A 144179-nucleotide genomic window follows, 5' to 3' on the forward strand; every position below is an offset into this window, starting at 1 on the left:
TTTTAATTCAAACAAACTATTTTTTTGTCCCTTTTCGGTGTGACAATTTTAAATGCGGTGTCAACTGAAAAGCCACAATTCTTATATACAGTATTTATTTTTGCAAATTACTTGCATTTCTATTTGTGACCAGAGGAGGATGCCAAAGAAGAACATAATACGGATAAGGGAATGCAAATACATTAATATACAACCTGTAAATACAATTTAATCAGAGATAATACGAGATATAAAACAGTGTACATATTATACATATTATGTATACATATCATACAGATTTTTCAACATACTTATATTTTTATTGATTTTTTTTTAAATTCTAGCTTTTTAATAATTCAAAAAGTGATCCCCAGTATCATAATTTTCTTCATACATTGCAGATGTATTCAGTTTTGTAATTGTGTGTTTTGTTACCAGAGCATTATTTTATTAATTTAACTTATTTATTTTGCTTGTATTGTATTTAAAACCACTGTGTGTGTCTGTGTATTTGGTGTTATGAGTGGTTGGGCGCAGGAAAAGAAAGATATTTTAATTTCTTACGTATATTTAAGGTTTTTGGTTAGCACTCGAGTTGCTATTTGTTTCCTTAAATACTCTATACAAATACATTTTGATTGATTTGTAGCTTCCTTTTAGTATAAATCAGGGATCTCAATTTCAAGGCCCTAAGCGCCCAGGATGATAGTTTGAGGCCCCCACCTTCATATGAAAGTTAAAGGGACAGTGTGTATCACTTTCCTGCTGGATGTTGCTGTATTCTGTCGTGCCACCAAAAAAGTGTGATAAGAGCAGAGTGGAAGAAGAAAAATACCGAGACTCAAAGTGACCAAAATGCACCTTATTACTTTCGAAAAGAAGAGGAATAAGAAAAGAAAAAAAAAGAAAAATGAAAAATGAAAAACGGAATATTCAAGAAAAGAGGAATAAAAAATTGAAAACAATGAGAATAATCATAAATGATTCTCTTTAATTCTTTTATTTTCTGTCTTTCTGTCTTTATTTGTCTTAATTTCCTTTTTTTCCCGTTTTTCCCCTCTACTTTTTTAAAAAAATCTCCTTTTCTTTTTTGAAACTTTTCCTTATCTCTTCTTACCTATTTTAAGAAGAAATTGAAAGAAATATTTTTTTTTTCTCACTTTTAGTCTCCGTAGTTTGTAGTCCTTGTTGGACTCATTTTTGGTTGGGCTTCACATTACAACAACATCGAGTGGAAAAATGCAAAACACTGTCCCTTTGAGAACAGTTGGGTGTTTTTATCAGAACCATTTTTGTGGAAAATTCAATTTGGCCCAAACCTACCCGAATCCTGGCTTCGGTTTGAGACCCCTTGTATGGTTTTATAAAAACTCCACTGATAGTGTATTACATAAAATTGTCCAGCAGGGAGCGTTGGGGTGTCAATTTTATTAGCGATGATACGTGGTTTGGGCGCTATCAAAACTAATATGTATATGAAACTTGGTATTTTTATAAAACTTCCCCGCTGGCCTGTTTGTTTATGTATACTTCATTTTAATTCGGATTGTTTTTACAGCTCGTTTATAATGAATATTGTCAACGCCCAATACAGTATTTGTATTTAATAACACTTTTAAACCACATAAATGCTAACCATTTTTTACTGCAAAATGTTTTGACCCTCTAAAAATCCATATAATGTTGCTTAGTATTGAAAAACGGAAATGTAGCAAAAGTATTGTACCATGTAACATATTTTAACCGACGTTTCTAAAGGCACAGACCATTTAAGTTCTTCACATTACAACTTCACAATCAAATTGTGAAAACCATCTTATGTCTTACACCTCAATTAAAACCAGACCCAAAAAATCTACATATCGGAAAATAATGACAAATGTGGTACTCAACATTTCAGAACGAAATTTTTTTTTTTTCCCAGTGATTCAAGATCTAGCATCAGGATTGTCACACGCCGTTGCCTGTCAATCCAGCCCATCTCTGAAGGGCGGGATGACACTTTACTCCAAAAAACAACAGCGACTAGATGTTGAAGGTGCTGTATCTGAGTCAGACCAGGAGGTTTTTCCTGCTACTGCTAACCACGGGAAATAGTAATATCTGTTTCATGTGAGAGAGCAAACCCCTACCCAAGCATTCATTCTTAAAAAATAGCTCTTTTAAACTCATTTAACACGGATTATGAGTAGTAAAAGTTGTTTTTGGAGAAGGGGGTGCTCTTGATGTAATGCCTCTGTTTTCCTCTTTGAAAGTAGTATTGATGAGAAGGGTTGGTTTAGGGGTTGGGGGTAAGATTAGGGTTAGGGTTAGCCCATATATCACCTGTAACCGTCAATGGCAGCTAATGACTTAAAATAAGGGATGACTGGTTACCATGTTCGCCTCACAGTTAGGAATTCATGGGCCCAATTCCATCCACGGGCTTCATGTGCATGTTCTCCCCTTGGCTGCATGGTTTTCTCCGGACACTCTGGTTTACTCCCACATTACCAAAACATGTATAACAGGTTGATTGGTGAATCCCAACTGTCCCAAGGTATGAATGTGTGTAGAATTTTTTGTATCTCTGTATTTGCCCTGTGATTGGCTGGCAATCTGTCCAGGGTGTCCCCTGCCCTATGTCAGTTCCAGCGCCCCCCACGACTCTTGTGAGAATAGGGGGTTCGAAAACGAATAAAGTTAATATGAGTGTGCAAAGAATCCACAAGCATTTGTACTTGACATGATGTAAAAGTGAAAAACAGATAAAAAAAGAATACTAGCAACAGATGTTTTCATGACCTTTGAACTCATTTTAATGTGTTGGGTGACTCCAGCTACAGTTATAAAGCACGAACCATTGTTGAAATACTTAGAGCAGGACTTTTTCAAGTTTGGGGACAGAAAAAAACATATTATACATAGAATTGTCATCGAGATCACGGTTACAAAGTGAATACTTTATGCATACATATAGTACAAACATACGGCCTCCCATCCATTTTCAACACCGCTTATGTCATAAATACAATAGCAATATATTATTAACAATCATAGAAGACAATACGTAAAACCTTACAGCAACACCCATAGCTACAATAAAATATTTTAGATATGTTACATCTCATAATTTACATTTCACGCATCCAGTAGCATATTATCTTAGCGAAGCCTTTCAACAGTCTTGAGAGTGCTATTCAAAACCAAAATGAAAGTTTATGGCTTTTTTGTATCAAAATACTGTCATCTGTCAAATTAGATATGGAATTATAATCATTGGCCACAACTCAAACAGCCGAGTTAATGTTGAATATCTAGTTTTTTTAGGATCTTTGGTTGGTTAATGCAAAGGCCTAGTAAACATATTTGCAAGAATAATAAAATCATGCTATGTTAAATATATAGATTTGTATCAGTAACATTACAGAGTTTGAGAACATTATTTTCTTGTAATTATATTGATAATTAGGGAGCTACATAGTTGCACCCCTCATTTAGGAAGAAAATACTATTAAATTTTGTATTCTTCATTATACTGACTATATTGTTTACGTTATCTTTTTTTATATATATTTTATTTTCTAATTCTATCATTTTGCAGCATAAACAGTGTTTGTTAATGATTAATTTTCATGGAAACGCTGCTTTAAAATATCATTTTAAATAATTGTAATCAGTTCATTAGTGTTAAGAGTTGCTTTTTTTTCTATATGAAGGCTTGTTAGCCCAATCCAGGGGGTCGCAACCAGTGGCTCTGCGGCTGCTATTTGGCGCAACCTAGTGGCAACGTGGCACTTTTTCAAAAATGTGTGATAATGGTTTCTGAAGGAGAACAAACAGGACAAAAAGATTCTTAACGTTTTCCAACGAATATAGATCAATACAGTATGTGTTTCCTTATTTATAAAACCAAAATAAGACTTTTGAGTTTTCACGGCTCCAGACATAATATTTTTGTTTTGTTTGATTTGTTTTTGGTCCAACATTTTGTTTTTTGGTCCATTTTGGCCTAATTTTATCAGAAATGCCCTTTAGTTATTTCAATTTAGTGCGTTTTTCTGGTAAACATCCTTGCCCAACAGTTACAACCTTTTACCATTTGCAAGTGTTTTAACAGTCGTGAAAATAAAACTGTACATCATTTAAATAAATAAATCAATGCATGTTGTAAACAGGTTTTTGATATGTTATGACCCAAGATAGTGAACGAAGACTATTTACTGTTTCAACAGTCTTATAAAAGAAGAAAGAACAAACTAAATGCTTCATGTGACCATGCACATTTTCCGCTCCTACGACTAACATTTGAGTAGTTGCTTACAATATATGAAACTGTTACACGCAAAGGGATGTTGACCATGCTGAAGCTACACGGCACGGTTTTAATGACGATTATTTTCCGTGAAAATGCGGGTAAAACACCACAGTACCGGGTTCAGGTTCACCGATGTCGAACCAAAACGAGTTTTACGCACAGCGTTACACACTTACGGTTGAAATGAAAAACACACGAAGATTTCCTACAATAACTTTCTCTGCCTCCTTTAACAATTTGAATGCTTTTGAGTCTTCTTCTTCATCACATCTGACCTTTGCTGTGCACGCATTCATCCACTTTTCTCATCGTGGGAAATTTTCACTTTGGCGTTCAGACGACCAGCCAATGATGGAGCTAGGGACGGAAAAAATCACCAGACAGACAATAATCACCAGAGCGGCCAACATTGAAAATCCTATTTTAGAATGGATAAAGAGAATTTTCAGATTTTTACCATTTTTTTTTTTGTAGTCGCATATTTAAGTCAAAAGCAGTTGAGCAGTGTTATTTATCACTTAACTCCTTAAGTGCCAGACTAGAGAAAATTTAGCTCCGTAGCTATATAGGCTAGGGACACATAACAAGAAAGTTTGAACCCTCATCTTCATTAGAAAAAAATAAATGTACTATTCTTGTACCACAGTCACTTTCAAGTGTGATTTAGCTTTATTTTTATCTTGTTGCCTTAACTCATCTAGAGTTGATCTTATCATTTTATCTTTTTGATGTTCGTAATATTCTTTTATGTATACATGTACAGTATATAGTTTCTTAGTTTCTTATTGTTTTTTTTTCGCTAGCAACTGTGTCGACAGCAAAGTAAGATTTTCATTGTGCAGGGAAACGTGGTTCTTTACTGTGCATATGACAGTAAACAGTTTGAAATTGAATTTTTGCTTTTACCCGTGTGTAATAAACAAGAGTTAAGCATATTTTGTGTTGAGGAAGGAGACATCTGAAACAAGGTTTGAGAAGCTTCTGCTCCTCAAATAAAATTTCTTAGCATAGTCTGGTTGGTTGGATGCACGTTAGAAGATGGACAGAATGTCTCATTTGTCTCAGGTTGTCTCGTTTGTCTCAGGGTGTTTAATACTGCAGATTTACACTGCAGTATTAAACACACTTTGTTGTGTAGTTTCTTTTTGAACTGTTTACTCTATACTTGTACAGTAGCATATGTCTACTTGACCAGTTGTCTCAGGCTGTGAGGGTTGGATTTAATTGATTAAACACACTTTATATTATTTATGCCTGATTGTTGTTTTGATGTATTATTTACTGTTTATCTGTGTTGCTTTTCAAGTGTAAGACAAATCTGCTAATGGTATGGAGCAAAATATATTTCAAGGTTTAATAACAATGTCTATAATATGTCTGTTTTTCAAATGATACGAAAACTCCTAAGAAAATTTCAAATTTGTAATGGGAATAGTAACTTTCCATTGTAATAAGTTACTTTTACTTGAGAGTAATCCTGTTACTTTTTGGAAGAAGTAGTAAGTCACTGTAACTAATTACTTTTGCAACATCCATTGCAGCCTGGTAATTTTGGAAGTGGGATTACCTCGCGTCCCTTCTCAAGGTTTCTTCATTTTCCTCTTGTTGAGGTTTTTGAGTTTTTCCTTGCCCTCGTGTAGGTTTTAGATCAGGGGATGGTGTAATAATAGTCTGTAATAATAGTCTGTGGTTTGCAATAATCTGTGCAGCCCTTTGAGACTTTTTGTGATTAAGGGCTATACAAATAAACATGACTTGACTTGACTACTTTTTTAAAGTAAGGTGCCTAACACTGACTATAACCAAATAAATGATGTGATGATTTAAATAATCATTCCTTTATAACTTGAAAACTCATATGCATATCGCTATAAATGCAGTGACATTTTATAAGAATCTAACATCTGACAATGACTCAGATTACATGTCAAGAGAACTTTAGTGTTTTTAATTGAGGACTTCCCCCGCTGTTTAATTTGGATGTATCATTAGAGGACCAGGCTTGATTTGACGCTGAAAAATTGAAAAATTCATGAATGAGTAAATATCGAATAAAGTACCGTCAAACCTTCCGTTTTGATCCTGTTCTGTATTATGTAAATAATGTTGGCAAAACCACGGTGTAATTTATCCTCTGAAACAGAGCTTTTCAACCAGTGTGCCAGGGCACACTAGTATGCCGTGAGACCTTGTCCAGTGTGCCGTTGGAATTTTCCCAATTTTATCTTTCCAAAAATCAGGCCATTATTCAGTATTTTTGCTTTATTCAGACAATGAACTGTAATAGTCATCCATATCAGTAGGTGGCAGTAGATTTTTACATACTTTTTTATATCTACTTATGAGGTAGCACAGTACATTCAATAACTTAATAACTTGTTTAACAAAGCGGTTTAAGAATGCAATGTAAACATTAAAAACATTCTTTTTTATTTTAAGTATTGTTTTCTTCTTTTTATACACTAACTACCTGCTTATGAGGTAGTACAGTGAAACATTTGACATTACTTTATTTTCAAACATTTTTAACGGGCGGTGTGACTCGGAATTTTTTTATAAATAAAAGTGTACCTTGGTTCAAAAAGGGTTGAAAAACACTGCTCTAGAAGGGTGTCATAAATGTTTTCAGACGACACCAAGATATTTTGCGTTTATAGTGCATGCGTTTTGGAAAACAGCAGCTCGCTGTTTTCCTCTGTGCCCTACATTACAGGAATTTGGTGACGAGTGACAAAATGTTTTTGTACAAAAAATGCCATCGCAAACCTGACACAAAAATTTAAAAAGCTGATCACTAGTGACATCACACACGCTTAATCACACTTTTGAAGATTATAATTTACCATGAACAATTAATTCCTTACTGTAAACTGACGAACTTCCCCATTATCAACCAGGTGATGTTCTGTTTCCGGAGTGATGGCATAAGCCAGCCTCTGTTGGGGCAAAAAAAGCGGATATTGTAATCACAACAGACTATGAAAAGTGTCGCGAAGCGGTTTGTACTTACGTTACAAAACTTCCCAGGTAGGCGGCAAAGTTTGTAAAAGGCGTAAAGGGGTACCATAGTCATGGAGGAAATGGCCAGGCACCAACCCAGCACGTTGGCCCAGGGTGGAAATATATACGAGCCGTACTTGGGGGGATTAAACGTCGCAAAGCTCACTACCACCATGAACTGTTTTGGGAAGGAGAAAACATTAAAGGGACAGTGTGTATTATCTCACCACTATATGTCGCTGAATTGTGCAGTGCAACCGAAAACGACTGATAAAAGGCTCAAGGCAGGATGCAACCTACGGAGACTCAAAGTGACTAAACAGGACCATTTTTGTTCCTATTTCTTTGCCCATCCTTTCATGAGGTTCTTGGGTACCCGTAGAACCAAAATGGCAAGCAAATATGTCATCTCCCATTAGGTTAGGGCAATGTAATTTAATGAAATACACATTTCCTGACCTACAAGTATTTTCAAATAGCAGGTTTAAATGACAAGGAAATGTCATGAACTTTTAGTTAAATCAACATTTTTTTAATTAATAAAGTTTTTCTAGCAGTAGGAAGTGCTAAATAGTACCGTGTCCATCTAATTAGAATATATAAAAATACATTCGTAGGATTTCCAGGTAGAGGTGGGCTATATGACAATATCAGATTGTAAACACTTAGACAAGAATGTGATCTCCAAATTTTAAGGATTTTCACCTCGTCTCTGGGGTCTTGTTCTAGTCTTCAGCCTTGATTCAGTCCATATATAAGCTAACAAAGCCGCTAACCACATTAGCAAATATCCTCACTTTGGTGACTAGATTCGCTTTAGCCGCTAACATCATTTGATTAGTAGATACTCATAAATATAGCAGGTAGTGCTAGGTCTCACAGAAGTAATCTACTAATAATAGCATTGTGACATGTTTGTTGCCTGTAATGTTAGTGTATTTGCATTTAAACCCTTATTTCAAACCATGCATGTTTTAATTAAAAATGCACCATTTAAAATAGACCATGTCCAGAAAGTTTAGACATTTCCTTAAATTTGAGATATTCTCTTATAGTCAAGAATGAAAGGAAAAATAGTCAGAAATATTCTTATTAGTCACCTTTTTTTACCAGAAGAATCGTGATAAAGTCAAGATTGTGATTTTGTTTTGAATATTTGTTTTGATATTTTTGCCATATGTTTGGAAGTATAAATGGTATGAGACTAAAATGAACTATTAGGTAGAGTAAAACATGTATATGTTGCACTGGAGTATATGTATGTGGTGTAATACGTGTCATGGTTTAAACCATTCCCCACATCGACCCTTGTTTGGCTGTACTGTACCAATTTAAAGGAGGACGGTGACTGCCCACTTATAACATTTAGTCGGTTTCTTTTTCAGCCAGGAACTCTAAGCCTCTGACATGAAATTCCCTTAATTCTTTTGGGGCATTCGCAGACTTTGGATGGCGAGTTTGGACTGCAGTCGTCTCATGGAATGATTTAAAGCGTCTGTAAAAACTCAGGCAATAGGACAGGGAAACTTGAAAAAGATGTGGGTTGATGATATTAAATCATCAAAGGGGGGAATAGTGTGGAGAAAATCATTTAATGTTGTGTGACCTTTTACAGGAAATGTTTTTATGTAAATGGTCATGGAATGATTGTGTAAACAAAAAAGGTTAAGCCGCCCTGATTGTCCAGATACAATATAGACAATACAGTGGAACCTCGGTTCTCGACCATAATCCGTTCCAGAACCCTGTTCGAAAACCGATTTGGTCGATCACCGAAAATCGTTTTTCCCATTAAAAGTAACGTAAAATCGTTTTAATCCGTTCCAACACCCTGAATGTTTACCACGAACGTAAACATGAAGCTAACCCAGGCTAATCGTACGTTCGCGTTAGCGTAATCTTCCGTACGAAAGATTACGCTAACATGAACGTGTAAAAATAAAAAAATGATTATGAATAGGATTTCTTACCTTTGTGGTGGACGGTGGGGAGAGAAAAATCATCAAAAGTTTTTCAACCTCTTCCAAAACTTGCGGCAGTTGCTTGCTTATAGCGCTAACTTCCTTAGCCGCAACACTCGATTTCACAGCCTCCTTATTCTTTACTATCGTACTGATAGTAGATTTAGCCATGCTGTATTCACTAGCAAGATCGGAAATTCGTACACCTCTTTCATATTTAGCTATTATGTCTTTCTTAAAGGCAATAGTTGGACGAACAACTTGTTTTTTTTTTCACCTGTCCTGCTTGCACCGACCTTCTTTGGAGGCATAATTAGGGGCTAAAACACCCGTACGCCGCTCAGCATCGCACCCTAGCGTACCGGCGTTCGAACTCCGTTTTTTTGACCTAACAGCGAAGCAAGAATTTCTCGAAATTTTTGGTCGAACACCGATTTGTCCGAACTGAGAGGCGTTCGAAAACCGAGGTTCCACTGTAGTCAAATGCAGAGGTATAAAATACTCACCAATAGGAAGCAGGGGCTGACAAATTTCCAGCACAGCCTCCAATATTTGCCTGGCCTCTGACCAATCATCTCCTCAATGTCATCACTGAAACGGTCTACTCCTGGGGAAACAAACAAACACGATCAATTCATTCATCAACAGTTTCTGACAAAATTTAAAAAAACACATTGGACTCATCTCATCTCATCTCATTAGCCGTACCGCTTATCCACATTAGGGTCGCGGGGGGCTGGAGCCCATCCCAGCCATCTCCAGGCAGTGGGCAGGGGACACCCTGAACTGGTTGCCAGCCAATCGCAGGGCACACGGGGACAGACAACTCACTCGCGCGCTCATTCACACCTAGGGACAATTTAGACCGGCCAATTCACCTGAAATGCATGTTTTTCGGAATGTGGGAGGAAACCGGAGTGCCCGGAGGAAACCCACGCAAGCACGGGGAGAACATACAAACTCCGCACAGGAAGTCTGGAGCTGGATTTGAACCCACGACAGGTTCCCATGACATGAACTGTGCCGCACAAGCGCTAACCACTGCGCTGCCGTGCTGCCCCACATTGGACTCATTTAAGACAATTTATCGACTACAAATTTAAATGTTTACACTCATTATAAAACTGTCTAAAATTTGTAAATGGCGCATTTTGGAATTGTATACAGTCAAAAATCAAGATATTTCCCTTTTCAGGATGTAGCTTTCCTTCCTCGAAGGCATTTATTGCAGCTGAGCTTTTTATTGAGATGGACAGCAGAACGAAAGACCACAGGGTTAAGAGGGTTCTATGAGGAAAAGGGGGGAAAAGAGCTCAGCGAGCTCCCCAGCTTGATTTATCAGGCCTGCCAAGGTCGAACCCCACCAAAGCGGGCCAATATTCAGGCTACGCCGCCTGAGGCACAACTATTATTGAGTCCGCTTAGCAAGTGCATAAAAAAATAAGCCAATCCAGACATTCAAGTTGTGTCTTTCTTTATGACTGTAGATCGTTTTAATGAAGATTTTTGCATGCATAATTTTAAATGTTGGAATTTCGGATCATTAAAGTCATGTTTGTGTCTTTAAAAAATCATTTTCGCACTACCCAAATAATGTACTTCTTTTGGCAGATAAGTTGGGACAGTTTAAGTTTGAGTTTGTTTTTTTTGTATCAATATTCATTGTCTTTATTATTGCTGTTATTATTATCATTATTATCATTAGTTAAAAATTTCCTCCTTTTTAAATTTCATTTTTCTTATTATAACTCTTTCTTCTTTACTTAACCAAATTATTTGAAATGGAAAACATTTCATACATTAATGATAGACATTTTTCTCATTTCAAGTTTTTTTTTGCACACAGTACATTGTAAAACAAGACCTAAAATAAACATTTTTTTTTTATTATTAATTGTGAAGCAAAGAAAAATAATTCACTAAAGAACAAAAGGATCTGTCAGGAAAATGACATTGTTTAATTTTACTTTTTATTTTTACAGACTTGTTGCAGCGTGTTTAATTAGTACATAAAGTATTTAGTGGTTGCTCTTTTTGACAACTAGGTGCTACATCTTTTTTACTTCTTGTTTGTAGTGTAGCACAGCCATATTCAAAACAAATAAGCCAGTATTGATTACAATTTCTCAGAACCTGACAAGGGCGGTCACAAAACGAAAAGGATCATTTAAGAGTCAGATTACACTCAAGCAGGAGCACATTGAGGCGGCCGGAGACTAATGGAGCAAAAACCATTAATAGGTGTTGACAGTTTTGTCCTGTTGACACTTGGGCTTAATAGAACGAGGTCACATGGAGTCACAACAAGTCCATACAGACAGATTTCTCATCAGGGCCCTAATGTCACATCGGCATTGCTTGCCACGGCAACATGAATCATCTTTTTTTCTCTTTGTGTCCTTCTATCGGTTTCTCCTACCGTAAAACCACGCAATTCCAATAGCTTCAATTAGCACTCCAAACAGGATGGACGTTCCAGCAGCATAGTGGTCCAGCAAAGTAAACACATACATCCCGCCCTATGGTGAGAGATAAAAATAAGGTTAGAAAATTGTCAGCAAAAAAATCACAGGCCCCGGAATAATGTGAGTATCTTGGTACAATACTTGCATTTGTGACACACAAGAGAGAGATGAGGAAAGTAGCAGTCACGATGAAGAGGGTGAACAGCTCTCTGTGTTTGTGAAGGCATTTGAATTCATCAATGAGACCGGTGATGACTGACTCCATTCCTCCCATCTGAAAAGTATAGAAGAATTCATGTAGCATGGAATAAGGGCTAGCGCGAGGGTCAACAACCTGCAGCTCCAGAGCTCCAGACAGCTCTTTAGCACCATCCTATAGGCTCCCAAAAGTGTTTACTTTCACACACGTGGTTTTCAAATACTGTACTTGTCAGTGGCTGGCACTTTTTGCATCACGTTACCAAAACCGATTACACAAAAACATTACACTGTTTTAAAATATATTTTTCTTCATCTATTATCTGTACTGCTTAACCTCCAGTAGGGTCACAGGGGTGCTGGAGCCCATTCCAGCTATATTTGGGCAGTGGACAGGGGACATCCTGAACTGGTTGCCAGTCAGTCGCAGGGCACACAGAGACAGACAACTCACTCGCTCATTCACACCTAGGGACAATTTGGATTGGCCAATTAACCTGACATGCATGTTTTTTTAATGTGTGAGGAAACCGGACTGCCCAGATGAAACCCAAGCAGGCACAGGGAGAACATGCAAACTGCGCACAGGAAGGCTGATTGCTGGATTTGAACCCAAAACCTTAGAACTGTGCCGTGGATGTGCTAACCACTCAGCTGCTGTGCCGCCATCTTTATAACATAAGTTCTAAAAACAAAAAATATACATCAACAATTTATTTAAAAATCAATCAATCACTGCTTTTAGATTAAACTTGTGGGGTGAAATTGTTACTCGGGCAGCGAGTTTGAAACCATTGACGTATAATATTAATGATGTCAAAAACGTTCCTCTGTTTCCAAATATATTTTTCCATACAAAATAAGTTCTAAGTACATTATGCATTAAGATTTAATCGGAAAATAGATGAATCAATTGGTAATAAATGAATCAACCATTCGCTGAAAATACATCAAACTTTTCGATAAACTTCCATCCAGTGTGCCACTATTGGCCCTAAGGTTGTAAGTTCGAGACCCTTCATGTATAGGATTTATGTCTAAAACATTTACCTGTTTTCAATTATATTTTCCACATGAAATAAGATCTTGGAATAATAAACATTAACATTTCATTTGAAAATAAAACCAACAATTGGTAATGAAATGAACCCATCATTCATCGCATGGGCCGCTATTGGCCCAAGGGCTGCGAGTTTGAGTGAAAAAAAAAATAATACAAAAAAAAATCAATGCATTACTAAATATTTACAAGAAATAGGTCTCATTGTACAATGCGGCCATGACAAACTGGTTGATTTGATCTAAGAGAGCCCAGAGAACAAGGCCCTTCCTTTTGAAGTCATAGAAATGGGTCATAATGTTTAGAAAAACCTAAATTATGCGGTCAATTTAGACAAAACAACCGAGAACATTTGATCAAACTGACTTGAATTGGAAAATGTTGAACTAAAATGTTGATTATTGGTCCAGCTCACTGTCGTGAGTTGTTTTCAAACACTACCCTGAACCTAGACAAATGTAATATCACCCATAGTGACTCAGTTAAAAATCTAGGTGTTATATTTGATCCTAATCTGTCGTTTCAGTTACACGTGAAAAATATTACTAGAATAGCTTCCTACCACCTCCGTAATATTGCTAAGATTCGTTCGATGCTGTCCCAATCAGATGCAGAGGTTTTAATTCATGCGTTTATTACTTCTCGGCTTGATTACTGTAATGTATTGCTTTCTGGTCTCCCGATGTCTAGCATTAAAAGTTTGCAGCTGGTTCAGAATGCGGCAGCTAGGCTTTTGACTAAGACCAAAAAGTTTGAGCATATTACTCCTGTATTGGTCAACTTGCACTGACTCCCAGTCCACTTAAGAAGTGACTTTAAGGTTCTCTTATTAACATATAAATGTTTGCATGGGCTTGCACCCTCTTATCTCTCTGGTTTGAATTCCCCCCTATGTTCCTGCACGCAGTCTGCACTCGGAACATGCCGGTCTACTTGTGAATCCGAGAGCCAAGAAGTCTGCAGGCTCGAGAGCGTTCTCCATCCGGGCCCCGGTGTTATGGAACGCCCGGCCTCCGGAGATAAGATCTGCAACCTCAACGGAAGTTTTTAAATCGAGGCTTAAGACACACTTTTATTCCAAAGCTTATGATTGATGCCCACCTCATATTCTGTATTGTCCTGTCTTTTTCCGACTGCCTGCCTGGCTGATATGAAAGAGACGATTTGAGGTGAGTCAGCGGACCAGCGTCTGACCTGAAGCATGTCAACCCCTGCATTTACCAGCTGGCAGAGATGGTAAGCTGTGTCGTGGCCGTCATAGACTTTCTGGACTAGTTTACAGGCTGGGGGCATCGTTGGTGTCATGCTCTTTCCGGACATTTTCAACATCTTACCTAGTGTTTACTATTATGTGTACAGTAATGCTAATTGTGATTCACCCTGGTCAATCCTGGAAGGGGGATTACCACATGTGAGTTCCTTTCTCAAGGTTTCTCTTTTTTCCTCACACTGAGGTTTTTGAGTTGTTCCTTGCCCGCATGCTGGTTTAAGACCAGGTTATTGTGCAATTTTGTAATTGTAATCCTGTGCAGTCCTTTGAGACATTTTTGTGATTAAGGGCTATATAAATAAATGTGACTTGACTTGACTTGACTTGTAGGCAGAACAAATGTAATTGATTCTATGATTAGGAACTAAATACTCACAGCACTGTCGATGCCTAATGTTAAGAGCATGATGAAGAAGATCACTGCCCAGACGGATGAGCCGGGCAAGGTGGCGATGGCTTCAGGATAAATAACAAACACCAATCCAGCGCCTAAACAGACCAAATAGACAAAGTAAATTATCACTCTAAAACTGAAGTTAATTAACATTACAGGACTTTCCAGGCTGTGGTTTGGTCAGGATAGAATATAATATTTAAATTCACTGTTGTAAAATGGCATCCATATTTTGGGAAAATGTAAAAAATATTTTATCTAAATAATAATAATAAAATAAATAAATAAAAATACAATATGTTCTTCAAAGGAGAAAACAACTGATAGGTAGATTGACAATACGTTTTTTACTAAGGAATTTACCATTTAAATTTATGTACAGGCGAATTAATACCAAGCTCATTGGTGTTTGAACTCGCAACGGTAGCTCATATGAGTATTAGATGCCTAAGATTAGCCATTTTACAGGTAATTGGAACTGAAGGAATGTTAAATTGTCATTAAATTATCACATTAAGGAAAATTATGATTTTGGTATTTAAAGGTATTTCTTTAGAATTTGCCATTTTTGCAGATCGAGTTTATGTATTGCATTTTCACGACCATAAGGCACACATAAAACTCTCAGATTTCCTTCAAATTGTGTGGCGCGCCATATTGTATGTGATGTAGTGGCGGACATAGCTGAGAACATCATGAGGCTGCTAAAGGGTGAAGTGTGGGCGTCACTACTAAAGGGGGAGGTGTAGGCGTGTATATATGGCTAGGTTTTGGATTTTTGTGTGAAATCAGACGTTTTTGTGAGATTGTTCACATTTCCAACTAAATTCAACTTGTTGGCGATCTCCTGTGACTTCTATGCGTCTCCTGTGGGAGCATGACAAGTGTCTCACCATTGCAGAAGAGGACAAGTGATTTCACATGGAATGTAATCCATTGTTTGCGAAAGTACTCATGGATGCTAACACCATAGCATATATAGCAATGTAAAGTTATTATGCTAGCGGAGGCTGAACAGTGTTGTCCCCACAACTATTAATTAAACCCAAGACCCATCTTTGCCACCATTGAATGCATTCCGTGTTTTTGTCTGCCATGGTGTGGTGATTTCTACACTACACGGAAGAACATGTAAACTGGGAAGCCGCAAAAAAATTGAGGGTTAATGAATCGATGGCTTGCAAGTAGCAAAATAATGGAAGACGAACTCTGTGTGTTTTACTTTGTAATTAATAGAGCAGTTTCAGCGACAGACTGCTGTCACTGTCTTGTACTACGGACAGACTGAAGAGATCTTTTCTTCCTCATGCCATGAGGCTCTTTAACTCCACCCGGCAGAGTAAAGGCCCACATTAAACCACACCACCTACATTGGATATTACCGAATCTTACTGCAATATGTATTCTGTGTAGCACTATTTAGTTACTCTATATAACACGCTACAGTGGGCATTTGCACGTCACACTGGGTATTTGTATATTGTTTTCTTTTTGCTTTATTATTGTACTGTTCTCAGCTCAGGGATGCTGCTGGAAATGTGAATTTCCCTTCGGGGATGAATAAAGTATCTATCTATCTATCTATCTATCTATCTATCTCTATCTAATACTTAAATAAACCACAGCAAAACTCAGTTTTACACCCGCTGTATTTTTAAATACGCACACTTGGATGCTTATTATTATTATTATTATTAGCTGTGTTGTAAGGCAGCCAGAGCAGAGGGCACCCACACCTTATCGTGCTGTACATAAGTTAAATGCAGAAATAGGACTAGCTACGGAGATGGCGCCTTTTAACACGGTGCGCCCAATGGTTGTGAAAATAAAGTACTAATGGTATCAAGGACTGTTCAATATTTGAGTATAGCTAATGGAATATGCCTGACAAAATGCAGTATTGAACATCTCTATTTAAAAAGAGCTCAGATCAGGTCAGATCAAACAATTTGACTCATTGCTGGTATGTTCCCATTTTACTATAGATTATATGAAAATACTTAGAATGGGCAATATTAATTTGTTTTTTGCGTTTCTTTTAACAAAAACAAATTAAATGTAAGGAAACAGCTTCTAACAGCATTTGTTGGGATGCTAAAAGCTACTTTGACTGTTAAAACGTATAAGTGTCTGTCGTGTATTTATAAGTGTTTGGTAACACTTAATCTTTTAATGAGTACAAATCTAAGTTTTCAATGTCATAATGTATTTGTGTTCATATGCACTACACACATAGAAACAGTAGTCGGTAGTTTTAGGACCATGGACAGCAAGCTGTTAGTTGTTTACATTCATACTATCCTAATAGTTTATTTTTAGGATAAGACATCAATCTGAATAAGTTTGAGCATGGCGCCATTGTCAACCCTTTTCTTAGACCGTCTTAATTTCAAAATCTAGGTGTATGACTTCTATAGTCTAAATATTTTGGGGTTTTGTAATGACAAACAATTTTTAGTCATTCGGAATCATCTATTTACAAGCTGTTTCAAGGGTAGAGCTTAACATGTATTAAGAATATTTGATTATATATACAATAGTGCAAATTTGGAAGCTAAAAACATAATTAAAACAATTTTAAAAATATTTAACCATAACCAATACATCAAATTAAATCTTGACATGTTTGTGCATTAAAAACATACCATCTCTTGCGACCTTTTCCAAAGACACGTTGTGCTTGTACGACATGTAGCCAAGAAAGGAGAAGACCACAAAGCCAGAGAAGAAGCTGGTGAGAGAGTTGATGGAGCAGGTAATGATGGCATCCCTGAAACATTCAAACGGAATCAGATAAGAATTTTTTTTTTAAACGGGATAGTTTTTGATGCAAGTGTTAAGTCCTGCATTAGGGCACATCTTACTGCTTTGATCATTGCTGATGCCAATTCATTTCTTTTACCTGTTTCTTACTAAACACCAGGCTAAAGCTATTTTCTGTTCTGATTCCTTGACCTCTTGAAACATCCATTCATTCAGTTGTTATTTAGTCCCTACATTGTTTCAAGTGTTTTTTCAAGTGGCGTTTTTAGTTAAGGGAAGGCCTTGAGTTTAGCAGTACTATTCAGACGCGGTCCACATAAAGGCTGGTGTGAAGAGGGATTTTTTCCACGACCTCTAGTTTCGTTAGAATCCTATAAAAAAGATTGTCAGTCATGTTTAGTGTGGTTTTGTGAAACCCTAGGGCTTGTTCTGCCCAAAATATTCTGTTCTGTAATAAAAATCCCAGCGGAACTGCTCAGCTTTAGTACTTGTTTTACCAATCACATCTCAGATGTCAAACCAACACAGGACACTAAAGTCATTACTTTGCAAAACCCTGCTGCAATGTATGATAAGTCAATGACAAATGACTAACTAAATTATATCAAATGTGTGAATATATGAGGTAAATGGTTTAGTGTTGCTATTGGTAAAGTGTCACATACAATATGTAGCAGGTTTTAAAGACTTTCAAAGGCTCTTGTAATTCACCTGTGCAATTTCATGCATATATCTGTGTGTACGACTCCTGTACCTGTAGCAGTTGTTGCTGAATTTGTTGTAGCTGGAAAAGGCGATTAGCACACCAAACCCGACACCCAGCGAGAAACAGATCTGCGTGGCAGCGTCGATCCAAACCTGCAGGGATGGGTGACAGAAAACGGCGCACTTGTGTGAAGCGGCAAACAAAAGGCACAGGAGGAGAAAAAAAGCCATTATTAGGGATAATTGCAGGAAACTCTTTCAACAGCAATAGATGAAAGACGCCTGTGAATGCAGGGGTAATTTTGCAAATTACAGTGCCATGCATCTTATCTAATCTAATTCTCTGATTGCCTGCAACGCATCTCTTTGCGCTCTCCTTGTTTTTGAGTATTTATTTGTAGAAACTTGATGAACATGTTCACAAAAAACGTAAGAAACAGGTACCACCTAGGGTTGTAAATTATCATTAGCATGATTATTGTTATTAATCAAAAGTTTTTTTTTAAATCATTATTTTAATTTGCCAGCAATTGGGGATGGTATTACTCAGAAATTAGGAGCAATTTCTTTCAATATTGTCTTTAGTGTTCAAAAAAATCAGAATACATTATTACTTAATCTTAATTTGTTATCAATATACCGTATTTTCCGCACTATAAGGCGCACCTAAAAGTCTTATTTTTTTTCAAAAGCTGACCATGCGCCTTATAACACAGTGCGCCTTATATATGGCTCAATATTAAATTCGCAAGGTCTCGCAACTTACTCAACAGCCGCCGACTCGATTTTACCCCGAACGTGGAGTAGTCCGCGGTGTATGCTGGGATTTATATACCGGCGTTTCATTGGCTAACCAATGTGTCAATCATCATTTGAATCGATCACTATTGGCTGAAGTTATTCAGGGCCTCGGATTGGCTAGATGGCCAAAACAAACCCTGCAATCGGCCGAGTTTAGCAATGGCGTAGCAAGTCCGCGGTGTATGCTGGGATTTATATACCGGCGTTTCATTGGCTAACCAATGTGTCAATCATCCGTTAAATCGATCGCTATTGGCTGAAGTTATTCGGAGCCTCGGATTGGCTAGATGGCCAAAACAAACCCTGCAATCGGCCGAGTTTAGCAATGGCGTAGCAAGCTTGCTAAAGTACGCCATAAAGAAACATGTTTCATTAGTCTGTATTTGTAAATATTCTACTCTTCTGGATTTACTTCACTCACGGTTGTAAGAAGACCATGATGGCGTATCATTATTGAACGTGAGAACTTAGGTGAGTTATGCGGCTTTATATTTTCCCGGTATCTTGTTTTAGAACGATCTTGATGTTGCTGTGATGAGTTGAGTGAATTAAACCCAATTCCAAGTGTTTATTGTCATATGCACAGTAAAGTTGTGAGCGAAAAAGAAAATAGAAACATAGAAATGTTTGGCATTTCTTGAATCCCAAGACTTCAACCTTCCGAATGATATTTGAAATGACGCATTTAAGTGACATCGTCCGGACACCGCATCCGCACGTGTCTACGACACGTATTTGCTTCTTTGCAAGCTTTGGGAATGTTAAGGGGGTAATCAGTTTGACTGAATCATCTGACTGTTTTGTCCACGTTCCCATTGTAGCGCCTTATAATCCGGTGCGCCTTATCTATGGAAGATATAGGACCAAAAACTATTTTTTGGGGGTGCGCCCTATAACCCGGTGCGCCCTATAGTGCGGAAAATACGGTACCTATATTACCCAGCAACAACCTTGTAAAACTGATGCATATATATATATATATATATATATATATATATATATATATATATATATATATATATATGTATATCCATCCATCCATCTATTATCTTCCGCTTATCCAGGGTCAGGTCGCGGGGGCAGCAGCCTTAAAAGGGAAGCCCCAGACGTCCCTATCCCCAGCCACCTCCTCAAGCTCATCCGATGGGATCCCGAGGCGTTCCCATCTCATCCGATGGGATCCCGAGGCGTTCCCAAGCCAGCCGAGAGACATAGTCTCTCCAGCGTGTCGTGGGTCGCCCCCGGGGCCTCCTGCTGGTGGGACATGCCCGGAACACTTCCCAAGTGAGGCGTCCAGGAGGCATCCTTATCAGAAGCCCGAGCCACCTCAACTGACTCCTCACAATGCGCAGGAGCAGTGGCTCTACACAGAGTCCCTCCCGGATGACTAGCTTCTCACCTTATCGCTAAGGGAAAACCTAGACACCCTGCAGAGGAAACTCATTTCGGCCACTTGTATCCGGGATCGTGTTCGTTCGGTCATAACCCACATATAATTTTATATATACCAGTATATATATATATATATATATATATATATATAAATATGTAAACAAGCTGCTTGATATGTTCGAAAAAAACAATAATAATCATAATTATCATTTTAATTAATATTTTTTGACTTCCTGTGAGGAGATAAAATGCCATTGTCCTCTATGCAATTTGTTGGCTTATCCCTCTAATTATTTTTTCATCACATTGGTTCATATATTCACAGTACACGGACCATACTTACAAATAAATGTATTTTGTAAACATTGTTTCAGTTTACTCTTTCTATTGCTGGTGGGCACTAAATCTCCTCGTGTGCTCTTGCTACCTGCTCGGATCTCACCTTGGCATCACAGAGTTTCAGGAAGTCGACAGACAGGTAGGCCTTAATGCCAGCCTTGGCTCCGGGCAACGTGACTCCTCGAATGAGCAGCACAGTCAAGACCACGTAGGGCATGGTGGCTGTGATCCACACAACCTGCCAGGTAAAAGGTCACAGAAGGCGGACCCACACATGCATGCAAAGAAACGGAGTTAGGAGAGATGCACGATATTTTCAAAATGCCTGCATTGCAAAATATTCAAGACAGTTCAATTTAAAAAAACATCTACAACTTACAATGCTGATCCAATGTTCTACTACGCCGTAACAATTTAATACTCATGAAGTAAAAACTTTGCTTCCCTACCTTGCCAGATGTCTTAACACCTTTCCACAGACTAAAGTAGAGCAAAACGATGACCACGGCAAGACAGGACGTCAACTGCCAACGGGGACGACCCAGATTATCAATACCGTTGCTGTCCTGAATGTGGAGCACCCCTCGCCTCGGGAAAAAGAATATTACAGTGAACGATGAAGTGGTTTACTTAAAATGTTAGAGTATACTTGATCAATTTTTCCTGATTTTGTTCACTCAATGTTTTGCGCCTCAACTCTGAAAAGACCGAAATGCTAGTTATTGGTCCGTCTAAATGCCGTGACTTGTTCTCAAAAACGGCTCTGAACATTGACAAATGTAATATGACCCAGAGTGACTCAGTCAAAAATGTAGGTGTCATATTTGACCCCGATCTGTCCTTTCAAACACACGTTATGAATTTTACTACTACTCGGGGGCGGCAGTAGCTCAGGAGGTAGAGCGATCGTTTTAGGATTAAGGGATCCCAGTTCGAATCCTGGCTTGTCCGTGTTACATGTCGACGTGTCCTTGGGTAAGACACTGAACCCCCAATACCCCCAATAAGCAGGTTAGCGCCTTACATGGCTGCACAGATCACGGCCGCTATTGGGAAATGTGAAGCACAATGTAAAGCGCTTTGGGAAGTCATTGACTTGAAAGTGCTATATAAATGCAGATCATTTCATTTCATTTCATTACTAGAACAGCTTTTTTCCATCTTTGCAACATTGCTAAAATTCGCCCTATTCTGTCTCAGTCGGATGTGGTGATTGTAATTCATGAGTTTGTTAACTACCGTCTCGATTACTGTAATGCACTATTCTCCAGTCTCCCAAAGTCTAAAATCAACAGCCATCAGTTGGTGCAAAATGCTGCAGCGAGGCTTTTAACTAAGACGAGAAAGTTTGACCACATTACCCCGATTTTAGCTAACCTGCATTGCCTCCCTGTTAGCTTAAGATGTGGAAGGCAACCGGAGTGTCCGGAGTAAACCCACACAAGCAGAGGGAGAACATGCAAACTCAACACAGGAAGGTTCTATCTCATGGCCTGTGGTGCGGACGCGCTAACCACTATCGACCCTTACAAACAAAGATTTTAAAACACATATGTATAGGTTTTTAAATTATAATACAACTTTAACTCTGACAGCACTAATAAACATTTGTTACATTTTGTAAAATAAAACAAGTCACGTAAAGCAGGGCTCATCCACCACCTGTAACATGTTCAAGGGGTGGATGGCTAAGAAGATGTATGTTTCATTCAGGGGTACATAAAAAAAAAAGGTGGAAGGTGAAATTGTGCCAACTTACTCAAAGTACTCTTGAGCTGGGGTGGCCTTGTAAATATCGCTGATCGTGCCGTTGTCAGCCCAGTCGGAACAGTTGGGACTGTTCCAAGTGTTGTTGCAGTTTACCCAAGGGAGCTCGCCGGTAAACGAAGAGAAGAGGTAGAAGAGCGCCCAGGAGATGATGACATTATAATAAAAGCCAACATAGAGGGAAATGAGGATAACTGTAAATCCCACACCTATGTTGCAAAAGACAAAGTCCAAATTTCAGTCTTTTTTGTGTAAAACCAAAAATTACGGACTACGAGCAGCTACTTTTTTGTATTTTAAACACTGCAGCTTTAAATACAATGTGGCTTTTTTACTTTATTTTTTTCACAGGGGGGATGGTGTCGGCGGGGATTTGGGACACACGCCAGGCCCTCGGCTTGGCACAGCCCTTACAGGTCGCCTTGGCCAGTGCCTAGCGCCTGACTTAGAACTGGTGCGGACAAGGGATCCCCACCGTCTAATTAAAACAAAGCAATGTGAGGGCCTGGGGAAGGTGATGATACGGTGTTATTTCTCCTCAGCGCTCTGAATGTCCAAGTGAAGAATTCAATGAAGTACGGGAAAGTATCAGGAGCACATACAGTATGACTCTGTTTGGTATCCAAATGCCTGGTCACTTAATTAGTGATAGAGGAGATATTTTTGACATTTTTAGTAAATGAAACACATTGTGCTGTGATTAAGAAACTCCCTGTCAAGCTCAATAAACTAGTGCTTCAGTCAAAATTAATTAAATTGACACAGGATTAACTAAAACTAAATGTACTGTACTGAAGGCAGTTTAGCTGGTTCCCTCTTTAGATGCTTTATTAACTTTATTTGTTGGGCATACTTCCACTAATCGCTTACCCTGATCCTGAAATTAATTATTTTGTTGAAGTCCCTGTTCTGTTATCCTGTTTTTATTATTCAATACACCTACCTTTTTGTCACACTGTTACCTTGTTTTTACTCCATTCAACAGCGCACTCATTTTTTCAATTTTTCTTGATTATTTGATTATTTTTTAGACATTTTATATTATATCTGCGAAAACACAGAGTTTACCGGCTAGCAGTATGTAAGTACAGTATTTTTTAATGCTGCAGTAGCAATACGTTGTCTCCTCTCTATCCCTTTGTCGTGTTCACAAGGTATGAGAGGGCTGAAGATCAATCACATGGTTTAGAATGTGTACAGGCTGTTGTGATTTTACAGACTTCTGAATTTAAGTCAGTACAGTGCATTGGGTTTTGTTTTGTTAATGTTTTTATTACACCATTGTATTTATGTCAATGTTAATGACTAGGATGATTGAATAAGATTGACAGCTGCAGAGACAGTCCGCAAACAAGTGACATTACCGTGGCACAGCGTTTTACTTTTTTTTTACTAGACATCTCCCCACTGATTGTTTTTAAATATAAGAAATGGACGTGAAAGAGTTCATATTTATGAAAGTTCGAAAAAGAAAATCTGGTGCAGTTTGTACAAGAACAAAGATTAGTTTTTCCCCTTCAATTTGCACATGCCGCTTTTAATCATTAGCACTGTGTAGTCTGGAAATGGAATGTATTCTACTTATTTCTGAATCTAATAGTTGTCTCCTTTAACGGAATCCATGCTCTACGTGCTTTTGCTCCCCTCGTCAGATACATCGATCTTAGGCGGAAACAAGCTTGTTGATCAGAATAATTACTGCCAATATGAGCATGTGCATGTATGCATTTGAATAATTACTGTTATCCCCCACAGAGTGGCAGAGAATGATGGTGTAGGAAGCATGTGATTAGAACGTCAATGTCTTGTGTGGAGCCCTGACAGACAGCACATGTTTCGAGACAGGAGGCCCACGCTTGGCGGGGACACACACGTTCATGCAATTACACACAAACACATAGCAATGTCTAAGCACTACGTTGTAAATATTTTGCCTATTCATCCTGACAGTCTTTTAATTTATTTTTCTCTTTAAAGTTTTATTACATGCTTACCCAGGAGTGCCATGTCTCATCTTGTTGCATACAATGTTTCACAAGCAGGGTTGGAAGGGTTACTTTCAAAATGTAATCCAATGCAGTTACTAGTTACCTCTTGAAATATGTTATCAATAATGTAATAAGAATGCTGTAATGTTCGAGTAATAACAATGTATTACTTTCAATTACCTTTGTATTATTCCAATACCAACTTTGCAAAAAATAAAGAACAAATAAACTAGATATCAATAAAATAACTAAATTTTGTTTGAGAGAAATGAACAATGCAACCTTGATAAAAAAAAGAGCTTTGGAAGAGGGAACGTGCTCCCAGGAATCAAATTGCACAGCTCATTTAATGTTATTTCATTTATATGCTTATACTTGTTTGTTGGTGTTGTCTTGTTATTTACACTTTAATTATATGGCACTTTTTTGGGGATTGGCAAAGATTTGGGTCATATTATCATGATTTATACTCAGGCACCTTGGGCAGCTGCAGGGGTACCTGAAAGTGAGTGCACCGTTGTGTGTGTGTGTGGAATAAATGAGACGACAGAGAAAGAGGTGAATGTAAACAAAGCTAAAGCGAATGTGGAAAAGAATAAAAAAAGAGTTAAAACTAAGGCACACTGTACTTCAACATTATCCCCTGAATTGTACAATATGCATAAGATTTTAAAAATAATTGTAATCCTGCAAAGTAATCCTTATTTTTTACAAAATATTCCTGTTATTTGATTATGTCTGTTTTTCTGTAACTGTAACGGAATAGCATTACATTGTTTGTATCCTGATTACGTGATGCTGCTATGTGTATTTCGTTACTCCACAAGCCTGTTCACAATTCTAATATCAATGACCATTCATTCTTCGTTTTTTATCCTATTTGAGACATTCGATTGACGATGCAAACCATCAAAACTGATTGCCTAACCCTGTAACTTGAGGTGAGGTCTGTGTCTGGTGAGGCACAGTTAGATATAAAAATTAACAATCCTAAATCTTAATTATCATTTGATTGGACCGAGCAAGAAAGCATAATAGAGACCCCTCTCCACTGAAAGCTTCGGTTATTCCTGGTTCACTAGTTCGCAGATTCAAAATTGAATTGATTTGGTCCTTATTGTCATTGATATCGTTGTATTTTGCATTATTAGACAGATTAGGGAGGGCACTCTGCGTCGGGTGGGTGTGACTGTATATGTGCGTGACTTGTGATAGGCTGGTGTATGCTGTCAGTCAAACAGCTGGAGGCCACAAGAGTAGCTGCCTTCGAAAACAAACTGCCGCGTAGTGCCAGATAGCTTTTAGCTTCTTGTTACATTGAAAAGAAATCAATCATTAAATTTGTGATCACTAGATGGTGCTCCTCCATTTATTTTTTTAAAAGTCAATGCAACAAGTAATAATTACTGGATGGCTTGATTTGTTTTTGGCTTGCTAACACTAACGCTAATTGGGGCTCGGGTGTGCACCAAATTTGAATCCTGGGTCTCACCATCATCCTCTTCCATGAGTGAATTGTGTGCCTCACTCTGCATCAGCAGACGTTCAGCACAGTAATACATACCATACTGCTCCTTTTGAATACAAGCATCAATAGATAGGTCATCGTGAATTATGGAAAAAAATCCATGCAACAAGAAAAAACAATTACTGGAAAGCTTGACCTGCTGTTAGCTTGCTAATCGTGTCACTATATCTATTGTTTGAACCTAAGGAGTGAGCCAAATCAGAATCATTGGTCTTACTATCGCCCTCTGTTGTGAGGCAAGAGAGTTGCATGTCTCACTCTGAAAATGCAGACCCTTACCTCATGATTACATACTAAGTAGGCATTAACAACACTCATAATATCATGTGAAAATTCAGCGATTGTGAAATTGATTGAGAAAAAATGCTATCAATGGATACATTTAACCATTTAGGATATTCTTATGTCATTAATTCCACGATAACTGTTCTTCACCTGCCTCCCCTAGCTGCACGCCACTGTAGGAATTTCTATCCAACACATGACAATAATTCTAACATGATTGAAAATTTTCCCGATGGTATTAACTAATGAGGTTTTAACCGCAAAATATGTTTTAAGAGCTCTACTGGTGACTCCAGAGACTGATATTACTGTACACTCGACACAGGAAGTTAAATGAAAAAGAAGTTTAACACTGAATAAATATAACCATTTGATATATGTTTACTTTATAATTCCATGATGACAGATGAGGCACGGCCTTACCAGCCTCCCCTGACTGCACGGAACTGCAGAAACTTCTATTCAATACATGACAATAATTCTAGCATGACTGGGGATATCCAGATTGTAGTATCTAATTTTTTTTCAATTGAAAAAACAATTTTAAGAGCTTTACTTGTAAGTCTAAAACGAATATTTCACTCGACGCAGTTATATATTACATACAAATTGAATTAATAATATTCATAATACAAGGTGAACTGCATCAGTTTTAAAAAGGGAAATACCAAAATTGGGAATTAAAATAATCAATAAAATCACTTTAAAACTGAATACGTATTTCTATTTAATATATTTCCATAATAACAGGTAAAGCAAAGCCTCACCTACCTCTCCTGACTAGATGTCACTGCCCCCTCCCTTGCGCTATCCAAAGCCCAACAAAACCTTAAAGCCACTTTAAAAGGGGTGTTGCCCCGTTAGGACCACCACAAAGTCCATATAATGAGGATTGTTCCCCACAATGCTAGTAAAAACTAAAAATGTCTCTGAAAAAGTTGACAAATCCAAGTACACACTCTACCCCTGCCACACATTAGAAGTATTAAATACAACTATTAGCCTCCTTCAGCACAACAATCACATTACTGAACAGGATGGATGTCTGGTGGCAAGTTGAACATAAACCGATGGTCCGTCAATGCATTAGCAGGGATCACCTGAGAAATGCAAATACAATAAAAACACCTCTTGATAACCCAAATAGAATCAGCCCTGACAAAAAGCATCATTTCCAATGCTCATCCTCGCTTTTGAAAAGCACCTTCAGAGACTGTCAAGCCCCTTTCGTCAAACGGCTTTGGACAATTAGGATGAAAGTTTAAAAGCCTCGTTTTCATGTGTTTCCATCTGAGTGCAACCAGAACCTGGCATTTTTTGGGGGGTGGTTGGATAAACAATGCCTGTCGCGCTTGACGAAGACGAACGGACAAAAGGAGGACTGGCATGTGATCGGGCAGGCGAGGGGGCAGGTAAGTAGACATCAAGGGAAGTCATCTGGTTGGTAGTAGGAAGATAGATGGACACAGACAGAGACATTAATGATTAATGAGGAACAAAAGCACAACTTGTGATGCATGGATTTATTAAAGACAGATCCTGCCATAACGAGAAATATATGTATAAATAAATACCTAGAAATAAATGTCATAAAAATAATTGTACAGATTAATACATTACATAATACCTAATATATGACAAGAATGCAATCCATTCATTTAATTGTGCATTCTGCCATTTTTTATTTCAGTATTTATTTTATCATGTATTTTGTGACAACAAAATGTTATTCAGTCGTATGGCTACGACACCGATCAACCAATAGGTGAAAGCTTAGCCAGTTTGACCCGCCTCCTCATTTGAATTGAAGATTTAGATGTGATAAAATACACGATAAAATACATAACAAATTGAATGACATAATGCACGACAAAATACACTACCAAATACAGCAATTAAAAAAAGGCAAAATACACAACAAAATTCACACCAAAAAAATCGATCTCGACTCCGATCAAGCGGTAGGTGAATAGGTGAAACACTTAAACCGCCCCCCCTCTTGAATAACACTCTGTTGTGATAGAATACATAGCAGAATAAAAGACCAAAAAAACAAACAAAATACTTGACGAAATACAAAATTAAATACACGAAAAAATATATTGTCTACTAAACCAATTAACGAATAGGTGAAAAGCTCAGCAGTTTGGCCCTCCCCCTCATTTGAATAAATGTTGTTGTGATACAATACACGACAAAATACAGACAAAAAAATACATGATCAAATACAAGACAAAATACAAAACAAAATACACAACAAATTACACAACAAAATACACGATATGATAAATCAGCTACTATATTGATCAACGAATAAGTGAAAAGCTCAGCCAGTTTGACCTTCCCCCTCATTTGAATAAATGTTGTTGGGATTGATTAAGGGCTATACAAATAAACATGACATGAAATACATGACAAAATACATACAAGAAAATTTTTTAAAAAAACCTGATAAATTACATGACCAAATACAAGACAGAACACTGAACAAAATACATGATAAAATAATTCAGCTACTCCACCAATCAGCCAAAAGGTGAAAAGCTCAGCCAGTTTGACCCGCCCTCCCAGTTGATGAACATATAACAATTAATGACATAATACACAACAAAATGGACAACAAAGTACACGTCAAAAGAAATGACAAAATAAATACCAAAATTAATGAAAAAATGCATAATTGAATGAAAAAAATGCATTTATGTCATAGTCGTAGGTATTACGAGGTTTATTTATGTGTTTGTTTATTCATATGATATGTATGTGAAGGTATTTTATGATTTAAACATTTATTTCCATATATGACAGGATGTTTTGTGATTATTTTTATTGTTCATTATGCATTTTGGCCCGGTGCATTACCTGGTAGATTGTTGTTGTATAAAAAGTGTTTACAACTCATGGCTCAGGGACCAAAAGTGGCCTTCAGAAGGATAATTTGAGCCAGCAGTGTATTAATATGAAAGATAAAGAGACAGTGTGTATTCTTTGACCTCTAGATGTAGCTGTATTGTATCATGAAACTGAAAACAGCTACACAATAAATGGCTAGCACTAGATTAGGCTAATGGCAATTTCACCAGCCACATTTTACCTTTAACATAAGAACCCCCAAGGCAAATCTGTGCAATGATCAAGCTGACTAATCAACATCCTGTGATTGATCTCGGCAAAAGAGAATATGAACAAACTAAGACGAGCTGCCGTTAATCACCAGGGATAAGAACTGTAACGGCAAAGCCAAGCCACCAGAGGGCAGTATCTGTGTCATTTTTAAGCAGACTAGTTGAGAAACACGGCAACGATATCAAGCATTCAAAGGCACTTCAACCAGGATTCAAGCCATTTCAATCCTTGAAAAAACAAATCAAAATTTTCAAGGATTACAAGCAACCATACAAACCTTGAACCGCTATTTAGATGTATTTTACTCTTTTAGCTAGCTATCTAACTTACTTTTAGTTCTTTACCTGAGTATGAACTTATATATAATCATATTTGGCATTTGGATTTTAAACCAAGTTACATATTTACTTTTTCCATGTTTTGCTTAAGATATTCCTGTTCCTACAAAAAAAAAATTATAGCTGACATTTTATATCACTAGTTATTTCATTGTTGTTACTGCCCTGTACAGCCCTTTGAGACTTTTTGTGATAAAAGGCTAAACAAATAAATATGACTTGACCAAAAAAGAATACAAACTACGGACACTCAAAGTTGCCAAAAAGCACCGTATTTCTTCTTATTTTCCTCCCACTCGTTTTAGCAGCAGCAAGGTGTCGGACAATTATGTCAACTCCCTTATTTCTTTTAAAATTAATAGAGGTAGGAAGACAGAAATAAAAAAGAAGAACAAAGAAAAAGAAAAATTAAGAGAACAAATAAGACAAATTAAATAAGCAAGAGAAAAGAAAAATCTAAGAAAGACAATAAGGAACAATTAATTAAAACAGAAGGGGAAAGGTGGCAAAGAAAAGGAATAAAAAAGAGAGGGGGGAAAAAGAGGAGGAATAAAATGGGATTTTGTTTTTGGGGGTAGCAGCAAGATGGGGGTCAATCATGTCAGGTGAGGCTCATGTTTAAACGGCAAAAGTCAAATGAATGGACATTACTCGACCATCTTTTTTTTTCTAAATGCATGTTTGTATGATCCATGTATTTTGCTTATTATCTAAATGGATAGTGTTGGATTTTTTTAACGAGTGAGGTTATTTGACATATAGGCTGCATTAAATAGTACAAACTGTCTCCTTGAGTGAAGTTACGGCTGATTATGGATTACAATATTATCATTTATCACTGATTGATTTCATAATATTTTTAAAGTTTTCTATTTCTACATTTAATTTAGCATAGAATTCTTTAAAAAATATTCAAAGACAGTGGAACGTTTTTATCAGTGATTTTTTATTGTAAACCCCATTTCAGTTTGAGAGCTCTGTTGTACAATAATGTTTAACAGACGGATTATTTAATTCCCCCTCTAGGTGATGCTAATCATCTCCCACTGTCAATAACAACTCACCTACCTTTAAATATGGGACATATTTTCCAGACTCCTGCTGCTCCCTCTCTGTTGTACTGTCCTAGAGCCAGTTCCATATAAAAGAGGGGCATGCCTGCTATCACCATGAAGAAAAGGTATGGCACTAAAAATGCACCTGTGCACACAAAATGTATATTTTAGTTACATTTCCAAACCCGACAGGTCAATGATTCATGTTTAGCAGCAAAAAGCATCCTTTAAAACAGGTCTTCTCAATTATTTTCTGTCAACTCCCTCTCGGAAGTAGAAAACCTCTCGCTCCCCCCCAAAAAAACTCAAAGGACTTATCAGCGTGATTTCGATGTAATGATATTATTTGACAGCACACCGATATTTCCTCGTCTACTAACACAGTAGGTCGTAGTGAAGCTGATTGCGACACATGCTTTGTTAAACTTCCTCTTCTTAGCTTATGGGAGACTTTCCTTTTCCTCTTTATCCCTGTCTCTACACTTGGTGTCTACACTTCATTTTCTTGGCCATGTAAGTGCAAAGAGCAGATGCTTTACCACAAAGAGCACTCTATGCTAATAAGAGCGCTGCTACCCCCTAATGTAGTGGAGGTGCAATGCACTTTATTCTAAATAGTAAAAAATAAAAAAAGTTCCTGATGTCAATTGCTCCTCTTCGGCAAAGCCTTGTGCCCCCCTGGGGGGCCGGTCCCACTAGTTGAGAACCACTGCTTTAGAACAGGGCACAAGCTCCCAGTTTGGCCACAGCTTTTAAACCTAATGAGAGCTCTATGTTAAACAGCCATAATTAGTGACCATAATTGTTGCGGCTGATCTATTCAGAGCAGCTGGGGTTGCTTTTTTATCCTTATTTTGATCTCTTGAAAGGGTTGAAAGAATCGTGGAAAAGAAACGACACGATAGGCAGAAATTCTCAATTCACGCATGTGAAACTTCCACCTTCATTTCACCTTTTTTGTAAATCCCTAGCAAGAAAATCACAAATGTCATTTCCACTTGAACTATTTATTTAATAGAGGTGGTTGCATTACTGTCAAACCACATACACATCCAACCACCAATCTTATCCGTCAGGTCTGAACTCACCGCCTCCGTTTTTGTAGCAGAGGTAAGGGAACCTCCATACGTTAGCCAGATCCACCGCAAAACCGATTACAGAGAGAAGGAAGTCGATTTTCTTGCCCCAGGTTTCTCTTTCCTTTTCCCCGTTAGGGCTGGTCTGGGTGGGGGTCACAAGGGTGCTGGATGTGAACTGGACCCCGTTCTGTTCCTTCACAAGGATCAGCTCCACCTAGAAGGGTTCAAATATTGAGGTATATTGTGTATGTGTCAACCTAAGCCAATTGCTTCCCCTGTTAATGATTGCAACTTCCCTGATTAAGCAAATATGAACCTTACAAACAAAACGCGAAACCTAAAGCAAAACAGACCATGCAGAATAAAAAAAAAGCGTGAATACAATTCTTTAATTTACCCATTAATACAAACAGCATCTATCTTAGTTCTTTTCCCACATGCAGTAAATACATTGTTTACAGATCTTCTCCTCTTGTGTCTATTATAATATAGTCTCATGGATATACATATTACATAGGTCAGATATCAATAATTATAATAATAACAAAAACCAGCTCGGTGGCCTTGGGGGTATTGCGCCCGCCCCCATACTGGGAGGTTGTGGTTCAAGCCTCGGCCGAGTCATACCTAAGACTTAAACATTGGTACCCGTTGCCTCCCTGCTTGGCGTTCAGCATTAGGGGTTGGAATTGGGGGGTTTGGTCACCTAATGACTCCCAACACCTCAGTTGGGTTGAGCGAGGGGGCTGGGAATCCCCTCCTCTGAATCAATCTCCCATAAAGAGTCGGAAATGACTCTAGCCACCTCCCACTAGGGGGATATAGCTGTGGTATATATATATATATATATATATATATATATATATATATATATATATATATATACATATATATAACAATAGTCACATATTTTATACTCTAATCTTCGTGGTACCCATCCCTCAACGTCATAATGCCAGTAGTCACCAAAAATCACTGCGGCACCATTGATTATAACAACAATAGGAATAATATTACTAATAACAGTTATGACATAACAATAGCAACAATAAAAACAAAGTTAACCATAGATAGATAGATAGATAGATAGATAGATAGATAGATAGATACTTTGTTCATCCCCGAAGGGAAATTCACATTTCCAGCACCATCCCTGAGCTGAGAACAATCGAGAACAATCGAAAATAACACGGGAGCTGCTGGAGTGGCTGCCATTCGTGACGGCGCCGGAAGAAAAGATTCAATTTGAATCATGTACAAACAAACAAACAATTGAATCATGTACAAACAAACAAACAAACAAAATATACCATAGTTGTAAACGCACTATTCCCAATCTCTCGTATCACTCATACCCCATTCTCTTCATTTCCATATTCTGCAAGTAATGTTTTTTTGTATTTAAATTTGAACACGTGAATATTTGGACCTTGTTTGATCTCGTCTTGTAAATTGTTCCAATGTTTGACTCTACACGCAGACACACATATACTTTTACCGGTGGTTCTTACCTTTGGGATTTTGAATTTACTACAGCTCCTTAAGTTATAATTTCCCTCTTTCCAAGTGAATATTTTTTTTTGATGTTTTCTGGCTCTATATGTGGACCTAAAATAGTGGTTGTGAAGTAAAAAAAAAAACTAAATCATCCAATTTTAATAATTTGGACTGCGGGAATAAAATAATAGTATGATCTCGATATCCTACCCTGTGTATGGTTCTAATTGCACGCTTTGGGAGGATGAAAAGGGACTGTAGCGAACTTTTGTAATTATTGCCCCAGACTTCTGCACAATATGTTAAGTATGGCAGATAACAATATAATAAATACAATGCATTATAGTTTAAAAGGAATTTGGCTTCATTAATTATTGAAATGCTTTTAGATACCTTAGTTTGTATGTGTCTGATGTGTGAATTTCCAGCTTAATTTATTGTCTATTATGACCCATAAAAACGTAATTTCTGATGCAGTGTCTATTGCAGCACCATTCGTTTTTACTTCTAAATCTTGATTTGCCTTGCAGTTACCAAAGAATATTACTTTGGTTTTATTTAAATTTAAAGAGTACATTTAGTGTTGCTTATTATATGTAGCAGATTAGAGATTAGAGCAAAAATGAGCTAGAAAATGAGCGAGACGAGATCGGTTTAACAAAAAGAAGACCTTATTTTCCCGTACAAAATTTTTATACCGCGTACACAATTCAAAACTATCAAAAAAAGGAGTTACCACGTACGACCAGTATATTGGCACAGTGTTGTTTGGACTATAGTACACAATTTCCTCTATGTTTATTTATTTTAAATACTTTATTAATGATCCAATGTTATTTTTTTCCCCTGCATTACAGCAGTCACGCCACAATCACATTGCAAGAAAAACAGAATGCCCAATTAGAAGATTATGTTTTTTAACTTTGGGATTCTTTAGTTGTTTTTACCAATATTTTAAACTCGAACTTAGAAGACATTTCTCTTATTAAAGAGAAAATAGATTATCAATATTATTATTGTTACATTTTTTTAATTAATAATATGGTCAGGCATAAAGTAACATATTAAAAAAAAAATCCAAATACAAACTAAGATTAATATAGACTAAAATATGCCCACCAAGAAAATCTTTGAATAACATAAATGCAAAAACTTGCAATGCAATTTAGCATCACTGTATGACCTACTACTAAAATATTTGGCATCAAAATGGTCATTAATTTTACACCCCTTTTGCAGATTTACATTTATGTCATATATTTTGGGATAATTGGCACGGTCCATTTTCATCAAAGGAGGGTAGTGGCCTTTTTCTACATAAGCACAATGTGATAAACATTTTCTGATACCCATTGAGAGAAACAAGAATTTTTGCCCATTTTTATATATTTCATCTTGGTTTTCAAATAAAAAAAAACACATCCTTACATTTAACAAAGATGTATTATTTAGATGATGGCAAATAATTCTGCTCACTTTTAGGAAATATTAATTTCTACTGATATTAGAAACAAATATTCAAAGTAAGCAAAATGATAAGATATTTCTTCTTGTTTCTCGGAAAAAATAAGAAAAACATAATTTAACTGAGCGAAGCTGTCTTATTCAGATGATAGTCGATAATTCTGCTCATATTACAGAATACTTTTTTTCCACAGATTAGAATCAATATAAAGTGAGCGAAATGATCTACCATCAACTAAATGAGACGATTTTTCTTATTTTCGCCATACTCAAAAAAACAAAAACTTCTAAACGCGATCAAATAACTTTATATTAGATGTGATAACTTAAACATTTTCAAAATGAGCAACCCTTCTTCACAATGGGATAAAAATATGATTTTTGCAGTGCACATTAAGCTCTTGAACAATAATTGAATCATTTCAATCACCGTACAGTAGTCATTTAGTGTTACACACACACAAACACGGTATATCTGCACTGACCTCTTTGGGACCCATAGCATTAGAAGGGTTTTTTTTTTCTGGTGCTACAACTGATGACATCAGGCTGATCGGGACTCTATCCTTCAGCATGAGTTGGGGTACTTTGCTTAAGTAATTTAATCTGCGAATGAAAGAAAGGCGTACAGGGTATTATTAATACATGTAAACAATCAAATTTGAATATTGTTCTGCATTAAAAAACAAATAAATAATGGATCTATCATGATGCAAACCGGTTCCTGGAATTGTTCTCTGTATTTTTTTATTCACACTGGGTATGTTATTACTTTATTTCAGGCTTTGAATAAAAAATCAAGAGGTTAATGGGAATATGCCAAAAGCAACAGGTGGGTTGTTGAAAAGGACAAACATGTTAAATGTCAAAAGCTAGAGAGCAGTTGCTGCACACTGTTTACACTCCACACTTGTTGATTGCCATTTTGATAGCATTTAACCGTAATAAACTTGATTCGTTGCAGATAAAGAGTTCGGATTTGCTTCAAAATAAATAGATCATTAGATAAACAATGAGAGGAAATATCATTTTAAAAATAGATATTGACATTTGGTGAAACAAAGTCCGATTGAAATAATTCAAATATACCAATGTCATATTTCAACAACGGGAGACTTTGGGAAAAAAGTTAGTAAAATATTGCTTGAATATACAAATAAAATATGAAAAATAATCTTACCTTAGACCTGTAACAAGTTATAATCTCCCTCAGTTGGTTTGCCAACTATCAGATGTGTTGATGATCCTCACTTTCCACGAAATATAGATTGATAGTTTAACTTTATATGTTGTCATTTAAAAAATATGGAAAATCCACCCCATAAAGGTACAATATTTTTTGCAGCGATCAAAGCGTCTTGAGACAAATCAAGAAAAAAAGAGATTAATGACAAAACGCAGCCTCTTTGACTACCGTATGGTCTGCGACAGGGATCTGTCTGCAGGACCACTCTTGAAATATGAGGAACAATCAACAACACCCCCACAAAACCCCCACCAACACTCTGTCCCTCTGACCCCTCCCTCCTTCCATCCCTATTTCTATGTCTATTCCTCGTCGTCACCATCCAAGTCAGTGAAATTGTAGTTTCCAGTGACATCAACCTTACCTCAGTGCAAATTTGGAGATTTTAAAACTGAATTTTCTTCAATTATTGTGTACAAAGAATAACAGACACATTTGTGAAAATAATTTTCTGATATAAAATATTTGGCAAATTACAGTCTTGAAAGTACATGTAACATTTAACCTCTATATAACAGTCAAAAGGTTCTGATATTTAAAAAAAAGAACCTACCTGTATATCACCATTAGTTATGTATTTGTAGTAATTTGTAATCGACACTAAAATGAAGAAACAAATCTTACCTCATGAAGGAAGCTCAACTGTTGTCAAAATTACATTTCTTGAAGAACATAGAAAATACATGTAATAGTGACTTTACGGTGGCTGGGTGGTTAGCGCGCAGCCTCACAGTGCAGAGGTTCAGGGTGCTTGCGTGATTTTCCTCTGGGCACTCCAGTTCCCTCCCACATTTCGAAAACATGTATGTCAGGCTAGTTGGCCGGTCTAAAATTTCCCTGGGTGTACTGTGAATGAGCGAGTGAATGGTTGTCTGTCTCTGTGTGCCCTGCGACTAACTGGCGACCAGTCCAAGGTGTCCTCTGCCCACTGCCCGAAGATGACTAGGATGGGCTCCAGCACCCCTGCGACCCCAATGTATACAAGCGGTGCAGATAATGGATGGATTTGACGTCTAGAATTGTACAGGGCAATGAATCAATAGACGGGATGGCTCGATGCCACTTTTTATTATCAGATACATTGTGGCCGTGTGAATCCTTACAACGATATTTTTTTTCTATCAATTAAAAAGTTAATAACTAAATGTGGTTGCAATATGCTTTTAAAGTTCATATAAAGGTGTCGTGATTCTTTCGTAGCTGCACCATGCGCAAATGCAACAACATAAAAGCACGTGCCCATTTCTTGTGTGCTGAGGTAAAGAGGTTTTGAACTCGAAGAAATTGCATCATGGCAGCAGTCACATCTAATTAACCACAATGAGAGATTACAGTACTTTACATTTCGTTATATATTAGTTGGCAGATCGTGATGTTTTTTTTTCTTCTAATAAAAACAATCCAGTCAATTTGGCTTGGAGGCATCTTGATTTTGATCCCATTGATCAGATATGACCATCATTAGTTAAGCTTTTAGAAGCGATAACAAGCCATAAAGACATGTTTGGAAATCAATATGTTGATTAGTCAATTACACCAATTAGCTTAAACTTATAAAGTTTTGAAATGCAGAACATTTGGGCATATACCTGGAAGGCAAAAATCCAGAACTTTTAGTTTCGACTTAAAAGTCTGACTAAAAGTCTAAGAATTAACACATTCAGTAAGCCTGTCTTTCAGGCGTCAGTGATACATTTGCAAATGACATATGTACCTTTACCATCAACTGTTGGAGCTTTGGTGTTAAAGTTTCTTCATATTCTGGCTTGATCTCAAACTTAAGTTTCTTAAACATCTAGTTTATTCGTTGTCAGATGTTGTGGTTTACAATAGGCTAATATTTCTTAATAGACAACACGTTTTGACTGCAGGCCATTCCTTACCTTTGCAAATGCTATGAAACTGCACTGGGAAGAAATCAAATGGTCATTTTGGCACAAAATGCTCATCCTTTTTTTATTCGATTCATTCTTGATTTACTTTTTGATATTTACAAAAACTTAATTGTCGTCAGACCTTGTTGATTTGTGTTTTTGACCAAGGAAGTATCCCTTTTTATTTGGCATGTCCATCTGACCTGCAGCCCCACGACACTTCGACCTAACCCATCTCTGGTAAAACCATAACAAGAGATGCACCAAACAACCCTATCTGCTAGCTCCCCACGGACCGCTTTATGATCTTAATGCCCAGAGTGACAACCTTTTGCTTGCAAGCCAATCACAATGATTAATCAGCCACTAAACTGGCACCAAAGCACCCACACACCCTCAAAGTACAATCATCCATCAAGCCTCACACCTCTTATCAGAAATCACTGGGTCGATGTAAGACGCGGTGGGAGGGTGTGTTCCCCGAAGGTTCAGACAACAACTATTATCGAGTGGGTTGTTTTCATAAATGCAACAGCTGTGACCCGGAGAGAGGAAAGGGAGAGAAGAACACGCAGCAAAGGGAGAAGGACAAGAGATATTAAAATGGCAGGTGGAAAAAAGACAGATAAATAAAAGTTCTAGCAATAAGAATGCCTTAAAATGATTCAATTACACTTGTTCACCCATAAACAATTCAGAACTGTGTAAAACGCGACACAACTGTAAGGAATGGGGACACATTCTTTCTCTATTGAGGTCAGAGCAACCATTTCTGAACAGATCATTGTTTCAACTTTCAGATTACCTGCTGAGAATCCTAGTAGGGTGTCATGTATCTGAGGTGTTTTCCTAGCTGTACTCTGTGCAGAACTCAATTTTCATATTCCCATTCATCTCATTTCAGACATATTTTGTACAAAAAAAAAACAACAACATAGGTCAAGCTCATTTTTGTTTTTATTGGACCCGAGTCACATTAGCAAGTTGCATCATAGAAGTCCTTATAAGACAAATGCAAAGTACAGTATCTTGTAATAATGGCTCATCAAAACACATTTCTAGAACAAAACTCCAGGATAGAAAACCATGTGACATACAGGCAAGCGACAAAGGGAAGTCCAAGTCCGTGAGGAGAGAACCATCAGAAAGACAATCGCTCTGAAAAGAGTACACAGCATCTTTCGTCTTCGGCTCCATGATAGACAAGTTGTTTAGCAAGCAGCATAAATACATGTTTTTTTTCTTATTGATGACAAACAAGGTGAAAAATGCTGAAACTCAACTGCCAGGTTTTAGAACTGTCAAGTGCAAAAACAAGTAGTGACACAAGGTCTACTGTGAAGTACTGTAGCATACTTTTGAGACCCAATAATTATGAAATAAATAAAAACACAAAGGGAGTTTGATGTTTTTAGAACATTCGATTCGAGGTCAACTCATTCAGTGCCAGCAAAATAAAGATTTTTTGTCGATAGCCATTGATAGCATTGAATGAGACAAATCCTTGTGGAGTCTTTTCTCCTCTCCGAACGTATAAACCAGGGTTGTTTCACATCTTGAGAGAAATTTGTTTCCTTTAGAATGCAAGCACATATTCATTCAAATCTGTTCGATGTTTCCAAGTTTGCAAAGTCATTCTAATGCTGTAAATGTTCAGAGAATACAGTTGAATTTGTTAGCTATGTAATTTAGCCAGAATTTGGGCTCAATATACAGGGAATGGTGACTTTTTTATTGTAGTTTACAATTGAAATGCAATCGCTAATAGAAAAAGTAACATGCGTTATATGTGAACTTTCTTTACAAATAAAAGAAACCTAAAGTGCAAGCAAAAATAAAAACATATTTTGAAGAAACAGATGACTTCATAAGATGTTTGTGATTCAAGATTAACATTCATTTGAAATAATGTTTGTGTCTTAAGACCCGTCATGCAGTGCACAAATCACCTCAAGGCCTGACACTTTAGTACACTTGCAATTAAACGATCAAACAAGTGTGGTCTTAATAAGCAGGACAAAAAAAAAAAAAAAAAAAAAAAAGTATTTCGGTGGAGTTTTATTTTGATTGTGACAAGATTGTCTATACATTCTCTTCTCCAGCATAAAAATAATATTCAAGGCTATCTGTTTCCCCAGAAAATATGCATTCAAGTTGGGAGGAGTCAAACTAGCATAGTTGAGAAGTCAAATAAAAGACGCAACACTTGTCGAAAAATACAGCGTTTAACTCTAGTGTCAGATGAAAAGAAACTTGGCTCATTTTTTAAATACAGTCGGCGGAAAAGTCAGATTGTAGACAGTAAAAAAAATAACATTCTTTTACGTATATGAAAGGTTCTCAAAATGCCCTGCATTTAGAATATTAAAAATACATAGTGGAACGTGGCGGAGAAAACAAGTGATATATTGCTTAGCTGAAAGCAGTAACAAACGAATATAACCAGTCTTCAAACAATCCTATAATATAAAGGAAAAAGAGGTTCTGCTTATAAACAATCAGATTATGTAACTCTGCCTGAAATACAGTGAACCTTAACATCCCTTTTGTATTTTCTATGCTTTTCATTTTTGGGGCAGTGGGCAAAATGATCTTCATTGCATCATCCTTTCAGTCTACTTTACTCAATGGCCTTTCAAGTGAGACTTCATACAAAAATAAGACCCTCCAGCATATTTAAGTTATTAACACTATGCGTGGTCTGAATGGAACAGAAATGGTCAAAAAGTAATGCAAAAGGGAATTTGGAATTGCATTGTTTTTTAGAAAATCTGCCGTGTTTTGAACAGTCACACCCAACCCCCATTTTACCGTTTTAAAGCCATGACACCACCGAAGAAAAAGGGATGGTAAAAACATAACAGGTGACATGACCACCAAACACATTTTTGGTCCACATTGTGTCATTAAAGACATATTGTGAAAGGAGGCAGAACAGTAAAGACGTGCACAAATAGGATGACATCATATAGGTCTATTTGTCACTTGTGTTCCAGAGCCCTGAGCTAAATAAAATATATTGTATAAATATAATATTTAATAAGCTCGTTAAAAAAAAAGTAACTGACTCAAGGCACCCGAATACACCTCGAATTGGTACAATTGTCAATGGTACACTCAGGTGCGCTTTCATGTATCCATTTCTTAATACTGCACAAAATGCCCCTCTTTAGCTAAAGAGAAGCAACCATTTAAAACACAAAAACTTAATTTTTGGAGTCATTCTCTTTCCAAATGTGTAACTTTTCATTGTCAAGGCTAGATTTTCCCTAGCTATAAACATGCACAGCCTGTTCAGAAATGCAGCTGAGGGAGAGAAAAAAGCCCCGAACTTTAATAAGTGCCTTTCAAGTATTTATGCATTGTATCTGGTCTTTCTGACATTCCCCGATACAAAAGGTTGGGGGCTGCTTTCATGTAGAACTTTACTTAATAAAATGGTCTGGACAGAATACTAGAAAGAAGGTAAGGTAAACATCTCAATTCTAGTTAGAGAAATATAATCCCTTACAAGAAACAAAAAAAGAAACCTCAACCATCTAAACAAATCATGCATCAAAACAACTTCTCACCAGGAGAGTTGTTGCTTCCTGCAGCCCCAGCTCTTTCAATTGTGTTTCTTTAGTCCGTGTCTTGTGCTGTCGTGATCGTTGGGGCTGAAATCGGGGCAGATGCCGTTAGTAATTTTGGTATTGGCAGTGGTATGAGAGTTTTCCACAGACAGTCTTGACTTTGTTTGTCGGTGTTGGCAGGTGCCACTGACGAGGCCAGTGTTTTCAGGGTACAGGTATTCCTCTGCAAAGTCCATGTGTTCTTCCACAAAGCTCTTGAAATTCTCTGCATGCGTCACAAGAGGGAAACATGACAAAAACAGGAGACAACGAGTCAAAAAAAGGACTTGGTAATTTATTGTATGTCATCTCTTGAACTCTGCAATACATAAAAGCACATTTTAATCCATGCGTTCACTTGATGCTGAAGCAGAAGAAACCAGTGCATAACAATACCACTAAGTGTGAGTTCACATTCCCAAAATGCCAAAGATGGTTACTTTTCTCACCAAATGTTATCTTCCCCGTGTCTTCACTGTCAATAGCAGAAAACAAGTAGGCGACGTCGAGGTGAGTCACTCCCAAAGCAGTCTTCAGAATAACTGCCAACTCTGCCTCTGTGATCGCGCCATCCTCCTCGGCCTCAAACATCTAAACAATGACATTAATTACATTGTGTATTACTTCAAAATAATTAACTGTTGGACATATTCGACTCGCGCTACAGTTCTACAGTTGACTTAAATTTCTTAGACAAAAGAAAAATAAATATATGCATAAAACAAAAAATGTGCCTACATTTTGAAAATCTATCTTAAACCGTTGACCAATTTTTTAAATATTTACATTGATTCCTCACATTCAAATAGTTTTACCAACAAAAAATGTATTAATGATGGTAAGAAGTTATTTCCATAACTTATCTATATGTTGTTTTTGAATATATGCCAAACCTGTTTTTCTGAGCAGCACAAAACCTTATCATCAAAACGCTTAGAAATTAAAAATACAATTTACCTTGAAGGCCAATTTCAGAGTTTCCAGGCTATTGGAGGGTCTGCATACAACAGATAAGGCGATCACATATTCTCTGATATCCATGCTGTTATCTTCATGCTAGAAGAGCAAAAGAAGCGCAAATGAACAAATTAGAACACAGTGACCATGCTACCGAACCATTGACTCTGACTTGCAATGCTATTAAATACAATGATCAAACAAAATAAATATTGCACAATGGATATCTTAAAGAGAAAGCTGACCTCATCAAAAAGAGAAAACACATCTTGTAACATATCTGACATGGGCATATCCAGGAATTGTGAAAAGTCATCAAAAGACAGTTTTTGTCCTTCTAGTTTTCTGCATTGGTTTCCATAATCCAGCAGCACCTTTTCAGTGTTTCGGGGTTTAAGCCTGTGACAGAAAAATATTTAGCGTTAATAGTGTCCAATAAAATCTGGGACAGCCGCCCCCCAAAAATTAATAAATAACCTCATTCAAGCTCATAAGTAGAACTCTATTTTATATCTAATTTGAGCGTTGCTTTATTATTATTTAACAGCAACAAAACGGATGACTTAAATTGGAAATGTCTTCATTTTCATTGATAACAATATAGTGAACATTGATTACAATGGAATTAGACTAGGGATTGACAAATAAGGCTTTTTCAGGACTAATACCGAATATTAATATTAAGTTGAGGCCAATAACTGATATTTGGAGCTGATAGTCATTTGCTGTAAAAGCTTAAAAAGTGGTGTAAAAAATAATGCAAAAGAAACAAATGATATATGTTATAAATTCTAATTAAACTTTAATAACACTCTGAAAACTTTTGCAGTAAAAATTTGACTTTCAACACTACATTACTAATATTTCTCTTAAACCAAAAGCAAAAACTAAAAGTGCAGGAAATAAAATTAGGCTTAGCAGCAACTCATACATGAAAGCATAAATAGCTACCGGTTTCTTTTTCTTTTTTTTTTTTTAAAACAAATAAATAAAAAATGTCAATACAACCAACATGACTTAAATTAACAAAGTATTAGCGCATCAAAATTTTAACGAAGCTGGCAGATTAAAAATTGTGGGCATTCTTGTTTTACAGCCAGATCCTACGGAAGGAGCTAGTCACTTCCGCTTTAGCGTCCTTTTCGTGCTCTCTCACTAAAACAAACGCTTGATTGACAAACTTATGATAAGAGCTCATATATCAATCTCCACTTGAACGCGCCTCTCTAAAACAAGTTTTTTACGAACATGGTTTTCTATCACGGACACAGGCATGTCGGGGCAAGTTAGCTGAGCCGCCGCTCTGTTTTTGTTCATGCTTCAGTGGGTTTGCCCCGGTTGCTTATCAAATCAGAAGGAGCGAGGAGGGCAGCAAGGAGATGGGAGAAGTAGGCGAAAGGGAGAGAGTCAGCTGCATCTGGGACCTAATCAGCCCGTCAAATAAATAAAAATACAGATATCCGTTAAATTCACCAAAATTCTGTGCTGATGATCAGCCCGCCCAATAATTGGTCAAACTCTAGATTAGACATGGCACTCGAGGATAAACACGTAATAAAGCAGTAAAACAGTAAATTTTTTGCCACGTTCAATTTAATATGGCCTTACCCTAGTCTTCTGACAAGTCTGGAAAATTCCAGCAGACAGGTGTCAACTGGCAATCTCAGGAGGCCTTCTGCCATGGCCAGCTGGCAGTCCTCAAATGAATAATCAGTGATAGGGACCCCGAGAGCTCTGCATTAAAAAAGATGGCATTTTGTTAGTCGATGGAAAACATACATAAAATGGTGCAGTGTTTGAATGTAATACAATGTCTGCCAAAAATAAGTTGTTGAATTGTATAATATGTTTACATTTTGGGTAAATACTTTGAGGTTTACAGTATTTATTATTTACTTTACTTTCATCCCTGTACGCATGCATTCATGTTTAAAATCATTCGGAGGATCACTATAAAATAAATAGAAAAAAAAAAACAGTCTCACAGATGCACAGCTATGCTTAACCTGCCATTCCGAGAAATATTAAACTAAAATTGCACATTTATGATGGTCAATGTGCTGCAACTCCCTATCGTTTTAAAGTTATTAATGTATCCTACTGTTTGAATTATCCAAATGATATTTATCATATTTTTTCCGCACCAAGCATAGAATACAACTTGTATATAATCCTCAAAGTTCTTCAGCTTTAGTATGCATTTCAATACTTTGAGCAATATCTCACAAATTATTTTTCAGAAAATGTACTGGTATCGATGTAAAAAAAAAACTTATCGTAAGATATAAAGATACCATTGCAAACTTTTCATTCTCAACGTGCTTACATTTTATTTAAAACAATTGAATATTTTAATAGTATTAACAGTTTAGCTGTAATTTCTAGTTAGCTGTTCTAAAGTAATAAATGCAAACAAAGAACCTATGACAAATTACACAATCAAATTATGTTGATCAATATTTAAAGCTAGGGCTGTGCAATATGCCCCTTTTAAAACCCTTGAAACTAATTTTCTCATTCAATTATTATAACATCAAATAAATCTAATTGATGAGATTTATTACCAGCCTTACGCTTAGCCTGTTGTTTGAGATAGGACATTGTAGATTCAAATCTAAATAATTGTGTTTGAAATTTCCCAGCTGTAAAAATACATTTATTTTAGTTCACTGCTATGCTCAGTGAGAATATAAAAAAATAAACATGTGAAATATATAGCAGATAATACAAATGCGCTGTCCGTTGAGAGGCTAGGCTTATGTTTTGTTTAGCCCCCTAAAATAACTTTGATATAACTTTTTCAGTAGCATATGTAGATCCTGAAATGTTCAATAGCATCAAAATGAGTATTTGGCGCCGAAACACAAAATGTGAAACATTTGGCGGAGACACTAAAACTATAAAGAAAATGAGAAAAATGTTCCCCTTGGTGAAAGCCAACTTTATGCCCTACAACTGACATGGCATAATCACAACATCAATTTTTTTACATTACCGTATTTTCCGCACTATAAGGCGCACCTAAAAGCCTTTATTTTTTTCAAAAGCTGACCATGCGCCTTATAATACAGTGCGCCTTATTTATGGATCAATTTTAAAATTGCAAAGTTTTCCAACTAACTTGCAGCCGCCGACTAGATTTTCCCCCGAACGCCAAGTAGTACGCGGTGTATGCTGGGATTTATTTACCGGCGTTTCATTGGCTAACCAATGTGTCAATCATCATTTGGATCGATCACTATTGGCTAAAGTTATTCGGAGGTCAAGGGGCGGATCCTTTTTATCATTTACAGGCTGGCATTGGCTTAAACGGCAGACAAAGCCTGCAATTGGCCGAAAAAGATGTGTCAATCATCATTTGGATCGATCACTATTGGCTTAAGTTATTCGGAGGTCAAGGGGCGGATCCTTTTTATCATTTACAGGCTGGCATTGGCTTAAACGGCAACACAAAGCCTGCAATTGGCCAAAACAACGGTGTATGCTGGGATTTATTTACCGGCGTTTCATTGGCTAACCAATGTGTCAATCATCATTTGAATCGATCACTATTGGCTTAAGTTATTCGGAGGTCAAGGGGCGGATCCTTTTTATCATTTACAGGCTGGCATTGGCTTAAACGGCAACACAAAGCCTGCAATTGGCCAAAAAAGATGAATGTTTATGGCATTTTTTTCTATTCTGTATTTGAAATTATTTTATTCTCCTGGATTTACTACCCTCACGGATATAAGAGGACATTGGCTGCACATTATTATGAACACAACGACTTCGGTGAGCTACTTCGGGTTTTATATTGTCCCTGTATCTTGTTTCAGACTGAACTCGATGTTTCTGTGATAAGCGGTGCAGATAATGGATGGAATGGAGTGTCTATTTTTAAATTAAACTCAATTCCAAGTGTTTATTGTCATATGCACAGTAAAGTTGCGAGCGAAAAAGAAAATAGATATTAAGGAATGGTTAGCATTTCTTGAATCCCAAGACTTTAACCTTCCGAATGATGGAACGATGCATTTGAGTGACATCTTATGGACACCGCATCCGCACGTGTTCTCGACACGTATTTGCGTCTTTGCAAGCTTTGGGAATGTTAAGGGGGTAATAAGTTGGACTTAACTATCTGACTGTTTTGTCCACGTTCCCATTGTAGCGCCTTATAATCCGGTGCGTCTTATCTATGTCAAAAATAGGACCAAAAAGTATTTTTTCGGGGTGCGCCCTATAACCCGGTGCCCCTTATAGTGCGGAAAATACGGTACTTTTTACAGGTTTTTTTTCTGACTTCAAAAAATGTTTGGTTCCAGAAATTCGGTGCATCTCCCGTCAAGTCAAAGTGAGTGTTAAGTGTAATTGGATTTTTTCAACTGATAAAAAAATACAAAATCAAACTTACTTGGCCATTACATGCCTCACATTAATAGCAAAGAGAGCAGGGTTTCTTTTCTCCTCTTCAGATGGAGTATAGATGGGAAGGAACTGCAGGAGGAGACATCACATAAAACAACTACTGGTGCAGTTTGTCATTAACAGCCAACTTTTTAAGTTTCTTTCCAACCCACCCACCTCCAAAACAATGGGAAAACATTTTCATGGATTTGGGGGGAGAAACTAATAAAAGGTCGAAACAAGAGAACACATACAGTATGATTTGATGAACAATGACATACACGTACATACTTACCTCTATTTCAAAGTCATTGTGTAGTTGGCAAAGTGTAAGCCACAGTATTTTAAACCTAGAGAAAAGTAAACACTGGATCAGAAATTACAAAAAGTATGTTGTCTGACATGCAGGAGAAGAGAATATGCATCTGCTATACACCACTTTTATTCCAGTAAACCATACTAGTAATATTGTACATGGTGAAAGTGAGAAATACTTACGCTCCGGGCCCTTGCCATGTCCAAGTGATTGTATCCTTCGCAGAATAAAACAGATAGGAAATACAGTTTGATTCATGTACCTAATTTAAGACATGTTCAGTTATGGTTTTACTAATTGATGACCAATATTGTGTTTGATTTCTCAAAAAGGCTTAAATGAAGGCAAATATAAATAAATCCACTTCCAAACAGTAGTAGTAACGCATTATTGCTATTAAATTAAGATTGAGCTATTGTTATTCATGATATGTTCTAATGCTTTGCTAGAAAAGGCCATCAGATCCCTCTCTGTCTCAAAAAAAAAATAAAATAAAAATTAAAAAAAGAAGAAGAAGAAAAAACTGCTACCATATTACATGAAACGGATCAGTCACGGATTGGATAACTTTTTTAGTTCAAGCAAAAGTAAAAAAAATAATTATTTGAGCTCGCAGGCAAAGTAAAAATAATTTAATTTGAAAGGCCATCAACAAACTGCGTCAGACTAGAAGTAAAGCACTCCATCAGATATTATGTGACATCTGAAGAAAAATAAACAACAAATAAAAAAATAGACACTAGAGGTTGGTAAACGTACTTGATAAAACAACTTAAAGTGCACAAGACTTCCCTAAATCTACCATAATATAGTGAGCATTTGTCATCTGCTAGCTCTTCGTTGCCCTGGAAGCCCACCCATTCATTGTAAGCACAACAATCAAGACTATAATTTATCCCCAACTTCTTGTATTTTCTTCTAAATAAAATATTTAACAATTTTAACTCGAGTCAGCAAAGTACAGAGGTGATCTCGCTTCAAATACATGGATACAGCGTCTCTGTCAAACAGCTTTCTTGTGTGACACTAGTGGCACACGGTTCTGGTATTATTCACTTAAATTCTTTCCAGGGGAAGCAAAATGCACCGACACTTGTGTTTTCCATGCCCAGAGAGGTTTTCTGAGGCTCCCTTCTTTTGTTTGTAATCACACTAGGTGAGATTTGCACATGCGCCATAGACATTGAACAGTGTTTGTCTCAAAAAACATTCGCGACATCACTTGTTCAGAAATGTAGACATTGATCCAACCAGATCATAGATGACTGATTAATATGTTACACCACTAATAAATTGAGATTGACAAAAGTCGACCGCTGACAGAACAAAATACAAAGCTCAAATGGTTTTACAGTATTTACAGAACATCCTTACCGACCAGAAGATGACATCTTTAGAAACTTAGATTTATCTAAACAGACTTAATTTCATTTCAATGAGTTTACCATGAATCTGACTTATAGCTTTAGAACTCAAATATTGTTTAAAATCATTCAAGCTTATTCATGATTTGAAGATTCATACCAGTTTATTCGGATATCGCATCACAACGGGCTGCACTGGTACTGCTGGGATGAATGCCCCTGCAAAAGCAAAATTAATACACTAAGGATGATACATGTGAAAAAACAATTTGGATATCCATAAATAACCTGATTTTATGTAGAAGTACAGTTTATAAGAAAGCATGAGGCAAGGGTGTAAAACAAATTACCTGGCTTAAAGGTAATTAAGCAGGATCTATTTGTACAAGTGCCCTCTGGAAAAATCATTATCTGCATGAAAAAAGAAAACAAAAAAAACGTTAAAAAAAAAACACACACAGACTTAATTATGAAAATGTGTTTTTGCGGATTTAATATGAAATATAAATCCCTGGAAAAAAAGATGAATTACGAGGCTCTCCAACTCCAGTGCCGAAGGTAGGCAAATTCTTTGGAGGGCAGAGTTACTAAATTACAAATATCAATTCATATATTGGACAGAGAGCGCTAAAACACGGTCACCATAGTTATGGTATCCAAGAATCACAAGCAGAGCAAATATGGCGACCAAACCAACAACAGCTAGTGAATCTTTAATCGCTATCAGTCAGCATAGTCATCTCATGTCTTCCTTATTATGCAAACGTATCGCAAAAAAAATTATAAAGGGGTCTCAATTATTATATACAGAGTTAAATTCATTGCGTCAAGGTGTCCAAAAACGCTAACCTTGTAAGAGTGGATGCAAAATGTTGGCCATCTATGAGGAAGTCCGAAGCCCCGTACTAACTGAGTTTTAGATATCTCACCTCACTCTAATTTCTTGGCGCATGTAATGCAATAAAACCAGTGTTCTTTGGGCTGTCTTTGCAGATAACTTTATAAGTTCATGAACTTTGACAGAACCCATTCCTAAATGCTTTAAGGCGTGTCCAGGTTTATATTTCATGGTAATATAACAAATTAACATGAGAGGGAGGACCTACACATCATGATGTGAGAATGATAGAACTTCAATTTAATAAAAATAAAACACTAACTGTAGAACAAAAAACTTTGTTCCGGTTCCCATCAATCATCTGCACTTAAGAGTTAATAATGAGGGCACCCAAAAATTATTTTTTTGCTGAGGAAAATGGACGAACCTCACCCCTACAAATCGTTCCAATTACCTGTGATCAACGTTACAAGTGCCCCGGACATGTCGTCGAACCATTTTATTACAAAACACTCTTAAGACGCTTCCCTACTTATGACCATTCGACTTACGAAAAATGGTAGAAATGGAGATTTTTTGGGGATGTCGAAAAGTATCTGGACTTTGCTGTGTGTTTGATTTTGTATTGTGTGCACCTATTTTCGAGTACATGACATTACTGTAGTGCTTCTTTCCGCCGCTACTGGAGTGTGGTGACGCTGTGAAGTCACCTAGCATCCACCCCGAAGAAGAAATCCGTTTCCTCTTCCTAGTTCGTGTGTAAACATTCTATACTGTATCTCCAGCGTGCTAAGAACTTTGACATCTTTATTGTTTAATATCCCGTGCATCCATTCAATATGGTTGGTGTAAAGAAGAGGCGAGACATTTCTTTTGAAACGAAAGTGGAACAAGAAAGCTTGATGCAGTTATGAAAATGGTTGGATCGCTTTTTTTCGGCCACTCTCTACCACAGAGGAGGACCTCTTAAAGCTCATCTTCCAAAAGTAAGTTAAACTTAACTTGATTTATCATTATAGAGCATATTATTTTACAAAATGTTTATTTTTTTGGTACAAAACAGGTTATGTATACAAGCCTTAAACATAATATAAACCTTAAACATACAAAATATAGCACTGAAGCAACTTACGAACAAATGCAACATATACGAACAATCGTCCGGAACTCGTCTATAAGTACAGAAGTGTCTGTACTTACTAAGGTTTAACCTAAAACATTTGTAAGTCGAGGTACCACTGTACAAGGGTGCCGATCAAAAGTAATACAATAAGTGCCGACTTAAATCTGCAGCCACTGGCTGTCATCTGCCTCACATTCAGATTCCCTGATAACAAGCGCTGTCAGATCTATGAATTAAGAACCACAAATGACTGATATTTTGCTGTGTGCTAACATACAAAACTAGAAATTGACCAAAATAAGTATGATTGGGCAGGCTTTGATTCTAGAACCAATTATGCCAAATCGTTACCTTAATGAGAATGTTTTCTTTTACATTTGTGTTAAAACAAATCAGAAAATCAAACCACATCAGTTAACAGACTGTGTTCAATTCAACTGAAGAGCCATCTTTCTTGGCTGTCTGAAACGTGAGCATTTACGAGGATGTTCAGTTCAAAATATGCCAAAAATGTTTCCTAAATGAATGATTGTGCCGTTTCATTACCTGTGGCCATTCACCTCCTGAGTGAGCTCTGCGTTTAATCTCTTCCACAGTCTTTCTTCTTGAGTCCTGGTCTGACCTTGATACAAACACTGGCCGAATGTATTTTATCAGAGCTGGGGGGGAAACGACAAAGCCACAAACTTATCAAATCTCTAGTCAAGCAGGACTAAGCTCTTAAAAAAATTGAAAATAATGGGAGCAGAAGAAAAAAAAATGATGGTTTACATGTATTTGTAGGATTCAAAATCCATGGTAAAAAGAGTTAAATTCAGTTGAATACAGCAAGAAATATTCAATTCATTTTTTAAATATTATGTTGCTCAGTACACAGTAGATAACATTTTTTAGATATGATGTTTTCCACATAAACACACACTAAAAGCACATACTGGAACGTGTCTCAAAAATATATGCACTGTGCACACTAAAGTGTGACCCACTTGTACAACTGCATCCTTAACATCTAATTTGGATCCATCATCAGCTATCTAAATATAACCCACAAAAGACAAAAAAAAAGAAAGAAGAATAACTATATGGAGAACTATGACTCTCGCAAAATTTGTAATTAAAACAAGCAAAACAGAGGTAAGACAGGGTGAGTAGTACATTCATGTAAATATTGTCATTTATTCAAACCCCGAGGGATTACGACAACAACTCCAAGAGAGACTTTGCACACGGCACAGTGGCTGATCAGGTCTGAATGCCTATTCTGGATTCTACTCAATTTGAGCATTGGTATTCTTCCACCTTTCTGACATACCAACCAAATTCAAATACATGAGTACATTGAAAGCAACAAAATGTGATCTGAATTTTGTAACAAAACACGGCATTGAATGTTTTAGGAGAACAGTATGGTGTACATTTTGAAAATAACAATTGTGTGAGTGCCATTGTAAAAACTGGAAAAAAAATAAAAATAAATAAGCCTCACGTCAGTGCTTTTTAAGTAGCTTAACCTGATAGGCTAAAGCCTCATCACAGTATGTCCCATAACGTCTTTACAGATTCAGATTCAGATTCAGATCTACTTTATTGTCATTCTAGTACACGTGTATACAGAACGAAATGTCAATGCATCTGACCCCCACAGTTTCCTTGAATGTACAGATATAAATAAAGTTGTATTGTATTTTGGCTACGTATAGTATTTTACCATAGTGCCGATAGTGCAAGAAGAGTAGCTAACCAGATGTGCAAAATGGGCAGTCAGGTTAACAAGTCAGGTACACAGTAACATTAACACTGTAACAATAACGCTGTAATTACCATAGTGCAGAGAGCAATGTGCAATGAGTGGCAAGCTATAAAAAACTGCCAGTAGTGCAAAAAGTCAGATTAGCAGCCGTTTAGATTTAAGTTAACTATATGTTAGATTGACCATTTAACAGTCTAATGGCTAGGGGGACTAGACTATTGCGGAGCCTGGTGGTCCTGCACCGCACACTGCAGTACCTCTTCCCAGAGGCTAGCAGAGTGAACAGTCCATGATGGGGGTGAGAGGGGTCCCCGGTAATGTTCTTAGCATGGGATAGGCAGCGCTTCTGGCCAATGTCCTGAATGGAGGGAAGTGTAGTCCCGATTATTTTCTCTGCTGTCCTCGTTACCCTCCTCACACTACCCCAGTCGGCAGCGCTGCAGCCTCCACACCACACAGAGATACAGCTGGTCAGGATACTCTCTATGGTGCCCCTGTAGAATGTGATGAGGGAGGGTGGGGGCAGGTGGGCTCTCCTCATCCTCCGCAGGAAGTACAGGCGCTGCTGTGCCCTCTTAACCAGTGATGCAGTGTTCACGGACCAGGTGAGTTTGTTTGTAATGTGCACCCCTAGGAACTTGATACTGCTGACAACCTCCACAGCCTTGTTGTTGATGCAAAGTGGGGCATGGTTGGGCTGGTTTTTCCGAAAGTCGACAATGATCTCTTTAGTTTTGTCAACATTCAGGACCAGGCTGTTGTCCCTGCACCAGCCCACCAACTGCTCCACCTCCTCTCTGTAGGCCAGGTCGTTGTCATCCCTGATGGGCCCACCACTGTTGTGTCGTCAGCATACTTCACGATGTGGTTTGTGGCGGACCTAGGGGCGCAGTCGTGTGTCATCAAGGTGAACAGCAAGGGGCTTAGGACGCAGCCTTGGGGGGAACCCGTGCTGAGGTAGATGACATCTGAACTGTTCTGACCTATCCGCACTGATTGGGGTCTGTCACAGAGGAAGTCCAGCAGCCAGTTCCGCAGGGGGGTGTTGAAACCCAGGAGTCTCATTTTGTCTACCAGATGTTGTGGGATGATGGTGTTGAATGCTGAACTGAAGTCCAGGAACAGCATCCGCACATGGGTGTTCTTCTCCTCTAGATGTGTCAGGCTCAGGTGAAGCGCAGAGGAGATGGCATCCCTGGTGGAGCGGTTTGTCCTGTAGGCAAACTGAAAGGGGTCGAATGAGGAGGGGAGACTGGAGGTGATGTGCTCTTTAACCAGTCTCTCAAAGCACTTCATTATGATAGGAGTCAGTGCAACGGGCCGGTAATCGTTGAATTATAAGATCTGGGGTTTCTTTGGCACTGGGATGATGTTGGCAAATTTGAAGCATGATGGTACTTTGGCTTGGTCTAGCGAGGTGTTGAAAATGTCTGTTAGTACACAAGCCAGCTGATCGGCGCACTCCCTAAGTACCCGCCCCGGAATGTTGTCCGGGCCTGGAGCCTTCCTTGTGTTGACCCTTCTCAGGGTCTTCCTCACGTCAGATGAGTCCAGGTGGAGTGCTCTTTCGTCCTGATTTGGAACCGCTTTCGCTGCAGTGGTGCCGTTTTGTGCCTCGAACCTTCCAAAGAATTTGTTGAGGTCATTCAGAAAGTCCATGCTAGTGTCCTGCACTGGGGCGGTGGTTGGCTTGTATTTGGTAATGGCCTGAATGCCTTTCCACATATCCCTGGTGTTGGTTTTACGGAAGCAAAGCATGATCTTTTATTGAAACGTTGGGCATGGTTAAGCTCGAGTAAGAAGTCTTCTAGCTGACTTAGTTTAGCATTGTTAGGAACCATTTCATAGTCTGATACCCCACTTGGTTGAGACCGGATGAGTTTTTACCGTTAAATGAGGCTTCTCCTCAAGACTACGTGAGCAGCCACTTGACGCCAGTTTTATTCAACCTTTTTTGAGCTAAGAGACATTTCTTTCATAGAAAAAAAAAAATCCGGAGCTTCCCACCAGTCAGTGACTTTGCACCTCTGGTAAAAGTAAACCAAAATAAGAGACATTTTACTAGACTGCACAGACAGAATAATTGTATAATTTCCACAGCACAGTATGTTGATTATTTACTGTGCCGTGGCAAAGTGGTTGAAAAACACTGCCCTACCATACTAAAATCTATTCTGAATAATCAATTATTAAAACTGAAATAAGAACTATCGATTATTTGGCATGTTTAATGCGAAATTTTAAATACAGGCGAGAAATTAATACAACTCATGTATGACCAACTACAGTTGACAATCAACCAGCTTGCCATTTCTTTTATTCCACCAGATTTGTTTTTATTTTTCATTTTTACTAGAAGACTGGCACTGCAGTGAGTGGCAGTCTGGCAATTCGTTTTGACTGTTTTGACAGCAAGCTAAGCGTATCAATCTACCGCTCCACTCAGTAACTAGAGACCATATTGGCAGCAGATGGCGCCATTGTAGTGGATTTGCAACTGTTTGGATGGTACAGATCCTGGTCTTAATGTTACCTGCTATATGATTTTTAGAATGTGGCAGACGAGGTTATATTATCACCAATTAATAATTGGGGCAATGTTTTTTGTTGCACCCAACCTTTTTAATTTACATGTCAACATAAGCCTCAAATCCCAAACTTTGCATAATGTATGGCATTGTTTCTCAACTAGTGCGTCCCAAAGTTAATTGCGGACCCGTTTTCAGTGGGCTGCTGGATTTTGACTTGGCCAAAGAATGCGAAGTATAAAAATAACTGATACCCAATTACACTTCTCAACAGTAATTGGCAATAAGGCCCACGAATGGGAGTTGACGCCCGCTATAACTACAGAAAGACAGGTAAAGTTTGTTTACACATAATGAGCATGGCCATAGTCAGATACAGCCAATAATATATTTAAGATATTTTTTGTTTTTTTATATCTTGAAGACAAAGGCACTGAAACAAAGTGTGTGGCATTAAAGGGAATATTTATTGACTTCAAATTATTTTATGTTTTGCCATTTTTAAAATTGTGGGTATATTCTACTATCTTTAGCAGAACAGGGTTCCTACAGCTTAATGCAAGTTAAATGTAAGGCTTTTCAAATGTCTTTAGAAATGAAATTTAAGACCAAGTCGACAAAAAATACAATTGGAAAAAAAAAATAAATAAATAAATAATATATATATATATATATATATATATATATATATTGCTTTCACACATTACACCTTGCCTCGTGCACATTACCTGGCACTCCTTTTAGCCATGGAGAGAAATGTTGGTCGGAAAGCCACTTCTATTTAAATGTACTCTTTCTCATGGTCCAAAGAAAACGTCTCTGTCCCAACTTGCTATGTGTATTGTGGCTAGACCTAAGACATGTGTCCAACCGTTTTGGCCATGTTGCCATCTAAGGTAATTAGTAAATTGTTAAAAAAAGACAATTGATGTATGTTGCTAAATCTTTTAATTTGTTTATATCCTTAAAACTTAAAAAAATGGATTTTAGACATTTTAATGCCAATTAAGGGTTTATTATTGGAATAATGAATTAAATGCCTTTTAAGACTTTTCAGGGATCCACGGTAACCCTGTAATAGACAGCACAATCCTTTAATTTAATACATTTGAGAAGTAGATTTTTTTTTCTTTGCTAGAACTAAGTGTGGTACGGTGGATCCTAAAGCCAGGCCAGTTAAGAACCTCTAATAAACAGGATATCAATCAAATGATAAAAAACAGACACTTACTTCCCCACAAAGGTAGATCCTTGCTCTCGGCTTTCATGACAATGGAGGCCATTGTCATGGTGACTGGGATGGCATCAAAGTACGAAGAATGGGGTGCCAGAGTGAGAATGGGCGCTTCAGCAGGCAATGCCCTCTGCCCTTTAATTGTCATCCAATGGAACCCACCCGCAAACCACATGACCCGCATGATGATCTTTAAAATGATGTCGACCAATCTGAAACCATAAGGGATTCTTGTTAAAAATATTCCTTGATAAATATCGCAGATCAGAAAATGTGTCAAATAATGTAATTAGCTTCGTCATGAAGACGCAAGCACAACATGTTACACAAGCACTGTGAGGAATAAACATTTTTGTCAAAGCCGGTCACTCTTCAGCCTGGGACTTGCCATTGACCCCAGGCAATTTTGTTATTGTGATTTTGAGAGAGTCAGCAGTGTTAGAAAGGAGCACAGTTCAGTTACAGTATTTAGTATTTCAGTGACAAGACATTTTATTCAGATGATGTACCAAATGAAAACTAGTCATTTTGTCAGTAAAGTAATCCCTTCTTTTTCGTGGGGATTGCGTTCCGTAATGGCCCGCGATAGTCAAAACCAGCAAATTGCAATCCTTTATTTATTAATTTAATTATGTATTAATTAATCAAGATCAAACATAAAATACTGGCTTAAGTATTTGTTTACCGAATACAAGTATTGTACTTTATAAACATTTTTATAAACACTTCTGTACTGTGAAACTATAATTTAAAAAATAATATTGAGTGTTTTATTGCAGAACTGTAAGGATTAATGACCCGATCCACTTTACTTTACATGACACTTTGCCGCCATTATGTGGACATTATGAAAAGCTGCATTTACCTTCCAGTTCTGTTCAACAGAGACCAAATATTTTTAGTTTAACGCTTTTGAAAAAAAGCCAAGGAGCCACTAGGGAGCGCCAAAGACACGGATGTGGCTCCAGAGCAAGTTTAGCAGGTAGAAAGGTCTAGGGCTGTCGCAAATATGACATACAGTGGGACCTCGCTACTTTGCGGTTCGACGTTCGCGGCTTCAGAGCTTCGCGTTCTGTAAGGGTATTGGCCTAATCGCAAATGTTTTTCACATTCGCTATTACCGTCTTTTTTTCTCTCCGGCCCCTTCGGGACTCCCCTTGAGTGAAATGTCGAGGAAATGACGTCAACAAGCAGCAATGCACGCGCGGATGTAAACAGCACCGGCTCTCTGTGTGTATCATAGAATAGAATATACCTTTATTGTCATTGTTACAAAATGGGTTAACATAATGTGACAACGAAATTGGGCATGACACTCCAGTTTTACACATTCACAGTGAGGTATGAGCCAAGAAGATAAAGGAACAGAGAAGATAAGGTTATAAAATAAGGGGGATAAGGCTATAGTTATAATTTACATGGTATTTACACATGAAATGTCGGCATGTGGGATGTTACATACAGTGTTATCGTGATACCGTTGGTATCATAAGGGTTGTGCAATATTGCATTTGGTGCAAAGTCATCATAGTGCAAAAAAATAGTCAGCATATGCATTGGTGCAAACATAGACATCATAGTGCAGAAAAAAGAAATGGTCAGACATTGTGCAAGGTGAGCAGTCGACATGTTCAAGAACATAGACATGAGTACCATTATACAGGGATCAGAATGGAGATTTTCATTTTCAGCTGAAATAGCCAGCGTCCAGGAATAAACCAGATGAAATGGGACACCAGAAACCGGCCATGTCACTCGGGTCAGGGTGACACAACACACTCTTTTGTTCAACAGCAGGGCCCGACAGCTTTCACTGGTTTACCCCTGACGCATCATACGGGTGCCCAGCCCATCCACAATCCCACTATCCTTTCGCAACACCTCTCCACTCCTTTCTATCACCAACAAGAGCTCTAGCTTCCGTTATATTTAAACCTCTTTCCTGCAGTGCACTCATAGCACCATCCATCCACGTCAATCGCGGCCTTCCTCTTGGTCTCCTTCCATTGACTTCTGCTCTGTAGATCCTCTTCAACATTCGCTCCTCATCCATCCTCTCCATGTGTCCAAACCAACCGAGTACCCTCTTATCAACAAGCTTGCTCAGTTCCACGACTACTCCAGTTCTGTCTCTCACAATTTCATTTCTCAGTCTATCCAATCTTGTCACTCCTAACATAGTCCTCAAAGACTTCATCTCAAAAACATTCAACCTCCTTCTTAAATCTGCGTTCAATCGTGCGTAAAAAGAAATAGCAGCAGAAATTAAAAAAAAAAAAAAAAAAGATTTGGAAGACAAAATTAAAGACATGACTGAGCCATAAGAAACACAAAATCAAGTATAAACTGAATTACAAAACAAAACAACACTGCTGGAGGATAAAATAAGAATTCATCAAACAGCAGTTGATATACGGGAACTTCAAATACAATAACAAATCTGGCAAAATCCTAGCCAGCCAACTGCAACGTAACCAGAAAAAATCCCTCATAATGGCTCTTAAAAGAAATACCGGTGATTATATACAGTCACCAGTAGAAATCAAAGATCTTTTATGGGTACTACCGTGACCTATACTCTGAAACCAGTAAAACCAGAGTGTATTGATGTATTTCTCAGCAGTTTAATTATGTCTCAGTTACCCACGTGGATTGAGAAAATGTAGACACACCCGATTATAAACGAGTTGCACAGTGCGCTAAACCACAATGTCAAAATCAAGGCCTGTGGGCCACATGCGGCCCGGGTGAACATTTTCTACGGCCCACTAGATGATCTTGATTTATTATTGTATCATACACCATGTATTTTTTTAACTGTCAGTTCTTGTTCTTAAAGTGTGGCCAATGTATTTTTGCACTTTAGTTTTTTCTAATTATGTATTTAAAATTCAGTTAAGTGAATGTAAAGAAATTGGAATTTTTTTTCCTTTGAAGTAAATTCCTGCCATTTTTGCTGAAATAGAATTCGTAGGCTACTAGTGGTACCTGATAACACACGATTATTTCATTTAAAGTTCTTGTTATAGAGATTTGTGTTAAAAAAAAAAATACATCTGTTTTTTGTGCCAGTTGAAAATTGAAGATTATTGACAGGGCCAAAAATAAATATTTCTTTATATGATTAAAGTGGACTATATTTGTCAGGTTTTAAGTGGAATGAATTTGGTTCATTAGACTAAATGCATCATTTAAAAAACTAAAAAAATAAATAAAATAAAATTTAAAAAAAAATATATCAACATGGCTTTGGCTTGTCGCCAGCTTTTGTGTTTGGCCCCTCGATCTATTTGACTTAGACACCCCTGCTCTAGAATGTATACATAATGGGGTTCAGACAGATTTCCAGACATTATTTTAGGCAATTGTGGTCAATGCTTGCCAATGTTTAGAAGTTAAAAAAATCATAGGTAAGTGATGCACATAACCTAACTTCAATAAGGCAGTCATCAAACTATTATTAATGTTCGATCATACTTTACCATAACGCTACCATCTGATTTTGCTAATAAACATTGACATTAAAATGATAACTAAAGCCCCTGCACTTAGGTTAGAGAAAATACAGTAATACCTCGCTATAACCTGGTTTGCAAGAAGCCCTTCAATTTCATTGTACTATTGTATAATGACAACGCAGACCATTCATTCAATTGCAATTCTGTTTTTATCCGTAGGTAGGTATATATATATATATATATATATATATATATATATATATATATATATACACATAAAAATAGTTGTAAGTCTGCTTTTTTTTAAAGTGAGACGGCGACTTTGTGTTTGAATAAACCGTTCCAACTATGGCATAGCCCTTTGAGACTCTGTGATTGAGGGCTATACAAATAAACATGACTTGACTTGTTATTTTGTTAGTCCTATGTATTAAATATATAACACATATCTAGTAAATGTTATTACTTAACAGGTTTTGACTATAGCGGGACTTATTCGGAACTGAATACCGGCGAAAAACAAGGGATCACTGTATATACATGGAGTGCAGAATTATTAGGCAAGTTGTATTTTTGAGGATTAATTTTATTATTGAACAACAACCATGTTCTTAATGAACCCAAAAGTCTCATTAATACAGGGATCAGAATGGAGATTTTCATTTTCAGCTGAAATAGCCAGCGTCCAGGAATAAACCAGGGCGGCCAATTTTTCTAACAGCCGCCAGGGTGCGCCAGAGCAATAAAGGAAAGAGTGAGACAGTCGGATTTTGAATTTGTTTGCTACGCAAGAGAAAAAGTGAAAAAGTCGGAATGCCTTTGGGGTTCAAAAACAGCGGAAATCCGCGGATCTGCGGAAAATTCTGATCCCTGATTATATTCGTATGAGGTAGTGTTGGCATGAGTTTTCAGTTTTCTGTGCGGTGTCTGTTTAGGGTGGTAATGGCTGTGGGGAAGAAACTGTCTCTGAGCCTGTTTGTTTTTGCTTTGTGTGACCTGTAGCGCTTGCCGGAAGGCAGCAGGTCGAAGCGGTGGTGGCTGGGGTGAGAAAAGTCCTTGATGATGTTTTCTGCTCTGCTGAGGTAGCGAGAGCAGGCAATGTCCTCCAGACTGGGCAGAGAGCAACCGACGATTTTCTGGGCTGTTTTGATGATCCTCTGGAGCTTTTTCCTGTCTGCTGCTGTGCACCCAGCATACCACACCGTAATGCAGTATGTTAGAATGCTCTCCACTGTGGCTTTGTAAAAGGACACCTGCAGCTGCTGTTTTAGATTATTTTTCCTGAGCAATCTCAGGAAGGAATCATCATTGCAGGTCAAGTTTTTGTTTCAAAACCACGCACCACTTAAGCATATTAAACACATTTCGAGTTTACATCGAGCGACAGCAGTAAGCCCCAAAAAACAAAGAAGTGGTTTGCAAACATTGATCTAAGAAGGTTCAATTGAAATGAGCTAACAAAACTAATTTCAAGCAGCATTTGGAGACCAGGCACCCGATACAATTCACCAAGCTAGTTGGCTAAGGAAGAAAGGCAAACAATCCAGAGCTTGCAGCTTGTCAGTTGGATATACCGTAAATTCCGGACTATAAGCCGCTACTTTTTCCCCAAACGTTCAACCCTGCGGCTTATTCAGTGATGTGGCTAATTAAGGTAATTTTTCTAACGGCCGGCAGCGGCGCTCGAGTACAAAAGGTAAGATTTAGACCGGTGGAATATATGCGCCGAGAAAGACTAGCGGCGAGAAATCTTTCACTAAAACTGGCCGCATGCGACGGGCAAATTTTTCGCAAGTCTGCCAGTGGATCCTGACAGCGTGGGGCAGCATAAAAAAATCCACCATCACCAACGGGTTCCGAAAAGCCGGTCTGCTGAGTGACGGACAGGAGGGCACAGAATCAGGAGTGGATGGGAGCGTGGAACGACGTCTATATGACAAAGTTTCTTTCCGACACTGGGGAAGACGACTTTGATAGCTTCAGTTCTAAGGAGGATGATGAGGACGGTTTACCGTGACTTTTACAAGTACGGTATGTTTTTTTAACAGACCTGTTTACTGTGTTGCTGGCGTGTTGCTACCTGTCACAGGCACCGTTTGGGATGAAAGTTATATTATTATTATTAAAGCTTTGAAAACTCTCTTGGTGTACCGTCTTTTTTTGTAAAAATGTGTAACCATGTATAATATGTATTTGCAACTGTATATTTTTGTAATGTATTCATTTTAGAGACTTATTCTGATGTGTTTTGCACGGGCGAATCAAAAAGAAGGGGTGAAAACAACAGGGGCTGACGGGAAGTGGAGTAAACGTGAGACGTGTTTGTTGACGCGGCGGACAATAGTGGATGTATGTTTTTCCCACCCTTACCTTTGGAAATATACACCTTTTTCCTTGGATTACTTTCAACGGGACCCGGACTCTGCAGGTCTGCATCAAACCTTAAGTACGGGTATCATTCTCCGTTCATTTTGCCGGCTGTGATTTTGGACTGTGTTCTTTAACGAAGGACATTCAGTTTCAATCGCGGGACTTCGGGTTTGGGTTAATTTTGTGTTTGTGCTACATTTTTTAATGTGGGCGCATGCTGCTTAAATACAGGTGCGGCTTGTGTAAGTACAAAATCAGTTTTCCTCTAAAAATGTGGTGGGTGCAGTTTATAATCAGGTGCACTCTATAGGAATTTACGGCACTTGGAAGTTTACATACGTGTTATGACATGCAAACAGGACGGGGTAAAATGGTGCACACTAACAGATAGTATTACACGGTAAATTGCTACTAAAATACTGATGTCTTGTGAACAGAGCTTGAGATGTTCAATTATTTTTTTTAACAGTTTGTAAGAAAATATATTCTACTTAGTTACAGACATCTTATTACTGTGTGCCAGTTTTGTTTTCAAGGTCTAAGAATTTGAAACAGAAAAGAGACATTTGTCTGGTGCTGTTGCTGTATTCACTTTAACTGTGTTAAAATCTTAAAACTTAAAGCAAAACAAAAGGACATTTATCTGCCCTGCTTCTGAATTCACTTTAAGTGTGTGTGTGTTGAAATTAAAGTATTTATTCCTCATATGAGCTCCTCATTTTTGCACTTTATTATGGCTTCAACAATGAATCAATAACATCAGTTGCAGTTTTTTAATAAAGAAACAATCTTTCGTAATAATGACTGCTTGATTATTTTAAATTACTCTTCGTTATTAGGTGTACAGTGTAAGTAGTTTTAGGCTCATATTATCATAGTAAGATATAATGCAGAGGGGGAAGACAATATATACGTCAACTGTGATTATTTATTTAACTATAAATCGTCTTCAGAAATTCCAATTTGTGACAGCACTATAGTGGTAAAACTTTGTTCACAATAAAAAGCATATTCCTCTCTTTAGCTAATCAAAATGCAGAACACAATGCACAATGAAAATCAGCGACATATTGAAACCACATTCAGTAAACCTCAATACAGCAGGGGATTACCATAAACAAGTTTTTACGCACAGCCATTACTGCCCTAAACAAACATACAAAACTGTAAACACTCTGCAACTTGTGCATTATCTTGAAACATGCACAAAATCATTTTATCTTCATGTTCATTTCTTTATTCTTATTTTTGCACAATTATACTGCCAATGTCATTGCATTATTTCCTGATGTGCATACAAATGAGGTCAGTCTATAACCAGTAGCTTGCAAATGTTACCCATTTTTTTAAATCTTATTTTCATCTTCTAAGTATTTTATTATGTTTTACCTGGAGTGCCACGTCTTAAGTTGTTAACAATGTGCATAATCATTTTAATAAATGACAAAGAAAAATTTAATTGTATTCGAACAGTGAGCACTCAGCAATCGTTCGTTTTTATTGTTGACTCCCTGATAACTTGTTGGGAGAACTTATCCATATTTAATAATTAATAAAGTCACTGAAAATGATTTTTACTAAGGATAAAATCCACAGAGACCATTTCACAATTCTCTTTTAGTGTCCGAATGTCTTGTGTGAATGATACTTCAGACACTCAAACACAGCAGGTCACCCACCTCCTCCAGAGGCACTGTGGTTCAACTGTAGTCTCAGAACGTCCCGCTGAGGCCAGGAACGCAAAAGGCCAAGCCAGAAGCATCATAAATGCAGCTACGAAGAGACGGATGGGGAATAGCGTGACCGTCATAACTGCCATCTGTAGAGACGGAAAAATATGGAAAATTAAAACATACCCAATGCATTCAATTTATCATGAAAAAAGTCAGAATATTTAGTATATAAAACCTATGACAAAGGCCCAAAAGAAATTTTCCACAGCCCCTGAGATGATCTTGGTTTATTGTTGAATCATACACTAGAAATTGTTAGGTATTTTTTTTGATTGTATGTTGTTAGTTCTCCTTGAATAAATTGTGTTATTTGGTTAATAGTAGAGGTGAACCTTAGGCTAAGATGCAGCTGAACCTCTCTCTCCCGCTGTCTCAAACGCTAACCACCTTGCATTTTCTGATCTAATTAGTGTGAGAGGTTGGAGGTACTGAAGCAGGAAGACTAACGTTAGAGCAGAGTAAACAGCGGCAGCTCTGCTAACTTCTGAGTCATAACATGCCTGTGAAGTAAGCTGATAATATTGAGATTTTAAAATGTCAGGGGAAGAAAAGTGTCTGTGTGATTAAGAGTTAGTGTAAAAGTGGAGTTAGCTTGTTTTAGGGAAGCATTCAGGTGGAGACTGATATATTAGGTCTTATCATAACAGACGTTCGTCAATCAAGCGTGCGCGTTTGAGATTGAAAAAGAGCTTAAAAGGCACGCTAATGTGGACGGCTGAGTGGTTAGCTGTTACCATACCATTAGTCAATCTGGTTTTAAAACAAGAGTGCCCACACTTTTTAATTCCCCAGCTGAGTTTAAATTTCGATGCTTTTGGATTAAGTTATTTTAAATCATGCTGGTTGCATTGACATTTTTTATTAAATGATCGTGATAAAAATCAGAGCAGTATTATGTTTTTATGTACCTTTATATCAGTTGCTGCTAAGCCTAATTTTATTTCCTACACTATAGGTTTTTGGTTTTAGAGAAAGATTAGCCATGTTAGTTGTTTTGAATTCTAATTTATTTACCATTAAAAGGTTTTAGAGAGCTATTAAAGTTTTATTTGAATTTGTAACAAATATTATTTGTTTCTTTTAGCATTATTAAAACTTTCTTACACCGATTTTTAAGATTCTACAGCAAATGAATGTCTGCTCCAAATGTCAATTATCGGGCTCTTCTTACTGATAACATTTACCTTTGGAATTGTGAAAAAAAATGTGTGATAGTGTGACAGAATTTAGTGCACATTAAACATGAATAAATACTGCACTCCTACCAGTGTCAAATATGCAGATTTTAATTCAAACACACAACCTCAAACACTCGTTGCACTCTTGGAAATCTCACAATACCCCCATCGCCAACTCAAAACATTTTCTCCTTGGATCTATCCAATTCATGCTAGTCACCCTTTTTGGCTTTAGAAAGGTGATATCCTCCCAAGGGTGAGACATTTACATGTCTGTAATGTAACCAAATACTGTATTTGGTCCTTCTTCCGTTTGACTTTGACACCTTTGGTGTGGAATTATTACTCTGGCACAGGGGTGGCAAACAAGTTTGACACAAAGGGCCGACATTTTTAACTGTGAGAGTCAAAGAGCCACACCACACACTGACCTGCCATGACAGGCAGACACACACAAACACACACAGTGAAAAACACATTATTTCCCATAACACACTCCTCTTCTTACAGTACAACATGTATTGTTCTTGTGTTGATTTCAAGGAAAGTGTCCACCCTCAATACGCACACACAGAAAAAAAAGTAAACATGAAACAAGGCAAAGAGCCACAGTATATAGAAAAGAGCCGCATTCTTATTGGCCAAGAGTCGCATTCGGCTCTAGAGCCACGTGTTTGCCACCCCTGCTCTGGTAAGAAGAACAACCACGAGACCTAATGCTATTTTGAATGAGATTACGACTGATTGCATTTTGTCAACAATTATTGTGATAAGGCGCACTGAAAATGGGGTTACCACTCAGAGTTGAATAAGCACAAGGATGTCCTGAAAGATTCACCAAAGTCGAAGTTACTAGATCGACGTGACGTTTGACAGTAGTTCATTTTTTTTCAACTTGCGATTGTTTGAGATGCGTCAGCGTTATGTTCAAAGGAACACATGGATTCTAGCAGATACAAATTCAAGCAGTGATCTGATTTGAAATCAAAATGCACAAACATTCGTCTAGGCTAAAAGTGAGAACATTCTGGCATACGGCGTCACAGTGTGGTGCACTGGAAGCATGACACATGATAGAAAAAACAAACGGTCATAAACACAGCCTAGAAAATCATTGGCTGCTCTCAGAAGAATTTGGAGAACATTGCCGGTTTGTGTTACCACAGCAGAGAAAAAAAAAAAAAAAAATCACACAGACTCCTGTAACCCCGGCCACCACATCTGTGACCTGCTGCCCTTAAATAAGCACTACAGGTCCCTTAGAACAAGGGTTAACAGGCTAAGAGACAGTTTCTTCCCAGGGCAATCACCACCCTAAACAAGCGCACACAACTGTGAAGTATAAGTATAACTTGGGCAAGACATTGAACTCCTAATGCCTCTGTAAAGCAGCTAGGCACCTTGCATGGCTGACTCTGCTTTCGGTGTGTAAATGGATTAGTATGAAGTACATTGTAAAGCGCTTTGAAGATTTTCAGTGACTCGTAAAAGCGACACAGAAGTACAGCCCACTTGCTATCTTGGCTATTTATATTAAAATGGGGATTGATATCATATTTGTTAACTGATTTTGGGATTATGATGCACTCTTTGCCACTGCACTATAATTGCAATTTTGGCCAGTATCTATACTCTACTTTGTAGATAGTTGAGTATTTATCCTAACATACCTTTTATCTTTAAAGCATGTATGACGTGTTTTCCTCATTTGCCATGTCTAAGCTTGTTGTAAACAATGTTTTTTACGTTGTAACCAATAACAATAAAGAGTTATAAATGTAATTATAAAAAGCTAGGCCCATAATCATTTAACGGGGTGTCCATGCCCATTCACTATTTAAATGCTTTAAGATTATTTTCCTGTTCTTTCTCTAAAGCACACTGTTTTAAAAAGTGCGATCAAAACAGAGACAATAAGACATGGAAGAATGCAAGGTTTATGCAGCTAACTTTAGCTTGCTAGCATACACAACTGACATTCAAGAAAAATAAACACGCGTCATAGGAGTGAACTTAACAATAGCAGCGACAGCTTTGTTGCATTTTTCAGCAAAGTTAAACAAACCAAAAGACACAATCGCGTGCATGCACCATAGCTACCTTTGCCTTTTCCACAGGCGTGAATTCTAAGACATGTACGAAAGGGTTTCTGAACGGAGGCGCTTGGTCCATTTTCATCCCATCACCCTCCATCGCACGTTGTCTCCGAGTCCGTAACCTCATCCCGAAAACAAAAATCGTCGACGCTCCTCCACGTAATAAAATACAAACGTGACGAAGAGGATACAAACGAGTCTTCCCTCAAAGAGAGTAGTTTTTGCCCAGTTTCTACAGGGCTTGGTGGCTAATTACGGCGACTGTACAAGTCCGGTTCTTATGGCTATCCCCCTTTATCGGGCACCATGGAGGGATAATGGCTAGCTCTGACTCAAGCCGGGAGGATTAGGCGGAGTTATTTGAAGTAGTCTCTATCTTTACGCCGAGACGCCTTCTTTCATGGCGCGATGAGCGTAGCCATCCGCTAACACGGAATGCTAACGGAACCACGATTCCGTCGCCTTGCCTTCGCGCATGCGCAATAAACGTTTCCGACCACCTCCGAAGACACGAGCGTTGAGGCAGGTTCAACGTGTTTAAATATTGACCTGTAAATAAGTTTAACACGATAGTTTTATTCAACGTACTCGTAAAGATGTTTGATTTTAGAATTTAGCTAGTCTTTGCTGATATGAAGGGAGAAAAAATAATTTGAGACAAGATTGCATTCTCGGACTTTCCTTTAGAACACACAGAATTGATTTGGTTTAAAATGGCGCATTTATGTGCTCAGATAAGGAAACGGGTTTTGTTATTTTAATTTTACGAGTGATTTTGAGAACACAAGCCTGATTATTGTGCTGGCATTCCTTTGTCACATAATAAGTATTGGGACCCATCGAACGTTGAATTGATAATGCCACTCTTTTAAATAATCCTTTACTACCCTCTTGCGGCAGAATTCTCATTTTACATAAAGGACTCCAACCCAGAACCAAAGTGGTAAAAAAGAAAGAGCACCCTCTAGTGTTAATTTAATTTTCTCTCGCTGTCCATCTTTCGCTAACTAACTCCCCCACTTGCCTACCCGTCCACTCACCTCCATAGATTGAACATTTGGGATTTTAACACTAAATTGTATTTAATTTGAAAATGGATTAAAATAATTAAGGTAAATGCATGTCATTTAATAAACAATAGAATAATAATAGTATCAATCAAATAAACCAATTAAGCACAAGTATTTATTATTACTATTATTATTTTTTTAACAGGCTCTGCAGGCGGAACAACAAGCAAGCCCAGGGGTTGGCTATCCAAAATGTTGAAAGATCCATATTGGACCTAAAATAAACGAAAATATGTGTTAGAAGCCGCAAAAAGGTAGGAGCCTTATATAATGAGCCTTATTATAAATACAACACATTCTGTATTCATCTGACGAAGTACAATGTATGAAGTACAATGTATGTTCAATTATAATTGTACATCCTACTGTAAAAAAATAAATAAATAGAAAATACTAATAATAAAAGGGCCGGGGCTTGTACTGCACAGCCTGGATCTTAGTGAGAGCTTCTCACTTGGGGGAAAGAAGAAAACAAGTGAAGGAGAATGCCATTTCGTACATTGAGGGGATTCAAGTAACGGGTTTAATGTAGCCTAGAGTCGTGGAGAAATAGTACAGTTTCTGCTTCACAAATCTAAACACATATAATTAAAAAGTGCAATGATTTTAAAAGACTCCCCAACGTACAAATTTTCCCAAAACTTACTCAAATGTAACCGAGTTATTGCAGCTCGTTACTACCCACCTCTGCTACCTACCAAACCTGACATCCACCCACCCACCCACCTACCCACATATCTACCTACGTACTAAAGATTGGCCGATATGTGCTTTTTCATGGCCAATATTATAAGTATTAAGAGTAGGCCGATAACTCATATTTGCAGCCGATGTTCATTTGCTGTAAAAGTTTACAAATTGGCCTAAGAATTTTTTAATAATGCAAAACAAAACAAAGATTTTTTCTTATAAATTCAAATACAACTTTAATAGCTCTCTGAAACCTTTCACAGTGAATACATTATCATTTCATCACAACTAACATGACTAATTGTTTACTCAAATCAAACACGAACATTGAAAGAAATCTATTTAGGCTTAGCATGAACTGGTATAAAGGTACATACACCTTTAATAGTCTTCTAAAACCATTTACATTAAATACATTAGAATTTCAACACAACTAACATGACTTTTTTTTTTTATCTTCAACCAAAAACTAACAGTGCTGGAAATAAAATTAGGCTTAGCGGCTTATCGCATAAAGGAGCATAAACACTTAGATAGCTCCCTGACTGATAAATAAAAATGTCAATACAACCAACATGACTTAAATTAACTTAAAACATAAAGTGCATCGAAATTTCAATGGAGCTCCTGATTAGAAAATTGTGGACACTTCTGTTATTGAGCCAAATTGACAAACTATTGTTATGGTAACAGCTAATCGCCTCCGCTTTAGTTTCTTAGCTCCTTGGCAACTTGTTGGGCTTCAGGAGTTAGCAGAGCTGCCGCTATTTACTCCACTCAAATGTTCTTCTTACTGCTTCAGACGGAGGTAAGAGAGGTTTGGCTCCATCTGAGCCTAAATATCCATCCTGTTGAATAGATACAAATGCAGATATCCTTCACATTTTAAAAAATCGGTGCTGAATAAACGGCTCACCCAAAAATTGTTCGACCGGTACTACCTACCTACTGACCGACCGACCTACCAACCCACCGACTTACCTACCTACCTACCTACCTACCTACCTACCTACCTACCTACCTACCTACCTACCTACCTACCTACCTACCTACCTACCTACCTACCTACCTACCTGCCTGCCTACCTGCCTACCTGCCTACCTACCTACCTACCTACCTACCTACCTACCTACTTACCTACATACCTACCTACCTACCTACTTACCTACTTACCTACCTACCTACCTACCTACCTACCTACCTACCTACCTACCTACCTACCTACTTACCTACTTACCTACCTACCTACCTACCTACCTACCTACCTACCTACCTACCTACCTACCTACCTACCTACCTACCTACCTACCTACCTACCTACCTACCTACCTACCTACCTACCTACATACCTACCATCCTACCTACATACTTACCTACCTACCTATCTACCTAAACTAAAGGTTAGTGCTAAGACCAATACAAACTAACAAGTAAGCGAGAGAGAAAAAAAAACGGACAAATTCAGAATTTCACCACTCAAGATGAGGGGATTGTATGAAACGAACTAAAATACTTCATACACAAAGTTCTCGAATTGCCTAACAATTTCTTGTCTTTGTCCTGTGTTCACCCATGTTGTTGTAATTGCAAGCATGTCAGGAATCCACAATAAACCCAAGCACACATGCTCTTGCATTATATTTTTTTGTTGAGCATGCAGTCAAGGTGCGCCGTAGGCTGACGGACAAGGTGGTGACATTTGCATTTGACAGGAATCACATCGGACGTGCTTAATACTGCAGAGGATGGAGTGATGAAATAAAGAGAGAAAAAACGGAAACACCTTCTCTCATGCTCCCTTATAAGCCCCCCTTCCCTTCAAGCTCAAAGCTGAAGTGCTTAAATTAAAAAGGAAGAAATGCAATTTAAAGACATGGGGTAAACAATCACAAAACACTTGTTTCAGAGGGAGACACAATTTGCCGGCGCCTTGTCCAATTTCTTATGGCCTGGAGGGCTGGTACTGCACTTTAACACCTGGTTGTACACCTCTGATTAAAATTGTAATGTCAATGTTGAATCAATCCATATGACATTTTCGAAATACACAAGTCTGAGGACATTTTATACACTAAGCCTTTTTTTCTCTCCATTGTTTTCATTTGGTAACAGCCAGGTGAATCGCATCGTATCAAGACCATGCCTTCCAACTGTTTTGTGGGGGGGAACAGACGTTTTAATATACCCGACAAGTAGAAATATGTCACTATCATTGTTGTATAGTGTTTACGCCAAAACTGCATGTAAGTTCACTGCAGATAAACTGCAATGGCTCAATTAAGACTTTACCTGTCTTTGGAGAGAATAGTTAAGAATAGAATGGAATAGACAATATTGTCACTGATAACATCCATCCATCCATTATTTGCACCACTTATCCTCGGTAGGGTCGTGGGGGTTCTGGAGCCCATCCTAGCTATCTTCGTGCCGTGGCCAGGGGACACCCTGAACTGGTTGCCAACCAGTCGCAGGGCACACAGAGACAGATAACTCACTCGCTCATTCACACCTATGGACAATTTGGACCGGCCAATTAACCTGACATGCATGTTTTTGGAACGTGGGAGGAAACCCAAGCAAGCACAGAGAACATGTAAATTCCACACAGGCAGGTTCAATCCCATGACCTCAGAATTGTGCGGCACACGTGCTAACCACTGCGCCGCCGTGCTGCCCGTCACTGATAATAACATAGTGAATATTATTTGCAACAAGATTAGACATGGCACTCCAGGTGACATAAGACCTAAAAGAAAAATTGAGACATTTTTCGCGTTAAAAATGAAGTGAAAATGGTGCATTTTGACAATAGTGGAGGAAAAGCCGTGCAATTTTAGTAGCAACACAATTACAAAATACATGTTGGGTATTCATCTTATAAAATAAGATGAATACCCAACATGAAAGATATATATTTGTCACACTCTTAGTTGCTTGTTTAGGGTGATGATGGTCCTGGGAAAGAAACGGTCCCTGAGCCCGTTAGTCCTTGTTTTATACGACCTGTAGCGCCTCCAGACTGGGCAGTGAGCAGCCACTAATTTTTTGGGGGCTGTGATGTTACTTACCTCCGTGTTTTTTATGTCCATACATACACAATGTTTTAAAAATGTTGACATTTTTTGAAACTTAACTATCACAGAAAGTACATGATTAAGGCAAATGCAATAAAAAACAAATGTTGAAGTTCATTGGATATATTCTCTCAAATCCGAATGAGAAAATCAAAAGCATGTGTTATGTGAACAATTTCATAAACGATCAATATGCAAACAGCATAGGACATGGCATACATCAAGCTGTTAATCCAGCTCCTGACAAACACGCTGAAGCATATCTTGGGCAACAGTCTCCAGCGGATTACAATGTTTTCTTTTTCACACAAATGATCTGCTTGTGAGTTAGTACAAGGAAATGTATCAATTATAATAATTGATTATTAATGTTCCTAGGATATTATTTTTTAAACACCCTGTATTATAGTAGAAGGCCCAATAATGTCCTCCTTTCTTTTCAACCTGTTATGACACAAAGTCAGGCCCTTCCATTGGGGTTAAAATGAATTAAGAAAATAGAAACAGCAACCGTATGACGTGCTTTTGGGTGGTCACAGGTTTGGAATATATAAGAATAAGAGGAAATCACAAATAACAAAAAAAAACATGCACACATTCAGTCTTGCTAGGTAGATTTTTTTTGATCAGAAGACTATTAAAAAAAATAAGAAACACAACTAAATGGATGCCGTGCTGCCAAAAAATAACAACGAACCACGGAGAAAATGAATCTGTGAGAAGATATCCAGGCTTTTCTGCCACTATTAAACCCAAATAACCCCCCAAGCCAAACATCTGAGGCCGGGTGACATAGGGACCATTGTTTGCGTCGCACCACAGTAATGTTTTACTAGCCCTTGCGCCCTTGTCAATCAATGGCCGCTGTGTTCCAAAACATATTCAACACACAGAGAAAACACATTGGCTTGAGGAAATGGATTGTACGCATGATTGGCAGGCTACCAGGTGGATGTGTCAGTCAACCCAAGCTCTTTGTTTTTGTTTCTATCCCCACTCTCCAGCGTACAAGTCGAGGTTCACTGTTGTCATTTTTTGCGCCTGAAAACAAAATGGTAACTTAGTTTCATGTTGTTAATTGTATTAAATAAGCCCATTTATTTCTTCATTGGTGGGGGATTTGGATTTAAGTGGCTGATCTTACAGTTTTCACATTTGTTGGTATGCTGTTCTGTTATATTTGACTTGGCCATTAATAAGATTTGACAAATAAGCTAGATTTGTATCAAGTAAATGAGATGGTTGAGTAAGAATTATAGGGAAGCCGTGCTATTGCTAAGCTTTGTTAATTATGAGATGGATTGTGCATTTAAGACAAAAAATTGATCTCATTGGTGATATGGTTAAACTGGATAACAATATTTTTTATTGGTTGGGAAGGCTTTTGTCTCCCTGCTCCATTATGAAACGACTGTGCCACAGGCTAGACCTGATTTGAGGTTTTTGATTCTAATCATGTGAGCGGCTTTTGGCAAGTATTAATTTGTGGTGAATGTACAGCTGAGTTTTATCTATTTTTACTTTCGTTCAAATCAATGATGTATGTATGTATGTATGTATGTATGTATGTATGTATGTATGTATGTATGTATGTATGTATGTATGTATGTATGTATGTATGTATGTATGTATGTATGTATGTATGTATGTATGTATGTATGTATGTATGTATGTATGTATGTATATATGTATGTATGTATGTATGTATGTATGTATGTATGTATGTATGTATGTACTGTATGTATATGATACAAATTTAAAGCTTGTGAGCAAGCTTTGTGAGAGCTTGATAATGATCCAGGGGATTGTTATCATCTGTATTGGAGCAGAAAAAACTCCAAACACATTGTAATCATAAAACTTTTTTCCTTTAAAAAGGTACTGGGTGCGGCTTATCATCAGGTGCGCCTTACAATCCAAAATTTCCGGTATAAATAATAATAATATTTGGACAATTTATCGTTTATGCTCTACAGAAAATTAACTTGTGACTTGAATCTAGGGGTGTCCCAATATGGTACCAGTATTTCAGTCGTCCTAAACCTATATTATAGGATTCAATAATTATAGGAATTATAAATGTTGTTTTGCAATGTATTTTTTTCCCTTAATGACAAGAATGTAAGGGTGTCCCGATACAACATTTTTTTCTCCTGATAGAATGTCAATATTTCAGCCCAGGCTATTACACAATACAGATATTGTCAGATTGTATATCAGCAAGAATTAAACATGTTTTTGCTGTATTTATTTTCTTTTATTGACATAAATGAAAGGGTGGTCCGGATAAAATGTTTTACACAATGCCAATATTTCAAATTAAAGTGTTGGATTTGATATCGGCAGGAATTTACACAGGTTGTGTGCTGTGTTTTTCCTCTATTGTCTACGTTTTTATATTTGTGGTTTGTTTTTGGAAGATTACTGTTCCCCCTTTGAGTCATTTCTGGAGAATTCTCCCAAATAAGAAATAAAAACGTTTGTCTAGTGTAGATGAGGGAGCTCACTTTCAACAATTAAAATTGCCTGCTTCCTAACAGTATCATAGATTTTGGAGGAAACCTGATAAAAAACAATCCAAATTATTTGGGAAATTATATCAGATCCAATGTTGGATCAAAACCTTCCTATGTCAGAACCAGAACAGATGGTAGACCCAAACGCATAACGTTTCACAACAAACTGTCGCGGAAGCGGAGAAGTCAGGTGCGGGGAAACAAGCGCCAGCAATTTGGCGACCGCTGGACAGGAGGAGCAGGGAGATCATGGGATTGGAGCGTGGTCGGAAGGGGGAAACGAGTTGAGCACTCGGTACGGGAGACTGGAGCACGATCGGTGGGCAGAAACGAGTCGGGCAGCCGGGGCGGTATATCGGAGCGTGGTCGGAGGAACGAAAAGGTCAGGAGGCCGGAGACGATCGGGAAGCCAGGAGCAGACAAGCACGATACAGGAAAGGGCGGGACAGACGAGAGCCAGAGTCAAAAAGTTGTATGTGCGGAGGTTCGCTGATGGACTGACACGGAGTGAATGGAAGCGTTGCGTTTAAATTGGAGGGGAACCAATCAGGAAACAAGCAGCAGCTGGAGCCAAACAAACGGGCACAGGTGAGGGCAATGGGCGATTATGACATTCTACTTGTATATTTGTTTCATTTTTACTTCAAATGTTTTCTCTGTGACATATATACTGAAGTTTTTCATGGTGACCAGAGAAAAACCTACAGTGAAGCAGGTGAGGGTGTGGTCTGAGGGGGCAATGGAGGCACTACAGGACTGCTTTGATTGCACTGATTGGGACATGTTTAAATCGGCTGCCACTTACAACAACAAAATAAATATAGATGAGTACGCCATTTCTGTGTCAGCCTACATCAGTAAATGCGCAGAAGACGTCAGCAATAACAAAACTATATGCACCCGTGCCAATCAGAAGCCCTGGATGACTGCTGAAATACGAAAACAACTAAAAGTACGGAACCTTGCCTTTAGATCTGGTGACAAGGAGGCGCTGTTATCAGCGAGGGCTAACCTGAACCGGGCTATCAGACTAGCAAAGCGAACGCACAGTCAAAAAATCCAGGAACGTTTCCTCAGCACAACCAACACCAGGGATATGTGGAAAGGCATTCAGGCCATCACCAGTTACAAGTCAACCACCGCCCCAGTGCAGAACACTAGCATGGACTTTCTGAATGACCTCAACAAATTCTTTGGAAGGTTCGAGGCACAAAACGGCACCCCTGCAGCGAAAGCGGTTCCAAATCAGGACGAAAGAGCACTCCACCTGGACTCATCTGACGTGAGGAAGACCCTGAGAAGGGTCAACACAAGGAAGGCTCCAGGCCCGGACAACATTCCGGGGCGGGTACTTAGGGAGTGCGCCGATCAGCTGGCTTGTGTACTAACAGACATTTTCAACACCTCGCTAGACCAAGCCAAAGTACCATCATGCTTCAAATTTGCCAACATCATCCCAGTGCCAAAGAAACCCCAGATCTTATCACTCAACGATTACCGGCCCGTTGCACTGACTCCTATCATAATGAAGTGCTTTGAGAGACTGGTTAAAGAGCACATCACCTCCAGTCTCCCCTCCTCATTCGACCCCTTTCAGTTTGCCTACAGGACAAACCGCTCCACCAGGGATGCCATCTCCTCTGCGCTTCACCTGAGCCTGACACATCTAGAGGAGAAGAACACCCATGTGCGGATGCTGTTCCTGGACTTCAGTTCAGCATTCAACACCATCATCCCACAACATCTGGTAGACAAAATGAGACTCCTGGGTTTCAACACCCCCCTGCGGAACTGGCTGCTGGACTTCCTCTGTGACAGACCCCAATCAGTGGGGATAGGTCAGAACAGTTCAGATGTCATCTACCTCAGCACGGGCTCCCCCCAAGGCTGCGTCCTAAGCCCCTTGCTGTTCACCTTGATGACACACGACTGCGTCCCTAGGTCCGCCACAAACCACATCGTGAAGTATGCTGACGACACAACAGTGGTGGGCCTCATCAGGGATGACAACGACCTGGCCTACAGAGAGGAGGTGGAGCAGTTGGTGGGCTGGTGCAGGGACAACAGCCTGGTCCTGAATGTCGACAAAACTAAAGAGATCATTGTCGACTTTAGGAAAAACCAGCCCAACCATGCCCCACTTTGCATCAACAACAAGGCTGTGGAGGTTGTCAGCAGTATCAAGTTCCTAGGGGTGCACATTACAAACAAACTCACCTGGTCCGTAAACACAGCATCACTGGTTAAGAGGGCACAGCAGCGCCTGTACTTCCTGCGGAGGATGAGGAGAGCCCACCTGCCCCCACCCTCCCTCATTACATTCTACAGGGGCACCATAGAGAGTATCCTGACCAACTGTATCTCTGTGTGGTGTGGAGGCTGCAGCTCTACCGACTGGGGTAGTGTGAGGAGGGTAACGAGGACAGCAGAGAAAATAATCGGGACTACACTTCCCTCCATTCAGGACATTTGCCAGAAGCACTGCCTATCCCATGCAAAAAACATTACCGGGGACCCCTCTCACCCCCATCATGGACTGTTCACTCTGCTAGCCTCTGGGAAGAGGTACTGCAGTGTGCGGTGCAGGACCACCAGGCTCCGCAATAGTCTAGTCCCCCTGGCCATTAGACTGTTAAATGGTCAATCTAACATATAGTTAACTTAAATCTAAACGGCTGCTAATCTAACTTTTGCACTACTGGCAGTTTTTTTTATAGCTTGCCACTCCTTGCACATTGCTCTCTGCACTATTGTAATTACAGCGTTATTGTTACAGTGTTAATGTTACTGTGTACCTGACTTGTTAACCTGACTGCCCATTTTGCACATCTGGTTAGCTACTCTTCTTGCACTATCGGCACTATGGTAAAATACTACACGTAGCCAAAATACAATACAACATTATTTATATCTGTACATTCAAGGAAACTGTGGGGGTCAGATGCATCGACATTTCGTTCTGTATACACGTGTACTAGAATGACAATAAAGTAGATCTGAATCTGAATCTGAATCTGAATCTGGTAGCACCCAAAACAAATACAGTAGATTGAGTAACATGATATCATTCCAACATTCTTGGCACTAAAATCAATGTTATCGTGACCATCATTTTTTGATTTATGTCCTCTGTTGTATTTGTGTCTGTGTATGTGGTGGGGTCAGAATTCAGGTGATGATTACAGGGACCGTCAGCAAACTCAAGTCCATCACTTCGTACCGTCGTTTGAAATCCGAGAGCTGCCTGTCTATTTGCTGGCATCAAATCTGAGCTTCCTTTTTTGTGCCCTTGTCCTTTTGTCCTACATGATCAGTCCAGGTGCCCTGGCCATCCCCCAGCTAAGACTCAAATTCATGCACCATATAAATCATTTGAAAGTGGAAGCCCCGTTTCAGATCATGTTTGGAAGACACTCTCTGTCGTCCGCTGTGTTCCGGAGGGAGATGAAGGGGCTTCTGCCTTGAGAGCTCCTTTTGTAACTAAAGCCACATGTTGGGGAGGACACAGACAGTTGTAAGACAGGAGAGATCTTTGTTGCAAACACAAGTGCTTGGCTGTCCTTGTGCGTGCCTGTCTTTCAGCACTGCTTTGCTGGACCTGGGCACCTGTGCAGCTTTACAACTGTTTTAGTCGAGTGTACTGGCAGACAACGATATCCGACAAAAGGATTATCATGGCCTGTTTTTGTGTCACATTTTTCTTCGAAAGACTCTGTTTGTGGGGTTCCCTTAGAGCAGGGATGGCCTATTTCATCCAACCCAAATTTTTTTGAAACCGTTTATAAAGTTGTTTAAAAAAAGTACTACATTCCCAATGAAATGTGATGACTTGGTGTCACCCTTTTCCTAGTATCCCCAACATTCAAATAGCTGGCTACATTTTTCTTTACTTGCAATTGTTGTCATACATTCATACTGCATATCATCTCTCCTATCATTAAAATATTTACCTCTATATTTTTGCCTGATGTTTTTATTTTTTTGCCTGAAAGGAATGTTCAAAAAATCTTTTATAAAACGCCCAAATTTGGATAGACCTGCATGACCATTTCCCCCTCATTTATTGCCAAAGTATTGCATTGGAGACGGTATTGCTTGATACAAAACATATATGGAGAGATATTTGACCTCCCGGCCACTATTCCAAGTTTTTAAACCAGTTTGCCATCCCTTTGTTGCAGACTTAGCATTTTTACTCAAATTTTGAAAATTATTTTTTTCATTTCACAAGGAAAGTTTTGCTTAACATATAGTAAAATGCTCTATTGAAAAATCATTTATTTGACCACAATAATAAATAATAATTAAACTGAACTAAATTGTTAGTGTCATGATTACCGATGTGAATCACTTGTGCCCGCTCATTTGGCACCAACCGCTGCGGGTTTTGATTGGCTCCCTGTCACTATTTATACCCAGTCCTGTCAATCCCCTGTTGTGAGTCCGTCAACGAACCTCTGCCCCGCAAGACGTGGGTTTTGACTCGGCCCTGTTCCCTGTTGCTATTTCCTGTCTGGTATGGTTCCCGTTTATTTTGTCATGGTTTCCAGTTTCGTTCCCGTCTAGTTTGTGCTGTTTAATGTCGATACCCTGATTTGATATCATCCTGTCTGTCCCGTTGTTTAATATCGGTTTCCAGTTTCGTTCCCATGTAGTTTGTCCTGTTTAATTTCGATATTCTGTTTTCATATCAATCCTGTCTGTCCCGTCCTGTTTGGTATCGACCCCATCTGTCCGATATCTGCTCGGGCAATTGGTATCGATCTCGTCGGCCTCTGGCTTCCTATCATTTCACGCCAGACTGCTGCCTAACGTGCAGCTCCGCATTTCCCGTAAAATAAAAGGTTTGTGTGAGAAACGTCACGCATCTGGGTCCTGATCCTGTGCCAGTTCTTGACAGTCACATTAACCCAAAGAACAGATAGTTTTACTCATTCAAATCCAAATTATTGTTTGGATGAGAAAACAATTCATACTATTTCTGAAAATTTCGCATTTTTCCTATATTACTAGCAAATATATATTCATATAGCATGATATATGGCGGTACAGTGCAAGGAAAGAAAGGTTAAAACTAAATAAAGTAATACCTGAAATGAGAAAAAAACATCTGTCACCGTGGCAAGAATTATTTTGCATTGTATGTATGTATTTATTTATCTATCTTGTTTAATGTTAAAATAAACGCAATAATTGTAATGCGTTTTAAAAACAATAGCATACATTCTGAAATGTGTAAGAAAATACTTTTCATGCACATAACGTACAAATATAAGAAAGGATGTTAGGCCAAAGAATTGTCACACATTGTCACGTAAATCCAAGTCTTAGTATATGTATCTAGCCATTCAATTACAGTCTGTGTCCTAGCACGTATTTTCCTTGCCATTTCTTTGAGAAACGTGAACCACACACTACACTCGATATTATGAGTGGAGTGTTTGCCAACTTTTCATTAAAGTGTTAAAAGCCAGCATAAATTGATCTTCATCTTTATGAGAACAATACACTATTCAGTTTTTTAAGTGACTTGAGTGTATGATCATTAGTGGGATTTTTTTTAATCTATATTTTTCCTGTGGCAATTCTCAGTCGGTCCTTTGCCAGAAAATCACGATACATTTGCTCTCTTCATGCATCACTGTGGTTCCTGAAGTATCAGACAACACCACCAACATCATGGAGCGGCAGGTGTTATACTTCATAATTTAGTAGGGATAATCCATTATGTATATAATTTGGCAAAAAACGCATCTCACTAAAAGGCACAGCAATCACATTGACCCGCATCTCTTAAAGAATGAAATGGCGGAGCATTTGACTGTTTCAGTCTGTTCTTATTTGGCTCAGACATTGCACATGTGCAGGAATATAGATAGCAATGCATATTTTAGATGTTGGTGAAATGTTGCAAAAAACACTTCTCAAATTTTAAGTTACTTGACAAACGTATGTATTAAATGATATCCTCTTCCAATAAGTGCAACGTAATTAAAGCAAGTGATGCACCGGATTGCAGTACTTGTAGTGATCAAATGGAGGCACTCTAGTGATGCTTTTACAACCATTTGAACTCACACACACTTATGTTCAGAACACATCTTTTAGCGTGATTGTGTTGGTATATGCATGTTACAACATATGCTACATAGTTGAAGAAGCGATCATATGATGCTTCTTAGGAGGTTTTTAAGTTGAACAACCTTTTTCCTGAATTGGCAGATTTAAATATAAGATTTTTCAAAGGTAACAAAAAATACAAAACGTTGTTCTGTTTTTAACTGCTATTCGAGTAAAATTGAATTAAAAAATAAATCATAGCAATATTCAAAATAAATAGAACTGCCCATTATGGCTGATACTTTAGATCGTTTTAGGTATTAGGTTGGGGAGCACGGCGACGCAGTGGTTCGCGCGTGTGCGGCACAGTTATGAGGTTATGAATGAGATCGAAGCTCCTGTGTGGACTTTGCATGTTCTCCCCGTGCTTGCGTGGGTTTACTCCAGGCCCTCTGGTTTCCTCCCACATTCCAAAAACATGCATGTTAGGTTAATTGGCCGGTCCAAATTGTCCCTAGGTGTGAATGAGCGAGCGAATTGTCTGTCCCTGTGTGCCCTGCGACTGGCTGGCAACCAGTTTAGGGTGTCCCCTGCCCACTCCCCGAAGACAGCTGAGATGGGCTCCAGCACCCCTGCGACCCTACTGAGGATAAGCGGTGCAGATAATCGATGGATGGAAATATTAGGTTTTCTTTACTTGGTTTGAAAAAAATCTTAAAATAAAATAGATTGGCTGTTGTATATGCCAGTGGTAACCAACCTTTATAAAACTAAGAGCATTTTTTTTGTTACTGCTTACTGTGTGACTACTAGTGCCTAAAATATGGTCTATCTAATACTTGACAAAAAAAATCTACAGCCAGGCTGGATCAGGCCTGCTGATGGATTTGACACACCCCACGAGGCATTGCTGATAGAAGCTCATGGGGGAAAAAAAGAGCTTCATCATGTCACACAATGACCTGCAGTTTTGAATATGTCCACTGGATGTTGCCAAAGCTATGCAACACTCGCAAAGTAAAACACCCCCTTTAGCTGTATTAGTTAATTTCAATTTATCAACCAGAGAACATTTGAAGGAGTAAGTACCCAAATTCAAGCACACATTTTCATAAAAACAAACTTATAAATAGAAAGCAACAAAAAAGCAAAACATGAAATCACTTGCAAAGTGTTTGCGTGTCTGTTTTTGTACGAGTTTTCCCGAGTTAAATAAACTGAAACATACATGAATTCAATCATTCTTTTGCTTTCATTTGATAAACATTCAAAGAGATGAAATCTTAGTGAAGGAAAATGTATTGATTTAAAAAAAACTCAATAATTGTTCTGTAATCAAATTCTACAATCCAGAATCATAATTTTAATTGTAAACCTCAGAAAGATCCCCAACCCTACAACTAAGCAACATTTTTACGCTATGAATTTAGGAGCCTAGCCCCTCCAAGAGTGCTTTTTTTATCATGTGGCCCCTAAGCCAAAAATGAGTTTGACACCCGTCGAGGATGTCTCTTCTCGACCGATCATAGAGGCATCTCTCATTTGTATTGAAACCAGGCTGGTGAAAACTGAGTTCACCCAAATACTTTGTTGACAACAAATTAAATAATGAAGCTCTAAAATGATGAAATGGGATGGCCCTACATTAAAAATTTGACCACAATAATAAATAATAATAATAAAAATATTGACATCAAACCCCCGTTTCCTCAGATGACTCAATGCCCCGACTATCTACATCATCTCATCTTATCAGCTGCACCGCTTACCCTCAGTAGGGTCGTGGGGGTGCTGGAGCCCATCCCAGCTATCATCGGGCAGTGGGCAGGGGACACTCTGAACTGGTTGCCAGCCAATCGCAGGGCACACAGGGACAGACAACTCGCTCGCTCATTCACACCTAGGGACAATTTGGACTGGCCAATCCACCTTAAATGCATGTCTTTGGAATGTGGGAGGAAACCGGAGTGCCCGGAGGAAACCCATGCACGCACAGGGAGAACATACAAATTCCGCACAGTAAGTCCAGTAGCTGGATTTGAACCCACGCAGGAGGTTCCCAAGACCTTAGAACTGAGCCGCACACGCGCTAACCACTTTGCCGCCGTGTATCTACATCATATGTTTCTCTAAATAGATTTATAGTACAGTAGTTTTTGCTTACTTTCCCCAATTGAGGGTTATGTTTAAGTGTAAAGGCCACATTGGGTAGAATACACAGTGTTGCACTATTTTCATCATAATATTAATTCAAAGACTTTCACTGGGGCTAATCAATGTGAGACGCTCCAAAGCTAAGTATTAAACGGTTAACTGTAATTATTATGGTTTTAGATTAATGTCTACTGACTTTGTCATAAAAGCATAAGGGTTTTCTTTTGGGCTTCATAAGCCACTATAGGTTTTACTTCCCTGACCATCAGTCCTTGTAAGTTTTCTTGTGGAAACCCTGAAGCATCAATTGATTTCACTTAGTTTTCGACATCCGTTAATCAAAGTGCAAATGTAGTTAAAAAAAAAAACCCTATGACTGGTAGTGTGTTCATACGTCTTATAATCCCTTTGTCCTGTTTTAACTCAGGTTAACAAATGCAGCTACAATATATATTTCAAATATTGTGATTTCAATTTCTCCTCCGTTAAGAGCCATTTTTCCTAACATGGTGTTAAACCCAGCACTGCACAAAGCTTGACCTTGGTCTTGTGGCGGAATAAAAATATAAAAAACAGCATATAAACAATGGCCCTACATGCTCCTATCAAACTCTTCCTTAAATCCCCTCGTTTAACGCTCTTTCATTGGGTGTCACTCATGCCTTCTATCTAGAAGGGACTTACAAGTCTCTGGCTGTGACATAAGGGATTTAATGTCGTCCATTTCTAACAGATTACACAAGGACACAAGACAAAGGGACAGACACTTGGCCTGTGCATTTTTTTGCCTCCATAAAGAGACAGCGACAGTAGGGGAAAGGACATATATATATATATATATATATATATATATATATATATATATATATATATATATATATATATATATATATATATATATATATATATATATAAACTAAAGTGAGGAGTAGAAAAGGGAATGCATTTTTTTCTACTTTGTGTTTATCGCCATACCAGGCCGGCATCTTTATTCTAGGAAGGGAAATGCTAATCATCAATCTCAGGCTGTGTGCTATGTCTCTGTTTAATAGCTGATAGGGAGTCTCCACCGGCTGCTTTGCCTCTTTGTTTAAAATGACATATAATGGGACTGGGCCTTATCGGTGTCTCTGCGCCTTCTCCCTCTCCCTCATTTTCTCTTCCACGCTGGGTTTGTGGTCTGCGCTAAAAGAATAAGAGGATGCAAGCCACGATTGATTTTGAGCCAGGGATAACTTAATCTATCAATTTAACATGACATGCATATGCAGCAGCAAGAGGGAAATGAGCAAGGGAAGACAAGCCTCTTCAACAATGGCTAAAGAAGACAGGACAAACATTCACATGGATGTAAGGTTTTAGTGTAAAATATTATGATACAAAATAAAAAATGCAACTTTTTGTCTTCAAGACAAATCAGTCACCATGCTGTTTATCGGTATACAGTTTAATAATAATGACAGAAGAGATGTACCTCTTAACTGGACAACATGCGTACAGTATTCGAGTGTATATTTGATATTAGTACAATAAATATTTTGAGAGATAAACCTAATTGTTATATGTTGGTCTTTGTTCTATTAAAATATACTGTTATCTCTTATCCATCCCTCACTGACTTGAATCCCCTACGTTATCACCATTTTTTAGATTGTTTTTAAAAAGAACAATTAGGTAAGGAAAAAAACGAATACAAACTTAGCACTCAAAAACAACTACTTTTTTTTGTGTTTTATTCAATTTAGCCATTTATTTTATTATATCAATTTTTGAAAACCACCTCATTACATTTTATTCAAGACAACAGTATTTTTCACCGCATGACAAAACAATGAAATTTTTTGGCATTGAAGAAAGAGGTACTTTTCCAGTTTGAAGAAGACGACAGAAGTTTTTGACAAAAAAGTACATAGGATTTTTCAATTTTAAAGATTATTTTTGTGTCGGCGTCACATTTCTAGCTATTAGAGAGTGCTGACCACACTCTGTCTATTGTAATTGTAATGTATGTTGTTTCTGTGGTCAATAGTTTTCCGTGTACGTGCAAAACAATTTATCTTTGTGGACAATAAAGTCTGTGTCTTTTCGAAATGATGGAAGCACCATCGGTGAGGTGCGTTGTTTAAGGTGTCCATTAAAAGTTTAAAACAAAATGTTTTCTCTACTAAGTATGTGTGAACAATTCCCAACTGAGTTTAAAGAGCTTTTATATATGTTCACCACCCCTATCTGCTTTTTTCTCACTTTTATCATCAGTGTTCCTGCCACGCAACGTATTGCGCTGGAGGAAATGAGGCAGGGTTGATGGGGTAGGAGAGTTTTTTTACGCGAATAGTCACAGTTTTCTTTTATTCCAGGATGAAATTGGTGAGAGTAAGTAAAGAACTTTTGCAAATTTAGTCCAAATGCCAACCCAAAAATTCAAAAAGATGAAAAAATAAGAGTTTTATCTAAGGTAGACACAAACATGCATGCGCCATACAAGCAGCTTGACAGAGGCTGCAATGATGATTTTAGCCAGAAGATGGTGTCAGCAAGTACAATATTTTGAAGTTACGGACACCTCTACGATGTAAAACACAAGCAATCACATGCCTGTGAAACAATATGTATTTCATTCAGTATAAGTCACAGGAACTGAAAAGACAAAAAAAAGCACTGTGACATTTGTGTTCATATATGTATATATATATATATATATATATATATATATATATATATATATATATATATATATATATATATATATATATATATATATATATATATATATATATATATATATATATATATGGCAGCACGGCGGGGCAGTGGTTAGCGCATGTGCGGCACAGTTCAAGTCATGGGAACCTCCTGCGTGGGTTCAAATCCAGCTCCAGACTTCCTGTGCGGAGTTTGTATGTTCTCCCCGTGCTTGCGTGGGTTTCCTCCGGGCACTCCGGTTTCCTCCCACATTCCAAAAACATGCATTTCAGGTGAATTGGCCGGTCGAAATTGTCCCTAGGTGTGAATGAGCGAGTGAGTTGTCTGTCCCCGTGTGCCCTGCGATTGGCTGGCAACCAGTTCAGGGTGTCCCCTGCCCACTGCCCGATGATTGCTGGGATGGGCTCCAGCACCCCCGCGACCCTACTGAGGATAAGCGGTGCAGCTAATGAGATGAGATGAGATGAGATATATATATATATATATATATATATATATATATATATATATATATATATATATATATATATATATATATATATATATATATATATATATATATATATAAATATATATATATATGGTCCAACCACTTGCCAAAATCTCATCTCATCTCATTAGCCGTACCGCTTATCCTCATTAGGGTCGCGGGGGGGCTGGAGCCCATACCAGCCAACTCCGGGCAGTGGGCAGGGTACACCCTGAACTGGTTGCCAGCCAATCGCAGGGCACACCTATGGACAATTTGGACCGGCCAATTCACCTGAAATGCATGTTTTTGGAATGTGGGAGGAAACCTGGGTGCCCGGAGGAAACCCACGCAAGCACTTGCCAAAATATTATTGATTAAAATTAGCCTTTATCAAGTAAAGCACATTTAAAAAATGTAATTGTACGGCTGTACTTAGGTGTTAAACGTCTCAAACAAAACTAAAAAGAAACATCTGAGTTTTTTTCATATTTAAAAGTTCTGATAACATGTTACCACTAACGTGTGATATTTGAACCCAATGAGATTCTAGAGCAGAATGTGACGGGTTGCTTTGCCCCAAAAATAAGTACCGGTAGTTGTTATCAACTGAGAATTTTGAGATTGAAATTGTTTCCACCAAAATAACTTTGATAGTAAAGTCAAGTCATGTTTTTTTGTACAGCCCTTAATCACAAGGAGTCTCAAAGGGCTCCACAGACCACAGATTACTGCAAACTACAGACTATTATTACACCATCCCCTGATCTAAAACCTACATGGGGGCAAGGAAAAACTTAAAAACCTCAACATGAGGAAAATGAAGAAATATTGAGAAGGAACCGAACATGAGGAAATCCCCTTTCAGGATGACCAGGCTGCAATGGATGTTGCAATAACAAATTATACAGATATTGTCTCAACAGAAAATATTCATCATACATCAGCTACAGAAAACAAGTGTGTTTTAAGCCTAGATTTAAACAGTTCCACTGAGTTTGCAGATCGAATCTCAGCGGGCAGCGCATTCCACAACACCGGGGCCCGAATGGAGAATGCTCTCGAACTTTCTTGGGCCTTGGGATCACCAGTAGACCTGCACCTAAACACCACCAAGACCAGGGAGATGGTGGTGGACTTCAGGAGAACAAGAACTCACCCGGTTCCTGTAACCATCAAAGGAGAATGTGTAGAATTTGTCCAGACCTACAAATACCTGGGTGTGCAGCTGGACAACAAACTGGACTGGACTGCCAACACAGAAGCTCTATGTAGGAAAGGCCAAAGACGACTTTACTTCCTCAGAAGGCTGGCCTCCTTCAACATCTGCAAAAAGCTCCTGAAAATATTCTATGAGACAGTTGTGGCAAGCGCCCTCTTCTATGCGGCAGCGTGTTGGGGAGGCAGCGTAATGAAGAAGGATGCCTCTCGTCTCAATAAACTGGCGAGGAAAGCGAGCTCTGTTGTGGGCACAGAGCTGGACAGCCTGACAACAGTAGCTGAGAGACGGGCACTGGAAAATCATGGACAATCCATCGCATCCACTACACAGCATTATCTCCAGACAGAAGAGCAGTTTCAGCGACAGACTGCTGTCACTGTCTTGTACTACGGACAGACTGAAGAGATCTTTTCTTCCTCATGCCATGCGGCTCTTTAACTCTACCCGGCAGAGTAAAGGCCCACATTAAACCACACACCCCTACATTGCATATTACCGTATTTTTTATTGCAATATGTATTCTGTGTAGCACCATCTAGATAGTCTATGTAACACGCAACAGTGGGCACTTTCACGTCACACTGGGTATTTGTATATTGTATATCGTATTCTTTTTGCTCTATTATTGTATTGTTCTCAGCTCAGGGATGCTGCTGGAAATGTGAATTTCCCTGCGGAGATGAATAAAGTATCTATCTATCTATTTTCAGACCGATGGCTCCAGATTGGAACCTAGGGGCAAATCTGAAAGATATGAGAAAGCAAGTCCAGGCATGATTTTGTATAATACCAACAACACTTTAAAATCACATCTCAAACTAATGGGGAGCCAAAGCAGGTTGGCTAAAATCGGGTGTTGTGATCAAACTGTCTTAGTTAAAAGCCTTGCTGCTGCATTTTGTACCAGCGCCAGGGTCTTGATTTTCTGACCTTGGAAAGGCAACATATAATCACATTAAGGTCTATATATTGAAATACAGTAGTTGGAAATGATTAAAAAAAACATAGTAATCCATTACTCATGGGATCGTTAGTATCAGATAAATACGATAAACACTTTAACTGGTATCAGTCTGGGAAAAAAAAACAGGATCAATTGTCTTATTGTGACTTGTGAATTTGTTTTAGCTACTAGGTTTTTAAGCAATAATTATCATATAATGATGAGACAAGTAAAATGAAAACAACAAAAAGAGACGTTCCTTTTGTCCTTTCATTGAGTCCACAGTATCCTATTCCCACTTGCTCCCCTGAGAGCGAGCACCCCCACTTTTCATATTGATCTTTTGTCTAGTTTCGGTCAAATCATTGACATTACAATTCCTCCACTTGTACCTTTATTATGATAATAATAAAGGTACAATTTATATTTGCTGATTGTAAAACTGACGAATGTAGTCAGCCGATACATGTATAGGCCAGAGTTTTTAAGCCTTTTCTTTCCTTTAAAAAATCTTGAGGCACACTGTCAGTCAAAATGTTTTGAGGTTAATTCCCATTATTGATTAATTATTATAATGCTTTTTAAGGTTAAATTATCATGTTGCTATTTTTCTTATCATATGTGGTCACAGGAGCACTGGAAGTAATCTATTTTGGTGAATAATTATTTGTAGCTTTGAATTGTACACTAATTTTAATCGGTCTTCTCAAGTTTTACTATATCATTATTTTTCTTTAGAAAAATAACAGAAATATTAAGGCATGAAAATCTTTTACCTTTATGAGAAACCCACCGTTTTGAAGGCAAAAAGGGTGAATTGTATGGTTCCGAGTAGAACATGTTTTGAATCGGGGAGGGAATCAGGTATTTTAGGTGGTGCGTTTGAATCAAAATCATAGGGCAGGAGAACAGCATTTATTAGAGTGTATCTCATTTGCACACTATTTTTATTTAAGGTACCAGAGACTTATGTCAGTGAATGGAGAAAACAGAAAGTCGCCCAAAAAGATATACTGTAAATTAAACTCAAGAAAGCACGACAAGAGAAACAAACTCTTAGGTGTATCTGGTGATGAATCAAACTTTGAAGGACATGAAATAAATACATTGTAAATTCTATGTACAGTAGGTATTGTGTTCATAGTTGTCAATAAATGTTTTGAATCATGTTTGCATGAATTCAACAACATTTGTCACTTGGCAATGCTTAATTTGAGCTGAAAAAAGTCAAACAAAATGTTGCACCAAATTAAAAAAAATAATAATAATACAGTATTTCCTCCAGACTTTTCCCACCTTTTAAATCCCTGACCAATTGCCATTCCTGTATAATGAAATTAGCAAAATATATCTGTCAGTAGAACAACATTTTATTTTGTTACATTCAAACTTATTCTGTGTTGGTCTTTGTAAAATCAGAGAATATTAGTTGAAATTACCACAATTCTGAGCACAATTTTTACTTTGATTTGATTTTCTATTTTTTTACAGTGCAGTCTTTAAAAGCCTCACCAAACAAAATCTTTTATGAAATACAGTGATCCATCTGGAGGTACAAGAACATAGCAGTGAAATAAAAGATCAGACTTATGCAGGCGCTGGTTACTCCAATCTTCCTCTATGCTTGCGAGACATGGACTCACTCTCACAGCAAAACTGGAAAAGAAAATCCAGGCCATGGAGATCCGATGCTATAGGAAACTTTTAGGCATCATCTACTTAGCCCATGGGACAAACGGAATCCTGTGCAACACGATCAGAGGGTACATTGGACCCTACGAAGGACAGCTGTCAACTGAGCGCAGAGGGAAACTTCAGTGGTATAGTAACGTCACAAGACCATCAGGACTGACCAAGATAATTCTCCATGGCACAGTCAAAAAGGGCAGAAAGAGAGGAAGACTGAAAAAAAACTGGGCTAGAGACGTTAAAGAATTGGCTGGTGCCAACTTTGCCGCGACCCAAATCAGGCCAGGCACTGTCAACAGTGGAAAAAGCTGCCCAGCGTCCTCATTGGTGCCCCGGCGACCCATGCGATTATGGATCCGTGAACTGTGAACAGTTTAAATCCCTCACTATAACACGTTTTACTTTTCATTGTTTTCCTACTTGACTGATTTGCATCGTGTATTGTGTTCTACATTCTGATTGGCTAAACACTCCTTCTGCTTATCATTTATTGACAGTACAGTAGTTATTTGTAAAAGGAAATATTTAAAAAACTGATTATACAGTAATTTTTGGTAAACAAATGCTTGAGCCTTAACAAGTTTTGTTCATTGGTCTTGTTGTATAATGGAGTATTTATTTGTATAAAAATTGTAAAAAAGATAAAGGTTACTACACAGGTTTTGCCTATCACAATTATTTTTGGAACGTTAGCCCCGCGATAAACGAGGGCATACTATATAACCCTATATTACCTCATGTGCAGATAATTAGAATATAAAAAGTAAAATAGCAATTTGATGCCATCTACATATATGGATGGTTTCTACAGTTATTCGGTTGATCACTAGAAAAAAAGAAAATATACTGAGCAATTGCATGCTTTTTTACAAAGATAATATTGAGAAATTTCCTGTAGCATTTTAACAAGGTCTCACGGAACATAGTGTGCCCTGGCACACTGGTTTAAAAATACTAGTATTAGGCACTACCACGATGACGATAACTACTTATGAGTGAGCCATTATACCTAGTATCAATAATTACTTGCTCATTATAATAATGCATACTAAGAGCAATACTTCGATTGATTATAACAAACTAAATATTAAGTTCAGAAACTACAGAGCACCAAGTGTGGTTAAGACATAAACAAATAATCGTGAATAATATTTCATGGCCATCATGTACCCAAATATTGGTTATGTTTATTATGGTTTCGGGTCAGCTGCTTGTCTGTCACATGATCAGGGAGGAAGAAAAACATTAACATGGAACACAGGCTGGAGCAGATGAAAGCTCTTGGCCTGACTGTCAGCGCTCTAAGGTGATGAGAGATGTCATTACTTATTCATGAGCTCTAAATGCAGAGCTGGGGAGATGGGCATGGCTGACCAGGAACCATAAGGGGCTGAATTACGTGTAAAGGTGGGAGAAGAGGAGGAGGGTTGTATAAGATGATAAATGTGTGATTGATACAATTTAAAATATCAGCTGTGGTGAAAACTTGATTTGCCGTACAAAATTAGACATATTAAAGGTTGTTCATTTCACTTCACCTACAGGGATATGTTCCACCTCATAACCATTTACCGTAATCTCTATTTTTTTGAGGGGGTAGAAACCTTTATGTATTTATTTTTTAAATACCCTAATATAAATTGAGACCGAAGAAAAAATCAAATTTAAAGGCTTAAGTACTTCTTTAACAAATCAAAGTACTTTTAAAATTTTGTTGCTTTAATGCACATGTGTCTAACTCCCGGCCCGCCGGGCATGTCCGGCCCGCAGTGTAATCATATCTGGCTCGCAAGACCATTTTTACATTATTGTTATTGATGGCTCGTCAATATGAACAATGCCGTCTCATCCCTGGACATCATATTCTGACGTTTTAGTCACTGTACATATTTCTTCATATATGACGTATACTATATACCAGGGGTCGGGAACCTATGGCTCGCGAGCCATATATGGCACTTTCTATAAGTACCTATGGCTCAGAGACAAATGTAATTGCACGCAAATTTTCTCCATCTCGTTCAAAACTTGGGCCATTATTCTTGTTCAGATACACGCAAACCCAAACCAACGCTGTCTAATACAGCAGTACCTTTCAGATTATATTGGGCACGTTTTCACTACAATTTACAGTCAAGGTGTCACACAAAAAAACTCGTTTTGGCTGTACAACACTAAATAATCCTTTATATAAAAGCTCACTATATAATCTGTGTTCAGTGTTCAGATACTTTTTCTCGAATTGTAAATACGCCAAAACACCGGAAGAGAACTTAAAATTATTTGATTGGGTGAGTGGGAGGGATGGGTGGAGCTATGCAAAAAGTGCAAGCACTCCCTCCCATCTCTCGCCCTACTCTGTCTGCACACATCAGGCTCCCTGTTTGCTGAATGTTGTGACGTTTTTACAAAATAATTTGTGTAGCTTTTTTCATATTTCTACTTTTGACAGGATATATATTAAGGAGAGCAAAATCTTTTGGGATATTTAAGTTATTTTTAATATATACAATGACATAGGCGCAAAGGAATTTGAATATTATTTTAATTTTAAGTTGTTTAAGTTAAGTTCAAAGGTGTATAATTTAAAAATATATTTTTATTTAGAGCAAAATAATAAATACTGATTAAGTAAATTAAGGTTTAAATTTAATATTCTTGTCTGTTTTTATCCATATTTATGTTCCAAAAACATTCAGTTTAAGTGTGTTCAATAAATGTTTATCCTGGTTGGCCCGCAACCTTAAATATGTTTTGAATTTGGGCCCCTTGTGCAATTGAGTTTGACATCCTTGCTTTAATGCATGACACAATAAACTTTACATCACATGATAATTTGTCACCATCTTGTGGACGTTATAGAAAACTAGATTTAACTTTCGGTTGGCAAGCTACACGGTTGAAAGATCCATTCAAAATTATATCTGGAGCCACGAAAATTAAAAGTCTTGTATACGTTTTAGAATAAATGAAACACATAATACATCAAGTGTGTCCTGTTGCGCTTTATAGAAAACCTTTTCTTTTTAATGTCATACACTTAAAAAAACAAACAAACACCTAACTAAACTAACTAACTAAGGAGTCCATAGAGCCACATACGATTCAGAGCAGGTTTAGTGGGTGCAGAAGTCCACCTTTGTTGGCGATGCCACTGCGCTTGTCGATTCAGAGCGTGATGTTGACATGATGGCTTTTAGAAAAACATCAAAATCAAAATTTGCGCATACATAATGTATATTTGTCAAATTTTGTTGTTTTCTTTTATGTATATGTTCAATGCAGACCCCAACACCATTGACGGCAGGCAGACACAGGCAGAAAAGGGGAGTAGCCAATCATAATGTGAAAACGCGATCTCAGCAAGGGATTAGTGTAAATCTAATACATATTGTACTGTGTGACGTCACATAGAATAGAACAGAATAGAATAGAATATACCTTTATTATCATTGTTACAAAATTGATTTAACATATTGTGACAACGAAATTGGATGTGGCACTCCAGTTTCACATTTTACTGAGAGAATAATAAAAAAAAAAGATAAAGATAATTTACACAATATTTACACAAGAAAGTGTGGGCATGTAGAGGACATGTAAAAATGTGGGGATTTATTAAATTACAAAACAAACATAAATACAAAAAACAAATAGGTTTGAATTGACATTGTAATAACTATATCCGAGTTAGTCTCTACTATTTACACTTGTTCATGCTTTCTCCTTACACTTGGTCTAAATTCCCCACATCTCCTAAGTCCACTTAGTGAGTTGAGTTGCATCGGAATGTTTTGGAGAAAATCTCTGGGAGCCATATTCAGATATCCGGTGACCCAATTTCCGCTGAATATGGCCCTTATGTGTCCGGAGATGTGAACGCAGCTGAGGGAGCTTTCGTTTCAAAGCAGGTGGAAGTGATCTGTCACCGGCAAAGGGGAAGTTAAAGCTAATGGATGACTGTGATGACTTTTGTCAAAGTATATCATACACTTCACATGCCCACACCGATACCTGCAGGGAGGGATAATTGTAATAATTTTGAACAGGTAGTTTTGCTGCAAAGTGTTTCTTGTTACTGAATGTATGATTTTTTTTTTTTTTGTGAAAATCGCAGCAATGCTTTATGAGAAGTTGAGTTGTTTATGATTTCTACTGAGACAGTTTGAAATGATTGTTTTTCTGCACAGTAACATATATATATATATATCTATATATATCTATATATATCTATATATATATATATATATATATATATATATATATATATATATATATATATATATATATATATATATATATATATATATATATATATATATATATATATATATATATATATATATATATTGTCCCTAGGTGTGAATAAGCGAGTTCAGGGTGGCCCCTGCCCACTGCCCGATGATTGCTGGGATGGGCTCCAGCACCCCCGCGACCCTACTGAGGATAAGCGGTGCAGCTGATGAGATGTATATATATATATATATATATATATATATATATATATATATATATATATATATATATATATATATATATATATATATATATATATATATATATATATATATATATATATATATATTTTTTTTTTTTTAATGTATTTATTTAATATTTTATTTTTTATTTTTATTTTTTTAGATATATTAGGTAGTTTTTAAAATATGATTGAAAAAACCTTCCTTAAAGTGTGCAACAATTTAAAATGGTGGATATTTTTTTCCTCATTACAGAATGTTTTTCCTACCAAAATTGGAGCCAAGATGCAAATACTTTCTTACGTTTAAATACTTATTTGATCAGGCACTCTTAAAAAAAATCCACAGTTTTTTGATGTTACAACAAAAACAATTTAAACACATAGGTGGTTAAGAGATCTGTGAACCTCAAACAAGAGAATAAACACACCTAACATAAGCAGAAAGCTATTCCAGTGAGGTAATATTTTATAATTTGCAGTTTGCTCTCTACACTGTGGGTAGAAACCTTTGATTTGTACCATTTTCAAAGATCACAATCTTTTCCCTACTTGCACACAATAGACAAACAGCCAACTTGAAAAATAGAAATCGTACCTTGCTAATTTTATTATATTTTTAAGTTAGTTTTACTTCTTTTGCAAAATTCAAATATGATTGTTTACGTGAAATCAGTAGAATTCGGGCAGATTGTTTTAAGTGTTAGTTTATTGTAAACTTGATCACAATATGAACAAAACTACCGGTATGTACCAACCTCCTTTTGCTTTTCCAACAGGTAACATTTACAAAAAATATATATTGTTATCAAAATGTAATTCTGTTAAGAGATATACAAATGTAAATTGAATTGGACCAAGCATTGATCCGTTGTGGAATACCTGTGATAAAAATGTGTTCAGTGTGTTTACACACTGTTGCACATTGCTAAGTACAGGCTTTAATATTTGCAAAACTTAAGTCCATGTTTGGGACAACAAGACAAAACACCTATAGGGCATTTTCCATTTTTTTTTATACACACAAGTTTTATTTTTAACGCATGCTATTTCATTATAAATGTGCAAAACTGGAGTCGGTGCACCACCACACTATTATTACTGCTACCTTGACATGGATAAGTGCAAGGAAATATGAATGCTTGTGTAAATTGTGACATATACATTCAATTTAAATATACAGTAGGAAAGAAGTTGAATTGTCCCCCACTCACTTTTTTTGGTGGGGGCTCAGTCCTTATCTGCATTTGCAGGTTTCCTAGATCCATCAATGTTTATGAAACCGGGGCCAGTGTAATTCTAGCACATTTATCCAACTGGAACACATACACCAACACACACATCAAAATGCATCCATACACACGAACACACATGTGACTTTTCCATTATGCCGTGAATATCTCCTGCATGAAGGGTAGTTTTTTTAATATCCAGAAGCCCAGACAAAAATCTTGAATTATTTTTTGAGGGAAAAATTCAAATGTTTTATAGTAGATAAAGTCGATAAGGCGAGAGGGAGGTTCCTTACCCGGGCATCACAGAAAGATAACTTGGCTTTATTAATGACCTGACACAAGAACAGCCGAAAGTAATTAGGCTTTTTCCTGTCTTGTTCACGACTATACACTTTCCTGTTTCCCACCTCGATATATGGGTGAGCAAATTTGGGCGATAGTTTGATAACCAAGGGGAACACCGGCAAAGAGGAAAATGAATGAGTGCAAGTAAAAGAGGTATGCCACTGATCTTATCAACCCTTATTTGATTTGTGGCCGAGAAAGCAGGGTGCCTATCGGTTGCATTCACCTGTGAATACTTAATTATCTTGCACATGCAAATTGGCAAGTCATTAATAACACAAGACCAACTAATTTACTTTTTTTCAGTAGCAGTCTCTCAACATTTGGGATATCTCTGCGCTGTGTAAGGATGTAGTATTGCTTTCACATGTCATACTGAAAATAATTGAATTAGCTTGTATATGCATTGCTGATATTGTGGCGTAGTGTGCCACTTTGCTAAGACGAACAAATAGTGATCTGCTTGTATTTTGGGTATTAGCCACGTCAGGCCGATATTTACATAAACATACACCACACAGAGTAAAACTCTGTTATTACCACATTAACTAGTTTGATAAACACAATGTACAAAATGTGTGTCATGACCTTGGACCTGTTATAACAAAAGAGGGTCATTGTGGCAGATTAAAAACAATATGCGCTAAAAATCATCAACTCTGTATCCTCTAATTATCTAAAAAAAGTAAGCCTGTCGTGCGTCAATTGCTAGTAAAGGGCTATTTTTCATTTGATCCATTAACGGAGGCATCTGCAATCTCTCACACAGCAGCTGTCGTCTAGTGACGGCCAAGCCGGACATGCAAGAATACACGATGGTCGCTATGTTACCTGTTTTAAAGTGATGACATTTATCCTTGTATTTGTCACACAGAATTTTCGCTTTAATCTGTCATGCGCTTATCGACTTTTTAGGTTAAATGGCAATGAACTGATGCCAAATTGTAGATAGCTTTTATAATTAGCTGCCCTTTGCATTATATTCATTTTCATTTCAACACCTGAGTTAGTGAACATATGATTTTGAGAATTATTTGGGCTTAATGCTTGATGACAGGTCAAGGGTTGGTTATATTCTTGTTTTGATTTCATCCTTTATTAATGGTTGCAATTCTCCTCATTAAGCGATAACAAAATGATTCAAACACAGCCTGGCACCCATTTACTCACAGTAAGACAGACTATATAGAATATTAGACAGTATTTGCAATATATGATGACGTTGTCATCTGCTACTACTACACGATCCAGATTACAGTCAGAATAGACAAGCCGAAATTGGCCCAAGAAAAAAGATTATATATATATATTAAATATTCAAAACATAGAGCAGACATATAAGTTTCCAGGTGTGTCATGGGTAACACTTTAAAAGCAGTTGGCTCAAAAATACTCAATATTTGTCAGGAATGGATTAACCATTTCTTGGGATAATTTTCAATATATCTTGGGTTGTTTTGCAGATACAAACAGAGCAAAAATGGAATTAGGGGGTAATAAAGTCCCACAAAACTGGTTAATTGTATGTATTGTATTGGTGCATTTTTATCAATTTGGTTATTGTATACAGTTTTGGGGGTGATAAGCCCGGTGTGACACAAACAGCGCGATGAAAGATATGTTTCTGGATAAATTCTTGACAACCTCTCCCTTGCCTACAATGGCCACTTATTGGCTGCAGTATATGGATCCTCCTGCATATGGATCAGATCATTGAGCTCTTCAGCCAATTTAAAAAGAGGCAAGGTGCCAGATATTGAAAGTGCTGGTTTTCCACATACTTCTTGCCTTTTGTTTCCTGTAGTCTTTCCCGATTGCACATTGAGTTACTTCATAATTAAATGTGCCCAGTAGCAAAGACTATTACTCTCTTTTTTCCCTCATGAATGCAAAACACAGAGATTGGCCTAAATGTTGATAAAGGATACCACTCCTTATTTCTATGATGCCTGGTCTATACATTAACTTTAGTTACATTTAGTTAGTGATTTTATTGATGATTAAGTTAAGTCACATTTGCTTGTGTAGACCATAGCTTGTATTTCAAGGGTTGCACAGAAGTGACATCAATCATTTAAAAAAATGTTTTTTTAATCTATAACACCGATTATTGCTCTTAGCCATGTTCCATATTTCGCAGAATTACTATCCAGCCTAATAATTCACTCAAATGTTGCTATCTTGCTTTCATCATCATGTTTGATTACGTCTTACAATGATAGTCAGTGGGCAGAGTGACCCAAATGTGAACTGTGGCCGGCAGCAGCTTTTTGTTGAATTACTGGTTGATTGTAATTGACATTGTAATTGGATGTTAGTTGTTGTAGTTTTTTTGGGTTATTGAAGAAAAGTACCCAACTTTGCTGTCCGACCATCCAAAAAGACAGGCACATCCATCAATAAAGCTAAAAATGATAGACCTCTGATTTAAGACGTGATCCAAGAGCAACTATATCATTTGAGCTCTTTTCTGTGTGTTAGGCATACACCGTGTTTTACAGCTTTGAAAATGACAGATCTGCAGTTGAAATGTGCAACTAGTAAAGTGGTGTGTGCATATGAGTGCATGTGTCCCGGTTTGATGGATCAGCCTTGGGTTGACATCATGTCCAACATGAGTGTTGTACAAGCTCCAAGAAAGCGTGTTGCTTCTGGTCTACACGGGTCTGTTCTGCTATAACAAGAATTTTTCCTGTGGTACGAAACCGGCACTTTCCTCCTCTGGGTAGATTTCTGGTATTTTTTTCCGTCTATCTTGCTTCCCTCTCGCATGTTTGTGGCAAATTATAAACATTTATAAGCAAGTGTAGTTTAATAATGTACAATATTTGATCGTTGTTTGACTCCAACACCACACAAATGGACTCTTTGTTCTAACTGGCCTTATATTGGAAACTCCATTTGATATAAAAAACTGATGTCTATCCATCCATTTTATGTGCCGCTTATCTTCCCTCATTAGGGTCGCAGGGGTGCTGGATCACTTCCCAGCCATCTTCAGGCAGTGGGCAGGGGACACCCTGAACTGGTTGCACACAGAGACAGACAACTCACGCTCTCATTCACACCTAGGGACAATTTGGACACGCCAATTAACCTGATATAAATATTCATTCATTCATTTATTTCAGGTAGTTATATTCCTTGTGTACAAATGTAAATATAATCTACATCATAACAGAATGCCTGAAATGTTTTTGGAATGTGGGAGAAAACCTGAAGAAAACCCCACGCAGGCATGGGAAGAGCATGGAAACTCTGCAAGAGGAGGCTGCGGTAGCCGGAATTGAACCATGGACCTCCGCACCGTGGGGCTGCATGCCCACCACCCATCCGCCATGCTGCCTGATGTCTATTTATTCTTTATTTATTTTCTCAACAAAGACTTAGGATGCCCCGCTGATTTTCCATTTCTCAGTCTCGGTCCCTCTCACGCGCAAAAGACATACAACGAACCATTATAAAATGCCAATTCATATTTCATATGTTCCTGTTTGAATCTGTTTGGGCCACAAAGTTACAAATGGTGGTGACGTGGTTAAAGTATTTATGCTTTGCTACCCAACAGTCTATCCATTAGTAATATGGCAGCGTGAAAGGGAACATATTCTTTGTGTTCTATTCCATTTGTTGTCAGGATGGATTTACTCTGTCAGTTAGCTACCATATGGGGATAACAACAGGGATCATCTGGGGCACAAATGAGTTGGTGAGTGTTTGTGTGAGAGAGACTGTCTTTAAGACAAGTGGAGCAGGACTTTAAAATGGTTTCTTCAATTATCACATAAGAATATGAATGTAATTATTTGTTCTCTCTAAAAATCCAAATTTCCATGCATCCTCTGTGAAAATGCTTCAGCGCAAGGAAGTTTAACATTAACAGCTATATACGCCAGAAATATATATTTTTTTTTCAAGGATTGCTCTGTTGGATTTTTTTCTTCATATTCAAAAAACAAGAAACCAAGAAAACAAAAACTAATGATGGCTCATAGGAAATTTAAAGTAATCAGCAAATTACAACAATCAAGTGGAACATTATCTCAAAATGTTAAATTCTTCAGAGAAGCATAATTTTGGTTGGAACATCAGCTCTGATAGTTGGAGGAAATGCGATTGAAAATTTTTGTATTTCAGTGTGTTGAAGGGTGTATAGTCTGAGATTATATTTGAAAGAAAACATGAACAAACACAGAATGTATGCACTCAGTAATTTTTTGGAATAACTTCTTTGTAACAGCAAAGTCACTTAGCCTGAGCAAATGATAAACAGGTTTGGAAGTCAAAGCAAAAAAAAAATTGTCATACGTTCCCTGTCCAAGCAAGAACTGGTGTATTTTTGGGCAAGACTGAAGGCAGCTTGTGAGGTTACCAATTTGATATTGGACATTTTGTATTGTCGAATGCTTTTCTCGTAGTAAATTAACTTAATTAATTAAAACGATATTTTAATTTGTATAATAATCAGGCATCAAATATAATCTAAACTGGCATTTTTTCAAAATATTATTAGGTTGAGAAATATGTATTTATTTTACAAAACATGAGCCCCTCCTAGAGGGAGCTAACATGATTGTCCGCCATCTTGCAGACCAGAAGCCATAAACCTCAGTCTTGCATGCTGGAAAAGTCATAACAAGATTGCAAGTAAAAGGTATTTAAAATGGTTCAGTTTGGTCACTTTGAGTCTCTGTAGTTCTTTCTTTTTTTTATTTTTCTTGTTTTGTGGCATTTGTTTTCATTTGCACTACATGATACAACAACTTCTATAGTCCAAATATTACACAGTGTACCCTCAATACAAATTGGAGAGGTATGAAGCTCAAACTTCTCTTGCAATTAAACATAACCTTATTTTGCATATATGGTGAAATATAAGCCCCTGATATGATTTGATCCCTTGGCTTTTGCGGTTAATGGGGAACAGAAGCGCCCGTGAAAAAAACAGTGTTGTGTCGAACACCTTCTTTTTATTTTTTATTTTATTTTTTATTTTTTTGACAACCTTTATCAGAGCGGACTTGCTGACTTACCAACTGAGAGAGAGTGATAGAGTAAGCAACATTGAGAAAGAGCGAGAGAGAGAGAGAGAGAGTGAGAGGGAACAAATAGAAAACATTTGGATTTTAAAGTCTTCACTCCTTGACGCTAAAAACCCACTGTCAATGCAACTCCTGGTCTTGTTCTTTAACTGGTTGACGTGTTGTTTGTCAGCAGATTGTTTTAAAAGTGGCTCCACTCGACAGACTACAGCTAACTCGATTGATGCGAGAAGTCTTCCAAGGCAGCTGAAGCGTTGCATTATGGGACCTGTGGTTTGAGAGTCATCTGCCAGGCCATTATAGTAAATGTCAAGTCAAGTCAAGTCATGTTTTTTTGTATAGCCCTTAATCACAAAGAGACTCAAAGGGCTGCACATACCACAGATTATTACATACCACAGACTATTATGACACCATCCCCTGATCTAAAACCTACATGAGGGCAAGGAAAAACTCATGAACCTCAACATGAAGAAACCTTAAGAAGGGACCGCACATGAGGTAATCCCCCTTCCAGAATGACCAGGCTGCAATGGATGTTGCAATAACAAATAAAACAAAGGTATTGTCAACATGAAATATAGGTTATTCATGTGTGTTAGAAAAGAAATGTGTTTTAAGCTTAGATTTAAACATTTCCACTGAGGTTGCAGATCGAATCTCGAAGACTATTCCACAGCACCGGGGCCCGAATGGAGAACGCTCTCGAACCTGCGGTTCTCTTCTAGTATGAAAATAAAATGTATACAAGATGTATATAAAAATAATTCACGGGCTATAGTTATATAGATATAGTTATCATTTGGGCCGAATCTTGCCCGCGGGCCGTGAGTTTGACACATATGGTTTAGAACAAGGCATGACTTAGGTACTAAAATTTATGTTTTCTGATCATTTCAAATACTGTTTTTCTGGAAAATAACTTTAATTTTTTTTCATCGTTTTGCTGGGGGTGCAATTTATACTTGGTTGAGACTTCTACGCGAAATAATTAACACATTATTATATCATTAAGTTTTACATTTTTATTAACAGCACTGTATATAATTTCACATGTTATTTTACATTTTGGAGTTATTTGTCAGTAAAAATGACACAGGGGACGGCGATTTCACTGGTTTTTAACGATTTGGAGTGATAGTTTTGTAAGCATGTTCTTTAGACAAGAGTTATTTGAACATCTCTTAACATGTTACATCGTTACTGACATTACATGTGTGTCAACCATTCGTTCGTATACCGTACACTTATTCAGCCTGTTGTTCTCTGGTTTATTTTTAATTTAAATTCCCCTTTACTGATGACATGACTATTTTTTGGTGTTGAATTTAATGAAATAAATTTCCCTCAAAACTTCTATTCCAGGTGTGACTTTTAAATGTTTTTATCCTCTTAATTCTGCATTTTTTGGCTTGTGCGATTCCCGAGTTACTTGTAGCCCAGAGACTGGAAAATATGGTTGTTAAAATGAATGTGTTTTTTCCCCTTTTATTGTGTTTATAGAATACACCAAATGGCAGCAAGTATTCATGTTGCAGCTAACCTATTTGTTGAGCAACTCTTGCTTGGAGAAAAATATCCAAAACAAAACATGAGAACAATGGTAGCAGTCAGGCTAACATCATGTAAACAAGAAGAACTGGATGCCGCATTAGACTAAATGACAGTTAAAGCTGAGGCTTACTTCGCTCCGAGCAATATGCCAAGTAGCAGCCAACGGAACAAAAGTGCTGATGTTTACAGTTGTGTGACAATGAATCATGCCAGGGAGAAAGGTAAAACTAATAGATACAAAATGAAATCCTACTTAGGACGCATGTTTACCTCTGGTTAAATACATATTAGATGACTGTGTTGAAACTTCTAAACACAAATAACCTTTTTTTAGTAACTCCGAGCTGCTCAAGGGCATATTGTAATCACAACATGCAGGAACATAAGTTGGAAGTCTTTCAGAATTTATATAACAGTGAAGTGACATTATTTTGCATGTCAGTGAAGGAGAGAATTTGCATATGATATGAATTACTCATAAGGGCACAACACAAGTTTTTTCACGATGGCAGACACCAATCAAGATTAATTATTTCTGGTGTTAATTTTTCATTGTCTCAACACACGACGAAGAAAATGCATTAGTCACTTAACATCTTTTTAATTTTTCATGGCAAGCTGCCTGGGAAGAGAGGTGGGGGGCTTGGGGTTTCACGTTAGTGACCAAAGCAAACATAACAAAAGATGCAGTTGCAAATAAGTGCAATCAACTGCTACGCAGAAAAAGATGCCTACTCTTTCACCATCCAGACTTTGCCCGTTTAAATAGAATACAATAAAAACATGAGTCGAACTGTTACCATAAAGGAAGAGCATAATACACCAATGCATTAATAATGTTGTACACCCGTTTCCCTGAGTATTATCGTTCTTAATAACCTTGTCACAAATCATTCATTCGTAGCTCTTTTGATCCTGTGTGACCTTTTAAAATCATGCTCGTAATATTCCCCGCTAAACATGTGCGACAGTGCCCATGCATATTAAAAGCGTACATTTTAGAATCAGGCTATGACAATGATTTGTTGGAAGGAAATATGCTCAATTAGCTATTAATCCTTTACCTCTGTGCAATTAGCATTCCTTCTGGGGGGGGGGGGGGGGGGCGAGGCAGGGCTTTTGGTTAACAGTTTGGTTTCAAGGGAAGCAGAGGTTTTGAGTCTGATCAATAATACAAGCTCTAATGAGGCGCAACGTGCCCCCGTCTGAGATGAATTCATCCAAAATGCATTCATTTCTTGTTTTATTAATCCGCTACCACAAGCGGGGATGTTCAAAGCTGCAGGAAGGCCAATAACCTGTGGTGCTAATAAGTGGAAGACGACGGGGTTTTACAATTAAAATGTTGAATAAGTTTTATTTTTCTGTATCTTTTTGGGGGGGCTCATTTTTGCAGAACCTATGCAACACTTACACCAAAGACTAAAATCCCAATTTTTCCGATCAGAGAGACTTAATGCAAAAAAAAACAAACACTTGAAGTGGTGTTGAAGCAAAGTGCAGAAACACAGATTACTACATAAGCGGTGGTCTTTTATTCCAAGGAGGATTTGGTACATGGGAAGTCAGGTAGCAAGGCAACAATCGAGATCCAAGAGGCAAGGCAAAGGGTCGGAGTTCCAGTTTGTCCAAACAGCGAGGGTGACAGTCCAAGAGTTTCTCAGGGGGTACTTGTAATCCAGGAGGGCAGGGGTTCAGTACACTGGAATAACAACACCCAGAGACAAGAATGCTTGGGAATTGACTTGAAAGGCAACCAACTCGTACTGCGCTAAGAAGACAGAGTGTTTAAAAAGTGATGGGGAGTTGTGATAAGAGGTAAATCAAGACAAGTGAAAATTAAACCCAAAAGTGATTGACCAAATAGTGTTGGTCGAGGGAGGAGCGTAGATGGAGAGTATACAGGTAGAGAGAGAGTAAAACAGGAAGCAAAGCGCAGGAATGTTACGCCACATGCTCGAAGCTTCTTAAACGTATTTTTGAGTACCACAATCAGACTCCACTAGTTCAACATTAGCTAGGGTGACTACACATCAGGACACATGTTTAATGCACTCAAACTACAGGACTGTCTCAGAAAATTAGAATATTGTGATAAAGTTCTTTATTTTCTGTAATGCAATTAAAAAAACAAAAATGTCATACATTCTGGATTCATTACACATCAACTGAACTATTTCAAGCCTTTTATTATTTGAATATTGCTGATTTTGGCTTAAAGCTGAAAAAAACTCAAAAATCCTATCTCAAAATATTAGAATACTTCCTCAGACCAAGTAAAAAAATAATTTTATAACAGCAAAACTAAATCAAACATTTGAAAAAGTCCATTGATGCATTCAGTACTTGGTTGGGAATCCTTTTGCACGGATTACTGCATCAATCCGGCGTGGCATGGAGGCAATCAGCCTGTGGCATTGCTGAGGTGTTATTGATGCCCAGGATGCTTCGATAGCGGCCTTCAGCTCATTTGCATTTGTAGGTCTGGTGTCTTTCATCTTCTTCTTAACTATACCACACAAATTCTCGATGGGGTTAAGGTCAGGGGAATTAGCAGGCCAATCAAGGACAGTGATGCCATGGTCAGTGCACCAGTTACTGGTGGTTTTGGCACTGTGGGCAGGTGCCAGATCATGCTGGAAAATGAAATCCTCATATCCATAGAGCTTTTCAGCAGATGGAAGCATGTAGTGCTATAAAATCTCTTGGTACACAGTTGCATTTACTCTGGACTTGATGAAACACAGTGGACCAACACCAGCAGTTGACATGGCTCCCCAAACCATTTGTGACTGTGGGAACTTCACACTGGATTTCAAGCAACTTGGATTTTGCTCCTCTCCAGCCTTTCTCCAGACTCTGGCGCCTTGATTTCCAAATGAAATGCAAAACCTGCTTTCGTCTGAAAAGAGGACTTTGGACCACTCTGCAACTGTCCAGTGCTTCTTCTCCATAGCCCAAGTCAGACGCTTCTTCCGTTGTCTTGAGTTCAGAAGTGGCTTGACCATGGGAATACGGCTATTGTAGCCCATTTCCCGGACACGTCTGTGAACTGTGGCTTTTGATACCTGGACTCCAGCTTCAGCCCACTGTCTTTGAAGCTCCCCCAAATTCTGGAAGCGGCTCTTCTTCACAATTTTGTTAAGGCTGCGGTCATCTATCTTGGTTGTGCAGTGTTTCCGGCCACATTTTTCCCTTCCAACAGACTTTTTGTGGATATGCTTTGAAACTGCACTCTGTGAACAGCCTGCTCTTTGAGAAATTTATTTTTGTGTCTTACCCTCCTGATGGAGGGTATCAATGATGGTCCTCTGGACAGCAGTCAGATCAGCAGTCTTCCCCATACTTGTGATTTAGTTTACTGAACCAAGCTGAGTGTTTTTAAGGCTCAGGAAACCCTCGCAAGGTGTTTCGAGTTAATTAGATGATTCAGGTGATTAGTTGAATAGCCTACTTGTATACTTTTTCATGATATTCTAATATTTTGAGATAGGATTTTTGAGTTTTCTTAAGCTGTAAGCCAAATTCAGCAATATTAAAATAATAAAAGGCTTGAAATAGTTCAGTTGATGTGTAATGAATCCAGAATGTATGACATTTTTGTTTTTTTAATTGCATTGCAGAAAATAAAGAACTTTACCACAATATTCTAATTTTCTGAGACAGTCCTGTATTTCACCAAATAATCAAGTAAAATAAAATGTCATTGGTCTGGTTGAACATGTTATGACATTCATGGACGATTAATACCCCACTGCTCTACCGCATAAACGTAACACATGTATGTGCGGTGAAATTACTCTCACAAATTCCTGATAATCCATCCATCCCATCATTATCTGCACCACTTATTCTCACTAGGGTTGCGGGTGTACAGGAGCCCATCCCAGCTATCTTTGGGCAATGGGCAGTCGCAGGGCACACAGAGTCAGACAACTCACTTGCTCATTCACACGTTACAATTAATAATGGGATTCATTTATTTTACTTTAGCAGTCTAAAATGTGGTTATTAAGTGTCAGGTTCACACAAATGACCTAGCAATTGGGTTCACTGTCTTAATTCAGGTATGCACAACAGATCATGTACTTGCACACTTATACAACCCAACAGTCAGTACACACATACAAGACCAAAGACACATAAAAGAGTAAAACTAAAAATGGAGGCATGGGGGAAGAAAAGATACATTTTTTTATTATGGCCAAAGACAAAAAACACAACAGAAAACCACAGTTCCAAGATGAGTAGATTATTAACATACATAATCGAATCACGTATTAAGGCATGAGAGTAATCCATATGTCAATAAAGCATATAAAGAGTTATTCAAAATTGCATTCACACAGTCCATAAAAACCCATGATCTTTAAGAATACAAACCCAATAAGCTATTTATAAAGTAAGTTTAGAATTTTGAAATAATAGTTGATTTGAATTTTGTGATAAAAAAAAAAAAATACTTTTTTGGGGAGCGAATATTTATTCTACATGCCGCGGGCCCATTAAAAATGACCACCAGGCTACGGATGGCCTACAGGCTGTAGTTTGAAACCCTTCTTCGGATAATTTTTCAGTTTCCCTGAGAATGAGTTAAAATCATACTTATAACATTTCGTTTCCAGGTATGAACCAATTTATGCAACTGTAACCTTAAGTGGGATTTCTTTTTTTGACGACAGCTTTCTTACCATGCCCCTAACCCTGCCCTGACTCCATTTGCATTCATTTTCATGATTGCTCCATGCCTGTCTCACTCTCCTTGCTTCGCCCTCCTATTACCTGCCTGTCCATTCAGCTCTGCATCAGTCCACAGACAGAATTCACAATATTCACCTCCTTTTGAAAACCACAGGCATGGTTGAAGGGAGCTGTAGTAGAAATCATTCAAGTGTGCTCGTTCACTTTTTTTTCGGGCCTTGTCGTTTCACAACTACTTTTTCAACAGCGCTGTCGGATACGGGAATTAATAGGCATCACCTCAGTGCTTTTCTAAAAGCGTGTGTTTGTGCAGCCTTTGGAAATAGTAATTGAAATTCATTTTTTTTCCTGAATTGACGTACGTATTTTAAAATACATTTTCTGGACCAAGGGCATATCAGTCACAGTTAAAAATCAAGACAATGAGAAGTTTAAAATGACATAAGTCAGTCACGCGTTAACCTCTTACATTTTTGAACCATGGGTAGCCAAGGCATTCTTTGAAATCAGTATTTTCATTAAATAACACAAGATAAAGACATGCATCAAACACCCAGGGTGAATTTAAATCTCCTTTGTAATTTAAATAAGAGAGTGTGCTCAGGGTTCTTACGGATGCTTGAAATCCTTGAACATGTTACTATTTTAATGTTGTCTTTTAAATTATTCATAATTTGAACATTAATTGAAGTGCTTGTGAATACTTGAGGTTGTTACCATGTTTCTCAACACGTCTACTTAAAAATGATGCTGACACTGCTCTCTTGTGGCTATGCTTTGCCATTGCATTTCTTCTTCCCTCTTGATTAACTGCAGCTCGCATTAGATTGCACGGCAGTGTCTTCTGCAGAATCGCACCCAAGAAGATGGGTGCGTGTAAAACATTAAGGTAGAGTTTCCCAGTGGTAAATTCTAATGTGAATAACTTCCCGCAACTGAAAATCTAAGCTAATATTTAAATAGCAGATATATTAGTGTCTCTGCAAAATACATGATTCACACAGTTTTTTCTTTTATATTTTAATGGTACTGAAGAAAAGGGAAATTTGGCCTTGACGGTCCTTAAACAGTGCTATGAGGGGCGGCAGTAGCACAGGAGGTCTTGGGATAAAGAGATCTCAGTTCGAATCCCGGCTCCTCCGTATCACAGGTCGAAGTGTTCTTAGGTAAGACACTGAACCCCTAATCCCCCCAATAAGCAGGTTGACGCACGGCCGCTATTGGTGTGTGAGTGTGTGTGAATGGGTAAATGTGAAGCACATTGTAAAGCGCTTTGGGAAGTCTTCATTGACTTGAAAAGCGCTATAAAAATGCAGATCATTTCATTTCATTTCATTTGGCCGTTAAAAAAGGTATAAGATCCCTATGTGTTGTTTATCCATACTTTTATTTTTAAACTCAACGGCAAATATCAAAGCACAGCATAAATGCCAACCATTTGACATGATACAACTCTCTATTTTTACATTTAAAATACAAACTGTCTCTCGAACATTAAAAAAAGCAAACAACATATGATTGTTTAAAATCAGAAGTGGCAAACTGGTATCAAAACAAAAATCTCATGTAATCGTCAAAACCATTTATTGAGACTTGGTCTCTCTTCAAAATAAAGCAGCCGTAGACTAAAATACTAGTCCCAGCAATGTTCCCTTTAATTTTCCACGGGTCTGAGCGTTCACACAGAGTCGGTGAGCAACGCTTCAAACAACAGTGAGCAACCATAAACCCAAGTGTGGCAAGATCATTAATTGTCCAAAACTTGACATCAAGTTACATTTTCCTGAGTTTCCGGCAATGCAAAATTATTTTTCTCTATTGAATGAATTGACTCATGTACTATTGCAAAGGTTGTACGGCCTACAAACGTCGTTTGTTCTTACAATTCTTTCACAAGATATCCATTTCTTTTTATTTCCTGATATATTTTTGTCGCATAATATTACCATTTTTGGGGGCTTATTTAGTCGGTTATAAGATACAGAACTGTACTTAATCACAGTTTTAGTGGAAGTACAATGTTGGCAACAAGATTCACTTGATATAATTGGAAATTATTTGAATGCAACACAAACTTTTTCTTCTTTTTTCCGTTTTTTTTCCGTTTTTTTTTAATTCCTTTAAAAAAAATCTCATTGTGTTTATTTTTTCTGAGCTACTGCTTTTTTCTTTTTGTTCTCTATTTACTTTTTTTCCTACGTTTCTTTCTTTTCTTTTTTTCTGGCTTTTTAAAAAATGTTCCTTCTTTTTTTCTCTTCCTTTTGTTTCTTTTTTTCTCAGCTTTTCACTACTTTTTCATTTTGGTATTTTTTTCTTTTTTGTTCTATTCCCCCCTTCCTTTAAGCCATTTTGTGCATAATTTTACATAATATTTGGTGATGTTGGGATTAAAGAAGCAAAAACAACCTGAAGAGCCGTTTAGGACCGGAAGGAGCCGGTTCCTTTTAGTGAGCCGAGCCGAAGAAGCCGGTTCTCGACAAACTGTACTCAATTTCCTCAACTTTACTCGACTTCAAAATACCGCATTTAGAACACAACGTCAGGTGAACCCGTGTATTTTTACCTTCATGCACTGTAACTTTGACTGAATTCGCTTCTTAATTAGTAATTTTGAGCCCTCATTTTTGTGCGCTGGCTAGATTTTCTTGTGCGCTGAGAATGTGCGAGCAGTGCGCAATTGCGCACGCGCGCAGCTTAGAGGGAACACTGGTCGCTAGTCAAGATTTGTTGTTGTTTTTTAGATTTAAAATAGTGATAAAAATATTTTAAAATGTTGTTTTTAAGGAGAGAAGAGCATATGTTTAACATGTAACGCGGTAGAGTTGGTGAGTATAAAAAAAGAATACATTTAAATCTCCTTTGTAACGATGCATTTAAAAATGACAGTGAGTTGTTTATCCATTTTTTCTATTCTGTTAACACAACGGCAAATATCAAAGTACAGTATGTGGGCCTATATTGCAAGCTAAAATCCTTACAATATTCATGAGGTTCATTCCTTTCTTCCCTCCCTCTTTTCCCCTTTTCGCCTCTCTTGAATGCCAGAGGTGACAGTGAGAGACTTTCTCCTCTCTTCTCCACTGAAAAGGTTAATGTGCACGCCTCACATCAACCAGCACAATTAGATCCATTCTCCGTACTTAAAATACAACGCTTGATACTTGAGAAGTGAAGTGTTCCAAACACCTTCAATTTCGGGTTATTGTTTGAAAGCATTGCAACAATGGGGTTTAGGGTGGGGTGTCACAAGATCACAGACAAATACTAATTGAATTCTGTTTCATTTTTTAAGGTGAAGACAGGTTATCCAGTTGTTAGCCTAGCTGTAGCAGTAGGCTGGATCTGTAGCCTAGCTATTGCTTTTCTCTTGATGCCACTTTAGTGGACATGATAATAATCAGCAGAGCACCTGCTGGTGACCACCATTTTTTTGCGCTCTTCTGACTTTCCTCAGAGTCCAATTTAATTCATGAAGTTATTTTCAATGTAACGAGCCGCTAAAGCTAGTAACTATTGCGTTGCTCCGCCATTTGTTTTCCTTCCCAGTCGTGCGACTGCCCACCCCGACTGTTTGACTGACAGCACAAAACAGCCCATCACAATCACGCACACAATCCTGCCCACCCACTACACACACAAACGCACAATCTGCCCTCTTGCTGTGCTTTTTCTGTAAACCACAATGAACGATACGTTGATATACAGTAAATGACAATTAAAATATTTAAATTCTAATTCCGCCTAGAAGTGGATAAGCAATACCCACAGAGCGAAGGAGCAAAGGGATTTCTGTAGTCCTCAACACATGAGTTTCGATTCCCTGAACATGACGTATTTTTCTGTAGGTTATTTTTTGTTTTTCTCTCTTATCCATTTTTACTCAATATTAATACATCGTATTAACTAATCTACTACAGTGAAATTAAAACATGTGGCGTATGGATCTGCAATGTTTTCGAATGCTCACATTTTTGAACTACGGTGTGAGTCCAATTATTATTTTCATGCTGTCAATTTCGGAATAAAAAAGACGTAGAATTAAATGCTCCAGTTCCAACCAAGACTCTTTCTGGATACTTTTAAGACATCCATACTGCATCAAGGCCAAATGTGTCATAAATATGAGCCAGGTATGAGTTTGGCCAGAAATGAGCTGTGCATCTACATAGTCAGTTGCTTTAAACCAGTCCCATCCATGCTCGATGGATCTTTACCCATTTATGCCCATTATTTGGAAACGTGCTCATCATGATCCGGTTTACTTATTTTGCCCACGTTTTAAAGTATGTCCGTGTCATGTTCAACCCAGTTACAATTTGCAATATGGTCGGTGTCCAATTGATCCCTCATACAAGTCTGCCAGTCCCACAGTCCTCTCCAGTATGTGTATCTCACATTCACTGCTCCTCCTGATCATAGGCTTTCGAACAAATAAGAGGACAACAAGAAACAACATCTGCTGGACGGACACAAACATGCTGCCAAACGCCTTCACCCCAGCATCTCCACGCCCGCAAACAAGCGCCTGGCCGTTATCACTATTCGCCACGCTCGCAGAGTAAAGTTTAAGCTGATCCGGTAACAACTCAAACCGAGCCGCCTCCGGCATTTCCTCACAGCTAATCTGCTAGCCTGGAGTAGTGACGGAAAGCGGCCGGCTTCCTAATGCAGCGGCAGGGAGAGACTCCGAACAGCACAATTAAAAAGATACGGTTGTGTTTACACACTGGCCTGTGTAAGTGCTGAATAAGAGACATAAACAGCTTTGCAGCAGCCAGCGTAAGTGGCCCGCTCCGCCTGCTGAACAGCACAAGTGTTACTGTAGCTTTGTGGCACTGCTCACAATAAACCTTGTGTTGTTTGAAAAGCCGGCATTAGACAGCAACAACTAGCGTCGGAGAAATGAAACGATTTGATTTTGTCTAATCTGGTTGAGGGGAGTGGTGGGGATAATCCCTCTTGGGTGTGTGTTGATGCAAGTTTGTGTACGGGTGCTCATGTATTTGCATCCAACACAGTGGTCTAAAAGCCTAATGCAACTCTTTTATGTAAAATTGTCAATGCGACCATTTGCATTAAAGTTCCCTTAGTTGTCGCACATTGTGCAGACTATAACAGGAGAGTGATTTGAAAGCGCCGATCCATTGTTCCCGGGCAATTTTACTCACGTCCTCAAGGGACCATCTGAGCTCCATTGTATACAGTGCTGGTTATATGGCGAGTGCAGATGTAAATCCGCGTATTCTCTGTGATATCTCCCCGGCATCCCGTTGTCTGGATCTCTGATCACGTATCTTTGGGGAAGTGTTGCGCTGAGCCAGAAACAACAGACACATTAGCTTCCTTGTATTTATTCCCCCACAGAGCGACAACGGGATGTATCAGGCAGATTGGTTTCCCCCCAGCGGGGCGGATTTGAAAATCGAAAAGCAAAACAAAAACTTTGTTTCGCACAGGGCTGTTCAACTGCTCGCTACCATTGTACTTGCTCTTTGATCGTAGGCTGGAAGTAAACTAATCTCACATGTGTTCGTTGGTTATAATCCCGGATTGTGAAATGTATGTCCGTTAGGACGGTCGCTCATCCAAAACTCTGACTTTTTCATCCCCAAAAAATGTAATATTCATTGATGTTTTGTTTTGTCTGATAAAAGTGCCTGTATGTTGCAGTTGCATGATAGGAAATTAGGTAATTCTGCAGACTGAGGGCCACTGTCACTTTGTGTTGCAGGTCAGCGATTTGCAGTCACACGCTCACATAGGGATTCCCACAATGGTGGGAAAAAAAAATGCTATGGTTCATTATAATACATATTGACTAATACCAAGGTTGGCATTAAAAGGGTTGGATTATAGTAGGACCATATTTTGTGGATTAAAGGACAAGTTCATGTACTCACAATGCACACAATATATGGAAATATCATCATGAGGGTGCATGGGAGTTTGCTTGTCCGGTCTACATGTGTTTTGTGGACTTGGAGAAGGCATTCGACCGTGTTCCTCGGGAGGCCCTGTCAGGCATCCGTTTCATGTGTCCAATCTTAAAACGGAATAAGTGTTATCCGGGCTGTACGGTCCGTGTATGCCCGGTGCTAGAGTCTGGTCCACATTGCGGGCAGTAAGTCGGATTCGTTCCCGGTGAGGGTTGGACTCCACCAGGGCTGCCCTTTGTTACCGATTCTGTTCATAACTTTTATGGACAGAAATTCTAGGCGCAGCCTTGTTGGGGATGGAGCCCGGTTTGGGGGCCTCAGCATTGCTCATTGCTTTTTGCAGATGACTTGGTGCTGTTCGCTTCCTCAGGCCATGATCTTCAGCTCTCGCTGGAGCGATTCGCAGCCGAGTGCGAAGCGGTCGGGATGAGGATCAGCACCTCAGTCACTCACTCAGTCGGAAAAGGGTGGCATGCTCCCTCCGGGTTGGGGATGAGATCTTACCCCAAGTGGAAGAGTTCAAGTATCTTGGGGTCTCGTGCACGAGTGAGGGTGGGATGGAACGGGAGATCGACTGGAGCCCATCCCAGCCATCTCCGGGCAGTGGGCAGGGGACACCCTGAACTGGTTGCCAGCCAATCGCAGGGCACACGGGGACAGAAAACTCACTCGCTCATTCACACCTAGGGACAATTTCACCTGCAGTGTATGTTTTTGGAATGTGGGAGGAAACCGGAGTGCCCGGAGGAAACCCACGCAAGCACGGGGAGAACATACAAACTCCGCACAGGAAGTCTGGAGCTGGATTTGAACCCACGCAGGAGGTTCCCATGACATGAACTGTGCCGCACAAGCGCTAACCACTGCGCCGCCGTGCTGCTTATATATGATGATTTTTAAAGAAATTATTTCCAAGTTAGGGTGGAAAAAAAAAGTATTTGGTCAACTACAACCAAGGAAGGTTTCTGGCTGTCAAAGAGGTCCAACTTCTTTCTGATGAGGTCTAATGAGGCTCCGTTACCTGTGTTAATGGAACTCTTTACCAGCATACAAAAGTTCACTACCTCAGTCAGTCAGACTCCAAACTCCACCATGCCCATGAGCAAAGAGTTGTTTAGGGAGACCAGAGACAATATTGTAGACCTGCAACAGGCTGGAAAGACTGAATCTGCAATAGGTAAAACGCTTGTCGTAAATACATCAACTGTGGTAGCAATTATTAGACAATGGTAGACATATAAGACCATTGATATTCTGCCTCAATCTGGGGCTCCATGCAATATGTCACCCCATGGCATCAAATTTATAACAAGAACGGTGATCAAAAGTCCCAGGAGCACACAGGGAAACATAGTGAATGACCAACAGAGAGCTCGGACCAGAGTAACAAAGGATATACAGACTCAAATCCTGCACTCCCAGACGTGTCCCCCTGCTGTCCTGTGTTTGGAGGAGAAAGAATACTGAAATGCAACCGAAGAACACCATACAGACTGTGAAGCATGGGAATGGAAACATCATGCTTTAAGGCTGTTTTTCTGTAAAGGGACCAGGATGATTGATCTGTGTAGAGGAAAGAATGAATGGGTCCATGTATGGAGAAATTTTGAGTTAAAACCTCCCTTAGCAAGGGCATTGAAGATGAGACGGGGCTAGGTCTCTTAGCAAAACAATGATCCCAAACACACAGCCAGGGCAACAAAGGAGTGGCTTTGTAAGAACTGTTTCAAGGTCCTGGAGTGGCCTAGCCCATCTCCAGAGCTCAGGTTTTGGTTGCCCAACGACAGCCCCAAAACATCATTGCTCTAGAGTAATAATATTTTCTTTTTTTCCCCCAACAAAATGTCTCCTAATAGTTGCGCTTGACCCATGTTGACAATTACATGCCTCTCTAATATCTTCAAGTGAGAGAACTTGCACTCGTAATGGTAATAAACATTTTCACTTTCCCCATTGTGTTCACAAAACACAAAGATCCTTTGCTTGGATTTTGGTTGTGCAATTTTAAGTCATTATTCACCTTAGTAAACACATTCTGGGATAGAGAGCAAAGAAGCAGGAGTTTTAGCACCACAATGTGGACCCCACAGCTCCCGATTGATTTGTAGTTTGTAGGAGAACGTATATCAAGTCAAACAGGCTATCCAGCTCAATTATGAAATTGTTGTACGTAAGCAAATACAATATTCTTGTCTTGTTTATTTCCCGTCAGCAAGACAACACTGCAGATAGAAGAAGTGTAAGACTTATTTACTTATCCAGGCTCTGATCGTCGACACTGTTGTCAACAAGATGTTAACACTCAAAGGGGAAAATAACTGCAAATATAAACATGGCAAGGTCCATTTTAAGGCAGAACGAACATTCTCTGACAGTTTGACAGTCACCTTAGGGTGAAACGGATTCCAAAATCCTGCTGTCTAACCGGTCAGCCATACATTTATCTTTTTCGGCTTGACTGCTATACGTATACATACAAAGAAGATCCAGAGGAGGCCGAGTGGGGAAGCGAGACAATTTTTGGTCAGAAATCTGCATGCACAAGTAATAATATTAAATGTTTTAACTTAACAAACCGCTGTTTTCGGTGATGATGACTTGCGGAAAGCTGAAGGTAGTTTTCCATAGTTATTGTACATTTACATGATGGTTCTTATCTACACCAATTCAACATTTTATTTCAGTTGCCATGATAGGAATGCATTTTATACGATGCAAATATGCTGCCTATGAACACATCCTGCAAAAATTTGAAATACAATCAGAATTACCTTTGTTGTCAATGATAACAATGTAGTGTTGTTTGCAAAGAGTTTTGACATGGCAGTCCAGCATAAACATGTAATTTAAATAGGAAAACTATGATAAAAAGAATGTCAGGTTAAATGGACAAAGATACTGCTAAAAGACTCATCATTGAAGAACTCTTAAGAAAATAGAAACATATTTCGACTACAGATGCGTAAAAAATGGTAAAAACAGATGCATTTTCAATTGTTTTCATAATTTATTGAACTGAAAACTTATTTAAGTTGGTGACAATTACTTTTGGTCAGGTCCAATCCATGAAACGACCAACCGTGGGTTGTGGAGAACCAATGCATTCGTTAGTCAACTCACAAATAAATCTATTTTTGAAAATTCAATGTGATGCCATAAAACCTGCTAAAACGTATTAGACATATACAAAAAAATGATTAAAAAACGCCAAACAATAAACAACGACTGGGTAAATAAAACAAAAAAAACAAACAGAAAAATGACTACATAAATTCTTGAATAAATAGAAATACAAAAACAAAAAACTAATAGTATAAAAAAATCATGCATATTGCAAATCATTAATATAATGTGCAGCATAGCGTTTTTCTGGATGGCTTCCTCCCATCCAGTTCTCTATTCGAACCATAGAGGTCACTGTTGTTTTACACACTGCTTTAAACAGCCAATCTGAGTCTTTCGCTATCAGCATTTTCTACTTAATGTAAAAACAAAAATAATGCTGTCGATTATATGAGACGCATCACGCAGGAAAACACCCTTCATTGAGTATTATCATATCTACAGGTTTTTGTCCCTTCAAAATATTTCGGAAGATTAATTTGCCATTGTGGCATTACAGCAAAACTGTGCACATTTAATACATTGTTGATAAATACAAGGACAACAAGAGTTGAAAATAAAGCACCTGAGGTTTTTTTTTGTGGTGAAGTTAGCTTTCGGTGTCTGGCGTTTGGATTTGTTTGCAGTGAATACAATTCTGGGGTCAAAATAAAGTGTAACCTCAAACTAACCCCAATCATTTTGCAAAACACTTAAAAACTCCCTGGACAGGACTCGGCATGCAAAAAAAGGAGCAGAAGTCAAGTTGTTTGCACCATAATAAAAACTCTCTGGAGGATTTATTTCTCTTTCAAAACAACACTGTAAAAGGTGTTCATGATTAATTCAAAGCCGAAATATTTATGTTCCTGATGGTATATTGTATCATACTTTACATAGTAGAAACTAAAGAACTGAATATACCGAGCTCAAACATTGAAGTTGTCACTTTTTTGGCTGTGTGTTACCTTTAAAAGTGTTTTTTTTTCTAATGCATAGAATTAAAAGAAGATTCAGTAATATAGGGCAGGGGTCTCAAACTTGTTAGAGGTGGAAACGATTCATCAGATACAAATATGTAATTTACAAATAGGCAAAAATATACAAACTATGTAAACGTATATAAACTGTATAAACGTACATTTTTAAAAACACTCGTAGGTCGATAAAACATCTATGGTGTGGTTTTATCACTTTGAGTTGTTTGTATTCTCCCTTGTGCTTTTTAGTACTTGTTTTCAGTTGTAAGACACACCACAGCAACATCTAGATGTCAAACAATACACACTCTCCTTTTAATGTAAGTGCAGCCCACACAAATGATGGATTCCTTTATTACTGATTGATTGGTTTATTTTCACATAAATTGTTGTTTTTTATTGTTAGATCTCATTTTGCATAGCAAAATTTAGAAACAGTATTTGAGAACAGTGTAAAGGTTTTTATCAAAGATTTTCTTTTTGAAAACCCCGATTTGGCCCAGCCTCACCAGAACCCTAGCTCCGTCAACCCCCAAGTAAATTGAGTTTGAGATCCCTGATATAAGGCATACTTTGTGCAGACACACTTTATATTTATATCAAATAGTTTACGTTTCTCTGAGTGATTTTTAGCCATGATATTACCTGGAGTTCACATACAAAGAGTATACAATCCCAAATTAGCAAAGAACATTGCAGTTATGAGTAGATGCAGACAAATATTTGACCAAAAAAGAGTGCAGCCTGGTGGCACGACATCCCTCTCCAGCCCAACAGTTCATTAATTTTGCCATTTTTAAGTTATTGTATGAAGATTTTGGGGGACACGTATAAGAGCAACATAATCGCGTATTCAATTACGGTGGAAATGTACTCGGATTGTGCATAACGCTGGGTATGTAGAATTGATTACAAAATACAACGTGTTAAAATTGGAAGATAGAGTGAAACCTACAACCGTATTATTCGTATAAAAAGCAAGTCACCACCAATATCAAATACATATTCAACAGGTGTTTCTCAACAGAGCAGACACTCATCATCTCAGAGGAATACATAACGTCAAGGGCCAATATTCTCGCATAACATTGAACAGCGATTCTGCCCCCTGAAAAGGTATTCATGTACTGATTGATTTAGGGGATAACCTAAAAAATGCCCACTGATGACATCAATTTAAAATATCATATTTCATACCTGTGTTGGATAAATAACACGAGAAAATTAGTATATCAAAAGTTTCTTTGGGTATTGTATAGTATGTTGTAGGAGTCAGTAGCGATACTATTCTAAGTTTGAAATGTTATTTATCTGTTTTCTAATTTTCCTTCGTGGGGCAAAGTTCTGTTTATAGTACTTGTTTTGATTTTGAATATATCTTCCCTGCGTAAAAAGAAAAGAACAGGGATAGGCTCTGAAAAGCTTCGGCTTCATCCTACTTGGTTGGAGCACATGGTTAAGTAATGTTTTATTGATTATTGTATTGTATATCTGTTTGCGTATATATATATATATATATATATATATATATATATATATATATATATATATATATATATATATATATATATATATATATATATATATATAGATATATTTTACACTATATATACTATACACATATAGTACATATACTGGACTGTCTCAGAAAATTAGAATATTGTGATAAAGTTCTTTATTTTCTGTAATGCAATTAAAAAAACAAAAATGTCATACATTCTGGATTCATTACACATCAACTGAACTATTTCAAGCCTTTTATTATTTGAATATTGCTGAATTTGGCTTACAGCTTAAGAAAACTCAAAAATCCTATCTCAAAATATTAGAATATCACGAAAAAGTATACAAGTAGGCTATTCAACTAATCACCTGAATCATCTAATTAACTCGAAACACCTTGCGAGGGTTTCCTGAGCCTTAAAAACACTCAGCTTGGTTCAGTAAACTAAATCACTGCTGATCTGACTGCTGTCCAGAGGACCATCATTGATACCCTCCATCAGGAGGGTAAGACACAAAAAGAAATTTCTCAAAGAGCAGGCTGTTCACAGAGTGCAGTTTCAAAGCATATCCACAAAAAGTCTGTTGGAAGGGAAAAATGTGTCCGGAAACGCTGCACAACCAAGAGAGATGACCGCAGCCTTAACAAAATTGGGAAGAAGAGCCGCTTCCAGAATTTGAGGGAGCTTCAAAGACAGTGGGCTGAAGCTGGAGTCCAGGTATCAAAAGCCACAGTTCACAGACGTGTCCGGGAAATGGGCTACAATAGCCGTATTCCCATGGTCAAGCCACTTCTGAACTCAAGACAACGGAAGAAGCGTCTGACTTGGGCTATGGAGAAGAAGCACTGGACAGTTGCAGAGTGGTCCAAAGTCCTCTTTTCAGACGAAAGCAAGTTTTGCATTTCATTTGGAAGTCAAGGCGCCAGAGTCTGGAGAAAGGCTGGAGAAGAGCAAAATCCAAGTTGCTTGAAATCCAGTGTGAAGTTCCCCCAGTCAGCAATGGTTTGGGGAGCCATGTCAGCTGCTGGTGTTGGTCCACTGTGTTTCATCAAGTCCAGAGTAAATGCAACGGTGTACCAAGAGATTTTAGAGCACTACATGCTTCCATCTGCTGAAAAGCTCTATGGAGATGAGGATTTCATTTTCCAGCATGATCTGGCACCTGCCCACAGTGCCAAAACCACCAGTAACTGGTGCACTGACCATGGCATCACTGTCCTTGATTGGCCTGCTAATTCCCCTGACCTGAACCCCATCGAGAATTTGTGGGGTATAGTTAAGAAGAAGATGAAAGACACCAGACCTACAAATGCAAATGAGCTGAAGGCCGCTATCGAAGCATCCTGGGCATCAATAACACCTCAGCAATGCCACAGGCTGATTGCCTCCATGCCACGCCGGATTGATGCAGTAATCCGTGCAAAAGGATTCCCAACCAAGTACTGAGTGCATCGATGGACATATTCAAATGTTTGATTTAGTTTTGCTGTTATAAAATTATTTTTTTTACTTGGTCTGAGGAAGTATTCTAATATTTTGAGATAGGATTTTTGAGTTTTTTTCAGCTGTAAGCCAAAATCAGCAATATTCAAATAATAAAAGGCTTGAAATAGTTCAGTTGATGTGTAATGAATCCAGAATGTATGACATTTTTGTTTTTTTAATTGCATTACAGAAAATAAAGAACTTTATCACAATATTCTAATTTTCTGAGACAGTCCAGTATAGTATACACTGTACAATTGGGTGCACAAGCCTACATGCGTGGTTCGAAATGACAAAAAAAAATGGTAAAAACTTGCTAAGCAAGTCTAACACAACCGGACACACACTGACATTCGTGTTCAGATTTAACACTTGAACTGCACGTAGCAAATGTTCAAGCTCCGTTGGCTTGTTCTGGGGTCTAGCCCCGGGCCCGCCTCACCCGACCACACAAGCATATACACATATTGTAGAACTCACTAGAGATTTTTGCGGTTTGGCCTATCAGCATTCTATGGGCCTTTTCCCCCTGAAGGCTCATTTCCATCAACTGACAAACACAAAGCCAACATACCCTCAAACCGTTACATTTTTTTGATGGGGAATAAATATGAATCCATGTCATTGTAACTGGCTAATTATCTGTTTCGTTGCGTGTCAAACTGCGCCTCACACTGAGACAAACTCACAAAGCCAGTTAGAAAGACAGTGAGAGGACAAAAGACGAACGGAATTCGCATCATCGTTTGACTTTAAGTTATTGAATCTGATATAGTAATGTATTGGATATGAAAGACACCACACCAAAGACAGCCTTAGGCCTACTCACAACCTAGCTTGTTAAAAGTCCTTAGAGGTAAATCAAGTCTGGATGTTATACTGTGAAATCACTTGCACAAAGATGGGCAATTTTGGAGTGATTTTCTTGTAATTATCAAAGCAAAATCTTGTGTTCTGTGACAAGCAATCAGGAGAGCGGCACTGGATAGAAGAATGAAACACACACTCGTAACCTTCACCATAATCACTTCTTTGACTTTGACAAGGTAAAAAAAATATCTCCCAAATCTGGGTTTTTTAATTTGATGTATCAGACCTCAGACACGTTGAGGTGTTCTAATTAGATGTCAAACGAAAGGGAAAGTAAACGCTAACCTTCACTAATATATGGCTCATCTCGAAGTGTTTTCACAAAGCAAAGAGAAGAAGCTGCCAATTTCAGGAATTTTATATTGTCATATTGCTTTCAACTTTTTGATTGATAAAGACTACGTAGGTAATTAATGACCCTTATATAGCTGCAATGTGTGGTGATATTTAAAAATTTATATTCACAAAACACATGAACATTATAACCTTATATTGTGTCATATTGTTTCTGTAATGTGAAGAAAAATAATCTCATTTTTTTTCATGTAGTACTCTTTGGATTCCATAAAGACAGAAAAGTACAAATAAACAAAAATTGATGCATTTTTATCGCACGACGTTCATTATATTCATCTGATTTGTCTCATTTAGAGTATCATTCACCCATCCATTATCTGCACCGCTTAGCGTCAGTAGGGTCACGGGGGTGCTGGAGCCCATACCAGCTATCTTCGGGCAGTGGGCAGGGGACACCCTCACCTGGTTGCCAAAAATTTTAACCTAAGGGGCTGGTCACACAGCCGTTTGCGGCTGAATCACGGCTAAAATTTTGCGGGTTTTTTTTTGCCCGTGGTTGCCCGCGATGGAAAATGCGCAAAATTGGCCAACCCGCTGTTCATCGGTGGTATGCCCGCAAAACAGACGCCGGCGACTGTTCCGCTTCCTCATCGCGTCATTTCTGCGTCATTTTCTCGTGTGGACCACGGGTATAAAAGCTCCCGAGCCGGTGTTGTGCCCAAATCCGACTCCTACGCAACACCCCCACCCCCTCGCGTGAACGCACATTCTGCTGCGATCGCTTTTGACTTTTTTATCCGCTTTAAAAAACGCATTTTGTAGAATACGATCGCACTTTATTGTTTAAATAAACGCTTTATATAGACTAGGATCTCCCAATTGTTATAATTAGCTCGCTTTATTGTTTTAATAAGCGTTTTATATAGAATACGATCGCTTTTGTTGGAAGCGCAGCAGAATGCGCGTTCACGCGAGGGGGGGGGTTTACCGTTCGATTACGTTCACAACAAAAACAAAGACGGAATGGTTTAAGTTGTATTACATTCCCAACAAATGCAAGACGAAGTGGTTTTGGTTATATGTTCGCCATTACATTCCCTAAAAGTGAGATAAAACGAGGTAAAAGTGGTTGTAGTAGCGAGGGGATGCAAATCTCGGCAGGGATGCATTTCTCGGATAACACCGGGCTGTAGAAATCATAACCGCTCAAGACACAGTCCCGTGAAGATCAAGATTTCAAGCTATGGCATCATTTTTATTTTATTATCTTGAAAATAAATGTCAAGAAATAAAAATGGATTAAGACGAGGTCACTACGCTGACGGGGATCCATGTTCACCCCCTTGACGTCACGAGCACAACTGACGTGTGCTCGGCAAATCGCGCTGTATATACGCGGACAAAGGCGTTTGACTGTCACACGCGTAACACGCTAATTTCACGTAATAACACCGCGATACAGGCGCAGAACATGCTATTACCATGCTCCACCCACGATTACCCGCTGAAATTTCCCGTCCTACCCATGTGTAACCACGCCCTGGCCGCGGCCAGAGCACGTCGTTCCGCGTCATTTCCGCGTCATTACCTCGTGTTGACCACGTGTGCGGCACGCGGTTTAACACGTGCTCAAACTTTTGAGCAGCTCAAAACTTTTTCGCGCGGCCAACCGCGTGTGAATTTCCGACCGCGAGTAAAGCACTGCTGTATCTCGTATATATGGCGGTCTCAAAACGTCCAACAGCGCCTAAAACTGTCTGCTTCTTGTCCAGAAATTTCTGGCCGTGGTTCAGCCTCGATACGCTTGTGAAAGGCTGTGTACCCGCGCTCTGAAGAATTGAGCAGCGCAAAACTTTTTCGCGCTGCCACCCGCGTGCGAATTTCCGACTGCGTGTTAAGCACTGCTGTATCTCGTCTGTATGGCGATCTCAAAGCGTCCAATAGTGTCCGCCTCACAGGCAGAAATTTCTGGCCGTGATTCAGCCGCAAATGTCTGTGTGACCGGCCCCTAACCTCAGTGAACACAAGGTCCTTATCTACAGAGTGTCAAATTAAACATGATAACTTCACTGTGCATATTTTAGCAGGATTTCATAGTAAACGATTTGTTTTTTTACAGAAGTATGAGGTTTTTTTTTTTTTTCCCGAAAACAAGGCCTAAAACTACAGCGTTTAAACATACCAAAAGCCTTATGGCCGCAATGGCAAACCTATCTGGATTAAAAGTTTAAAAAAAAAAAAAATGCATTTTTTAAATTGTGTAAATATAAAAGCATCAATGCATCAAAAGTATTTTGGAACCACTAAAAATGCAAAATGAAAAAATCCAAGTAGATATTTTAGTACCCTGGTTCAGCATACACTGCTTTTCATCATTCGATACACTTTCTCCAAGCACAGCTGCGTGGTTTCCATCTCAGCTACGGTGTGGCCAGGAACCAATAATTGAATGCATCACTCTCAACAATCTGACAGCCGACACAGTTCAATGGGTCGCTGTTTTTGCAAGCAATGTGCTAGTATCAAACTCCCTACCGATCTACAGCTGATATAGATTTTGTTCAACATGGATTCTCCTTTACATTGATCAATTAACAGAAGTTTGCGTGTCAAAGCGTTTTAAGCTTACTTCATTTGTCAAGTGACAACTGTATACATTTTCTACAGCGGAGATGTTTTATCGTACAAAAAGAACATATTTGTTGAAAAGGGTAAAATCTGAGGTAAAATACACAAAGGTAGGCCAACTCAAATGGGCCGAGCTAAGTGATAACAAAACTATATCTTTTTAAAATCTACAACAGCAAAGCCATTAAACACAAAATGGATGAATTGGAAAAACGACACGGATAATATTTAGCGTTTAATTTATCCTTTTTTTTTCTTTATCATCATTAATCAAAAACAAAGTGACCTACATCATTTTAAAATAATTGACTATGAGAATGACTATCCAAAAGTGATTTTGTTCAAATATTATTCCGTGGACTCACGTCAAAGACGTTATTTTAAACAGTACTGGAATGTGCAAAAAATAAATAAAAATAAAAATATTAAACAGTACAACCTTGGGCAGAATCTGTGATAGTTGTGATCATTGATTGATTTTTCCTTCATTTAGGGACAATGATAGCTTTAATAGCTGAACTTAAAGGGACAATGTGCAATTTTCGACCACTAGATCTTACTGTATTGTGTAATGGACCTGAAAAGAAGTGCTCAATTCACAAGGAAGAATACAAATTATGGAGACTTGAACTGATCAAACATTTTCTTATCATTTTTTGCCACACCTTATGCAAGGTTTTTGGGTACCAGTGGCAGCAAGATGAAGACAATAATGTCAGCTCCTCATAGGTGAGGCTCATTTTTTTGTAAAACAAATGCAAAATTCCCTACCTAGGAGTACTGTAAAAATGCACGCTTATCTTGTGGTTTATGTGTTTTGATTAGTTATCTAAATAAATATAGTTATTCTTAACAAATTACATTTTTACCACTAAATAATACACACTATCCCTTTAAGTAGGATCTCGACCTGAACATAATTGTATGTGGTCACATAATTGCTAAACACGGTTGTTCTGTAAAAAATATGCTGATACTACTGTTTACTTGACATATTTTTTCTAATCAAACTTACATAATTTATTTTGAATCCATTAAAAACGTATCAATTTATCTAGTTGTGTATTTCAATGTAGGCATAATTATGTTTTCATTAGCTGTTGGTGTGTGATATTTGATTTTTAGATATTTTCAGGGTTATGCGTTGCATACAAACAGTAAGAAAAGTATAATTGAAACTAAGTAAAAAGGGCTACGTTAAGTTTGAAATTTAGTCGACACAATAAGGAAAGGTGACACTCATGGATATCAAACATGTAACAGGACTGGGAGAGAGACCTTCGGATAAGACAGTCCAACATGTTCGAAATGCCTTACCTTGAGACCTTTCTTTTGATTCAATTTCCTAGGTTACAAAAATAGATTCACTCTAAAGGGTGTGGGTATCAAAGAACAGCAACATGATTGGCTGATTCAGACAATTATATAGTAGTCAAAACAACGAACAACACTGTGCAATATTAATCAAAATGACAGGCATCCGTTTCATGTGTCCAATCTTAAAACGGAATAAGCTTATCAGGGTTGATAAACTCTGCAAATTGAACATCCAAATGAGGTGCAAGCACTCGGTAAAGCAAGTCGTTTTCATTGTAGAAGTTGTTACTACATGTCGTAGTAACAGTGTTTGAAAGAGGTTTCTGCATGTCCTATCACTGACTGAGGTCTCATTGAACTGCTGCCACGCCGCAAAAAGGGCAAAACGATTGAACTCAGAGACGCCAGCCAAATCTGTTTCGTACATATGCACGGCCCTCTTGTTTACACCGCGAGTAAATATACGAGAGGAATCAGTTCAAACACAGATTGCACACAATGTGCAACATTTTATAGCGAGCTACTGTTTTGTGAACATCAAGGCATTTGTGGCCTACTTTTTCAAGTGCAGGAGAACGGAATTGCACGAAATTTGCTTTTACGGTTTTCAATGACACGGTAAATCCTCGGTTTTTAAAGAAAGCGGCCGTTTAACGTTTAATTTATTGCAATTGCAAACCAATCCACTGTGCACCCATAAGTCACTTGTGAACTGAGTAAGCAGAAGTTGCAGAGAAAACGGATGGATGGGATTTATTTGGAATTAAATTCAGAAAAGACCTTTATGGAGCGTTTCCTTACCAGAGCTGTGGAAATTCCAGGCCGCGGCGAACACAATAGATTACACACTCTAAGGGAGACGTGCCAAGGGACAAACACTTTCTACTTTTTTCCCTTATCCGAATCATATTTATTTTATTAGCTCTATTCTCCATAGGCTTCACGGTGGCAGGATAGCCATGCGTTCAGACACTCCCTCTTGTACACACACATGCACAAACGTGACAGGACCCCAGATCTCCACTGGTGCATGTAGTGATTCTATTTTTTGTCCCTTGTGGAGTACACAAATACACACTTGCATGCACAAACACACACACGCACACATGCATACATGCGTCCATCCACTGAGGATAGCTAACACCAGCAGCCAGACATAATTAGTACTTGAGAAAACACAAAGAGCGTCTTCCGATGCCTACTAACATCTTGGCGGTTTGGTGAACACTTTTCAGCGAGTAATTCAGGAGGCAGTAGAGATCAATAGCATTCAATTAAAAGTAATTGTGAAGGACGAGAGCGGGCAGCTGTGAGGCATCCATTAAGAGATGCGAGGGGTAACCACGAGGACGATTTTCTCAGTCCGTTAGAAAAGCCCTCTGAGCGCAAAATTGTGTGAAACTGTGCGTGAAAAATGCCAGGATAAAATACCCATAAATCTTCCATTATTTAGTAACTTTCAAGCAACATGGAGAGACTGGAAGCAGATGGCAAATGAGAGTAGGAAAGGAGTCTTGTCCCAGTTCAACCTATGCAGCTTCTAATAACTTAGTAGATACATTGCTATGAATACTTAGCATAGGGCTAACATAAATACTTGGATTCATAGCCAAAAAGTTCGCTTTGCTTTCAATTTTTTGAAGTAAGTTGGGAATTTTTGTAAACGCTAAACTTTAGCACGCTGGTAGCGATTTATACTTTTATGTAATTCTTGACGAAAGAATTAAAAATACCATTAAGTTTATCACTATTAGAGGTAAGATCAGGCCTGAAAACATCTAGCCTGACAGGGCCCGACCAATTAACTTGATTTTAAGGACGGAGCCCATAAAAAAACCTGAAGTTTCATATTGTCTTTGTGAGGACTCCGTAAGAGGAGGCAGACCATGGCAAGAAGAGTGGCGACGCGGGCTGCAGGAGATGTTGGACAGATTATCTTCCACAAAAAGAAAAGAAACAATAAACAATGACAGGTAGATAATTTTTTAAAAAGGTCAGCAAAAGAGAAGCCTGGCCCGAACACTATCCCTCTATGTAGGGTTGATTGACATTTTTGGCCTGACCTAAATTTTCGTTTGGGTTTGGGTCGGGATCAGGCTCAGGCTTAAGGTCATACCTCTATCTACAGAGTAATGTAAAGTAACAACCATAAGCAGGGCTAAGTTCAGATGAGATTGAAAATACAGGACTGAGGCGCTAAAAGGAGGGTAGTTGCATAAAACAACCCTCAACATTTGGATGACCTTCTTGTATTAAAGAATAGTGTTTGAAAACATCAACATGGTGAGAAAATATGATTCCTTTTTGTTATTTGTTATTTTGAGTATTATGCACGGCTCATATTCTCCTTGCAAGTTCAAATTTCATTGATTCCTTCTGTCCTTTTTTGATTGTCTACTAAACTAAATCGGTAGCACAAAACGCAAAACTGTTTTGCATAGCTTTGGGTACTTTTGGGCAAACAAATATATCTGATTTTTAAGAATAAATTAAATTTGTGTGTTTTTTTACACAGATTGTTTTGCTCCCTATTTATTCAAGCAACAGGTAAGTCAAAAACAAACAGAAATTTCAAAACAATTTTGATTTTATTTATTCAAACAATCCAAATATCCTTGTTTTCCATTGATGTACCGCAATAATAATTAATTTGATCTGGACAGTAGTATTGAATTTGTGTAAAACTGGTCATTCTTCAGAATGCTGCAGCCATAAAATTACAGTTGTCCCATATTTAATATCCGAAATAATTTATAATGAACACCAAACTGTGTTTCACTTGATATAGTCAACATTCTACATAATCAAATTTGCGTCGTTGAGTAAGCCTGATCCGAATGCATTGTGGTGCGTAATTAGAGCTTTCCAAATGAGTTTAAATTTAAATATCTTCCGTAATAGGAATGTATTAACATGCCTAACAGAGTTCAAAGAGCCTTTATTTATATTATTTCACGAGTGGCCTTGTTAAAGTGCTTTTATCTTACTCTTATCATCGGTTTTGGGCCATGCAGAACCATTACGCTGAAGGAAAGAAGGCAGGTGTCACAATCACCCGGATCGGGAACACCTGTGTTCAGGATTTGGCGCCAACAGCCTGGACAGCTGATTGGCGCACCCTGTATATTTAAATCCCCAGCTTCCGGTAACACTTTGTTCGATTGTACTATGCGATCTGTTGCCATCTGCTCAGAAAGCCCGTACCTCCGACTCTTTGCCTGCCTCCTGTTTTTCTACCTGATCTCCGTTGCCGACCCGTTTCCGAATCTGCCTACGACCTGCCCTGCCCGCCTGACTCCTGATCTCTCTTCCGAACACAACGACGCCCTTCTTCTCCAGCCCCAACCAACAACACGACGACTACGCCTGTCCGCGACCATTCCCGCCAAGCCTTCACCCGCCCGTCAAGTCTCGACAATCCGTCAAACAACGGATTGAAGATTCACGTCTTGTCATTCCTTCCTTCCAATAAAAACCAAGAAACGAGTGCAAGTGATCTCAGTTTTCCTTACATCCTGCCTGACAGAACAATCGAACCACATCATGAGATCAGCGCACGTTTTTCCGAAGGAAGAACCAAGCAACTCAGAGCCTCCTTCCGCTCTACAACGACTACAATGGACCGAGAGCGCCGTACAAAACTCCGCAAGTGACGTCGCCACACTACTACGCCAAGTCCAACAGCAACAAGGTCTTTTGCAACAGCAACAACACCTCTTGCTACAAAACCAACACCAAGTAGCGAGTCTGTCAGAGCAACTGTCAAACTTACTGACGTCACCATTTCCGCATTCTGTCAACCCGTCTCCGAGCACACGAACACCCTCGCCGATTATCCCATTGCCTACCTCGCATGTCTCCGAAGCGGCAGAACCGCGCGTGGGCGCACCCGAAAAATTTTGCGGCGACCCTACCCAAGTTCGTGCCTTCTTCGTAAACTGTCGATTCATTTTTGATCTCCAACCCCGAAATTTTCGATCCGAAGGAACCAAGGTAGCGTTCGTCATAAACCACATGACTGGGAGAGCCCGATTTGGGGAACCGCTGAGTTTGAACGGGGATCGGTGGCATGTTCATCGTTTGCACTATTCTCCCAGGAGATCTTGAAAGTATTTGATACTGGGTCTGCCTCGTCTGACGCATCACGCTCCCTGCTCAACATTCGCCAAGAAAAACGTTCGGTCGCCGATTTCTCCATTGACTTCAGAACACTCGCTAGCCAGAGTAATTGGAATGAGGAAGCGTTAGTGGACGCTTATCTCCACAGTTTGGTCGATTACTTGAAGGACGAATTGGTGTCCCATACTCCGCCTTCTACCCTCGACGAAGCCATTGCACTGACGGCGCGAATTGACCGTCGGGTCCAAGCACGGCGACAGGAGAGCGGAAGAACCATACGACTCCCGACGAATTCGCCCAAAGAGCCAAGTGGGTTCCAAACGCCCCGATCGCCGATGACAGTTACTCACGAAGCCATGGAGATTAATCGGGCAGCGCCATCGGCCGAGGAGCGCCAGCGGCGGGTTTCTGAGGGACTTTGTCTTTATTGCGGCGGCAAGGGGCATCGAATCTCAACGTGTCCGTTAAAAGGGGGGGCTCGTCGGACAACGGAGGCGTCCGATTGAGTTCTGCCCTTATCCCGTCCTCCGAAACCTCTCAACCTTCCCTCGAAGTGCATCTCTTGATTGCTGGTTCCCCACAGAGACTTTCCGCGCTAGTGGATTCCGGGGCCGAAGCTAACATTTTGGACCTCTCCCTCGCCCACAAACTCAAGATCCCATTGAATTCCCTCGCTACTCCTATCACCGCCCGAGCACTAGATGGCCGTCTTCTGGGCACAGTTACCCATGTTACCGAACCAATGGAGATGAGACTTTCTGGCAAACATAGAGAGCAAATTCGGTTCCACCTGCTCCCATCCCCCGGCCAGCCACTCGTTTTGGGCCATCCATGGCTGGTACGGCACAACCCTCACTTTGATTGGCGTTCGGGGACCGTCATGGAATGGGGCGTTGAGTGTCATCAAACCTGTCTACGTTCTGCATATCACCCCGACCGACCCGTGGCTTCCAAGTCTCCTCCTGACGTGTCCAAGGTCCCTGCTTGCTATCACCACCTAGGGGAAGTTTTTAGCAAAGCCATGGCCACTTCCCTTCCTCCACATCGCCCCTATGACTGTGCTATCAACCTTCTGCCTGGCTCTACTCCCCCGCGTGGTCGTCTCTATTCCCTTTCTGCACTCGAAAGACAGGCCATGGAGGAATACATCTCGGAGGCCTTGGCAGCCGGAATAATTCGGCCATCCTCTTCCCCGGCTGGAGCTGGGTTTTTCTTTGTTGGCAAGAAAGATGGTTCTTTACGATCGTGCATTGACTACAGGGGCCTTAATGACATAACAGTGAAGAATCGCTACCCTTTACCACTGCTCGCCTCCGCCTTTGAACTGCTGCAAGGGGCCACGGTGTTCACTAACCTGTACCTCAGAAACGCTTATCATCTGGTCCGTATCCGGGAGGGAGATGAATGGAAAACGGCCTCTAACACTCCCACGGGGCACTACGAATATTTAGTCATGCCTTTTGGTCTCACAAACGCCCCCGCCATCTTCCAGTCCCTTATCAACGACGTGCTGCGTGATGTGCTCAACAAGTTCGTGTTTGTCTACTTGGATGACATTCTGATTTTCTCTAAATCCCTGGAGGAACACACACAGCACGTCCAACTTGTCCTTCAACGACTCCTGGAAAACTCCCTCTTCGTTAAGGCTGAGAAGTGTGAGTTCCACGCCCAAACCGTGTCATTCCTGGGGTATATCATTGCGGAGGGGAGATTACAGATGGATCCTGCAAAGGTGTTGGAAGTCACCTCCTGGCCTGTCCCCACGGATCGCAAGAAGCTCCAACAGTTCTTGGGTTTCGCCAATTTTTACCGACGATTTATTCGGAACTATAGCAAGGTAGCGGGTCCCCTGACGGCTCTCACTAGTCCCAAAGAAACATTCAGATGGTCTCCTGCGGCCGATAAAGCATTCACCACCCTCAAGGCTCGATTTTCGACGGCTTCCATCCTCCAAGTACCTGGGGCGTCAGCTAGTTGTTGAAGTGGATGCCTCGGACATAGGAGTTGGGGCTGTTCTCTCTCAAAGGTCGACCGAGGACCAAAAGATGCACCCCTGTGCATTCTTTTCACGTCGCTTATCCCCTGCCGAACGCAATTATGACGTGGGGGATCGTGACCTGCTAGCAATAAAATTGGCCCTTGAGGAATGGCGCCACTGGCTGGAAGGGGTGCCAGTTCCGTTCCTAGTTTGGACTGACCACAAGAATCTTGAATACATCCGTTCTGCTAAACGTTTGAACCCGAGACAATCCCGCTGGTCACTCTTCTTCACCCGTTTCAACTTCACCCTTTCCTACCGCCCCGGATCCTGCAATGTCAAGCCAGATGCCCTCTCTCGCCAGTTTCAAAAGGAGGACAATCATTCCCAGGGTCCGACAGCCATCCTTCCTGAGTCCCGGTTACTGGCCACTCTCACCTGGGACATCGAGGACCGCGTCAAAGAGGCCCTCCAAGACCAAGCAGGCTCCAGTACTTGTCCAGATCAACCTGCCCCTTGCCGAGGTCGTCCTCGGGGTGTCCAGCCAATGACTACATCTCCGCCGGGTCCATCATCGACTACGCTGCCTGAAGACGACGATGGAGCATCGGTCCGCTCAGAGGAGTTCTAACTGGCCAGCCTGTCGGATTATGTTCCTGCATGTTTGATTATACTTTTGCCTGTTGGATTATACTCTTGCCTGTCGGATTAATTTTTTTTTCCCTTTTTCCTGGGGACTTCTGGAGCCGTCCCTTGAGGGGGGGGGGGGGGGGGGGGGGGGGGGCTCGGTTCTGTCACAATCACCCGGATCGGGAACACCTGTGTTCAGGATTTGGCGCCAACAGCCTGGACAGCTGATTGGCGCACCCTGTATATTTAAATCCCCAGCTTCCGGTAACACTTTGTTCGATTGTACTATGCGATCTGTTGCCATCTGCTCAGAAAGCCCGTACCTCCGACTCTTTGCCTGCCTCCTGTTTTTCTACCTGATCTCCGTTGCCGACCCGTTTCCGAATCTGCCTACGACCTGCCCTGCCCGCCTGACTCCTGATCTCTCTTCCGAACACAACGACGCCCTTTTTCTCCAGCCCCAACTAACAACACGACGACTACGCCTGTCCGCGACCATTCCCGCCAAGCCTTCACCCGCCTGTCAAGTCTCGACAATCCGTCAAACAACGGATCGAAGATTCACGTCTTGTCATTCCTTCCTTCCAATAAAAACCAAGAAACGAGTGCAAGTGATCTCAGTTTTCCTTACATCCTGCCTGACAGCAGGGGTCATGGAGGGGAGGAGTGTGAGTTCACGCGCATGGTTGCGGTTTTCTTTTATACCAAGATGACATTTTAAAAAGTAAGAAAATAACTGTTTCAAATACAGTCCAAAGGCCATCCGAAACCCTCAAAAAGATGAAAAAAGAAGAGTTTAAGATAGGCACGTAAGTGCATGCGCCATACAAGCAGCTTGACAGATGCTGCATTGATGATTCTAGCTAGAAGATGGCGTCAGCAGGTAAAGTATTTCAAAGTTACAGACACAATCTTTAACTGACATATGTAATAAAACCACAACGACCCCATGAGCAAAGTTAAAAGATATTTACAACATTCAGACAAAATGTTTACAGGTTAAGGCTATTTAGAATTTGTTTTCATCTGCCTCTGCTTTCACTAATTAAGCATTTTAGCAGACACAATCCCAAATAAATGATGACTTTAGCTATACAAAACCAACACATTTTCTAAAAAATAAGTAGTTACAGTAATCTGTAATTAAAAAACATTCATGCATACAAGTAAAATTATTTTGTAAAGGAATCTAGAAATTAGTTTTGATGGAATGGATAACTGTAGTACAACAGCTTTTGTAAGTAACATTCAAAATATTGCAACAGACAAACAAATGTGATTAAGGCACACTGACCTCAACAACTATAAATCCTGCTAAGTACATTTTTATTTACCCAAGTGATTGTTTGAATGACCAGACTGAATAAACAGGATATCGATAGAGGTCCAACCAGCAGGCCACAAATACCTGCCAAATTCCCAGGCTTGCACAGACAAAGACAAAGGATCGTATTGAACGTTTTATTATTTATAGCTCTTCAGAAACTCTCACCTTCCATTTTTTTCTTACTTTTCGTCTTTACTTCCACGTACTGATGTACTTTTGCCTCCTTTTCACTTTTCTTTTTCAGCTGTAGCACCATCAATTGTGAACCTAAACACACACAATCACAGCGATTACAAAAAGGCCAATGACTACTGACCAAAGCCAATGCACACATTCACCCACACAAATTCTAGTTGGCCTGGCTCATTGTTAGTGACCTTGTTATAATCTGTGTCTAATTATATACACAGTCGGGTTTGCTGATTTGGTGTAGAGACCTGACAAAATACAAGCGGATAATCTTATTTGGTCACCGCGGTAATAACTTGTTGAACGGTGAGAGCCAAGCGACTTCTGATAAACACAGCAATTGTACTCAAATCAGATATATTATTCGTGAACTCAAGTGTTTAAGTATTCAACTACAGACGAGTTGAGGTTTCAACCTGTGTTGTTTTTCTAACTGACCGGTAGCAATTTAATTATTAATTGTCTGGAGGTAATTATAGTTGTTCTGAGTATAATACAATACAGAATTTTAGTCTGGGTTTGCCTTGCAGGGATCCACGGATGCTCGAGAAGCTCGGTCCTTGTTTCCGCATGAATAAAAGTGATAGAATGTATTCCTTCACCAAAGGAGGTGTGATACAGCGCGGCACGGACGCAAGCCAACACTGTCACACACATTATGTAAATAATGCATGTGTCTTAAAGGGTTCAACCCACCAGAGTTGGCCCACTTCAATTAAGATGGCTAGCACTTAGCAGGCATCTTGTATGCCCTTCATCTCGTTGGCTGCGCTCACCACCGTGGATTTCACCAAAGGTTTAGGTTCAATTAACGGTTTTGTGAAAACACAAATATATGAATTGAAAATCTGAATAAAAAATAATGAAATCGATTGAGTGTGTTTTGCTCAATGCAGTTTGTACACACACATATATACACACATATATATATATATATATATATATATATATATATATATATATATATATATATATATATATATATATATATATATATATATATATATATATATATATATATATATATATATATATATATATATATATATATATATATATATATACCCAGTACTCCCCCTTTCCTTTTTTGGGGGGGGTTTGGGTGGTAGCGGCCTTTTCTTAACTTCACCATTTTCATGCTACACTGGCAAATAGAAATGAAAAAAAAAAAATTAGGGGCGAGCATGGTGTCACTCTGGCCAGAAGTCCTCGAACCTAATGTGTTCCGCTCAGACCAGCTTTGATACAAGTAAGATTAAAGCAAACACATAGGGCACAGTGGAAAATAAAGCAAAGGGCTCTTTGAATTCAGGTGTGCATTGTTAACATATATATAATAGAGCAAATATTTACTTTCAACTTTTTGGGGACACCTCTAATGACGCACCCCACCTTTAAAGCTTTAACTTAGTCAGTGTTAATGGAAATCAATAATAGTTCTCTTAAAATAAAAGCACATACTTATTACTAGGTTCACGTCATTTAGTTTAATATGGATACATAATGTATTTTTTTTGTTTTTTTTTATCTTTTTTTTTTTTTTTTAGTATTGTCGCCATTATTTATATTTATATTTATACCAGCTCAGTAGCCGATATGGTAGGGCGCCCGCTCCGAGACTGGGAGATCGCTGGTTCAAGCCTCGGCCAAATCATACCTGAGACTTACAACATTGGTACTCATTGCCTCCCTGCTTGGTGCTCGGCATTAGGGGTTGGAATTGGGGGGTTTGCTCACCTAATGACTAAAATGTCTGTGCCCTGTTTGGCTGCGGCTGCATCGGCTCGCTACAGTTCAACTGTACGGGTCGGGTGTATCGACGTTTCGTTCTGTGTGCATGGTTACAAAGAATGACAATAAAGGAAATTCTATTCTATTCTATTATTTGTATACTACACCGTTGTTTTTTTCCTTGTGTGGAGACCGAACACGCATTTATTGTTACCTCATCTCATTATCTGCACCGCTTATCCTCAGTAGGGTCGCAGGGGTGCTCGAGCCCATCCCAGCAATCATCGGGCAGTGGGCAGGGGACACCCTGAACTGGTTGCCAGCCAATCGCAGGGTACACTGGGACAGACAACTCGCTCGCTCATTCACACCTAGGGACAATTTGGACCTGCCAATCCACCTGAAATGCATGTCTTTGGAATGTTGGAAGGAACCTGAGTGCCCGGAAGAAACCCACGCAAGCACGGGGAGAACATACAAACTCCGCACAGGAAGTCTGGAGCTGGATTTGAACCCATGCAGGAGGTTCCCATGACATAAACTGTGCCGCACAAGCGCTAACCACTGCGCCGCCGTGCTGCCATTTATTGTTACATTTATTATTATTTTTGTTTTAATTTAATGCATCTTCAGAATAAAAGGTGCAGCAAAATGATTCTTTATGATACTTTTTCTTTAAATATACACAGAAATAACATGTTTATCTTCCTCCGTTATCTGAATGAAGGACTTTGCCAAGCCCTCCTCTTTGACCTTACTTCTTTCTGTCTCTGTCTGGGCCTCAGCACAGACCCTTCGCCCATCACCCGGTGCCCCAAGCTTTTTATTTCCACTCTCTGTAAGTGGAGGCCACGGTCTGCTCTCCGAGAGGCCCAAACACATTTAATGACAACGATGCCGGGCGTTCACCATCCATCACATTATCTTCAAGAAACGAGATATTAGTGTTGGCTGTCCCGTCAGCCAATTACCTGCTGCCGTCTTCTCCAGTCACCTGCATTGCAAATGTGACCTTTACTTAGAAGGCTGATTGCATATTTCCTAGAGCGAACGAGAGAATGCAGACATTTAAAGTGTGTGCGTGTTATTTCCATAACTGGTGAAATCTCCGAAAGTGTGATGTTAGATAGTTAAAATATATAAGTGCGATAATCCATACTGGCCTGTGTATGCATATGGATGGGACTTTATTTGATAATTATTCTGTTCACGTCTAATCCCATTTTAAATGTGTACACAAGAAAATGCCGGTTTTCCAACTTTATTGTTGTTAAAGAATACGGAGAAGGATGGGGAAAACAGCCGACAGAAACTTCATAAGATAACAAATATATATAATGTGATCTAAACAATATGATCATTTCTTAATTGACTCATAAATGATTGTTGTAATGATGACAGAAGTGTCCAAAGTTATTCTGGGCACGGATCTCCTATAGTGCCTTAGGTTTCAAACTGTTATCCCCTCGGGGGATGCCTTGAGTCTTGCCTTCAGACTTATCAAACCACTTGCAGGATTCAGTCCAGACAAAGGACGGCTGTAAAGCTGGGATTCCAGGAATTTTCCACTGATTCAAGCTTTGTTTTTTTTCATCGACCCTGTTATATACATTTTAAAAGTGCAATTTTAAAATTATTACAGCCTCTTGCTGTACTCACAAGCCCAGAATATTCTGTTTTATCATTTTTTATCATTTTTATTGTAATAAAAAAAAACAGAATTGCTTCAATCCAACAAAAATGCTGTACACACATAACTTATAATTTTTTTAATGGTGTTTAATGTGCAGTATTATTTATGATTAGTAAAAATTACATTGCTTTTGAGCTCTCTGAGTGATTTATAGGGTTAATGCATTCTTATGGAAGTGCTTCCAGTCGGGATTCATTTCGTAAATATAAGTAGCAATTTACATTAAAATTGTCTGAATCCAACTTTCATGAAAACATAATGTTTGTGACCGCTCAAGTGACCAAGACCTGTAACCCCTCAAATACGTCCAGTGGACCCTTCCTTGCCCCCTCAGTACCCTTACACCACCCATCCACTCACCTCAGGTGATGGGCTGTCGTGAATGTTAATGTTCTGTGATGGCTGTAAAGCCAATAAGTGTTTCTGACACTGTACAGGCTCCCATTATATAGCAGGCCATACGCGTTCACTGGTGCCTTAATGAGGAGGCAGGTCAGTCAGCCGCAGCCACTGTACCAGTCAAACGCTCTGCTCATGCACAGTTGAAGCTGTATCCGTTAAACCTAAGATACGAGCGTAGCAAAAATTCTCCTACTTGGTCTCATCTAACCGAAATTTATTGTGATCAACTTGAGGTGGATTTTTTTTCCTTTCAGGAGGATGTACTTTTTACCCCTCCCTGTGTTCTAATCAACTTCTGGGTAGGGGGGTTAGACGTGTAGAAACAAGTGCTGAAAAGGGGCAATCCCATCCATCCATTATCTGGACCGCTTATCCGCAGTAGGGTTGCGGGGGTGCTGGAGCCCATCCCAGCCATCTTTGGGAAGTGGGCAGGGTGCACCCTGAACTGGTTCCCAGACACACAGACACAGACAACTCACTCGCTCTTTCACATCTAGGGACCATTTGGACCGGCCAACTAACCTGACATGCATGTTTTTGGAATGTGGGAGGAAACCGGAATGCCTGGAGGAGACCCACACAAGCACGGGGAGAACAGGCAAACTCCACACAGGAATGTTTGATGAGTGGTCCCTTTGAGGTTTTTGTGACAATAAACTAAAACAGAGAACAAGATACGATCTATACTTGGGAATACAGAATTGATATTGAGTCCTTCACAAAGCATCAAAACATTGCCGATTGTTGTTTTTATCGTGAAGGGGCAATGTTTGAAAAGAGTAAAGCCTCCAGTAAGCTAAAAATCACCCAAACCCCTTGCTTACCCGCAGTTATGAACACCACTTAAAACAATTTAGAGACTGTATAACGACTGAATAAATGAATATATATATAGACATCAAGGGAATTCATTAAGAAGATTGTAGGTAAATAGTTATTAAAATAATGATGTGATGATTTAACTAAATAGAAACGTTATACGAATGAGAGGGAAATTTATACACTCATGACTTTATATGCATTAACACATTTTAAATTATTACATTTTCTACAAGTTGATTAATTGACCTATGGCTAAGCCCTACCATCAAACACAATGAGCCAATCACAGCGCGCATAGCCAACCCAATACAGTCGGACATTCTATGCTCCCACATCCGTTGAAATCCATTGCAGTCCGTAATTTTTTTTATTTTTGGGTGTTTTTTCTTAATATTTTAAACTTTTATAAGGTCACCAGCACCAACTCAACGTGAATAAAGGTAATACGGATGTCTTCAAGGGCAGCACGGCAGCGCGGTGGTTAGCGCGTGTGCGGCACAGTTCTGAGGTCGTGGGAACCTCCTGCGTGGGTTCAAATCCAGCTACCTTACTGTGTGGAATTTGTACGTTCTCCCCGTGCTTGCGTGGGTTTCCTCCGGGCACTCCGGTTTCCTCCCATATCCCAAAGACATGCATTTCAGGTGAATTGGCCGGTGCAAATTGTCCCTAGGTGTGACTGAGCGAGTGAGTTGTCTGTCCCCGTGTGCCCTGCGATTGGCTGGCAACCAGGTTAGGGTGTCCCCTGCCCACTGCCCGGAGATGGCTGGGATGGGCTCCAGCCCCCCCGCGACCCTAATGAGGATAAGCGGTACGGCTAATGAGATGAGATGAGAGAAGATAAGATAAGATAAAGTGAAAAATAAAGCAGGGCTCTTTGAGCTTAGTTGTGCATTTGTTTACGCATACTTAAAAAAAAATATTTAACTTTCAACTTTTTAACAACACCTCAAACAATGCACCCCACTTTTCTCGAAGTACAAGGTGAAAAACACTTGTCTGTAGATATTGGAGTTTCTATACAAGAATCCAACTTATTAAAGTAATCTTGTCAGTCATTCATTTCATTTAGAAAAAAGTGGATGAACATTAACAACCATTAGTTCAGGAGTTTTTTACAATACTCATTTTGTTTCCCCATAAAAGTACTGAAGTATATGTTTCAGTGGTTCTTATCTGGTAAAGAAATAATGCACTCTTGCGCAATTTTTTAGTGACACTCCCACCCATTATGGACTCCAAGTTAGTTTGACAGCTTTTGGACCCAGTAAACCGAACTTCTACCAGCTCACTACAGTTACAAGCCCGTGAACAAGGAAACAGACCTTAACTCCTCCCTGTGGATTGTCAAGAAAATGTACCGCTTGTAACTGTGCTGGCCATTTATTTCTGAAAACAGGTAGAAATCATTTCGCTTGGCTGACTCATTGCAATCCGAACAATTTTAGGGAGAATTTAATCCCTTTTTTTTCAACCTCAGCACACAGAGAAGTAAGCTAAGAGGAGTAAAGGTGGGAGTAAAGAAAGCCCCAAAAAGCAGACATTAGACTTGATTGAGACATGTTGCAGGAGGTGAATCCCTTAACTGCGAGCACAACCTCACACTTGGCCGGGCTGTCTCTCAAAATGCCCGAAGTAGTCAATTGCGGACCTGTTGGAGTTACTGAATCGTCACACTACATGTTGTAGGCCAGGAGCAATGTGCCCACAACGGTTGTTTCCTTTTTCTCTCACTTTATTGCTCTCTCTCTATGGGACTTGTTAGAGAAACTATTTTTTGGGAACCTCGTTTTTGCTGCCAACGGGTTACTTGAATTACAATGGAACTGGACAGTTGCCATTGTTCTGTTTGTGATTGACATTGGTTAACAAAACAGGAAAAGGTATATGTTTCAATGTACCAATAAATAAAATAAATCAATTGGATATTGAGTTTGTTTGGTTATAAAATGCATTCAATATGTTTGATAAAATAAAAGAAAAAATATCAAAACGCCTTACTAATATAAAGACCACTAAACGATACAATCCAGGAAGTTAACGCATTTTTCCATGTTGTACTTGAATTTTAAAGTTTAACATTTACTCCTGTAAACTAACATTTTTGGGAAGCCATCTTAATGTTTCATCCATCAAATTCCATCGTTCTTGTTCTGTTTCAGCTAAATCAACTTCATCGATCGTATTTAATCCTGCACACCTGACCTGGTTACTGGTCAGAGGACTGGATTGTATCTATAACCCTGAGGAACCTGGCCTGGTTACCAAAAAGGGCCAAAATGGACAAAAAATAGTAAAATAAATAAGACTGTCTTCATCAGTTTCTTCATTAATCCCTTCTTCACTAATTGCCAGCCAATCACAGGGCAAACATTGACAAACAACCTTTCAGAAACGCATTATTAACTAGGGACAATTCAGGGTCACCATTAAACCCGCCGTGCATGTTCTTGGAATGTGGGAAGAAACCGGAGTGCCCGGAGAAAACCCACAAAGGCACTTGGAAAACTTCACACAAGGAGGCCGGTTGGACCCGTGACCTCTGAACTATAAGGTAGAAGTCCTAACCAACCGGTCACCGTGCCACAAGTGAGACAATCTTTCCTAGGTAAATTATTTGCTCTGTTGGATGATAATATAAATAGTTACTATCTACCCCAAAAATATTTGAATACATTGAAAAATTGAAATACGATTTTAGAAAAATAGGTTGTTACGGTGGATGACAAGTTAGCACACTTGACTCATCTGTTCTGTCATCGATTCCGACTACCATCGTCCTAGTGTGGGGTTTGCATGTTCACCCCGTGCCTAAGTGGATTTTCTCTTGGCACTTTCATTTTCTCCAACATCCTAAAAACATGCATGGCTGGTTGATCGGCAGGTTCCAAAATGTCTTTAAATTACCATTAACGTTTGAATGATTGTCCGTCTTTGTGTGCCCTGCGGTTCACAGTCTCGCTTACCTACTGCTAGAAGTCGGCTGGGATGAACTCTTGTACCCATGTGACTCATGTGAGTACAAATGGCTGGATAACGAATGGATATAGATACATTTAAAATGTACATATTAAGGAAGACAAGTGGTTTGGCAGTTGAGTGGTTAGCGTGTCTGCGGCAGAGTTCTGAGGTCATGGGTTCAAATCCAGCTACCAGCCTTCCTGCGCAGAGTTTGCATTATCTGTCCGTAGTTGTTTGGGTTTCGTCCAGGCAGGTTATTTGACCAGTCCAAATTGTTCCTAGCAGGGAATGAACGAGTGAGCTTCTTGTCTCTCTATGCCCTGCAACTGTCTGGCAACCAGTTCAGGGTGTTGCCTGCCCGAAAACAGCCGGGATGGGCTTCAGTACCCCCGCGCCTTTCCTGACGATAAGCGGTGCAGATAAGGGATGGATGTTTTTTAAAAAGAGCAAAATTATCAGTCATCTTCCAGATCATTTTGTTCATTCTAATAATCAATTTTTTAAGTTTTAAAATAAGTGTAAAATATAATCATAAACAAAATTCCGACTCTACCTCTAGCCTCAGCTTTGAACCATTTTTTGGCGAATGATTTTGCAAATTTTGAATGAAAAAAAAAACATTGAAAATGTTCTGCTTTTCACTCAAAACTGTTTGCTAGTTTGTTTTGTTTAAGATCAGAAAAAGATGAAATGATAATTAAATGAGAAATATAACCAAATTTTAACTTAAACCTTTCAAACAATGCATTTGTCAAATGCATGTTTGAAAACGCAGTGAGAAAAAACAATGGCTAAACGAATTTTTTTCCCCTCAAAAATAACCATACTAGAATAAGAATATCAGAGTGTGCATGGGAGTTTGCCTGTCCGGTCTACATGTGTTTTGTGGACTTGGAGAAGGCATTCGACCGTGTTCCTCGGGAGGCCCTGTGGGGGGTGCTTCGGGAGTATGGAGTACCGCACAGTCTTATCCGGGCTGTGCAGTCCCTGTATGCCCGGTGCCGCATTGCCGGCAGTAAGTCGGATTCGTTCCAGGTGAGGGTTGGATTCCGCCAGGGCTGACCTTTGTCACCGATTCTGTTCAGAACTTTTATGAACAAAATTTCTAGGCGCAGCCTTGGTGGGGATGGAATCCAGTTTGGGGGCCTCAACATTGCGTCACTGCTTTTTGCAGATGACGTGGTGCTGTTGGCTTCCTCAGGCCGTGATCTTCAGGTCTTGCTGGAGCGATTCGCAGCCAGGATGAGGATCAGCACCTCTAAATCCGAGACCATGGTACTCAGCCGGAAAAGGGTGGCATGCTCCCTCCGGTTTGGGGATGATATCTTGCCCCAAGTGGAGGAGTTCAAGTATCTTGGGGTCTTGTTCACGAGTGAAGGTAGGATGTAACGGGAGATCGACAGACGGGTCGGTGCAGCGTCTACCATCATTTGGACCCTGTACGTCGTGGTGAAGAGGAAGCTGAGCCGAAAAGCAAAGCTCTCGATCTACCGGTCGATCTATGTTCCTACCCTCACCTATGGTCATGAACTTTGGGTTATGACCGAAAGAACACAATCCCGGATACAGGTGGCCGAAATGAGTTTCCTCCGCAGGGTGTCTGAGTTCTTCCTTAAATATACAATGAGAAGCTGAGTCATCCAGGAGGGACTCTGTGTAGAGCCACTGCTCCTCCGCATTGGGAGGAGCCAGTTGAGGTGGCTCGGGCATCTGATAAGGATAGAATAGAATAGAATAGAATAGAATAGAATAGAATATACCTTTATTGTCATTGTTACAAATGGGCTAACATATTGTGACAACGAAATTGGGCATGACACTCCAGTTTTACACATTCATAGTGAGGTATGAGCAAGAAGATAAAGGAACAGAGAAGATAATGTTATAAGACAAGGGGGATAAGGCTATAGTTATAATTTACATGGTATTTACACAAGAAATGTCGGCATGTGGGATGTTACATACAGGGTTGTCGTGATAACGTTGGTATCGTAACGGTTGTGCAATATTGCATTTGGTGCAAAGTCATTATAGTGCAAAAATAGTCAGCATATGCATTGGTGCAAACATAGACATCATAGTGCAGAAACAAGAAATGGTCAGACATTGTGCAATTTGAGCATTAAACGTAGTGCAGTCGGCATGTGCAGGAACAAGACATGAGTAACATTATATTCGTATGAGGTAGTGTTGGCACGAGTTTTCAGTTTTTTGTGCGGTGTCTGTTTGAGCAGTGAACAAACATAGTGCAGACAGCATGTACGTGAGTACCATTTTACATACGTGTGAGGTAGTTTTTTTGCAACAGTTTTCAGTTTTTTGTGCGGTGTCTGTTTAGGGTGGTAATGGCTGTGGGGAAGAAACTGTCTCTGAGTCTGTTCGTTTTTGCTTTGTGTGACCTGTAGCGCTTGCCGGAAGGCAGCAGGTCGAAGAGATGGTGGCCGGGGTGAGAAAAGTCCTTGATGATGTTTTCTGCTCTGCTGAGGTAGCGAGAGCAGGCAATGTCCTCCAGACTGGGCAGAGAGCAGCCGACGATTCTCTGGGCTGTTTTGATGATCCTCTGGAGCTTTTTCCTGTCTGCTGCTGTGCACCCAGCATACCACACCGTGATGCAGTATGTTAGGATGCTCTCCACTGTGGCTTTGTAGAAGGACACCTGCAGCTGCTGTTTTAGGTTATTTTTCCTGAGCAATCTCAGGAAGTGCAGTCGCTGCTGGGCCTTCCCTACCACCGCTCTGGTGTTTGCAGACCAGGAGAGGTCGTCGGAGATGTGCACGCCCAGGAATTTGAACGAGTGGACTCTCTCTACACAGTCTCCCTTTATGATGAGTGGTGCTGGATTCCTGCCATTCCTTCTGAAATCCAGAATCAGTTCTTTTGTTTTTGTGGTGTTCAATATGAGGTGGTTTTCCGAACACCACGTTGAAAGTGACTCAACCTCATCCCTGTATGCCGCCTCGTCCCCTTCAGAGATGAGGCCGATCAAGGTGGTATCATCAGCGAACTTAATGATAGTGTTTGTGGGGTGGGTTGGTGAGCAGTCGGAGCTGTAGAGGGTGAAAAGCAGGGGGCTCAGTGCACAACCTTGGGGGGAGCCAGTGTTCAGTGTTAGGGTGGGAGAGACGTGGGTACCGAGTTTCACCGACTGTGGGCGGTTGGAGAGGAAGTCCATTATCCAGTGGCAGATGGAGGGAGAGAGTCCTAGGTGTGCAAGTTTCTCCACCAGGATCTCCGGGATAATGGTGTTGAAGGCTGAGCTGAAGTCCAGGAAGAGCATTCTGGCGTAGCTCCCCCGGTGATCCAGGTGTTTCAGCACGGTGTGAAGTGCTGTGTTTATGGCGTCGTCAGTGGAGCGGTTTGCCCTGTAGGCAAACTGGTGGGGGTCCAGTGTGAGTGGCAGGGAGTTTTTGATGTGCCGGGACACTAACCTCTCGAAGCACTTCATGACCA

General features: G+C 38.9%; 2 protein-coding genes across 3 annotated transcripts; both read right to left on the reverse strand.

Moving 5' to 3' along the window:
• Window positions 1-2781: 2781 nt before the first annotated feature.
• Window positions 2782-36182, reverse strand: slc6a3 (solute carrier family 6 member 3). 2 transcript variants are annotated; one of them, XM_088326186.1, is made up of 16 exons: window positions 35932-36182; window positions 35237-35357; window positions 31800-32004; window positions 30725-30856; window positions 22384-22600; window positions 21074-21212; window positions 20728-20862; window positions 18142-18245; window positions 17270-17394; window positions 14607-14719; window positions 11848-11976; window positions 11657-11756; window positions 9744-9838; window positions 7287-7454; window positions 7141-7212; window positions 2782-4633 (listed from the first exon to the last, which is right to left on the reverse strand). In XM_088326186.1, exons 2-16 carry the CDS (start codon window positions 35324-35326, stop codon window positions 4610-4612), a joined length of 1848 nt encoding a protein of 615 aa, XP_088182312.1. In that variant the 5' UTR covers window positions 35327-35357; window positions 35932-36182; the 3' UTR covers window positions 2782-4609. The 2 variants fall into 2 exon arrangements, with proteins under 2 accessions (XP_088182312.1, XP_088182311.1); XM_088326185.1 differs by having other exon boundaries at window positions 9744-9844.
• A 2628-nt stretch (window positions 36183-38810) lies between these two features.
• On the reverse strand, window positions 38811-67304 carry LOC148371643 (lysophosphatidylcholine acyltransferase 1). The gene is made up of 14 exons (XM_088326187.1): window positions 66821-67304; window positions 63489-63628; window positions 55979-56193; window positions 51016-51128; window positions 48859-48919; window positions 48669-48727; window positions 47327-47361; window positions 47124-47178; window positions 46836-46918; window positions 44048-44173; window positions 42685-42838; window positions 42440-42538; window positions 41932-42073; window positions 38811-41708 (listed from the first exon to the last, which is right to left on the reverse strand). Exons 1-14 carry the CDS (start codon window positions 66941-66943, stop codon window positions 41479-41481), a joined length of 1635 nt encoding a protein of 544 aa, XP_088182313.1. The 5' UTR covers window positions 66944-67304; the 3' UTR covers window positions 38811-41478.
• Window positions 67305-144179: the final 76875 nt, after the last annotated feature.

Source organism: Urocampus carinirostris, chromosome 2, assembly GCF_059441175.1.
Source record: "Urocampus carinirostris isolate Australia breed hairy pipefish chromosome 2, RoL_Ucar_1.0, whole genome shotgun sequence".
NCBI classification, from domain to species: domain Eukaryota; kingdom Metazoa; phylum Chordata; class Actinopteri; order Syngnathiformes; family Syngnathidae; genus Urocampus; species Urocampus carinirostris.

What these genes read in the sequence shown, in the direction of transcription:
- slc6a3 (XM_088326185.1), bottom strand. Translation starts at nt 35,326, where the DNA reads ATGCTGAAGGATAGAGTCCCGATCAGCCTGATGTCATCAGTTGTAGCA. An exon ending in AATATGTCCCATATTTAAAG is followed by an intron (nt 22,601 to 30,724) that starts GTAGGTGAGTTG and finishes TTTGCAACATAG; the next exon opens with GTGTGGGATTTACAGTTATC. An exon ending in CATTAGGCATCGACAGTGCT is followed by an intron (nt 11,977 to 14,606) that starts GTGAGTATTTAG and finishes TATACTTTTCAG; the next exon opens with ATGGGAGGAATGGAGTCAGT.
- LOC148371643 (XM_088326187.1), bottom strand. Translation starts at nt 66,943, where the DNA reads ATGAGGTTACGGACTCGGAGACAACGTGCGATGGAGGGTGATGGGATG. An exon ending in CGCCTGTGGAAAAGGCAAAG is followed by an intron (nt 63,629 to 66,820) that starts GTAGCTATGGTG and finishes CCGTCTCTACAG; the next exon opens with ATGGCAGTTATGACGGTCAC. An exon ending in AGACTTGTCAGAAGACTAGG is followed by an intron (nt 42,839 to 44,047) that starts GTAAGGCCATAT and finishes TTTCTGTCACAG; the next exon opens with GCTTAAACCCCGAAACACTG.